Raw genomic sequence first — 144,179 nt, forward strand, 5'->3', positions numbered from 1 at the left:
AGCCAGCGACGGTGGCGGTAGCTCTCGCCCCTCACCGCAGCTGGTATACACAGCTTCCAGCATTCGCAAAGCAGGAACACTCACTGCAGCAAAGGAGGTTGCCATTGCGCCAGCGCTAGCCGACCGTGATACCAAAATCGTCATCAGTGATTCTCAATAGGGTATCCGCAACTACGATGCTGGTCGTATCTCTTGCCAGGCGTTACACATTCTACTTTCTACTGCCCCACTCTTCCATCCCAGTCAAAAAAAAAAAACCATTGGAACCAATTGGATTTCCAACTGATTCCAAATGGTTCCAATGGGACTAATTGAGTTTCCAACTGGTTCCAATGGGATGATCCAAATGGATTATCCAATTGGACCACTTTGGTTTCCAATTAGTGAGCCTAATTGGTCTTACCCATTGCAACCGCCCAACTGCATCCAATTTCTCCAATGAATGTTTGCATATTTGACAAACAAGGTAGAACTAATATGGTTCTTATAATAAGACCTATCAGCAGTTTAACCTACTAAATCGTATTCATCATCTACAGCATCACTGGAGCTGAAATTAAATTAAATAACGGCGCTCAGTGGACAACCGTCACTGGTTCCAGCATGAGAGCCTCATAATTTGGGTATACTCGTATAAGTAGGAGCAGAAGTATGTTCTCTGGGTGTACATATTGAGCTACTATACGCTACTAGTGCCTGAATGTGCAGTGTTGCTTGTGTGTGATGTATGTGTGCCTGTCGGCCTTGATTTCGGTAAAAACATGTTAATTTCAATTCCGCAGAGTAGGATACAACTTTAAAAAACAGCAGTTGCTAACACTGGGCCGCGGTCCACTGCATTTTGTATTACTCCGCTGGCCAATCGAAAAAGCAAACGAAATCAGCTTTTTAATGTTTAGCTATATCAAAAAATCCACGTATTAATACTCTAGAGGTGATATTCTTTTTGCCTGTGGTAAGCTTCTTGTTTAGGTCACAAGAAATGTTTAAGCAGCGGACTACTTTTTCGTCGTGGAGGAATTCTGTGCGCGGAGGCAGTCCTCATAAATCAGTTTTCCTTTTGCACACTATAATATGTTAAGTTGTAGAAATATTTATCCAAGATTCCAGTGCATATTATTCACAAACATTTAGCTACCTCTCTGGAACCCAGCTGGAACCAATTGTTTCCAATTGGGAAATCCAATCGGAACTGTCCAATTAGTTTCATTTGACTGGGACGTCTTGCTTCCTTCTTTGGGCTCTAGCCCACGAGTCGCCCCCATCCCCGATGTCCGGAAATGGGGGCGGCGGTAGGTTTGTACCAAAAAGGAGCTAGTGCATAAATAATATCAGTAATTCCAGAGCGGGGGGGGGGGGGGGGGGGGGGGTGCAACCGCCCCTCCCCTTGTCCCCCCCCCCCCCCCCCCCCCTCCGGACGCCCATGTCAGTGTTATTTATTCATGTGTGGTCTGACTAGAATTTAGGCTAATTGCTTAACCGATATCATTCGAATGCCATCGATGCTCTGCGCGCCAATGCTGCGCTAACGCCGGCTTCCAAGTATTGATGCAAAACTATCTATAGTACTATAGATACTATCGATAGTTCAGTCACTATCGAACTATCGATGGTAAAAAAGACTATCGACAGTACTATCGATAGCGCGCTATCGATAGTACTATTGATATCGATAGGCGTATCGATACTACTTGTTATATATAGTACTATCGACACTATAAAATCAACGACGCGTACCCACTGCATCCTAAACTTGGTTCCAGGGAGAGAGAGAGATATCATTCTCTCTGTCTGGAAACCAAGTTTAGGATGCAGTGGATGGTATGGAGGTGTGGTATGAGTAACTGACAGGACTCGCCCGTTTTCGCAGCCTACGCGTCACCGAGCTCTGCGGACATTCCCTACGTAAAGTTGCTGGATAAAATGCTAGCGTGCGAATGTCCTGTTTGCGAAGCATGTTTGCGAAAACCATTTCTGTAGCTGTTACGTCAGCAAGACGACGTCTCCAGTGCACGATAGTGTCGCGTTCGCATGCAAGCGACTGAGCGATTCAGTGGCGCGTCGCAGAAAATTTCCAATTGTTGAAACCTCGCCGCTCGTCGCAGCGACGACTCAAAACAGGTTTTTCCGCCGCGGCGACAGGATTCGCTTGCATTTTCGCTTGCATGTGAAACAGGCTTAAGCCACCACAACTTGTGCTGTTTGTTCTTTCATCGGATGCAGTTGCAGGTATTTTTCCGAACTGTCCCAGTGCACGTTAAAGAACCACAGCTGGTCAAAATTTACCCGGAGACCTCTACTGCGGCATCTCTCATAGCTTTAGCCTCTTTGGGACATTAAGCCTCTTTAGACCGTCAAACCAATCAGGTATCGCAAGTGGTTTGGTTATATCGGTGGCCAACAAATGCATAATATCAGTACTGTTACCATCAATAGACTTACCATCGACAGTTTCACTATCGATAGCGATACTTCGCTAGCAGCACTATCGATAGCAACACTATCGATAGTAATACTATTGATTTTACTATCAATAGTACGGCCGCTAGATACAAAGCGCAAAGCGAGCTTTGCGCTTTGCATCAAGCGGCCGTGGTAATACTATCGACAGTAGAATCGATAGTATTACTATCGATAGCATGACTATCGATAGTACTACTATCGATTGTAGACTATCGATAACACTATCGATAGTTTATCGATATAGTAGCACTATCGATAGTTTTTTTACACTATCGATTGTTTCAAAAAGCTATCGATACTATCGATAGTCAATTTTCCGATAGTTTTGCATCACTACTTCCAAGGCCAGAAGTCGCGGACCTCCTAGTGGCGCAATCTGTCGAAGACAGAGCAAACTGCTCGGCGCCGCTGCCGCGCGGCGCTCCATCAACTGGTTTTTTAATGGTCACAGAAAATTTAGTTTTCCGTGACCATTAAAAGACCAGTTGAAGGAGCGTCTTCAAACTCCCCTCCCCCCCCCCCCCCCTCTCCTTTGCTGAATCTTCACGGCCAACAAACGAGACGACGCCACCAATCCGATCGCTGAGGATCTTTCCGCAACAGATAGACCCCATGTGCAAACACTGCTCAACTCTGGCCACTCTCATAGACATGGCGTGGACTTGTACACGCTACAACACAAACTCAAACACCACAGAGACATACCGAGCCATCAGACCAACGATCCAGCGCGCGATGGAGGCCGCGACATCCCAAGGGATCCCGCCGACCTCCTCTAAGCCAGCGCAACCGGTCCTTGGACTGGTGCCCTGTTTTTGGACGTAATAAAAGAGTTCACCACCACCACTGCAATATATAATTAAACACCATGCTCGCCAGGGTGTCACCATAAGACCATGGTATGAGTGAAGCGCTTGGCAGAGTTTTCTGTGGCTCGGTAAATTTGCCACCGTCGCTGGGCGAAATGTTTGGTAAGAATAAAGAAGCAATGCTGATGTTAGTGCTGATTAATGTAGCATGGACAACTGACCTGAACAAATCACTAATTTCATGCTGCACAGTTGTGCCGCAGAAATAATCAGGGCGACCAGTTACCAAAACAACGGTAGACAAAGCGAAGCACTAAAAGAAAAGCTCTCCACCAGCTGTATTTTTACCTACACTAGAGTCACTGGGAAATTTTCTAGTGACTCTAGCCTACACCGCCTCGTGTCGTCGCCTTTCGGACCTGCTAGCGATGTTTAAATCCCGCGCTGTCTTTAGGTCACGTGGATGGAGGAAGCTGGAATTTGTACGTGAAGTCAAAGCTACAGCAAACGCCATGGAAACACGAGCCACGCATCAGAAACAGCTGGTCTGAAGTACGCAGGTTGGGGCAAATTTTGTCTAAAAATTTTCGTCAGGTTTCCAACGTTACCAAATTTACCAAAACCTTTTCCATCCATAGTGACTCTGCTCAACACGCGCATCGAGTCCAATATTGTGGGTTCATTTATCCAGTTAACCCGTGGTCTCCTTGCTGGAGCCGCAGGTGGCGTGATAGTTTTGTTATTGTTGGCGGCGTGTGGACGCACGTGGTGAGATAACTTTGTGGTGTTTTGGGAGTGCTCTATAATTTTGCTACTCGAAGCTGGCTGCTTCTGGTCATGTCGCGTTAGCAGCGTCTCCGGTGCGCTCGGTCCGCTGTTATCCATCCTGCAGTCACGTTGCCCTCGTTCGTGTGCCGCTGCAACCAACGCGAACCGCTGGACTGAGGTAACCTTTCATTATCGGCCTACTCGTTTATCACTTTTTACGGCATGCTGTTGCTATTGCAACGATTCAAAGTTTTGCAGACGTCATCGCAACTGTCAAAACAACTTCCTCGGCTGCAACAAGGCGATGTGCTCAGCGCTCTGACATCAAGCTGTATCTATTTTTTATTGTATGTGCCCGTTACAATGCGAAGAAAGTTGGCGAAGAAAAATCGATGGCTCCGAGGTAACGGCGTCGCGAGCAAGAAAAAAGGAAGACTGCGCATTAAGTTGGGTTGTTGGTCTTCTATGACAGCATAATTAGCGGGGAAAAAAAGGGACGCGTTTGCTTCTCTTCCGTACAGGATGACTAAACCTGTCATGTCAGTTTGTACAGTTGTCAGCACGGCTGTCTAAGCGCTCGCACGCCGCCCTATCGCACAAAGAAACTGAAATTTTTAAGAAGGCGTTCGATTCTAAAGACAATGCTTACGATGATGTGAAGCTGCATTGGTATACAGTTCTATATAGGAGTTGAGTCTAGATTTAACTTTGTTTGCTCCGCAACACAGCGCTGTTGACAGCCGTACTGTGCGGCTGTCCACAGTCACAGGTACAGCTAATAGCGTGCGAATAGGAAATGGTGTAGGTGTTCTTTCTGTGCCTAGCTTACCGCTGCATCATGTTGGCGTCCAGGCAGCTTGAGACTGAATATCGGCTGGCTTTTCTCTTTTGGGATTTTCCTGAGCTGCGCGTGCGTCAAGAGGTATACTAACGGCGACGAATATTACCATTTTCACCGGAACAGCGCGCACTAAGACACGGACAAGAAGGGAGACACGACACACACGAGCGCTGACTTTCAACTAGTGTTTATTGTTTGGAACGAGGCATATATACACAGTTCCAACAACACAGTTCCACAACACAACAGTTCCAAGGAACTGTGTATATATGCCTCGTTCCAAACAATAAACACTAGTTGAAAGTCAGCGCTCGTGTGTGTCGTGTCTCCCTTCTTGTCCGTGTCTTAGTGCGCGCTGTTCCGGTGAAAATGAGTTACCAACTTGCCCAAGCATCTGTTTTAACGAATATTACCAGGTGTGTGTTGTGCTGCCATGTTATCTTAGGCTAACAATTTTTCTTTTTTTCCTTGGTGTTGGTCGACTCCGCCCACCGTACAAGGCAGAATTAAAAAAAAAAGGCGGGAGCCGGACGTTAATTCGATTTAATTGGGAAAATCGGCCACACATGGCAGTAAATCGCAGTTTCTAAGAAAGCTTGGAACGTGTAGATCGAGTTCCCGCAGCAAAAAGACAAGTTCAGATTCCTCTTCAGTGCACCTTTAATCTCATCCGCCCACCTAACTGTCTGCCTCTCCCTGCTATGCTTCCCTTCTCTTGGAATGAGTCCGTTACTCTTAAGGACCATCATTTATCTTGGCTTCACGTTACATGCCCTGCCCAAGCCCATTTATTCCTCTTGATTTCAACTAAGATGTCATTAACCCGCGTTTGTTCCCTCACCCATTCTGCCTGTTTGCTGTCTCTTAATGTCACACCTATCATTTTTCTTTCCATAGCTGGCTTCGTTGTTCTTAACTTAAGCTGAACCCTCTTTGTTAGCCTCCATGTTTCTGTCTCATAGGTGAATACCAGTGAGATACAAGTGTTGTATACTTTTCTCTTGAGGGATATTGGTAAATTGTCCTTCATGGTCTGAGAGAACCTGCCGTATGCGCTCCACCCCATTCTTATTCTTCTAGTTATTTCCCTCTCATGATCCGGATCAGCGGTCTTTACCTGCTCTAAGTAGATGTATTCCCTTACCACTTCCAGCACCTCACTACCAATTGTAAACTGCTGTTCCCTTGCTAGACTGTTCAACGTTAATTTGGTTTTCTGCGTGTTAATTTTTAGACCCACCGTTCTGCTCTGCCTGTCCAACTCATTGGTCATGCTTTGCAGCTCATCTCCTCAGTGACTTAGCAAGGCAATGTCTTATGCAAATCGCAAATTACTCAGGTATTCTTCATTAACTCTTATCCCCAACTGTTCCCAATCCAGGCCTCGGAATACCTCCTGTAAACAGGCGGTGAATAGCATTGGTGAGGTAGTGTCTCCCTGCCTGACACCCTTCCTTATTGGAATTTTATTGCTGACTTTATGAAGTAATATGGTAGCTGTGTAGTCATTATAGATATCTTCCAGTATTTTCACATAATACTCAAGTAAAATAAAAATTTAAGCACTTTTTTATGCACTATACATTTGTGCCTTTCAAGTCGCTGCTGATGAGACTACACACTCGGCCCTCAAAGTGTGTGCTGTGAACGCACCCCGACCTGAGTGCGCACCTCTGCGAGTGCACTTTCGTTAAACCATTTAGCTGCGCTAGGGTACACTTTTAGCGAGTGACACTCTTCATAAGTGCATTTTATTTTGCGCACTTTACAGGGGTATAAGTTTGACGACATGACACTCTGCAAGTGAGGGGATATCTGGCCATATCTGGCCATATCAGTCATTAGCAGAAAATGCCCATTTCCTGCGTCCACGCTTTGATGAGAACAGCATCACTGCTTGCAGTGTAGTAGCTTCCTTGTCATGAAGCTTGAAGTAGCACTTGCATTCCTGAATATAGTTATGCTACGAATGAATGTTATTGGTGTTACGGTTCTTACTCTGCGTTACCCGATAGGCGTTAGGGATGTGATAAATGATGGTGGAGAGGAGCAAGATGCTTGTGTGGAATAAATATACCACTTTTTAAGATGCTTTTATTTTTACAGTTTCAACTGTTGGAGAAAATTCAATTCTGTTCGGAAATAATTTTTGTTACTACTATTTTCGAAGCCTAAAAATTTGATTTTCGCACAACCTTAATTCACTGCTTCAAGCTGAGCTTCCTTTAGGTAAAAATAAGGTCGTTAAAAAAAAGGAAGGGGGGGGGGGGTGGGAGCCGGTCTGTTTTCAGTTGGGTGTTTGCAATTTTAGTAATTTTTTTCCTGTGAATGCCTGACGAAATACTATTCATTACCATCAGATACTTTGTTTTTAGTTTCCTGAGTTGGGGGAATTTTGTCTGCAATAGCCAGGGGAAAATCTGTTCCGAGTTAATTTTGCTCACTTCTTTTTATCTTGCCTCAGTTGTTCTATAGTTTTGTATGAATTGTGCTTTGTTTACTTTTTTCTTGTTATAAACTGCCCTTCCCCTGTGAAATGTGCTTTGTACCCTGAGGGTATCACAAATAAATAAATAAATAAATGCTGGCGCTCCTCCAGTCATCAGGTAAGGCGCCGGTATGAAGTGATATCTGGAAGAGCATTACTAAAAAAGGCGCAACAGAAACAGCACAGTTCTTTAGGATTTAATTGTGTACATGATCTGGGCCAAGTGCCGAGCTAACCATGGGTTTCTGTAATAGCAACGCCATTCCATGTTCGGAAGAATTTGTCGCCCATTTCCGTGAACTCATTTACTGTTTGTAAGCCGTTAAGAGGGCAAGCCGAGAGAGAGAAGATTGGTTGAAAATACTGATTAAATTTTTCAGCTTTGCCTTCGAAATCTGTGGTATAGTTGGTGTCTTTACCTGCTGCTTACTCTTCACATTCTTTCTTACTTCTTTAGGGTTATTCTTAATCTTTTCACCAGGGATGACAAGATACGCACTTTCTGCCCTCCGCATCTCTCGTTTTATTATCTTATTTGGCTCTTTCAAATTACAGTGCAGAGAAGGCTCAGACGATTGACAGTACCTGCGATATAAGTGGTGTTTTTTGTTGATCGAATTTCACATGGCTTTCTTCATCCAAGGCTTATCTGTTCAGTGTGTCGAGGAAATGACATGGGATGGAAGATACGTCTGTAGTAAGGACAGCAGTTTTGATCTTAGGAGATGCCATGCGGATTGCACATCAAGATTGAAAATGCGGTATTCAAATTTGGGCAGAAAGGCATTCAGTTCACGCGATATCGAGACATAGTCGTCTCTGTCATAGTAAAATACAGTGCATGGGCAGATATCTGCGGTGTTCAGCAGTGCAGGATAATCTCGCGATTACAATTTTATGGTCGCTTAAACCTGGCATAGTGGTGATAGAAGAGATGAGGGTGCGATCATTGCAAAAAATTAAGTCAAATACATGCGCTCTATTTGAGCCTATTCTAGTAGGGCATTAAAACTGAAACAAGAATTGGGCGTTAATCATTTCTTGAAAAGTGGATAAAGCAGAGATGTAGGGTTTATTTTGAGTTTAAGGGAGTGCCATTCTACATTTTGGTAACTTGAAATCGCCACCAAGGTAGCATAATTTGCCTATGGAATTATTAAGAGGGTGCTGCATTCAGAAAGTGGTTCCAGGGTTTTAAGCGCTGGAGATATGTAAAATGACCCAGTAGCCACTGAGAAACATTAGCCAGCATGACTTTGCACCAGGCCGTTTGGCATGTCTTGCTTTCTGTGTTAAGGGGTATGCTGCTGAGACTGTTGTGGATAATGACAAAGACACCACCTCTGTGCTCATAACGATCCTTATGGTATGCAAAGTACTTAGGCAGAAAGATTTTGCTGGGACTTATTGATTTTCAAACCATGACTCAGTGGCAATCACCACATGGGGCTTTGCCATTTTTGTTTTTCAGGCTGCGATAGTTTACAGTAATGACTGTCAGGTTGTTTTTAGGGTCTGTTCTTTTCTGCAGCACAGCACACCTCGATGGCTGTCGACTGATGTTTTTTGCAATATCAGTAGCGCTGTCTTACATACACACTTGCTTTGCAATCTTGAGTTTGTTGAAGTTAACCCCTTAACTGTTTTGGACGAGCTGCGCTCATCCCTGCCAAATTGTCCCCAAACTGTTTTGGACGACTGTAGCTCGTCCTCGCTGAATAGGTTCTTCCCTTCAGCGTTTCGGATGATCAGCGCTCGTGTGTGGCTTAGATGGCATTTTGCTCGACAGATGGCAGCACTGACCTGTTTATTTCGTTTTCTTCTACCGCATAAACGTTTTTTTCGTATGGCAACCTGGGTTTTAAAAATGGCACCCGGCGGAGGCGACGCGTGTATTCCTGGCCCGTCTTCGCGGGAAAGACGCTTTTCTTCGTCGCCATCTTCTTCAGACGATGCTGACTTAGACACCGAAGTGTACATTACTTCAGGGAGTGAGGACGACAGTGATGACATTATGCTGAGCAGTTTTACCGATGAAGAAGAGGACAGCTCAGAAGCGAACTTTGTGGGCGCACGTCAGTAGATAAAGATCGACGTCAGTAGCATCCCAACGCGACCCCCTCAGTTTCCTTTTCTGGCAGTTCCTGGTAAGACGTTCACTATAAGCTAGCCTGATGATGGTCATTCTTTAATTTTTATCGCTCATTACCAGCCGGAAGTTGGTTTTCTGTATTGTGAGGAGTAATAAACTTCAATATGCTAATTTGACTTTGTGTTTGCTCCAAATATTTTTAAAAGATCGAATGCATGCTTTTTATTACAATAATAATCGAAATCAGGAATAAAAAAAATAAGCAGTTTTGTTAAGGAATTCGTTGATATAAAAAAACGGTGAAGGGGTTAAGTTTGTAGTCAACCGCCACTTTCTTTGGTGAACTGGATCAGCTTTTTTTGTTCATTTCTGATTTCATTCGAATAATCTTCACTGATAGGGAAACCTGTGTCTTTTAGTTTTGAGGCTGCGTTGAGCACTCGTTGTTTGTCTTTGAAGGATAGAAATTTTGCTATAACCGGCCATTTTCCTTCGTGTAAGTAACACCCAAGTCTATGCAATCTTTCTATAGCAGTCGGGCTAATGTCGACGCACAGTTTTTCAGCGCAGAAAATCACAATTTGAGCCTCAGACTGTGCCCATGTTTCGTTCTCTGCATCTGAGAGGCCGAAAAAGATGAAGTTGTTGCTTCTTGCTCTGTTATCTAGATCATCCTGCCATTCGTGGAACGAGGAAGCAACTGATTCGGCACGAGTCCAAATTCTTTTTGTTGATTATTTAAAGGTGAGACACATGATGTGCTGTCTTCAGTGTGTGCGACCTTGGCTGCTAATTCCGTTAATTTTTGTTCAGTGGCTCGCTGATCAGATTGAAGGGAGTAATTTCTTCAAGAATGTCGTTCTGTTTTTCCGATGTTGGTGGTATCTGCTTTATAGCATTAAACATTTCTTGTTCTTGCTATTCGCTACCAGTACTACTAAGCTTGGTAATTTGGAAGGCTTAGGAAGCAACGTTAAAGTGGCACTCCATTAACATGATAATCTGCCATATGTCCTGTACATATCTTCAAAGCGATTTGGAGTAAATGCAAGAAGGTTAGGAGCAGGCCTGCTTGCATGTTGGAGCCAGTTCAGGAGCAGCTTTGAAAATCCAGAAATGAAAGTTTCCTGCTAATCGCGCTTTATGCAAGCCTCCATTTTCTTTGTTTTCACCAGCCGGGATTGCTTTTGTCTGGCGCAAATGAGGATGAGTTTGCTGACTTCCTTCGTGGTGGATGTAGCCTGTGTAGGTTGGCTCTGATGCCTGGAGATTGGGGCAGTGCGGCCTTGCTGTGCACCCATTTCTTATTTCCACTTGTAACTGAGCACTCGTGTGTCAAGGGCTTCATCTTCAACTATAGAGCAAACATTTGCAGCAGAATGGTCTTGTATAGGCCACTGTCGGGACTGACAGAGAGGATTCGTCACATGGGCTAGATGGCAGCAGCAACTGACTTAACGTGACTGACAACATTAAAGGTGCACTGCAGAGGAATCTGAACTTGTATTTTTACCACTGCAACTCGATCTGCACATTCCGAGCATTCTTGGAAACTTCAAATTATTGCCCTGTGAGGCCGATTTCCCTAATTTAAATTGGATTAACGTTGGGCTCCCGCCTTTCTTTTTTTGAATTCCCCACAACTGATGGGCGAGTTGACCAACCTTTCACCCAGTCCCGTGGCAGCTTGCCGCTCTGCCATCGGCGGAGTGATACGTAGTGATAGGCAAAAGCAAAGAGTTCACATGTATTTTTATTTCCGTGGGCCTAATTTGCAGCTATGTACTCTGTGACTAGACCTATTGATTCACGGAAACCTAAAAGAAACAAAATAAAAAGGGAAACCAAAGTCACCACGCAACTGCCTGAAAGGCACTCCATGCGTTAGTCGACTCCTCCCACCGTATGCAGGGAATTAAAAAAAAAAAGCGGGAGCCGGCCGTTAATCCGATTTAATTAGGGAAATTGGCCGCACAGCGCAATAAATCGAGGTTTCTAAGAATGCTGAGAACGTGTAGATGGAGTTCCCGCAGCAAAAATACGAGTTCAGATTCCTCTTTAGTGTGTCACAGAAAAGCCGGTGTCATTGGCGTCGGTGACCGAGAGAAAACTGATGGAAGCAGAAAATTAATAAAGTAGAGCTGAAAAGAAAATTGGGTTAACTTTGGTTTGGGTGGTAATTGAACACAGGACCTTTAGATTGCAAGACGGGTGTGCTACCCATAGGCCACGATGGCTCATTGGTTCAAGCTGAATAAAACTAGGTGTGTAGTGGTCTTTGACTTGTTGAAGTGTCTTAGAGACGTACTGATGCTTACGTCAGTAATTATGAGTATGCTAATTAGGAATTGGCTATTGAGTAGGCAGTGCGAATGGGACCCGATAACGCTGTCGCATTCTACTCTTAAAGGTGAAGATAAAGTGTCCCTCACTTTTTTTCCAGTGGTTGTTGAAAACCGTTTCCAAAGTGGTGCTCCCAAGTGGCCGCTAATCACGAGTGATTTGTTTCTACGCAGGGGTGTCAACGTCCCAAGCCACAGCGGAAGCGGGTCGTTTCCCTGGCTGCAGTTGGCATCGTTCAGTACTAAGGCAGTCAACGCATCACAGGTGAGTGAGCTTCTGTCAGCGACAGTGTCAGGCAAGTGTGCCCTCTTCTGTGAGTCGTAACTTGGCGGAAGCTAGCTGGTAATGGATGACACTGCAAGGTAGCCTGCTGGGAACATTGTATGTAGTACTCCTTCCTTGTCACTCCTTACGCGGTTACAAAGTGGGTTTAGTACAGTGTATCTCTTGGGGGGACTTCACTGATTTTGTTTGCAATGGAATAGATAAATGTTTATTTTCAGTTTTTGACATATTGTGCTGTCATTTTAAAGGTTACTTCATCAATTGTGCCCAGTGGGCTCGTTTCGGCGAGCTCCTTCATGAAGAACCGAAGACTGGGCGAGTTGGTGAACGTTCAACATTATGTACAGCACGAAAAACAGACAGGGGAAGAAACACGCAAACAAACAAGCACATCCTTCATGAAGGTGTTTGGCGACTAAGTGAAGGGTGAAGTGTGAGCAAAGCTCTGTGTGTACCGTTTGTTGCCAAAGCTTACAGTCCATGGCACCATTGAAATGAATGGCATATTGGATTGTAAGCTTTGGCAAGAGACGGTAACTTGCATTTGTTGATCTGTATTATCCAGTCTTTAATTGGATCCGAGGCGATGTCCCCTACTTCATGGGAGTCGTTCTCACTTGAGTTTGTCAGTTCAAAATTGGTCGAATCAAGCAATAAGCCAAGAGCAGCAAATTCATTCTTGCAAATATTGATGTGGATGAAGTATGACGCGAGGTTTAGAAGATGGATGTGAATTTGTGTAGATGAATGAACAATTCTGAATTGACATTTTGTTTCAAAACCAAACGTAAAGCAGTCTTGGTGCCTTTTCCTCCATTCTGTCCATTTGTTCATTCATAACATATAATCTGCACACAAATTCTGTGCCTGCGTCCTACGACGGTTTGAAACTGGATCTCATTCAAGGTCAACATTCTGTCTCTTGACACCCTACCTACTGCCACTTTGTTGCGGTTGTCGCAAAAAATAGTGAAGTGTATAAGCCAAGCACTTCCTGAAACTACAGTCAAATCTCGCTGAGGGAAATTTACGGGATCCGCGAAAAATTTTGCTGAAGTGTTTAATGCGTTGACGTGAAATAGGACTAGAACATTAGCAGATAAGATTGGACAGCTCATGAACAATTTTTACAGTAAACCCTCATAAAATTGAAATCTTAAAATCTGGGGATAATTTCGAAATAAGCAGAGTTTCGGGTTAAGCAAAATGCCAAAAATTTGTGGTCAGTTCACCGAAAGAAGCGCTAATAATAACCAATGTTGCTAACAAAAGCTCCACAGTAAACAGAGAGCTTTTTTAATGACGGCAGAAGAATTTGCAGGAAAAACTGAATTTTTATTTCGGAAGGAAGAACTGATTGCTGCTTGCCTGTTTTTCGCATTAATGTTCAGACTGAGAAAAGCGTTCTCAAGTTGCTCAACGCATTTCATGTGCTGTTGGTTGCCGCTGCTGCATTCAACCTTGTTGCAGAACAAGTGTAGCCTGTTTCATGTCCCTGCCATTGTAGGCATTTCTGGGGGCTCTTCGTCATCTACATGGTCGTCTGCATCAATCAATCATTTCACCAATATCTCCATTGGAGAGCATTCTGGTAATGGGAACATCTAGCTCATATAATGCATACTCCTCAAGAGTGGTCTCGCCGTCTTTGGTATCACTAGTACAGCCAGTAGCCTAGCACACTTTGCTTACAGTTCATGACAACCACTGAATTCTTCGCTAGTGTCTGGTTCTAGCGATTCTGACGTGTGAGAAAATCCTGCATGTGCAAAACAGTTAGCAACCATCAATGGACGGGCTTGTCACCAGGCTTCGGCGATCACTTGGGACTTCACCCAGCAAATCGATCTCATACTTCTTTCCATTGTCGTAAGACAACTAAATTCGGTGCAGCAGGCTCTTCTTATACGCCATGTGCATGACGATGGCTGCGCCACCTGTTGGCAAGCTTGCGAAGTGCAAGCAGGTCTCGTCTCCCGCCTTCTCTGCCCGTTTCAGCACGCTTTCACGATGCGCTTGTGTTTTGATAGCTTACATCGTGTGGGGTATAGATTAGTCTCGAATCTAGCTTCATATAAGTAGTCAGTGACGTAAACGTGTGGCTGGCTGCTCGAAAAACACTTAACTCTCCAGGAACACGCTCTTGCGTGCACTATACGCCTTTGCTTGACAGTTGTAGATTGTGGCTGTGCGACGGGACAAATAAAAGTTTGCGTCACATTCATTTTGCACGCTAGAGCGTTTATTGCCTTTCTTGCATTTCTGTCTCCCCCTATATACAGTGATTGTTTTCATGCGTAGTCGCCTCTTTATGGCTCGCAAGGTGCAAAGCAGGCACACTGTAGGGGTGTTCGCATACCGAATAGTACCTCTCAAATCAACTATCGAATCAAATCGAATAGAAACAAATTTATTCAAACATGTGCTGATGTGCTTATAATTTATAAGTTCTCATGCACAAAAAAGCAGCTCTGCACGTGATCCGGCAGCAGCTTTTCTCTCCTTAATGTGACTATCTTCAAAAAGAACAGCGCGAAATAGTCAAGGACTAGTGACTGTGTGAACGAGTGACTATGTTGCCAGCTGCAGAAAATAGTTTTTCACCTGGAACTTGCGTTGCTGCACCAACTTGGGCTATACCAGCCCAACTTGCGTTGGGCTGGTATAGTCCAATGTTTTTAAATATACTTAGTTTACAAACTTACCGACGTGCCCATAGGGAGCAGGTGGCCTTCTGGGGTTCCTGCCACCGCGGTGCTGCGATCGAAGGTTGAGCGATACAGCGGGCGGCGTCTGCTAGCGCCCCGCAGGTTGTGCTTGCTGTTCAAGGGCTGGATTACACAGTGCATTTGCTTCTAATTTTTCTGGAGCACTGTTTGAGTGTTTCGATAACGCCGTTTTGGTATCGCTTTGGTAGCAATCAATGCGTGTGCACATTCATACGTCCTAGCTTTTGTAATAGTTGTGGCATTCTTTAACTGTGTTGAGTGTCACAGCTGCCTCATCTGTGTGCGCGCTTGCAGGCGGAAGGTGGAAATATTAACTAGTCTCTGCTCTGTTTTCTGTTACTTCCACCTATGTACAACAAAACCTCGCCAATATCTTTCCGACGGCTGCGTGGAGGATGCATGCATCCGGAGATTTGGTAACAACTTTATTTATAGTCCTGCAGAGCTTTCGCCGACGGGGCCTTAGGTCTCTCACGTGGGGACGTCGAGGCGTTGCCTCGCCCTCGGCTCGCGGGCCTGCTGGACGGCCCAGAGTTGGTCCCCGAGGCTGGGGCTGCGCAAGGCAGCGGCCAACAGCGGAGGGAGGGTTCCCGAATTAGCACGATGCAGCTTTTTGTTACAGTCCCAGAGCATGTGAGTTAAAGTGGCTGTATTAGCATGGCAGACCTTGCATATATTTCTTGGATATGTACCGGGGTAGAGCCTGTGCTATAGTTCCGGATTGGGGTACGTCTGCAGTTGTCTGAGCGCCATTCCGTGCGCCCTGTCCAGCTTGTCGCTGGGCAAAGGGAAGGTTCGGCGAGCCAGGCAGAGGGCCTTGGTAATTTCGTTGTAGCTGGTCAAGCAGTCTTTGGTGTTGTTCCATGGACGACGGTCACGTGCCTTGGCGTGTGCCGTCTCGTTTCGGTCGCGATACGTCCTCGATTCTTCTCCCATGTGCGGCGGGAACCATTGAATTCTGGTTTGGAATTCTACCTCCTGCTGGACTTGTCGGTTGCTCAGGACTTGGGCCGCTCTCTGTGAGATCCATCCTTTGGCGAAGTTTCTGACCGTCTGACGCGACTCGCAGAGAACCACGGTGCACGTCGGATCCGTGAGGGCGAGTGCCACCGCCGCTTCCTCTGCCTCTTCTGTGCGTTCGCACGCTATATTTGCTGTTATGCATGTTTTGCTGGAGGTGCACACAAATATTAAAGACAAGTAGCATGATTCAGTTTCATTGCCATTTCAAGAAAGTGAAGTCTGTTAACGTATTTACACTGTCCGGTTTCGATTCATTCTCTCAAACAAGCTTTGCTTTCTTCCTTTCCTGCTGTGCTCGCACCGCACAATCATTCTCCCGGGTTTTCTGCCCAGCAAAGAAATGCATGCGCGCCATCAAGTAGAAGTGTACAACGCAAGCAGTGAATTGTTCGCAGTGGTGCGGGCAGCTGACAGTAGTTGTTCCGCGCTTGGCGAGGGTGTCCAGCACTTTCCAAAAAATGTCGGCAAACAGATTTTCTTTGCACGCTTGGCTCACAATCTCTTACTGCGCTTGCTGATGCAGACAAAACATTTTGTTTGATGGATACGCGAGAGAATCTGGCGCGTTGGAACGCTTGATGATGAGGATGGCTTCAGTGGGAATATCATCTTGACCCCCTAGCGTTCCCACGCTGTGAGTGCACCTAGGCACTTTCAGGGTTCTGTAAACTTTGAGGCCACAGTGGTTCATATCACCATTTAGCCTACAACCTACTTACAACAAGCACTTGAAGAAGTGATTAGGGCTAACACATACCGAGCAAGCATCCCGTGGAATGAAAAGCTGTAGCTTTTCGGTGGGAACCTGTTGGTGACGGAGTGAAATGACTCTGGACTAGATGTCTGGCAGTTTGGCGATATCTGCCTCAGGTCATCCAGGAGGCACTTGTTGTTCACAACAACATAAAGCTTGTCATAGGCACCAGTGCCTGGTCACAACATGCAGTAACAAACACCAGCATGTAAGGATTACATCACTTGGTATTGTTTAATAAGTGCGTTACAAGTATCAACTTCAGCACCATTCGCATATTACATTCACCTATCCACTATCGCCTTCATGCAAAATTACCAATGCCATCAATAATATATACTGAAGACGACTTTATCCCTCTCAGACATGCATTATGTTCTGCTAGAGACAAAAATCTGAAAAATCTGTGTGTGCCTATGAACCCCCTATTTCACAAAAACAACATGACTGGCTAAAAATGTTAGGAATTCACACGTGCCACACGCTTTTATACTCGTGGATTTGCAGCCTCATTCATCTTCCATACAACACAGAAACGCCCAATTAATTATTTTTCCTTGTCATCCGAAGCTGTTTCCACAAGCAAAACTCAGCTACGGTGTCCCTTGGTAAAACATTCCGCCGCGTCAAAGAAGAAACAAGTGAGAGCACCAGGCAGTAATTCCTAGGCGCGCCTTAGAACTTAGCTACATCTTGCTCTCTTTCTCGTTCAGAAAAGATTTGTTTTTTATTTTTTTCATGACATGAAAAGGCTTTAAAGCTCTGTCAAGCATGAAATGTAGAGAGCATCACCGACTTCGTGAGAACAGCACCACAGGCTTCGAGAATAAAAAAAATTGAAAGCCCGCCTGCACAAACGTAGACACCCTGGTGCAAAACTTTGAAAGGGTATCATAGCAGTCCAGTTGTGCAGTTTCCTGTAAAAGCAGGTGTTAATCCAGTTTCAAGATTTTGTTTCGGTGCAGTGCAAGTACCTGGAGAAGTCCACTCCCTTGGCAACAGGTAACCATGCTCACGGTCGGTATAATCGTCACAGCGGTCTGTGTGCTTATCCTGAACATGGTTCAAGAAGGTCTTCCAAATGGCCACAGTTAGGTCAGGACTGCTGGGGCCAACCTTCACAGCGAAATACATGTGGTTCACAGTTGATGAAATCCACTCCTTGATGACTGCGCAATCCTTTGTCTTGGAAGCTGCAAGCAACTTCTCGCACAGCCCTGCAGATTGTCGTGAATGAAGGCATGAGAGAATGAGAAAACATCAAGGTCTGCCTATACACGGGGACAGCTTTCTGTGCCTGTGCAGAGGAAGTGCACGCTGGCCAGCTTACACGCCTGTGTTTCTGGTTCGTGAGCGCGCTTGTGGAAGCCGGCACTTCACGCTCATACCTTCCACTGCACAGGCACAGAAAGTTGGCCCCGATTATAGTCCAAATGTATGCAGCCTGGTTATAGTGAGCTGTTCATAACCCGGGATTGTGCACATTACTTTCATATGAAACTTCAAAGCAAGGAAGCAACAATTATTTGGCTTAAGTTTACGTTTTAAACATAACTTCATTTTTTCCTCGCTTTACAAATCTGAAATTGGATTAGTTTCTTTTTGTTTGTGTTTTGAGTTCGTTCTCTCACAATAAGTGCTTCCAACATACCATGCAATAACCAAGAACATTTTCAGACCAAGTCAGCATAACACCAAGTCAACATTTTCCAACAGTTTCGTAGCGGGCGACGTTGAAGCGCGCGCGGGCGGCATAATTCCTCGACCAACGTTCAGAGAGCAACTGAGAGAGCTCTGGGTGATATGACCGTTGCGCAATCTTGTGACGTCATTGCTCATGCGCCGTTGTTAAACCACTTGAGGACACGCATGCGTAGTGTGCGTGTTTACTGGGTATCAGTAACTAATTATCGTTACTCTTCGTACATCTACTACTACACCATTAACTACCATTACTGACTTTTTTCAAGTAACCATTCTTACTATCATACTTGTGATTGACAGGTGCTGCGGACGCATGGACACGCTGGAGAGTCATGAAACATAAAAGGCTTTCACCTTAAAAGTAGATCGAAAGCTTCAGGCGCATTCACGCAACATCCTGAGGCACAGCCGCTCGCCTGGTCATGCATCGTATAGGCGGCCGTTATGGACAGCGTTCAGGCATACACTACAAGGGGGATTCCCACTTGCTGCAGTGATTGTGACGTAGTCGGCGCTTTCAGTGACTAGTTAAAAATGCAGTCTTTAACGAGCAACTAGAAAACACACTGCTTACGCCCTCAAACAGCAACAGGCGTACCGACGCAGCTGTCATGGCGTTTCCCTGCTAGCAGTTGTCCCCGAGCAGTGGCGCCACAGCGGGCGCACGGAGAACTAGCCCCAAGACGCCGTTTCTGTGCGACGTGGCAGGCCGCACCTCGCTTCGCGCTTTGCATCGAGCGGCCGTGGTAGTGCGGAGATATGGCACGCTGTAGAGGATCCGGCTAGTCACGAAGACATAGACGAGCTGAAGTGCGTCCCTGCCTCGCAGACTGCCCTGCTTGTTGGAAATGTGGCGGATCATTCGCCCTACCTGTTCGCCTACTGTCTTGAGTTTCACAATAGTGGAGTCCGGTCTGAGTCTGTGTTGAATGAAAAGGCCCAGAATACGGAGCTCCTCCACCTCTTAATAGGACCTCCTGACAGAGAGGTGTGTATTGCTGTCCTATCCTTTGGGTTCGCGTTGACATGCAGAATCTCTGATTTCGCTGGAGCACATTGGAGCCCACAGTCAATAGCATACGCGTCGACTATGGAAGCGGCCTGCTGAAGGTGGTCCTCCATGTCCCCAAGGCTCCCCTGTGTGGCCCAGATTGTAATGTCGTCTGCATATAACGCGTGTTGAATGCCTTCCACCCGGGCCAATTGGCTTGGGAGGCGCATCATAGCTATGTTGAACAGGAGTGGTGATAACACCGCTCTCTGAGGGGTACCCCGTGTTCCCATCATGTAAGGGCCGTATTCCTCGTCCTCCGAAGGAAGGCCTGGCGATTTGTCAAGAAATCTGTTACATAAGCGTAGGCCCTAGCCCCACAGTCGGTAGAGCTCAAGTTGGCCAGGATGCTTACGTGTTTAACATTGTCGAAAGCCCCTTTCAGATCAAGGGCGAGGATGGCTTTGTCATTGTGTTGCATAGTTGTGGGTCGTATTACATCCCTGTGCAGCTGGAGGAGGACGTCCTGTGCAGTCATGTGGAGGCGAAACCCGGACATGGTGACTGCAAAGAAGCCATTACTCTCCAGGTATGGAGAGAGGCGATCCCTTACCATTGTCTCCATAAGCTTGCCCGCACACGAGGTCAGTGATATGGGCCTCAGGTTGTCCGTGTTCACGGCCTTACCTGTTTTAGGGATAAACGTCACAAGTTACGTTTTTCATTCGGGAGGGAGTGGACGCCCGCCCCAGATCTGGTTCATGTATTCTAATAAATGGAGGTAGGCTCAATCCGGTAGGTTTGCCAGCAGGTTCACTGTTATGTGGTCCCGTCCCGGAGCTGTACCCCGGCGCATTTTTGCTAAGGCCGCCTTAAGGTCGTACAACTCAAAAGGGGCATCGATTGTTTCATTAGGCCTGCCAGAGTACATGTACTCTGGCCCAGGCGGGTCCTCCATACGACAGAGATGTCTGTCGCACAGAGTGTCCGCAAGTTGCGTCGTCGTACCTTGATACCCATGCAGAGCCCTCCGGTGCTGCTTTTTGCATCTCCCCTCTCGTTTGGGAGGGGTCGATTAGACTGCGAAAGAGATGCCACGTCCCCTTCGAGCTCATCTGATGAGCTGTGGCGTTGCTGCGTGCTATCCAATTTGAACCTGAGTGTTCAGCAGCATACGCTGCAGCCTGCTCTGTGAGTTTGGCTATGCGGGCACATAGGTTTCGATTAGTTTTCTGCTTTTTCCACTGTTTAGTTAAGCTCCGGCGCGCCTCCCACAAATTCAGGAGGTGGGTGTCCACTGTGGGGATCTCTTCGGTGGTTTGTAGAGTGGTGACGTGTTGTTTCTGAATGTTGTGTACGTGGTTAGCCCACTCCGCGTAGCCGGCGAAAAATAGTACGGGAGGGATAGTGCGGTTTCGGAATTTGTGCCAATCGCTCAGCTTGGCCTGACCCCATTTTTTGCCTTTGCCACAAGTGTAATCTGGAGACGGAAGTGAGCGCTGCCTAGAGAATCTCAGCCTGTCTAGCATTTTTGACGAGAGAAAGGTCAGTACACGTGTTGCGGGTTACTGAATTTCCCACTAGGGTGGGATACGCCGGGTCCGTGAGCAACGTGAGGCTGAGGGTGGAAATGAGCTCCGCCAGCTTACGACCTCTTGCCTTTTCGATGTGGTAGCCCCAGTGAAGGCTGGGAGCATTGAAGTCTCCAACGATCACTAGAGGCTCCTTGACTGCCATCTTGATCGCGCGAAGGAAGATTTCACTGAAAGTTATGCGCGGCTTACGCGGAGGGCAGTATATGTTGAGGATATGTATTGACGGGTCGCGGCGTCTGAGAGGCAGTACCCGGACCATTGTATATTCTTGCTCGGTGCTCAAGTCTAAGTCGACCTGAACCACGGTGTAAGCCTTATTCACCAGGATGCACGTAGAGGGGCCCCCCAGAAAGGTGCTGTAGCCCTAGCGTCTATGCCGGGCTCCTGCATGGCAATGAGTGCCAGCATGTCACCTAGGGACTGCAGGTAGAGCTGGAGGTGTGACCGCTTTTTCCTAGCTCTGAAACCCCTGCAGTTTCATTGGATGATCTGGAATTTGTCAAGGTTTTTAGCATTCCTGTTAGATCTGCTAGCCATCTGGTTGTATTTATTTACGGGGCGAGCGGACTAGCTCTGGCCGGGAGCCGGAGCAACCCCAGTGAGGGGCCGCACCGACCCACCGGCAGCCGAGCCTGAACCATGTTCCTCCGCAGCCTGGCGGAAGGCTGTCTTATGTTTGAGGTGAGGGGATTCGCAGCTAGTGGAGTTCTTAATTTGGGTGCTGACCCAGGGCTGCACGGCTTTAAGAACGGAGTCAGTGACCTGGGCCATAAGGTCGGGAAGTGCTTGCGTTAAGGCCGCCTTGAACATGTCCTGGAAGGACTCGCGGACTGCTGACATGATTTGATTCGGGAAGGCCGCCACTTGCTCCTCCAGTTGCTCGGTTTGGCGCTGCAGTGCCTCTAGGCCGGCAACGCGACCAGTAGATCCAACTACCGTGTCCCGGTCTGCTGCGAGACGCTAGTGAGGCAGGATGTTACGGATGATCCATCATCCTCATCATCTGGCTCAGCTTCTTGCATTGGTTCGGATGACCCGGCCTGTTTGGCCTCTAATTCTTGAATTTTGCGCGCTAGAATTTCGTTCTGGCGCCTGAGCTCCTCTACTTGCTGCTGTAGGGTGGTTTCAGCAGGAGAGGGACGGGTAGGTGGCCCGGAGACTGCCCTACTTCAACTGCTCACCTGTGGTTGGAAAGGTGCCAAGGGCGGGAAGTCCCTGGCATTGAGGACCGGGGGCCCCGCCTGGGTCCCGGACTTGACAGGTTTCGATGGCCCGGTCTGGGCCTTGGGTTCTTTAGCGGCTGGCACTTTCTTGGCCTTGGGCGGAGGAGCCTGCTTGGGCCCCGTCTTTGTCTTTGGCTTGGATCCGGATGGGTAGCTCGGTTTGATGGCTTTCCGGAACCGCCCGGCACAGCCGGGAGCTCCGGTTGGGTGGACGCCTTCCTCAGATGAGGCAGCTTAGAACGCACTAATGTTCCGCCGGGCTGTCAGGAGTGGTACCAGGAACCTGGACCCCGCAGCGCTTGCAGCACCCGGGCTGCAGTCGTGGACACGCATCAGCCCGATGGCCCACTTTGCCACAGCAGTGGCATGCAAGCACTGTCTTCTTGTACAGGCGAACAGGGAGCCGTTCGTAGCTGCACAACACCATCCGTGGCACCTTGGTCCCTGCAAAGGTGATCACTGCAACCGGGGTCCCCCCCCAGCTTGCGCACAGACAACACATTTGGTTCCGCACTGAGTGTGCGTTTAACGCTTTCAGGTCGTCTGCCGAAACAGTCATGACACCCCGACAGAATGCACCGAAGAGTTTGGGGTGTCCCCGGAATGGCAGCTCGCATTCCCTTACCGGCAGCATAATATCCCGGAGTAGCTTCTCCGCGGCGTCGACTGATTTCAGCGCACATACTAGCACGTTTTGGTCCCAAACGGGCCACACCGCAAGTCCCACATTTGTGTCGTCCCCGAGGATGCTGCGGACTGCAGCGCCGGCTTGTCCAGGACCAAAAGTTGCCTTGAGGTCGACCGTGTTTCGCGGTTTGAGCACCACGATGATGTCGTCGTTTTCGATGCGCGGCATGTTGTGCGGCCGCCACTGGAGTTGCTTGGAACGCTTCAAGGCGGTGTTCAGCACACTCCTGCCCTGCGTGTGCACAGAGCTAGCTGGTGCCTGTTGCTGAGGGGCACCAGCACCAGCGTCCCTTGATGCTACCGCCGCGTTCTTTCCGCGCCAGACGCGGACCATATCTTGAAGGTATTTGTCCTCAGTTCGTAGAGGTTCCTCGCGTTGAATCGTATCCTCGGATTGATTGGTGTCCAATGTTACGATCCGTAAGGTTTGCGGGTCGTATCCGGTGACTTGATTTGGAGTCACCAGAGCCGAGGGATCTCCGACTGGGGCCATCGCAGGCCTCGGCAACGTTAGGCTTAGCACCACTGCAGTGTGGTAAAAGCTTCAAGTGACCGAAAAGTGGTCGAAAATTGGCCCCACCTTAACAAACGTGGTGTAGACGGGTGCTGCTGAGGTTCCATAGAGACGATGATACCAGGCTTGCAAGGGGCTGGCTATACCGCTTAGTGCTGTGCATATTTGGACATGTCGTTGTCACCACAACAAGAGAGCCAATGACCTGGAAAAATGCACACAGCAAGGTTAAACAATTAATGATGGAGGAAGATCGACTGAGAAAAGATTACTGCAACTGCTGCGGTGTATAAGTGAGACTCAGTTGCACACATTCAGGAAGATTGTGCAGAGATCGGTGAGTTCCAGCAAGCGGTCCTCATAAACAATGAACATCCAAGGTGGTGACGGTTCAGCGGAAGACCTACAGGCAGTTTAGTCTTGTAATGTACATAGTGAAACCATGTGCTCAAAAAGCTTAAAGAACGACCACCTTCAGGTACTACTACAAAAATATTTGCCTGTAGATGTTATGCGCAAATTCTACTGAAGAACATTTGGCCATTAACGAAGATACTTACATACTGCTGAGCGATTGTGTGTATACTTAGGCCTGACTTATTATTACACTTATGCTGCTGGGGTGTCCGAACTTGGTTGGTAAGTGCTGTCATGAGGATTGTCATCGAATTTCGAATTTTGCAGACAAATCATCCCAGTTTGGCGACGAACACCTCGGAGCTGTGTCCTCTTGCAGCAAAATATTAGCAACTGTGAAGTCGGTCTGAGATTCTGCAATAGGGGGAGAATTAAGAGCTATTTGAAGTTGCAAACATTGTGAAAGTAATTGGCCAGAAAGGTAGAGTTGCACCACAGATGAGCAGTGCGTGTGTCTAGTATCAGAGATGCATTATATAGTGTACCTCGACCGTTCAGTGCAAAGAAAACAGCCCGTTGTGTGCATACTTGTAGGTTTACACCGCAGATGCATATGATTTCTCTTTCTTGAGACACAGTACAATTGTTTCCAACTGCTGGGCAAAACATTGAACTTTTATTGCTGAGGCTGCTCCCTGGTAGATCACCTGGATAACTAGCTCGCTTACCTTAAAACAAACTTATGTCTGGCTTGCTTGCAGTAAACCACCTGGAAACTTCTCTCGGAGAAGAGTGCTGATCACCAAGCAGTTGACATGAACTATTAAAGAACGCCAAAGAAAACCTCACACTAGTGTGCTTGCTGGTTTGGTTAATTGGGTTTAATGTCCCAAAGCGACTCGGGCTATGAGGGACACCGTAGTGGAGGGCCCAGAGCACTGTTAATGGCACTTCCTTCCATGTTTTCTCTCTCTCTTTTTTTTTTTGATGTCTGAAGCACACTGCTGGCCTCACCTTTATCAACAGTAAGTTAGAAATAATACCCAACTAGTGATGAAATAAATTTCATGAGCACAGTTAAGGAATGGAGTATACTGCCTTGACAGGCTCCAACCATCAGCTCTTTACTCGAGGCAATCTTGCACAGAAAGGCAACTTCTACCAGAAATGACACCACCCTCAACTGTTAAACTGACACATTGACTTGTTTGGCATTTTTCCTTCACAGAGCAAACATGTTGAGTTCCTCTCTACAAAGCTCAAACAAGACTGAAGTCTGTAGACAGCGTGTTGGTGCAGCTGACATGCTATGCACATATGCTAACTACACTGAACAACCTATATAGAGATTGATACCTTGATCGGATGATGTTGCCAGGTCATCTGTGTCCTGTGCTTTTGCCAGCTTTTGCCTGGCTCTCTCATATGTCTAGAACAAAGTCAGGTTAATATTACTCCATTTCAGCTGCCAATTACAGTCAAGGAAATGTAGCAGGTCTGTAATAAACCATTCATAAAATCTTTACCTGCATTTTGCAGCTTTGACTAGCACAGAGATGTACACAAACAAAAAAACCTTTACTTAATTAACATGATACACTGGAATAGTTTTTCCACCTCTCTGCTCCAAATTCTGAAATATAATTTGGGGATATAAACTGTAAATCAATGTATGTACAGAAGGCGGTCCTAGAGCACAAAGGCTGTATCGGGACCTCCTGAGGTGTACGCTTTGTGGAGGAGGCACAGGAAAAGAAAACAATGGCCTCGCCTTTGACATATGCACGCGATAATACCCTGGTATTTTCTATACTGCGAAAATTTTTGCAGAAGTGGACCATTAAAACTTGAAAATGAGTTCAAGCCCTTTGCCACACTTAATATGAGCTACAGTGAATTGCATAATAGGCAAGAGCAGAGTTCCCGAAGCCATGCGAGACCAGCATTGCTGGAAAGTATGCATTTAGCTGGCAACAAATACATGTTTTGTTGAAAGGGCACCAATTTACTATAAAGCAGAAACAAATTGCTGATTTTATTAAGCTTTAAAGTGCATACAAGGTGCCTTTAAAGCTATGCCTTCTCTATTAAAGTATGTACAGTTGCACTATTTACGTGCTGGATGCTGTCTTGATAAGTAAAACTAAATGATGCAAAAATTTAGAGCTGAACATTTTTAGGCTGTCACTGATTGCTGTAGTTGTAAGAAATTATTCATCATTTACACATCAGTTTGTACAATGTATGTCATGCTAATTCCATGCTAGAACTAGCCAGAGGAACCCAGTGTAAATTATTTTACAATACGATTAAATTTCTGAGCACCAGCTCTTGAGCAGCTGCATTATTCCTGGCATCTCTAATTTTTCGCTTTCGCAACTGATAACTTCTCTACTGGATGAGCAGCAATACCAGATTTGCCATTAGCAGAAAACAGGGATTAAAAACAGCATATATCTGCCACTTTACCTTCTATGCTGAGGACGACAACTTCAAATGCCTTGTACGTTGTGTCTGTATCCTCTCGCTGCTTGACAACTTTCAGCGTCCGTGACACTCTATAGCTTAGTGGCCATAAACAGTCCTGGCCATTTATCCAATTTAATGGCACAACTTCTACTGATGAGTCGTTCAAGAATCTTACAACAGCAAACATCTGAAAAATCAAAGCTTGTGACAATCCATTAAACGCACACACCAAACAAAACCAACAAGAAATATATAAATAAGTGAGCCAAATATACATATTTAGAGTTTCAGTGATGGAGGAACGAAGACAATGAAATGCGGTTTGAGGCAGAGTCTACCCAAGATTGTTTATACTAAAAAAGGACATGACTAATGACTGCAAAACAATCTCTCAGTAAAGAATGAAAAAGTAATTGTGATTACACCTGTGGTAATGCAGATAATCAATGCTGCCTTGTCAACACTGAAAATGTTGCATTTGTGTTGAATGCCACTGCCATGCTAGAGTAAGGACTGTCACTAGGGGTCCTTAAGGTTTTTCCATGCACATTGAAGCAGCTTAAAGGATGTGCCGAGGCAGAAAAACTAAAGTTGAGGAGAACAGAATTAGCCCGAAAATGGATGAGGAGGTCAGCGACCGAAGTGCAGTGAGCGCATCAAGTTTCTTGCAGCAACATTGTTTGAAATTATTGCAAAGAACTTATCTATGTGAAGCAAAGGGATAACAAATATTCATGCTGTGACCCTATATACAGTAAAAGCAAGCATTTGGAGCGAACGCTGAACGCTGGATGCTGAACGCTGGATGCTGAACGCTGGATGCTGAACGCTGGATGCTGAACGCTGGATGCTGAACGCTGGATGATGGCCAAACATTTCTGGGGACGCCTTCGTCCCCTGCGTTCGCTTTCCCACAACGCACTAGTTCTCTGTAGTAAGCTACCCCGAAACGCACTCTTGGTTACTTTAACTAACAGGGGAGGGCGCTCGCGTCGCAGCGACACCAGCGCCACGGATGGCGTTTTGCTGCGCGCTCGCGGGGAGCGACGGTCTCTCTTCTCCTCGGGACCGGGAAGCGTGTGGATATTCACGCGCAAAGCTCCGCTCTTCACCACGGGCTACCTCGTGTGGAAACATGTTCCCCTCAGCTCGTCCCGTCTGGCCTCGGAGCTTCCCTCTTGCCCTACCGCGGGCGAACGTTCGCTCGTAACCGTACTGGTGAGTCGGACATCCTCGATTCCTTAGTGTATTTTGTTGCTAGCTGGCGTTATTGTTGTTATAGCAATAAATGCCTTGTTTGTGTCAACCAGTGTGTCGTTCCTTTGTTCCCGCAGAGCACGGCCCGCCGTGGTCGGCGTGCACTCGCTAGCGTACGCGATCACGGGGTGGGGTCCGCGCGGTTTTGAACTGGTCAGCCGCGGTTAAATGGGGGGAACGGATTTATTTATCTCCTCTATTTAAAACCCCACACATTGCAAGAAGACAAGTAGAAGCAATGAAGATGTGCAGATCACTTGATTTACATGGTGTAATGGAAACTCGAAATTCCATGAGCTGCCTCCCAACAACTACATTGGAACATTCACTGTTGGAACAAAAATCTGAAAAAAGAATGACTGTTGCATTGGAGAGGAAACAGCAATTATCTCCTATTTTCGACTCTAACACAAACTTTGGAAAAAACAGCAGCCTGGAATTGTGGACCTTTGCAAGAGTTTGGCAGCTGTCCACCGTATGCATTTTCTGATGCGTCACTGACTTCTCTGAGCAGTGTTGGAAAGCATAAAGCTTGTCGCTAACCTTCAGCTCGCACATGCGATTGTACAACTGCTCAAGGGGTTTCGTGGAGCTTTGGACAAGACACTTGAGTTGATACATGTAACTTTCAGAAGGGAAAGCACTGAAGCTGTCAAGCTTACCGTGGGGGATCACATCATCTGCCAAATGTACTAAGTCATGAACAGTATAAGACACCTTCCCTTCACCGTACAGATCCTTGAAAGAACAAAAAAGCAAAGACGCTCTCTGGCATACTTATTGTACAAGACACACACGTTTGGACTAGCGAGGATTATAATGGCAACGTGGAAAACAAGCAAGTGTTCATACCTCTTTCTATCCAGCACACCCTTCAACACCACTGGACCCAGGTACAAAAGGAACAAACGAAGTTCAGTAGCTTTAAGCCTAAGTCACTCAGAGGGTGTGGAAAGTGAACTCTCTACAGCCGAACTGCCTGAGGTCAGTCAGCCGCTTTGAGATTAATTTTACACCTGTGGAAGGCAAACGGTAGGAATTGCTGCCCTTGATCCAAAGCAGGAGCAGCTTTTTAGTGACACCGATGCACACCAAATGCATATAATCCAAAGGAAATTGAGAAACGAGCCCTGAAGGCAGGGATGCGAGAGGAGTGTCCCTTACATGATGATCCTCCCGAGTTTTTTGGGCAAAGGATTCATCTGTTCGCAGGGGTGCATTTGTGTCTAAGAAAACCACAGTGCCATCTAGAAACTCACCTTCCTGCACACATTTTCCCCGCATCCAAAGTAGTCTGAATGGGACTTAATTCCTAAAAGGAAGGACTTTGCTGGAGCATCACAAACAAATGCCCTGACACAGAGTGAGATGTGCTGCCCAGCGAAGGAGATCTCATTCTAATGAAGTTGCTGGAGCTCACAGAGACAAGGGGACAGTCATCGACCAAGCTGGGTTTAGAATGACCATCGTAACAACCAATCAGAAATACTCCACTGCCTTCTATGTCTGGAATCCTCGCTAAAATTGGCCTGAACTGGCTGTGTGTGCTTGGTGAGTGGAAGGGCATCAACATAAAACATCATGCCAATCTGAGCTGGTATCTTAGACGCATCAACCACGTGAGAAAGCAGGCATTTCAAGCTTTCTGCAATCCCAAAGTGGAAGTATAAACCTGGTGAAACACACAGGAGACTGGAAGCTCTAGGTGTTGACAACAAAGTTCTGGCATCGCTTGGTAAGTTTAAAAAACAAGAATGCTGTTGAAGTTTTTTCGACAATGGTGAAAGACCACTGTGCTTGATTTTATGTTCGCTGGCCCACTCTTGCAAAAAACGTTTCGTATCACTTTCTCAGGAATCCATATCTGTGCGACTGCTGACGTGCTCCTCAAGTGGTGATTGCTGGCAGACTTCTGCCAGCAATCACAGACACCTGTTCGCAATTGGAATATCCCTTAACAGTTTCTTCGGACGAGCTAGTGCCGGGCTCACTTTCAGAGCTTTCACTGTCTGTCTCGACGCTCAAATGTCCCAAACCACTCCTTGTTGGTTCACAAACTTCGAATTTGCTCGCACACGCGCCTTCATTCTCTTCATTACCTGTTTGAGAAGCTTTACCAACTTGCAGCTTCGCGCAATGATCAACGGAAATTAGGCCTACCACTTCTTCGTTAGTGCGGCGGCTTCTCTGCCAGTGAGACAACCTTTCATAAGGCTTCCTCCGACACTTCATTTTGTATGGCTCTCAGCACTGAAAAACAATGCGGCGCTCAAGCGTGCCTTACTTTCATGCAGTGAAACCTGGTCCGACGCAAACGCCGATGTCCCTGCAGCGTCGGCGATTACGGCAATGGGTTGATGCAGCCAATCCTGCGCTCCCCGTCGCATGGTAGCTGCGTCAGACCATAGCCTCCTATATTTTTTCATGCCCGCTCACTGAGGGGAGGAACAAAGCGCGCCGTCCGTACCGCCTAGTTCATGCGCCCGCCACCAGGTGGCGCTGCCAACCCATACCCTGTCCCATGCAGACGACTCGACGGCGCTGCTCGCGCGCGCACTCGTGCAGACACGTTTGGCGTTCGTATTTGACATGCAACTATGAAATAAAATCGCACGTTGAACTGGTGTTTGTACACCATGTGCATCGGAAGTAAGCAACACAAAACATGTTGTGGAGAGCCAGCCGTTCACCAAAAAGCGCCTGACTGTGAGATATCATAGCTCACAGTTTGAGGGTCTTTCGTGAGAGCGGTTTTATTTCAAACACTTTAGCCATGTCGTGTTTGTCTGTCGCCTTCATTGCGAAATTTGTGAATATTGGCCGAAAGAACTTTGTCAGCAACAGTTGCAGCAGGTTCTCCTGGTGTCCTGGCGTCGAGCACATCAACGTTTTGCGCTCGCGGAGTATTGCAGCGGCATTATTCACAGCCTCCTTCAAAGGGTGATTCATGTGCCGCCTTTCTGCGAGAAGAACGCAGATAAATTTCTCTAATGCGTAGAGAACCGCTAAAAGTTGTTCAGATGGGTAGATGAGTCCACCGCGGTCTTGGTGCTTTATCAGCGAGTCTGAAGGCGCCGAGGCCTTTGGCTTTGTTAACAGGCTGACGCACTCCTCACAGTCTATCTTTTCTTGTACAGCTCTTGCCAAGTAGCCGCCGACCATAGCCAATGCTGCGACATCTGGAGTAGGAAGCAGAGGCTGTCCTCGCTTGAGTCGCTCTGTGAGCTCTCTACATGCATCTGCAGGGAATTCCTCGCTGGTTCCTTCCCTTGTGTTCTTCTGTTGCGGTAGCGTTGACAAGCAATCGCTGCCTTCTGCTGCCATTACATTGCTCGTACTAGACGCCGACGCGATGCCAGTCTTCAGAGTTTTCTCAATACCTGAGAGAACAGCTCGGGCATCCGTTTGGTCGTTTGAGCCTGCTGACTTCCTCAGCCAGCCAAAAAACGACTCGATTGGGTCAGACGACATTTTCCTCGTTAAAACAAAGTGAAAGCACATCTCTTCAAGAAGATATCGAATGCACTCAACATTTGAACGAGTTGTCATCACCAGGCCTTCGTAAGTCTCCTTGGTTAAAAAGTTCTTCGCCAGGCACTGGCTTTTGAGATTGGCCAGGTAGTCGAGGAAGCTTGTTTCAAGCCATATTAGCCGTTCATCGCTCGAAGATTCGAACTGCTTGCAGTCGGGATTGTTCTGGTGTATGTGCTGGGTACAATTGCTCACGTCCATGAGCATGAACCAGCGGTGCACGGTGTCCATGAACTCAACCGTCGGTCCGACACCCGCGAAACTTGCGTCGCATGTGTGGCCCGCTTGCTCTTGCAGGAGCTTCAGTGCAGCTGTCACCGCAGGAGACAAAACTTGAATAGCCCTTTTCACGTTCATTTTTTCGATATTTGTGGGGAACACGTGCTTTCTCGTTAAAAATCGAACTGGCTTTACAAGGCTGCCTTGCTGCATTTCGTAGAGGCTCTTCAAGTGGCTCGCCGTTATTTCGCCGCCTTTTCCAATGTCACGCGACAAAAACTGCGATCGCACGTTTTTAACCAGGTGGCACTGATCGAATGCTAAGAAAAGCTTTCGATTCGGTGTTCCTGGGTGTTCAATGCAATGCGTGAGGCTTCCGTTGCATAGAAGTTGGAACGCTAAGACATTGATCTTGTGGTTGTCGGTGACAATGCGCACGACGAAAAATCCTACGTCTTCAACTTCCTTCAGGACGTGTCGCATGAGCGTGTGCAGCTCGCGGCCAGTGCAATTTCTCGTGAAAAAGTAGGCCACGGGTATTTTGAACGAAACTGAAAGGCCGTTGAGGACGAAGCAGAGAAGTGAGTTGGCCAGCACAGGCTCATTTGTTGTTTCCTTGGGAAAGCTCCCACCATAGTCTACTTCGCCGATGAAGGCGTCCCTTTGTTTATGGTAAAGTAACCTCTGTTTTACGCGCATTTCATCTACAATTAACGAGCACGCTCTGGCTTGCGATGAGGGATGAGAGGCGAGCTCGGTTGAGAGCCTTTGCTTCACGAGTTCCGTCACGCCGACTTCTCCACGTGATGAGCCCATAAAACGCTCCAGAGTACTTCGACTGGGAAGCTGGAGAAAGCCTGTACTCCTTATATGCTCGTATGCGCGAGTCGAGAGGTTACGTAAAACCACAGCATGGCGCACTGTCAGATCAGACCACGCTGGTTTCGTTTTGCCGAAATTCTTGATTTGTTCTACTAATACTGACGCAGCCAGGTCTTTCTCCTTCGATTTCTCGACAACTTCGAGGAATGCGTGAACAAAGCACTCTTCCTTGAGCTTTTGTAGTTCCTGTTTGTAATTGTCGACGGTATTCTTGAGCCGCTCAATATGCGCTTTTAAGTCGCGTTCTTTGCGTCTCCACTTTCGTTTCTCCACTGTCGAAACCGAGAATTGTGAGGAAACCTGCACTGCTCTGTCCATCCGCACAGTCGCGGTGATGCAGCGCTCGCTAGCGCCGTTTTTCACGGCTGGCAACGGTTCGGTAGCGGTGCAGTCCACAGGTGAGAAATCTTCAAAGGCGACAACCGGCAATTCGTCGAGGGGATGTGGACACGACTCCATTTGGTTGTCATCGACGACTGCTCGTCGCTTCGGCGGTGGTGGGTTGGCTAGCGCAGCAGCCTCGCGCTTTTTCACCGACGCGTCGCTTCTCTCTCTTTTTTTAGGAGGCTGCAAGTACACCGGATATTCTTCGAAAATGCTGGGGATAGCGTCTTTCTTAAGTTTCCGGATTTTGCAACCTTCCTTGAAGTCAGAGGAACTGAAGTGTCGGCTGCATACAGTCGAATAGCACGACGTCGTATTCGGTACCCAGTTTTCACGAGAAATGACTTTCAGCCATTTTGCGCACAGTTCCGGATCACTTGGTATTTCGTGGAACGATATGCCCGGCGTCCGTTGTTTACTGGATGACTTGCAGCGTGGCACACAGCAGTACGGCATCTTGTCGGGCGCAGGACACCACAACCGATTCCACACCGCAGATAGACAACTGGTTGGGTATAAAAAGAAAGTAACATAAACAAACGATAAGAACTATGCATCGCAAATCACCGATTTCATAGTAGCAAAGCAATATACGTTGCAACGACGCCAACAACTAACACGTGGTCGCGGAAAATCTAGTAAACAAACGGTCGCTTCATTTGTGTACACTGCTCACAAGTTCGGTCATGGATCCCTTATATTTCAAGAAAAAAATATAAACATGCTGCTGTCGCAAAACGCAAATGCTTACCTGCAATCAACACGACGGAAATCGCACAACTCTTGCTTGACGGATCGGTTTGGGTGCTTCGATGGGCCTCGACGCGTAGCCGTGTCTGGTATGCGAGAGCCGGTATGGGGTGCGAGCGCCTCTTGCGGAGAGCCGAGGCGTAAATCGAGGAGGAAAGGAGAGGGCAACGGACGGTCTCCGCGGCACCATTGCGCGGGCATGAAAAAATATAGGAGGCTATGGTCAGACGTAAATCCTGATCTTTGTTAGGCAACGGCTGAAAAAAAAAAGCATGTATGATGGTCATCGGCTGAACTACGTCATCAGAACAATTAGTCAAATCATGACAGTTGTTAATTAAATAATAACAGTTGTGTAAAAAGCAGTCACAAATATTTGTCTTAGCAATATTGCTCAGGTATTTGAGCTCTCTCTTTTTTTTTTTCTGGCAGGGAGCCAGCTGCATGTATGCCCAATGGGCAATGGAATCCTCTTGGGCGTCCCATGGATGTCCTGAACGTCTACACGACGTCCAAGGGAGTTTCAGTGCCTGTTGAGTATTGTGCCCGTGGTTGCGCCACATCCATATGCATGTTGTGGGGAATACAACCGTGTTCAACAAAGGCACGGCAGTATACACTGGAAATTAATGAAACGATAGACTACTAATAATAATCTACATCTTACAAATGTTTTGCCACAACTTAGACGCTAAAAGTCTTGAGCATTTGCACATGCACATCTCAAGAGTAGCGGCTTAGCTTCAAGTGCTGGTGCTTCCCTGATTTGTCAATATATATACCTTTAACATAGAAGTAAAGTTGTGTAGTAACATGGAATTTATTTTATTTTATTTATTTATTTATTTATTTAACAATACTGTCAACCCTCGTGTGAGGGTCCTTACAGAGAGGGTATAAGAATTTCATAGAAAAACAGCACTATTCACAAGCATTGAATACATCAGCATGAAAGGGTACATCATTCAGTCAAGCATCAAATGGCACTTTCAAGCAGGTGGTTATCCAGAGATCGTTCGAATTCATGCAGATCAGTCTGTTCTACAACACTCATTGGCAAATCATTCCACATTTCAACTGCATGAGGGAAGAAGGAATGTTTGAAAGTTTCACTATGGGCGTTGTAAGGCTGAATTATCCGACCATGATTTGTTCTAGAACTGCGTTTGCCTGGTGCTTGTATGTACGTTTCCTTCTGAATATTTATCTGTCCTTGGAGGATCTGGAACAATAGCTTCAGCCGATTTTTTTGTCGTCGTGTTTCTAATAAATCCAGGCTACAGGAAGAGAGCATGTCCGCAACTGAGTCTGTCCTTCGATATCGGCAGCAAATAAAGCGTACTGCGTACCTCTGAACTCTTTCTAATTGTTTCTTTAAATAATTCTGTTTAGGACTCCATACTACTGACGCATACTCAAGGACTGGCCTCACAAAAGCTTTATATGCAATTAGTCTTACATCCCGTGTAGCATGCTCCAATTTTTTTTATTATTGATTATGCTCCAATTTGATTATGTTCAGAGAAAGAGTGGAAGCGGGGCTGGAACAACCAACCTCGTGGCCAAGTCTGGCTCTGGCAATTGTCGGCACATCTGAAATGCTGTCAGAGTGCCGCTGTTGATGTGAGAGGCAGCCTGAGAACAAGTCCTCAAGCTTCTTTGTAAAACCAAGTAAGCGACCAGTTGGATAGAGGAGCCCTCCATTGTCACTAAACTTTGTCAGCCTCGCAAGCTGGAAAGTTTGAGCAGGCATAGTGAGGAGGGTCAAAGAGTCTCGGCAAAAAGTTTTCAAAATGCATTTTCTTGCAACATAGCCAGCAATGTGCTGGCGACGTGCTGGATGTGGTCTTGGGAGAATGGAGCTGTGTGTTTGCTCTTAGTAGCACTCATTGGCAGATGCAAGTCTGTTGAGTTCTGCACAGTATCTTGCAGGTTGCCCACTTCCAGGAGGGCAGCCCAGTTCGTCCTGCTCACAGTTACCTTGACTGGCACATTTTACTAGCCCATAAAATGACAAGCAGTTAATGATAACTAGAAATTGACTTGATGTCGGGTGGTCGTTACTGCCAGATCACCTGGGATCACCTACCAGGTGATCCCAAAAATTTTTTCAAGAGGGTCCTGACTTGTTTTGGAAGTCATGGGTAGTTAAACCCTACTTTTCTTGTCAGATAACCTAGCAAACCTAATGTGCTTGAGATGGTTACACGCTGACCGGTTGCTGTGGGCTTGCTCAGAAAGCCACCTGCCCCTTTTACATGCTCCTCCCATGCTTTAAGATAGGATAAAAAAAATCCTGTAGCACAGCTGTTGCTTGCGAATCTGGCCGGAGAGCTTTTGCAGGGAACCGTGAAGTCATCATAGATATCAGCTGGTGGATTTTGCTGATATGCAAATACACAAAAAAGCTCTTAGATGTTGCTTGCACTGCATGAAAAGTTGGACTGAAACATCATTCCCAGCTAACAAAATCATAATCCAAAGGTTTCATTACTTTTAAAATTCAGTAGCAGAAGAGAAGATTGGCATTTCACCTGAAGAATTGCTGAGTTGCATCCATTCTTCCAAGAGTGGCTTCTAACTTGTCCTTATACAAATGAAAAGCTTGGAGCACTTTAGTGCCAAAAAGCTGGAATGCATAACTGACCCTCATCTTTTCAAATGTGTTTGGCTCGATATGACATCTTGTTATCCCAGGCATAACGTTGAGGGGGTAACATTGCGGGAATCCATTTTGTAGGCTTCCTTTCACGTGGTGCATATCCACCTAAAACGAAATTAGAGAGGACCCTGTTAAGCTTCAAGGGTGAGTAATAGCTCAACAAAATCCTGAATAAGATATATAAAAATGAACAAGAAACTAGCATGGCCAGCTGGAGTATTGAATGTAGTTTTCAACAATGAGTTACATAGACATTTGATGAGATGAGGGAAGTCAGATATATAAAAAAAAAGGTTTCGGGGTGCATCGCTGGGGTGCTGAATTCTACAGGTGGTAGACCCCCAGCTGTTGCTTGCATTTCGAGTATCCTCCACATCCTTCTATTCCAGCTTGCACTGTCGCATGTAATGAAATCGACAAAAAAGGCCGCTCTTTTCAGCTGATATGGTTGCCTCAATAAAGACTTTGGTAAAAGTGTCCCTCTTCATGTTACCATGTGTGGCAAAATAGCCGATTACCTGGCTCCGTTTTTCCTGAAAGGGAACAAATAGAATAACCATTCCATGGTCACATGGGACACCTTTGTCTTTGGTTGCTGTGAAAGGGCCTAGGTCTACAAAACCCTCAATAACCCCAGACGTTTTTTGCTGCAAAATGTTCCGACAGCTTTAGCTCGTCTATAACTAATCCACCATGTTTTTCCCAGGCATCCAGCTCAGCTGACTTCGCTTTTAGTTGCCTCAGAACTTTGTTGCTGAAGCCAAACACAGTGCGATATGCAGGTACATAGTGCTTGAGGGTTGATTTGCAGGGAACGAAAAGAATGCTGTTATGGTGAAGATGCTCATCTCATATAGACGAGGACTTTTCATCTTCATTATTATGCAATCCAGGACCCACATTTTAGTGTACTGTAACCCCACATTTTCACTTTTCACTTTTGAAGCTGCAAACCACTGTCAAACAACTTCCTGCTGTCTGGGGGGCAGTTTTGCGATCTGTGCTTCTAATGCTGCTGCTTGTATGGCAGAATTTTTCTCTCAAATTTTTGCAAGCTCTTTTTTCACATCTCCTAGGTGAACAAAATGCCTTTTGTTTCTTCTCACTGCAGCTGGCAGTTTAAGCACAAGAGATCGGCAGCTCTTTTTGTCAGTTCTTTTGACCCTCGCTGCTCCGATCTGCAGTGCTCGTTTCACTTAGCAGCAAGACACACACTGCGTACCTGCAAGAAAGGTGTATTGAATCGGGTTCCCACAGTGCCGAAAAATCAATGAACGCAACGTAAAATGAGTTGTCAAGTTAGGCAAGATGGACAGCATAAATACCTTTCAGCGGCCTGACCCAGGCAATTGCTGTGGAAGTACATTTGCTTGTGGGTCTCTACGTGGGATTTAAGGTTCTTTGTAAAATACCTTTCTTCATAATTTTCGCATCGCATTACTCCAGTGCAAACACTCATGGAATCAGTTGCTCTCAGCACATCTGCTTCCACCCTTGTTTGCAGTGTGCTTTCTTTGCACAGAATGGACCTTTTCACAAATTCCGCCGCGCCACCAAGCGGCCGCGCAAAGCACTCTGGGAAAACGGAGCCCCGCGGCGCCGCGCTCGCGTCTTTTCGTCCGTCTCTCCGACTGCGCCTGATCACCGGAAAGCCTTCCTCTGCCATCTCATCGCCATCGCTGTTTCTTATACCTGTGCTACACGGGAACGTTCGAATGACATTCGAGAACTGGAATGACATTCGGACTCGACGGACGCGCGCGGTGCTACACGAAACCTTCCAAGCGCATTCGAAAGCCTCAGCTCGTTTTCAGTGTACAACGACACTATCACGGTCAACAGCAGCATGTGATTATAGTGAAATATCTAGTTTACTATAATATGATTGCAGTGGGACACGTTTTTCAGGCCAACGACACCGACGAATCCGATCAGCGGACGGTCAGCCTTGTCGGCGGCTGAGCGAAAGCACGGTGATGAGGCGGAGGTGCAAATATGTTCGAGCTTCTAAATGAGCGAAACGAACGGCCATATTTCACATGTGCACACCTGAACAGTCACCAGCGATAAGCGCTTGCCAAATTCATTTCAGTCAACGACGACTCCCTTCTGTTCCACAACGACTAGGCCTAGCGAGTCCGTAGGATACGATCTGTGATTGTGGTGGTTGTGATGAGCGAATCACTAGCTTTAGCGAATGAAAATGGTCACCGAGTGTAGTTTTGGCAACAGTGACCAGAAATTAATTATTGCTTACATCGCAGGGCATGCATATGATGAACGTGAAACGCCGGTGTGACCCAGACTGCCGAAGCAGCAGTCGTCGCCGTCGCTAGCTTGTGGATAACAAGTTAGGCCGTTTCAGTTAAAATGAACGGTCGCCAAACATACTTCTGGATAAAGTAGTTTAAAATAAAGTACTGGTCACGTCGGAGGAAGCCGGGACAAAAAACGAGAAGCGCCGGTCCTGCGCGATGCCAACAGCCCGCGGTTGTTAAGTGCTTCTCAGGCGTGCGATCGCACCATCGCTTCCCACACATTATCGCACTGCGTAAACAAGCACGGCTACAGCTGGTAAAAAAGAAAACAGGTTGATTAATCAAACTAAAGCGCTGATTGTGTTTTATGTCATGAAAATGAGTACTAACTGTTCGTACGGAACGATGTAAACAACAGTATGAGTGCAGTTGTCCTCATCGGCGCACTCCTGGGGAAATTTCATGCTGACGCGGTAAATGTTCATTGGCGTAATATTACCTTCAAGCACTCACATAGACAGAACATGATCTATTTGCTAAACATGACACAGTTGGTTGACACAGTAAGCGTGACACAGTCGGATGTTGCGTTCCGCGGCCACGGATCACCAGCCAAGCACCAGCAGACGCAGACCGGCGTTCTCCCAATGCCTGTATACACAGAGCCCTCGCCGCTCATGTGCCCATGGTGGTGGTGAATAACTTTATTCATAAAAGCCCCCCCCCCCCCCCCCCCAAAAAAAAAAAACTAAAATTATGCAACAGCATTGCGGGCGGCCACACATCGTTCAAGCACCTGCTTGCGGTACCGGGATTTTACGTACTGAATTATTCCCTGATCCAAGGGTTGGAGGGAAGCTGTGGTGTTAGGAGGCAGAAAGAGCAGCTCGGTATTCTCCAGCCGACACGTTGTTGTGTGCACTGCAGTTGTTGCCAGGCTTGAAATATGTTCGATGTCATCCAAGCCTTTTTGTTGGATCAGTAGTGCACTGGTAGCTGTTTTATATTCTTGAAGCACCGCAGTTTCTGCGATTTTCAGATAAGCAGCAGCAAGCAATACTGTCACCCTGTCCTTACTTCGCTTGCCGCTGACGCAAGGGTCTCCTTTAAAAGCGAGTGTCTTATCTGGCAGGGCCTCGTAGAACAGTGCCGTCTCATCGGCATTAAATATGTTGCAGGGCTCATAAGCAGCGAGGTGCCTCAGAAGCTCAGTCCTCCAATCGTTCTCCACGCTTGCATCCACAGCACCTTTCTTGCCGCAGACACTGCAGAAGACCAAATTATGCCTCCTCTTGAAGCAGTCAAACCAACCTTCTGATTCAGTGAGACCTCCAAAGTCCATCATTAGGGCGTATTTTTCTGCTTGTGCAGAGATGAGAGGTCCGCTCAACGGCAGCTGCGAGTTTTGCGTGTTTGCGATCCATCGAAACAGTGCTTCTTGCAGCTTCGGGTAAGCTGCCGTTTGGAGTCTCTTCCGCTTGTCTGAGAACTGTTGCCCGTCGTAAGCTTGCAAAATTTGTACTTCATTCTTGACGTACGAGCTCAGCGTGCTCCTCTTCACGTTAAATCTTGCCACGATGGCTTGTCGCGGAATTCCCTCCTTGACAGCCTTCAATATTTCAACTTTCTCTGCCAAGTCCTTCGCCACATACTTCGGCCGCTTCGCTGGGGCCTCGGTAGCCATCGCAGAAGCCGAAAAACAGCGTTATTGAGATTGTAGCGGTGAAGAACACTGTCCACACACCACCTCCACCACGTGCACACCTCGCTCCATGGCGCATACACAAAGGAAAAAAAAAAATGTCGAGACGCACCGGCGCAGCCGGGCAACAAAAGAGAAACATGAAAACCCATCCTCTACTTTCTTGGCTGACGTTTACAGCGGTGCGGATGGCGCCTTTACATTTCGGTTCAACACCAGTGCCGCTCCCGCTATCATCATCATCTCACCTCCGCTGCGCTCATGGCCTCCCTGTACACATGCAAGCTCCACCGCCTGTCCGAATTAACCAAAGGGTGGCCAAATTTGCCCAAATTAACGGGAATTTTACGCCATAGAATAGCATGTGTGGTTGACGGGACCGGATGTGTTGTCCGAATTATCCGATTTTCCGAATTAACCAGGGTCAAATTAACGAGGTTTTACTGTTCCTTGCGTGGCGCCGTGGCCTACGAGACTGGACTGGCCAGGCTGATGGCGCCCCCTGCGGAAGGGCCCTATTCCCCCCCAACCCCCTCCCCCTACCTCACTAGTCAATGGTGGCGGCGCTGCGGTCTTCACACCTCAAAATTCTAGCCACCTTACCTTTGTGCACACATGCATGTGCCAGATATGCTTGGTCACCATCCAGACATGCCTGCAAAGTGAAAATTCATTACGGAAAACAGCACTGACCACTTCAGTAGTAACATTACACTTCCTTCACAACAAGGGCAGATAATACTGTCACGTTTTAGTGACGGCAGTCCAGCGGTCAGGAAGACACCAGAAATACTTGCAAACGAAGCTCTTTATTTGGGCTGACTTGCGCCCGCAAAAGAACTGAATCACTCGGCGGCGGCGTAAGCAACAAGCGTGCTCGTCAATCATCGAACTACGAATGCCCGCCGCTCGCGGCATCGTTCAATTTAAAGCCGGCAAGGAAACTTTGAGATAACAGGTCGGGATCATCTAAAGTAATCTAGAAACAAGTAGATGCAGCTGTTCATGGGTGTGAAGAATCGAGATTAGTCCGGTCGCTTCTCGCGTCACGAACAAAAGTGATAACAACCCTTTCCTGCAGCCTTGAGCGTGAACGAACAAACACTACAATGATACGTGGGCATTACCCCCCTCGCAAAGAAGCATCGTCTCGATGCTTTAAAATGAAAATAAACGCGGAGAATGCGAACTTCGAGTCCTTTAGCGTTCGTAATAAGGTTTAAGGGCAGCGGTAAAAGCTTCAAGTCTGGCTGTGTCGTCGTCTTCGTGGTTGTCGTCGGCGTCGTAGTTGTCGTCGTCGTCGTAGTTGTCGTCATCGTCGTAGGGGTCGTCGTCATAGGAGTCGTCGTCGTAGGAGTCGTCGTCGTAGGTGTCGTCGTCGTAGTTGAGGCATAGTCTTGTGTGTTCGTCGATGGACGGTCTTAGTTCTTGCGCTCAGAAGCAACCTCACCTCCAGAGGCTGCTTTATTTAGTTTAACCTTCGGGGGCTGGGGGAGCGTCCACGCATGGCGTAACCTCGGCTAGGAGATACAAAGCGCGGAGACGATGGCGACGGGGAACGTGATAGGCGGCTCGGCGATGAGTATTCTTCCCGACGCAAAAACTCCTCGATTTCGGCTGGTCGCTGGCCGGGTCGGGGTCGTGGAGCGTCGTAAGAGAACCCTCAGATGCCCAGTCTTCTGTATGGGCAGTGCCGGAGGACGTGACCGGCTTCGCCACAATGGAAGCATAGTGGGCGGCGCTGGTCGGGAGTTCTCCACTCGTCGCATTTCCTCGGCTGCGCGCGTCGCTCGTAGGAAGGGCGGGTTGGGGCGAGTGGGCGGCGGTCCAACGCAGCTGGCTGAGGGTGATAGGGGCTTGGGTCCCGTCGTCGAGGTGCGGGACGGCGCACAGCTGCGGCGTAAGTCATGGCTGGGGGCTGCATAGGCTGCATGGGTGTCGGCGTCACACCCAAGGCCTGTTGAACCTCGTCCCGGATGACGTCAGTGAGCGATGGAGGTTGCGGCTGCGTTCCCGTTGGCAGCAATCGTCGGAGCTCCTCTCGCACAACTTGACGTATAACCTGCCGCAGGTTATCATTGTTAGCGGTGTCCAGGCAGCTTGCTGAGAAAACGCGCTGCTGGCGGTCATACTGGCGGGCTCGGGCATCAAGAGTTTTTTCCATCGTGGATGCCTCTTCTACAAATTCCGCGACAGTTTTCGGTGGGTTGCGGACGAGGCCGGCAAAGAGCTGCTCTTTAACTCCTCGCATGAGCAGCTTTACTTTTTCTTCTTCCTTCATGTTCGCGTCGGCACGCCGGAAGAGACGCTTCATTTCCTCAGTGTACACAGCAACGGTCTCGTTTGGGTGTTGTATACGAGACTGTAGCAGCTGCTGGGCTCTCTCCTTTCGCACGACGTTCATGAAGGTCTTTAGAAGCTGCTCCTTGAAGGTTTCCCAGTTCGTGAGGTTAGCTTCCTCATTCTCAAACCAGACTTTTGCTGGTCCCTCCAAGGCGAAGAAGACGTACCTAAGTTTCGTGGCATCGTCCCAGTTGGTGAAGATAGCCACACGGTCGAACTGCTCCAGCCATTCTTCGGGGTCGGCGCCAGGCGAAGGGTCGAAGGTTGGTGGGACCCGGGGCTGGTGAAGAATGATTGGAGTCGTCGTCTGGGGCAAGCTCATGGTAGACGTTGCGGCTGGCTTCCGCTTCCGGGTAGGGTCCGGCAGATTCCCGAACTCTGGTGCGTCCCCTTGCAGGCGTCGGCTAGCGCGGTGGACTGGACTCAGGTACTGCGGTTGATGACTCAGAGGGCTGGCGTCACGGCTTGTAGGGGGTGTTTCCGGTACGTGGAAGGCTACCCAGCACCTCCACCAGATGTCACGTTTTAGTGACGGCAGTCCAGCGGTCAGGAAGACACCAGAAATACTTGCAAACGAAGCTCTTTATTTGGGCTGACTTGCGCCCGCAAAAGAACTGAATCACTCGGCGGCGGCGTAAGCAACAAGCGTGCTCGTCAATCATCGAACTACGAATGCCCGCCGCTCGCGGCATCGTTCAATTTAAAGCCGGCAAGGAAACTTTGAGATAACAGGTCGGGATCATCTAAAGTAATCTAGAAACAAGTAGATGCAGCTGTTCATGGCTGTGAAGAATCGAGATTAGTCCAGTCGCTTCTCGCGTCACGAACAAAAGTGATAACAGCCCTTTCCTGCAGCCTTGAGCGTGAACGAACAAACACTACAATGATGCGTGGCAATACACATCATTCAGCACCTGGCCACATTTTCCTCATTTGAGGCATGTGCCGCTCAGGGAGCCTTGTGTATATGCGTATGAGAGTGCAGGCGATAGTTTTGGTGTGCATATTTATTTTATTTTATTTACAGAATACTGGAGACCCTAAGATGGATCCAAGCAGGAGGGGCAAAAGCACAAAAAAAGAGGCGCGGCAGATTACATAGCACAAACCTAACATAACAGTAATAGAACATAGTAAGGAACAAGGGGAAAAAAAAAACTCTGCAATTATCAATAAGTAATTTTGTTAATGTTACAATAAGTAATTTATTAAGAACACTAATAAAACACTTAACACAGTCCAACTGCACATCGCAGAAAAATATATTTTACCAGAAGATGCACATCACCTCGCGTATACCTAGTTTCACAGTTTTTGCGCCTTTGTTCAGGAACTTTGTAGCCACTGCTCTTGGTGTACTCAGTGTCAGCCCAAGAAAAAGGCGCCCTGACACGACAAGCGTGTTGGAGAGCTTCCGGCTATACTGGGCATTGAAGAGCCAGTAGGGCGATGAAACAGCCTCCAATCCCTCCTCTGGGTTTTTCACCGTGAACAGCTCCTCACGATGCACCTTAATATGAAGAAATTCTGCCTCTTCAATCTCCTGTCCCGTGAACACTACACATGGCATTGCAGCAACGTTCAAGTGCTGTGGTGGCAACAAAATATTGCATTATTAGAAACAGCCCATGAGCGATTAATTCGTTCTCACAAAATTATTGCCTGGTTATGACTTGTCATCGGTGGGTGAAAAAGGTATGCTTATGCGCCTCTTCTTGCGTTAAGGCTTGAGAGCAGGTACACAATGCTTTGTATGTATACGTCCGCAAGCCTAGCTCAGTTTGCAGATTACCGAACTGTGACCAGTTTTTTTTTTAAACAGAGATAACGTTGGAATCAGGAGTAGTCAACACACGAGTGACGTCAGCAGTTGCTTGCTACAAAGACACTGCCACGATGTGGATGGCCGATTCCCGAACAGCTCATTCAGACAAAATTTTATAGTGCGTACAGTCAGGTACTACTGTGCAGAAAATTCAGCTTTGAGATTTAGAATTTTTTCATCAATTTTTCCGGGTTTGTATTCAAGCAGTCACGTTTAGTGTGCATTAAAATTTTTTTTTTTGACCAGTCACAGAAGCTATATTACTTTTTCAACAAATGCTTCCTCCCCTAAGAAGCAGCCTAACATAATGTACATGTTGTCTCTCAAACATAGTAGCAAGAGTTGACTTACTCTTTCAGTGTTCGATAAGTAAGGGTACTTCTCCTTTGCCTCTTGAACTGTAGTTGTTGACAGGTCGGAAATCGTACGGCGGGACATCAGCGACATTCGTTCCTGCATTTGCAGTTCATCTGGGGAGGCTTTTCGGCACTCGGACATGAACCACTCTGTGTGCATACCGAAGCTTGTTTCGTCCTCTCCGGCAATTGCAGAGATTGCAGCGGCCTGAAAGAAACAACAGCAATATAACCGACTGTGGCATGAATAGACGTGTGCTATACAAGGAAACATACAGTAATGTTTAAGCAGTATTGTCTAAAAGCTAGTCTCATGTACTGTGCTTTTATGCGATACATATTCACAAACTCACGACCACCTAGAGTTGCGTGGGTCACGAAAAAAGCCAAATAGTTGCCTTAACACTTGGCCTTGTTCCCACCTGCTGACTGGCAGCCAACTCACAAAGAACTGTGGCTGAACACCAAACAACTTTATTAGTGCCACAAGGGCCCCATTGAAAGGGTAGCCTTGATTTTTGTTACCTTTTTGCTGTTTTTGCTTTAAGTTAGCCTGGTCTATCTATACTGATACCAAAATATTTCGACACCAAATCTATGCATTGTGGGGACGCCTTCGTCCCCTGTGTTCACTTTCCCGCACTGCACCCCACTGTTGTTAGCTGCCCCCGAAAAGCACTCCCTTTAGTTTGGTTACTCTAGCTAACAGGGGAGGGCGCTCGCGTCGCAGCGACAGCAGCGCCACGGATGGCGTGTTTGGCCGCTCGCGCGCGGGGGAAGGCTAGGTCTCTTCTGCTCGGCATCGGGAAGCGTGTTGGACGTTCACGCGCAAAGCTCCGCTCTGTGCCGCGGGCCTCTCGTGGTTGGAACTTACTCCCGCCACCTCGTCCCGTCGGGCCTCGGAGCTTCCCTTTGCCCTAGCGTGGGCGGACGTTCGCTCGTAGCCGTGCTGGTGAGTCGGACATCCTAGATTCCTCAGTGTATTTTGTTGCTAGCTGGCGTTATTGTTGTTATAGCAATAAATGCCTTGTTTGTGTCAGCCAGTGTGTCGTTCCTTTGTTCCCGCAGAGCAAGGCCCGCCGTGGTCGGCGTGCGCTCAGTAGCGTACGCGACCACGGGGTGGGGTCCGCGCGGTTTTGAACTGAGTCAGCCGCGCTTAAGCGGGGAGAACGTGTTTATCTCCCCTATTTTAAACCCCACATCTGGCGCCCCACGTTGGGCGCCAAGATATGGGGTCACCCGCGAGCAGCCGGCCGGGAAGGCGCGCTTCCGTGCCAGCTATGCGCGGGCGTTCTCGTGTCCCCAACCCGTGGCGCAAAGTCACAGCCACGGCGGGTTCGGACGAAGTAGGCAACGAACAGAGTACGCTAGGGAACCGTTTATTTACCTAGCGCAAGGCAAAGCACACTGCGGAAGAATGTTCTATCCGATAATAGATGGTTCAGCAGCTTACCAAGTCGTCGTCGACTGGCGTTGGATAATCCGGGAGGGCGCGGGCAGGAGACGGGGTCGGCGGGGCAATCGGGCAGTCACCACGGCGAGAGGAGAGACTAGACAGCCTTTGTTCCCGCGTGAGCTCTCCTTAAACCCCTACGACATTGCACCCCCTTGAGCAACCGGTTGCAACCAAGAGGGGTCGTTCACCCCGTTCCTAAGACGCCAGAGCGTAGGCGTGACGTCACGTCCGAGCTGAGGGTGAGGAGAGTTGCCGGGTGCCCTCCTGTCCCCATTCCCTGCGGCGTGCGCTCTCGTCTCGTGACTCAGCGCGGGGCGGCGAGGGATATCTATATATCCCACAGCATCCAAAATATTTCAACACCAAGTCATAATACTACAGAACCCAAAAATAAACACTAACATTCTGAGCACTTCTGATCACAGAAAAGTGTAAATATTTGAAAGCATTAGCAAATCAAAATAACATGCTCTTTATTAGCTAGCTGCACATCATCCTCTTTAATAAAATCGAAATGAAAAAGTGCTTTACTGCAGAATGCTCCTCACCAGCTTTTGAACTTTGTGCCACACAAGCTCTGTTGTGGCTGCTGACTCGCTGCTTTTTCTTTGAGCTGCAAACTTTGTGTGGTTCTCGCCTATTCGACCGTCACTGGGGAAAACCCTTCGCTGATTTTTATATCTGTGGCACAGGGCTACCTTCCAGGAGTCCTGAAAGTTTTATGAGCAACAAAATATTACTCACTGCATTCAAAATCAGACACTTATCACAAAAGAATGCGCCAAATCAGATATTCAATACGAATGATAGAGCATGCAGCCTTGCTGAGCAGTGGCAAAGGGAGCAATCATTGTATACACTGCAAATGCTATAAAAACTGCGGGCTGACGCATTAGCAGACATGCATCTTAAGAAGATATCAAGAGGAAACAGCCAGAAAATCTGTGGAACTTTCATCAACCGCACAGGAGGAGAGACCTGCGTTAGCACGCCTTCGATCACTCTTGAAGAAGGAGCTGCTTTTTCTGAACTCTTAGGCTCCTCCGTCTCAGAAATTGTCCCCCTCCCTCGGACCTTGTGGTGTCCTTAATCTTAGTTTTTTCTGCTCAGTATTTATTGCACATGCAGAAAAAACCAATTTTAGTAATTAGTAGTTGCTGCGTGTTTATCTTTCTTTTCTTGTCTGTGTTGTTTGTGCTGGTTTGCCTTTCTTTAATGAACCGGCTAGCCAAAACTGGCATTCTTTATCAGAAGCAAGTGCAGCTGTAGTTATCTATAACAGCACACATGATAATGGACGGAGAAAAATGAGAGATTTGGCTGCCAACACTGCAAAATGGGAGGGGCTCTTCACTGCGATGGAAGATGAATGCGACAAGCTGCAAACATGTTGCAGTTTCATGCACTAGTCCACTGAAAGTGCCAACTGAATAATAATGACTGCTCCGGTATATTTTAAGTTACTATAAAGGATGTTCCCAGAATCACACTATCTAGAATGCTCACAGCTGGCTGTTGCCAGTGGAAGAGCAATATACTTACAGTTCCGCTTCCTAGAACGTCTCTTAGTTGTGGGTATTTTTGAAGCAACAGTGAGTTGACCGTTCTGTAAAAATTACGAGTTGGGAGCCTGAAAAATATTGAAATATTAACATTACTGTAATCCACACTGAGGTAGTTTATGGCATTACCTCTAATGCACTGACCACATGAAAACATGCATGAGCATGTTTTCATAGTCCACATCTCTGAATTTGCCGAGGCAGTGCGCAGTTCCAGTTCAAATTAGCCAGAAAATTTTCATTACTAATTACGAGATCATGAAAATTTGTTATGGATTGCCCGAGTTTTTAAACTACGTGACTTGTAATTATCAAGGTTTTACTCATTCTCCCAAAGAACAAAGAGAAATTTAGAAACCTGGTGGCTGCATCTCTACACATTACTTATGATAGCAAGAATTTTGCAAAATGTATCATTTCGTTCCCATTGATCTTAACTCAGCAGTCACTGCTAAGCTCACAACTGCCAAAACTAGAGGGTAGTTTACTTTTACAGTGTTCTTTTCTTCATTTCTGAGAAGGACCGATCGACAATTTTTCTAAAAGCTGCCAAAGAAAGAGGGCTGCAATAGCGGATTTGCAAAACATAAGGACAAACTGTACGCAGCTGTCTGCCGACGCCATTGTAAAGGATTGGCGGTGGAGAGCTCGCAGTCACGCGTAGTGAATGGTTCCCTGTATCCAGCTTTTACATCACTGTGATCACTTCATTCGTGTTTCCTGCCGGCTTTGTGCTGTTCAGGTAGACTCGATATGCCTACTTATTATTATGTACCCCAGTGCAACTAGTCCGTGTACCTACACGAAGCCGGGAAAAAGTATGTGTACGCACTGTTCATGCACGCACACAGTGCCCAAAATGGCGCTTTTTTTTTTTGCATTTTTAAATATGGAACGAAGCTTTGCCATTCTATTTTGCAATGTCACATTGTTGAGGTTTAAATTTAAATGCTTAAGTACATAGAGGCTAAGAAACAACCACAACATCAGAAATCTAGTTTTGTCGCAGCAGCGCAGTGGTGCTGTTCAATTAAATGATCGATTTCGCTAGCTCATCTTTCACTTTTTACACTAATCATATTTAGCTTTTGTGATGCTGCTGTGATAACAATGCACCTGAGCATACCTCGGGAATCCTGTTTCCCTTCTGGTGGGAAGGCACGGTCCGAGCACTGGCATTTCGAAAGAAGTTCGGGTCGGGAATGGCACTTTGGACCCCTGAATGCAGAGCAAAAATTTCGGCTATATGAACTGTGAAGCCATGTGGATGGAAGGCCTGCTGGTATGCCAATGGTGACAACGCAGGTGCAGGGCCATATTTTGTTTCTTTGGACAGCTGGTTGGGTGTCAGCAGCAGTGCGGGGGCGAATTCATCTTCTGGATTTAGTTGGAGCAGTGCTCTAGTGAACTCCTCTTTTGCCGTTTCTTGCTGTTCCACAGTGTGGGGGCAGTGCCTACTCTCTTTTGGTTTTGCAATCTTGGGAACGCTAACACCACCTTTCCTCACACTTTGCCAATCAACTGTCTGAATGGAGCACCCTTGGATATTAGAACCTCGTGGCACCCTCCACTGTTGAGGCAAATATGTCGCTGATAACCCTTGTGGAGCCGCGGTAAACCCTTTGCTTTGTAGTAGAGCTACTGTTATCAACATTCCCGTCAAGGGATTACATGCCAGCTTCCCAGCTGGACATTCACAGCTACCATCACCAATTTCTTCATTCTGGCTGGTGGCAGCAATTATACTGTAGGGTGAAGAGTTCTTTTATTTGCTTCTATAGCATGTCGATTTGATCAAAGTCAGCCCATCTCTGAAAATGCAAACATGGTTGGCGCATTAGTGCAAGAAATTTTTCTCATCAGATTACACATACAAGCATAAGGCATGCTGCAACATGCTAGAAATGACACCTGCATTCACTTGGATACCTGGCGCATACCAAAGGAGTTTGTTATTTTACTACAACAGTGTTAAAGCTCTGTGATTACCTCAGAAGTGTTCACATGAAGCCAGCAACTAAATACATTGAGACGATGCTGGTTTTTCCCTTGTAAGTCGTGTTTCAAGGTCTAATAAGCGTAGAGTACTTTCAAAAGAAGCCAGCTAGGGAGTGCATGCCTTGCGAAATGGTGTAGTGAATCTCGCAGCACCGTTCATGAAACATCGAAATGCTATCTGCCACAGCTGGCTGTCAAGCAGGCTCACCATCCATTTGTCCACGAAGTGTAAACAAGTAGCTTTCTGGAATCGGCAACACTTGTTGCTGCGACGGCAGTGACTCACATGACCCCAAGTATCCATACACGAGTACCCGCATTCGAACCTGACCACGATAGCCCCGTTTCGATGGAGGCAAAATGCAAGGCACCTGTGTGCTCTGCGATGTCAGTGCACGTTAAAGATCCCCAGGTGGTTAAAGTTATCCAGGGCCCTTCACTAAGATGTCCCTCATAGCCTGACTCGTTTTGGGTGGTTAAACCCCATGAGCCATAAACCAAACCGTGGCGCAAGAAGTGCTGCCAACGAGACGTGTCGGCTCTCGATGGCTACACGAAGTGCGTCAGGAAGCGGGTGGGCTCTCTTAACAGTGGAAAGACACTTCAGTGGCAGAGATAAATTATGGGAGGCTCAGAAAATAAGCTACGAGACGAGACATGGACAAAACGCTTCGACGGCAGCACATCGTAGCTGGCCGCCGAAGCACGGAAGTTCATGCAGATAGGTTTCAGCTCTTATCAATTCAACTTTGAAAGAACACAAAGCCCGAAATGCAATCGAGAAACACAAAGAGTTTGGCACCCCACGAGTTACTGTTTATTTCAACCATCGCCAGAAATAATAGCACAGTTCAGCAAAGCCTGTTCTCGTAAGGCCAGCAAGAAAAAAAACTGCTGCATGTAATCCTTATGCTTGAGTAGCGCAAAAGAACATGTAGGGACAGTACAAAATGTGCCATGTGCTCTTAAAAAAAAATGTAAAAGCTGCAGCTCGGCCCGCAGTTGCCAAGCGGAACATGATGCAAACCAGACGCGAACCATGTGTTTCATTGCAAAATGTATAGCTCTGGTCCTCACATGCTAGGCCATGCCTGTCTTAGTGATGTAAACACTATCCGATTTCAACATTTGGTGAAGAGCCTCAGTTGGCAGTACTTTCGCGTAATGCTACATTATGGTGCACAGCGGTGGCTTGGTGGTTGTAGTGCTTGGCTGCTGACCTGCAAGACGCAGGCTCAATCTCTGCCGCAGCAGTCGCATTTCGATGGAGGCGAAATGCTGGAGGCTCATATATTGTGCGATGTCAGTGCGCGTTAAATGAACCCCAGGTGGTCGAAATTGTCCGCAGCCCTCCACTATGCCGTCTCTCATAAACTCAGTCGCTTTTGGACGTTAAACGCCATACGCTACCGCCTAATCGAGTGCAACTGAAAACAAGCAAAGGACATGGGCACTTGCCTGGAGTGAGCATGACTCCAGGTCCAATTTGACGCCAAGAACCGGGTATACGCAAACTCTGTCTTTGAGTGCACTGAGGGTGTCGCCCTCAAGCGTATACGTTCTTGCCACACCAAGGTGTGGTACCTTAACTGGGCACCGTGGCATTGCGAGCCAGAATCGGCAGACACACGGTCACAGGCACTTCCAGACAGCAGGCTCTGACAGATGCAGCAGCACGCAGGAAACAACACCACGTGACCACGGCAAAATGAGAAGTAGTCGCGTAACTTGTCACACGCAGCATGCAAAGAGTTGCAGCGGTTTAAATAAACTTGAAATTATTAGGCCTACACCAATGTTTCTGCCATTTATAGGTCACAAAAACACACAATTGCAAAGTTTTTGCCTAAAGCATTGCCAAACATACTTTATAAGTCACCCATAGATGACGCAACCACTTAAAGAAGAGCACTTAATAATGTTAAAATTGATGGAAAATTCTGGGAGCTGTTTGCGCGTTTACTCAGAGGACTAAGACTCCCTGTAGGCCTTTCGAAAGCATGTTAACGAGGGTGGCAAGGGCCTCTCCCGAGTTTTCCTTCTTCCATGCTTGCATGCTTTATGTTCTGGAATGGCGATCATGGATTGGTGCGTTGCACTCGGTCAGTGATGTCAATTTACTGAGCATCCCAATCATTGATCAGGAAAGGCTTCACAGTCCATGTGTTTGTCCTTTTCCTGCAAAATTTTCCTCCATTTTGCAGTGACCGTCATTGGTGTGTGGACTGTGCTCCTCATTTTCACAACATGTCGGTCTTTCCATTCAAGGTGCAGGATTTTACGATTGTGCAACCATCGAATGCTCCATGTCTACCTTTTTTCTCCCATTGTGCACTTTGGCAGCGAATCCTCGGCAGTCACTGCTTGTCGTTCCACAAGCCAGTGTTCTTCTTTCGAGGAGGTGACCAAACAGGTGTGTGCACTGGACTGCATGGTAAATCTGGTGTCAGGGTCATCTAGGACCCACAGCTTGTATCCGCATTTTGTCACTTTGTCTTTGATGTACTGTCAGATGCCAGGCTGCCCTTTTGATTTAACCACACGCCCATCCACAGAAATACTGGGTTTGGCTGGAAGAGCTTCAGTGACACCTGAGTGATGTGCTGTGGAAGCCACCGTTCGTACCGGAGCTTTCCTTTTGACTGTCGACTGACATCGTCTAAATCTGCAACATGCGGCCTCGCAAGCAAAGCGCTGAAACGTTGTCGTGGCACAATCCGTGGTACAAGCTGGCCACTGTAGCTGTGGTGCAGAACGCAACCGATGAGCACTTTTCTCTACCCAGCTCAAATCTCGAATGCAGAAGTTGTTCTCAAAGTATGTTGGCTTTGCTTCCAATCGATTCAGGCATAATATCGATGAATAGCCTAGAAGCATGGGCAGAAGAGAGAACACTGGTCATTGCTGGAGTGCTGGAGCTCATGAGTGCTGATATGAGGCCATATAAAGCCAATATAGGTTGGATTTTTCCAGGCCATCATTTTCAATTCATGGGCTTCCCATGCAGCTTTGGTGAGACAGGGCTTTATTCTGAACAGAAAGGAGGCATTTTATTTGACATGATCTATTATTTTGAAATAGCGAATGTCACTGAAACTGTAGATGTCGTTGATGAGGCAAAACACACATTTTTGACAAAACTCTAGCCCTTACCATGGCCTTGAGAGGGATGCGTGAAAAAACATATTTCTCCGCATCCGCAAGATGTTCTTAATCTCCTTTAGCGCTCGGGGTAGGCCTGCTTTCCATGTTGCTTCAACGTTTACCCTTGTTGTTATGACTCAGCTTGCGACTCGCCATTTGACCAGCCGACGACCCCAAAGAAGGATGCCACGCTGAGAAAGCACCTGCAAGATTTTTTCATGCTTCACGGGTGGGGATGACCTTCCCGGAGAAGGGCGCCTTGGAACCGCGACCGACGACAGACGGAACCAAGGGCGGCCATCCGGGGGAATAAAGGGACAAAGCCATCAAGTAATTACCCATTTCCGTCAGGAGCCGGCCTCACCGTAGAGCGCTCGCCGCAGTTCAAGGGCCACGGCATCGCAAGGACCACCTGTGTTTTTGGTGACGCGTAGCCGCTTGCATCACTGTTGCTGCACTACAGGAAATAGCAGCGGACTTGCAATTTCTCCACTCCCGTTTCCACGGGTTGACTCTGCATTGAGTGACTCTGCCTGTTACAGTGCTGTGCAACTTTGATTGGTGCCCATCTTGGGGAAATATGCCTCGTGTTCGATTGGCCTCCGCCTGATGGAGGGGCAGAACCTTAGGGGATTTAAAGACGGTGCTGAGTGCGAAAGGACGCCCGGGCCCTGTCGAAAAAGCTCATCCAGTCGCTCGACGCTATGAACTTTTAACTCTTGATTCTTTGCTCTTCTAGCTTCACTGTGTAAATAAGTTTCGTAAAAGTGCCATAAAACCCACTTGTTTTCATTTTCCCAAGCTTCGAAGCTTCAGTCTTTCCTCAGCTCGAAGACTGAACACGCTACCACACGGAGCCCGGGTTCAAGGTAGTTTGTGCGCCACGACACCCTTTAAGGCGCTGTGTACACTATTGTGCGCACAGCGACCTCGGCAGCTTTTTCTCAGTGTGTGCTCTACTTTGCAGTTGTTTCATTGTTTCATGTGAATTTAAGATCCTTCTTGTTAGAAATAAGATGGGTTTTACTCCATATAGTGAACACAGTAAATATTATTTCATGAGATTGTACATTAAGTACATCCCCTTTCCTTTGAGGGAAAGAAGACTGTCACCACACCTCATCACCAGGCAGTCACTGCAGCACGTAATCACTTAGATGCCACAGTAGCAAGCACTCTTTGCCTCATCGGTCGGGGTGTGGACTGCTCTGAAGGTTGTTGGGCCTAACATGGCACTCTTCCACAACACTGGGTGAATTGTTATGTTCAAACACTTGTGGTGTGGTCTTTGGTGACGTGGTGGCACTGTCCGGTCTGGTGGGAAACTCTGAAATGTCCGTAGAGTCCATCCCTGGGTCTGTGTAATTTGGTTTCGGCACTTGTCGCAGGTGCACCCTATTTCTTCTCTGTGTGCTGCCATTGACATCGACCGTGTTGGACCTGAGAGTCACAGGTTCCACAACTGTACCCTTGTCTCACAGCAGTCTTGGAGCTGGCGGTTCTACTCGCACCGTGTCTCCTGTGCGTAGTGTGGGGAGGTCCCGTGACGCCCCGTTGTAGTATATTTTCATCCGCCTTGTCTTCTTAGTCCACTGTGCTTGCTGGTTCAATGTGCGTGGCTCTAAGAGTTCATTTGTCATTGGAAGTGCCGTCTGAGTCCTCCTACCCATACTTAGTTGAGCTGGGCTTACCTTTCTGCTTTGGCATGGAGTGTTGCAATGATCTAGGAAAGACAAGTGGGGATTGTGGCCTGTTGCTAGTGCCTTCTTTAGCAGCAGCTTTGCTGTCTTGACTGCCGACTCAGCCATTCCTTTGACTGCGCATAACCTGGACTTGACGGGTCATCAACAAACTGCCACTTAGCAGCAAACTCAGTGAATTCACCGCATGAAAATTGTGGACCATCACAAGTACAGCTGGAATGCCATAGGAGGCAAAATATGCTTTGAGTTTCTTAATAATGGCTGATGCAGTGGTGGAAGTAAGCTCATCTACTTCCCTGAAGTTGCTGTGGTAATCAAAAGTTACTAAGAAATTCCGACCTTTGTACAGTGGAATCTCGTTGATATGATTCTCATGGGCACCGAAAATAAAAACGTATTATCCGAAAATGGTATTATTTAAAACGCCTCCAAAAGATCGCAAAAAATGCATACTTGGCACAGAACTTGCTTTTATTAAAGCACTTAAAAATAATCCGTCACTTTGCTCGGCACTTTTTGTTTCTCGATGTCCTGCAGCAAGCTTTTTTGGAACTCGTAGCAACGAGTAGTAGTTTCATCACTGAGTTCCGCAGATGTGACAAAGCCACGAAGCGCGTCCAACGCTTCGAGTGCACTGTCAGTAGTTAATGGCCGACGATCACTGCTGGAATCTCCGGCATCTTGGTTGTCATCGTCGTCACTCACCTCTTTAGCAGTAACATCTGCTATGATGTCTTGGACGGTGCGTAATTCGCATCCAGTCGGTCGTCCGCCAATACAAACTCTTCCAGAGACACGTCGATGTTGAGGTCATCGCAGTCCGGGATTTTAATCTCTGCGCTGTCATCTTCATTTTCCACCGTGTCGCCAGATGCACAAAAAAACCACACTTCTTGAAGCAGTTGGCGATGGTTTCGGGTTTGACGCGATCCCTTGACATCGCCAGAAAATGGATGGCGTCAAGAAGATCCACCTTCAAGCTGACATCTTTCTTGTCAATCTTGGCCAAAAAGCTTCTGACCAACGAGCTCTTGAAGTGAAATTTGACATTTCTTATGATTCCTGCTTCTAGGGGCTACAAGTGACTGGTGCAGTTGGGCGGCAGGAAGATTACTTTCACGTTTTGCAGCTACGAAGTCTCGACAGGGTGTGCGGCACAATTGTCGAGAAATAGAAGAATTTTATGGTTCTCGGCACGCAACCGGGCATCCGGAAGGGTGAGGAACTCTGTGGAAAGTGCTCCGATCATCCATGCCTTCCTATTCGCTTCGTAAACGACAGGAAGGCGCGGGTTACGTGAGAAGCAGCGTGGCTTCCAGAACTTGCCGGTGGCAGTAGGCTTAAGCTTTTCAGTCCCATCAGTGTTGCAGCACAACAATACGGTGACTCTTTCTTTGCTTTTTTTTTTCCCTTCTTGACACGTCTCGCCTTTCATGCTGAAACTTTTCTCGGGCTGAAGGTTGATGAACAATCCAGCTTCATCTGTGTTGAGCGCGTCCCTTGGCTGGTACTGAGAAATCACCGCCGGCAGAGTCGAAAGCCAGTTGGAGACCTGATCTTGGTCGGCAGACTTCGCTTCGCAGGAAACGATCTTATTTGACAGACCATGCCCTGTCTTAACTTCGATTAATTATGCTTCTCTTTGTTTGATTCTGTTCAGTTCCATATATTTCCACTGATTAATTGGCTGCATGTGTGCGTGCATACACACACTTGTAAATTCATCTCATCCTCAGTTACATTTCAATATGTGTGTAGTTTAAGTACACCTAGTGCTTTATCTTTCCATATAGTCTACAACCATGTTATAAGATCTTGGTGTTTCATTCAATATACCTCCTTATTACTTGTAGAGAATAACTGTATAAAATTTCTCTATCGCACACCCTCCTTTCAGCAGTTTGGCCACTGCCTCTTGTCATTTACTATTCAGGGGACAGAATGCAGGCATGTATGAAGGCAAAATTGAAAGGCAGCTTTGCATGATTTGCACCCAAATTTATTTCATGAACTTCACACATATGGACATCATTTTGTGTGCCCATATTATCTGCAACATTAAGCAGTCTGTGCAGCTGACAGGCAGTAGCAAAAGGTCTCAGTAGGAGCAGCAGACCCCACTTCAGAACCAGAAGTTCTCAGTGGGGACAGAAGAAGGGCCCCGCACAAAATTAGTTGATGCCCTACTAGGACCATATATATACACTAAAAGAAAACATCTTCCTTCTGGGACAAATAAAGCAACAGAAACCAGCAAATACCCATTAGCAAACCAACACCTCGGATATTGTGGTGCGGTAAAACCATATCCGATTTGATATGAAGAAAAGACAGTCACAATTAAGGTCTAATTAAAGCACTGTTGCAATTAACAATACATCATTCTTCACTGCATACTGCATCATCTATCTGCAATGTGCATAATAAATCTTTTATTGCAAATACAAAAGTACAGAAATGAAAAGGACAATAAAAACTCTTGGCAAAAAATGTGAGAAGACCACTCTTCTGCATTTAAAGAAAAGATAGAAAGGCTTCAAGGCATTCATCGTGCCAATTGCATTGCTTCAATTATAGTCCCAACAGACAACATATACATTAACAACATATTTGTTGGAACACGAAGATTTTCATTATATATATGCACGTACCATTCATTTCAAATTAGTACTATAAATTTTGAAGCAGTGCGTGGGCATGATGAATGACTTGCAGCCTCAATTTTATCTTTAAATGTAATGAAGTGACGGAAGCCCAAGCTCAATTGCAACAAAAAAAAAAGTATATGAAAGCAGGTGCGAGAGTGCACGATTAAAGGCTCTGGGTCACGCTGTCCCGCAAAGTTGCAGCCAGAACTGCACACTCTTCCTCGTCGTCGGCAGGCTCAGTTGGCGACACGTTGGCTCCGCTGTCCACCTCTTCCGCACCTCCTCGCCTTGTTGTGCAGCGCGCAAGCTGCCAGCACGATGTTCAGCTTTGTTAAAGTTAGTGGAAACGATCATGAAGATCGATTGATCAATCTTGCATGTATATATATATGCGCGCACCACTTTCCGTTTTCTTAACTCCCAATCCGTGCATCATATATGCATTAAGCATGCATCAGTGATGTAACAATTTTTAACTCACCTTCGCATTTGGGCCGCCGCGGTGGCTCAGTGGCTATGGTGCTCGGCTGCTGACCCGAAAGACGCGGGTTCGATCCCGGCCGCGGCGGTTGAATTTCTTTGGAGGAGAAATTCTAGAGGCCCGTGTACTGTGCGATGTCAGTGCAAGTTAAAGAACCCCAGGTGGTCGAAATTTCCGGAGCCCTCCACTACGGCGTCTCTCATAGCCTTAGTCGCTTTGGGACGTTAAACCCTATAAACCAAACCAAACCTTCGCATTTGGACGCTCCGTCTTTGAAGAGGAAGCTCTCGCGGAGAATTAGAGAGTCGTGCGCGCTGCCGGGGAACCTGATGAAGGCGTCAATGAAAATCATGTCAGCGTTGCAAACCCCCTGGAGTGCAATAGGATGAAACTTTTTTCGATTGTAGTAACTTTCTTCTGACTCCGAGGGTCGAGCAATGCGGACGTGGCATCTGTCGATCGCCCCGATGGTGTCCGGCAGTCCTCGTCCGCAACGGTCGAGCTGGCAGAAAGCTGCCTTGTTGTGCTGTAGCTCATCTTTATCCGGCCAGCAAATTTCTCTCTCACTTAAAGAGAATAAAAAATCTAGGATCCGACAGATTGCAGCGTGCACCGTCCACTCACTCACGTCGAATTTGTCGGTAATCTGGTACATCGTCATTTGAGTCTCGATATATGTGAGGGTGATCAGCATTGTTTTCTGGGCAGATATCTGGCGCCGCCCTCGACATCCTGCCGGATAGACTGCCGACGCCTCAAATTCCCCACTCAAGTCTGCGCACAAGTTTCTTGAGATCCAAAACAGTTTCTTGAATTCAAATTCCATATATGTGGGCACGACTTGCCTCACGTACAGTGGAACCCTGTGACAGTCCTGCCTCTCTAAATGCGCTGCCAGGAGAAGCACGACGGAGTCATCACCGTCGTCATCTTTGCTGTCAATGGGCTTGCTCCGCTCAACAGCATCAGTGAGTGCAGCAAGGGCAGCTACTTCTTCGCTAGTCATGATGAAAGTGATCAGCAGACAACGCAGCAGACGACGCGGACGTGCGAGTCGTCTCCTCAAATCTTACGGTTTCCGGTGGCTGCCAGTTCACATGACCATGATGAGACTTCCTGTCGGGAGCCAATTTTCTGGCAGCCAGCGGGCTGCACGAGCATAGTAAATCGAAGAGGCTCAGTGTCTCGAGGGATACATGTCCAGATCTCTCATTGATTAAAGGAGCTAGAAACTAAGATTGGCACAACATGCAGGAGACCTTAGGGAGTGACCACTGCATTCTCAAAATCTGCCTCGACTACAATAAGCATTGCAAACTGAGAGGGCACGCTCGGCTCATGGACTGGTTGCTGTTCCAAAAGGAGGAAGACTCTACGCTTAACGTGCCTATTGAAAAGTACGAGGAGTGAGTCGCTGCTGGGAGTCAGGGACCGCTTTACACGTATGCTTCAGACCTCAGAAGAAGTCCTGGCCATTTACAACCACCTACTACATCTATGGGAGGCCAGAAGTCTCACATGGCGGTGGAAAAGGCAAAAACGTAACCGCAAGCTCAAGATCGCGAAATTAACCTTGCAAGCAGAAGAGTATGCACGAACCCTGGCCAAAAACAACTGGTTGGCCAAAAGTGACTCCATGAAAGGCAACCTTAGCTCCAAGGTGGCGTGGAGTCTTCTTAAATTTTTGATACAGCCTTCGAAGTCTCGCGGGGATCTGCAACATTAGCTCAAGAGAGCCCTACACGGCTTCGTGGGTACGGACCAGCAGCTGGTTGCAGCCCTCGTGAGCAAGTACCTCTGTACAGTGAAAGACAACGAGCCAGTACGGGATTATGAGGGTATGGACAATCTGGACCTGGATAGAGTTGTTCGAAGTCGAGGCACGGCACCAGGGAACGACAGGGTGACGGTGGGATTGCTTGTCAATCTCAGTCGGCAAGCGCTTGAATATCTCACGCAGTACATCAATGAGTGCTGGAAAAGTGGACAGTTACGCAGGGCGTGGAAGACGGCTGACGTCAGCTTTATTCCCAGGCCTGCAAAAGTGAACATCAATAACCTCAGGCCAATCTCGCTTATGTTGTGCGCCGGGAAATTGATGGAGAAGGCGGTACAAATGTGGCTTTTGACGTATATAGAAGACCAAGATATTATACCTCACACAATGTTTGGGTTTAGGGCACACTTGTCAACCCAGGACGTGTTACTGCAGCCGAAGATGGAGGTTTCAATCCTCTGCGCAAAGATCTTAAGGGGGCTTTCGACAACGTTGAAGCACTTCAAGATTCTGGAAAATCTACAGGGTACTCACTGCGGAAAGCGTACCTTGAATTACATCAAGGCTTTCTTGCAAGATAGGCAAGTGCTCATCAAGATTGGCGACACGAGGTCCCAGCCGATACCCATGGGCACCAGGGGGTCGCCTCAGGGAGCAGTCCTTTCTCCACTGCTCTTCAACGTTGCCCTCATGCACCTGCCGGAACAACTTAATGCCATAAGGGGAATCCGCCAAGCCCTCTACGCAGATGACATAACCATATGGGCAACGGAGGGAAACTTGGGACAGATGGAGGAGGCCCTCCAAGGAGCTGCCACTACGGTTCAAAAGTATGCAAAAGAATGCGGACTGCACTGTTCCCCGGTCAAGTCGGAGCTCCTCGTCCTGTGCGGGAGGGAAGATACTTGTGAACTCATTTAGTCTTCTTTTAGTATGTTGTGTTATCCTTGCTGATATGTTTCCCAATATCTTCTTTGCATGTGCTATTGTATGTAGTAATATCCCCCCTACAATAATGCCTCATGGGCGCTGTAGGTACTTTCAATAAATTATAACGGCGAAGAAGTTCCTATTCAGGCGAAGATGACGACGAACTTCTGACCCTTGTATTGAGCAGCATTGCCGCCGCTATTGTGTGTGCCCTCGGTGCTCGACCCCTGTGTCTACAGACCGCCGTCACCCAGTGCCTCTACATCCCAGTACCCATCTTACAAAATAAATAAATAAATAAATTATAGAGAGGGCGGCTTGGAGAACGGATTGGGGAATGAATTGGGGAATGGATGGGGGCATGTATTGGAGAACAGGCTGAGATAAGCGCCTGCCGCTCAAGTGCTGCAGTCCTCCCCTCTCTTAAGCAGCACGCTTCCTCTCTTCAATGGCCATGCGCTTCCTGTGCCGCTGCTGTCTGTTAGCTTCAGCCACCTCCAGATGGCCAACGGCATTCTCGAGCACTGCTCGAGAAGTATCTTATTCAATTAAATTTATTTTCGCAGAAAGAAATACATCCTGCAGAGGTTACAGGGCTAAAAGCTGTTAGTAATTCAGCTTGACTGGGCCCAGGAACCTCTATAATGGCAGTAGACGATGAGACGCACATAACTGGATGACTGTGATGTGACAATAATATTTAAGCAACATGAAATTGTGAAGAGATATTAGTAACAAGTTTAACATGAGTACATATGTCAATTTCAACAGCCATACCAGGTACAAACTTGGCCTGGGCCACTTCCTGGCTGGGCCTGGTCGCTGTTGCAGGGGACTTGGGGCTGCGACTCTCCTCATTATGCATGCCTTGCACTAAAAAACAGAGACCTTGTAGTGCATATGTGTAATCTCTACACAGAGGGCGCTATCATTCATTTAGTCATTTAATTTGCACATAATTCTGCTGACAGCAACAAGTCAGTTTGGAGCATGTTTTAAACTTTTTAGGGCACAGGAATTAACATGCATCAAAGGCTTTTCAATTTCAGATTCTTATGCCTTTTGAAAGGTCTACCGTACGGAATGAATCTGTCTAGTTCATCTTTGTGCCATAAGCAGCCATTTGAAACAAATAGAAGCACCTTTATCATGCTGACACCACATTTATGTTTACAAAGAAGCGGGAGCACAGAATTTTTCGAGAAGTGCAAACTAAATGCAACAGCTTTAATACCCTTCCAAATCTCTCAAGATCCGTTTTTTTAAAAACGGATCTTTTATCTTTTAAAAATGGAGCATTTTATAGTCAGTAATTATGAATGGTGAGGGATGACACACTATAGCTCAAAACAAGTGCAAACATGTGTTCATGTGCCAGTGGACTGCTCCACTGTGTGTATACTGGGGCACTATGTTTCACACGTTGGCCACATTAATTAAGAAAAAGCACTCATTTCTACACAAAGACCAATTTTTCAGTTTCAGACCGTGGAGGGAAAGGACTATGCCCTTTCATGTGCCACTCCCTGCTTTGACATGCTAGCTGGGTCATGAGAATTGGCCAACGCCATTAGCTGGAAGGGGGTCCAATGACGGGGAAAAGCCAATTCGTTCTTCAGTTGTATCCGGCAATAGTGGCGTGAAGCTGCCAGTTCAGCTGTGGAATAAACATCTCAAATGCTGTACCCCTTACAGCTGGCTACATTTATTTCAGAAGAGGCGAAATACGGGCTGGTTGGTAGATGTTTGAAGAATTGGATAAAACAGACGGAAGACGAGACGAGAGAAGGACAGCCAGTGTTTGTCCTTCTCTAGTCTCGTCTTCCGTTGCACTGTTTTATCCAATTCTTCATACAGTTTCCAATTCTTCATTTTTTCAGAAGTTTTTCTAGAACATCGATGAGCCTGTCTTCCCGACTGGCAACGCATTCCTGGACAGCCAACTGTCATTCCTTGAGCACCCTGTCCTTTGCTCGTTCTTGTTCTGTGGCACAGCGTAGCTGCCGCTGCTCCTCAAGCAGCTGCTGCAGGATCACTGTTTGGGCTGCCAGCCCCTTCGTTGTAGCTGGCCGCTGCCTCTTGGTTGGATTCGGCGCCGGCTCAGGGCACTCCACTGCTAAAGGCAGCGAAGTCCTTGTGCCTGAGAAGGGCTCAGGGGCATCATCTGCTACCACTGCTGTGACAGCAACATCTTCACTTCCAGGATGCGTCGCGTCTGGTTCCTCAGACCCCCCTTTCACTTCCATCCAGCATGCTGGAGGAAATCTGAAAGGATACATATGTTCTGCATTAATGTAGCAGGGATGATTCTGCACGCAGTTGCAGGGTACTGTAGTTTGAAAAAATTCAAGAAAATCTAAACTGCGGCATAATGGGATTTTTTCAGTACTGCATGCTGTTCCCTGTCACTTCAAGGGCTGCATTCAGTGAAACCAATCTCGTAAACCATTTTGTGCGCTTACTACAAACAAAAACAGTCTCCATGACTACACACCTGCTCAGCGGTTTCATTCTCATTGCAGCTTGATTCCTCCATCAAGCTGCAATGGAGCCCAGGAACCGATGCAGGTCCCAGTAATACCGCCAGGCAATGCCCCCAGACCCAGTTGTCTTCCCAGGACTGAAGAATCTGCAAAAACAAATGCATAAGCTGTGATCTACACTGCTTGACCTCATGGCGAGCTGTTGACAAAGGCGTGCACAGGTGTAGAATTTGACACATGTACACCTGAAATGAGTTGTACGTAACTAGCAGGCGTGAAGCACTTGTATTTGCAGCTCTCACTGGACACTGTATCAATTCAAAGCCGCAATCGATGTTGAATATGCCCGAGAGTGACTATGAGCGTAGCAGAATACAGAATATAACTGACAATAGTCTCTAGTTTATTTATTTATTTTTTATTTATTTATTTATTTATTCAAATACCTCACGGGCTCCGACTCGAGTATAATGTGAGGGGGGTTACATAACTGGGGTGGGAAAAAGAAGCAAATAGAACATGGTTATTTTAACATCGTTATACAAATAACAAGCTGAAGGCGCACCTCTGAGGTTACGTTATAAATAGCCTAATGTACGGCTAGCTTTGGCAGTAATTTTTTCTATGTGGGTTTTCCATGAGAGAGTAGATAAAAAGTGGATGCCAAGGTACTTGTATGATGAAGCAAGAGTGACTGGACTGTTGTTAAGCGAGTAAGTGGAAAGGTAATTAGACCGTTTACGGCTAAATGTCATTAACTGGCATGTATCAGTGTTAAGGGACATTTGCCATGATGCGCACCAGTTATTAATGCGATGTAGATCTTCTTGAAGGGCGATGTGGTGCTAGGTGTCATTACTGAGAATACTGCGGCGTAACAACGACAACACAAGAAGAGGACAGCACATGTGCGAGTGTTGCATGCGTTGTCGCCGTTGTGCCGCAGTATTTTTTTTCAGTCAGGCACCAACTTGCCCCACAGCCCGTCATTGTATGGCATCATTGAGCACGCGGACAAGCTGGCTCAAAACCACACACCGCGTACACAGAAGCGGTGCAAATCATGCCAATTTACGAGAGCGCCCCAAACATATAACTCACCTATATTTGTTGCCCATGTTTTCGATTTTTTTTTCACTTCTTTTGTGCTTTTGCTGATGCCGGCTGCTTGCAGCTTTTCGGCGATGGCTGCGTAAACTTTCGCGTTACGCTTCATGTGCCGAAGGTCGCCCAGGTTATCTTCCCATAGCCTTGTCAAGGCGTATGCTTCCGATTCGGACCAGGATGCCCGTTCTCTTCTTGCTTCAGCTGCTGTGCAGAATTCCGTGTTAAACGCACACACTGCAACACTGCACTGACAAACAACCTTCTTGGACTACAAACACTGCTGCACCATCACAGCGAAATGGTTGTAGATGGTTGTTATTGTCACCATTTTAGCCGTCATAGCCATACTGCTGTGGCTGCCTCAAAAATCATTGCAGCTGAAAACAATAATGTCGGAATTTGTGGTATATATATTTATTGGCAGTGCAAATTAAGTTTAAATGAACAAGAGGGTAAAAAAAATTAGCTGCGTTCAATAAAACGCCGTTTTTATCGGCGACGTTGCATTCCAGTTTTGAAACGCTGCTACCGAGGCTATACACTTCGCTCCTCGGGAAAAGTGAAGTGCGTTCGCCAAACTCACTTCGTGCAGAGTGCGTTCAGCAGCGAGTGCCATTAAAGTTCATCGCGTGACACGATGCGAATGACACTAAAGGCGAGTGTCACTCGTTGAAAATGACACTAGCTCGTCTGACAGGGGTATTAACTACTGCCTTTTAAACTGCACTGAAGCCACAGAAGATGATGGCGTGAGCATGGAAAGCTGTGGTTGTCACGTCGAATCAAACGCATTATTTTTGTAGTCAAGTTGTACGTGTAAATCGTTAATGATTTCGAAGGCATAATAACTGTGATAACTGAAAATAAATAGATACCACACAAGGGGGTCGATAAGAGCAGGATGTAAGGTATTTCTGAGTGTTTGTTTTATAAAACAAACTTCGTGCTTAGTAAGCAGCCAGAGAACATGGAGCCATCCCAGGTGGAAATTTCCTACTGCGAATCTGCTAGTTTCATTACTGCTAGGGTTTTGGCAAATTCCCAGCAGCTGTTAGGACCAGCAGTCATTGAAATGAGCTTCGACCTCTGGAATTGTGTTAAAGAATAACATTGGTAGAAAAGAGACAAATACCACAAACACAGTGCTGTCTGGTATTTGTGTCATTTCTATTGTGCTAGTTCCTTCACGCAGAATTCGAGGAATCTAAGCTGTGCCAACATCTCCCAGTTATGCTCATCCGAGTCTGCCGACCAAACACAACTCATTGGATACAGGCTCCAATTTGCTGCATTGAGGCATATTAATGCATTACATGCTCTCAACAGCAGGACAGGGCAGGAACATGGAGTTGGATATGTTTATTGTGTCATGCAGATGGCTTCAATGTATGTCCTTATGCTTTTATTTCACATCTTTGTTCTTTTCGCTGAGCATCCTGTTTATATTTTTCACAGCGGAGTCGACATCCATGCTCTTTTGTAGACTCCAGTGCTTGACCGTGGCTGCAAAAAAAGTTTTTACAGCTGTTAATAAGTTGCGACAGAGATAGCTGCCATATGAAAGGAAGGAAGGCTGTGACACATAAGGATCCAGCAGGTACTTGCAGGGGTGCAGTGCACATAACTCCCAACTTGCTATAGTAAATGATCAACTCTAGCCAACTGTTTTAACTCGTGTGTGTCATTCATGGTAGACCAAGCTATTTTTATAATGGATATATCAGTGACATTTTACACTGTGCAGAACAAGTTTTCCAGGCAAGCACAGTTATTTGTACAGTACGGCCCAGTTTATACAGTTGTATGTTACCCTGGTGCACATTTCATGCAGTGAACTTTTGTCAGGCTATTGTAGGACAGTGCACTTCACTGCTCAATATTCTCTAACACCGCTCACTGTTACATCAGTCAAAATGCAATGACCAATTTTTGTCCTTTTCTTTTAACCTTTTATACTTCTACTTTGCCATTTTCTGCGTCTCTCTCCAATTCCCTCCCCATGCAGAGTAGCATGTCAGCGATATTTATACGCAGGCTAAATTCTCTGCATTTCATTAAAGGGCTTCACTCCCTCGCACAGTTACATATAACATGATTATTTCGATGACATGCAATGTGCAGATGTTATATCTGGTTGTGTGCTCTTACAAGATGAAAACACTGTGATGAACTATCTCAGAAACTTCGACTGAAAGATACCTACGATGACCCCAATCTTTTCTGGAGTAAAGGGTTGCCTGGGCTCTTCACCTGAAGCCTTCTTCGTTGAAGCAACAACTCCCGTCACGCTGCAGACTTCTAGTGTGTCAGGACCCCATATGGCATGGGTGGCATCTTTACACACCAACGTGCCATTCTTATTCTGGAGGATCTTTGCTGCTCCAGCTGCACTTATGATTACACCTTTTGACAGGTGGAACTGAGAAGAAACAAATGATGGCCTTGGCGCCTATGTGCTGCCATCAAAATCCAATGCGACAGAAGAAACTTAAAACAGTGTACAGTTTACATTTTACCTTTAGCACAAAAATATGAAGACAAAAGCAACCACACGACAAACAATCTTTTACCATGCAACATGCAGTGCAGCTGAAAATAAAAAGTGCGCATACTGTGGGGTTCACCTTCATTTTGCCTTACACAACTTGTGTAAAAAAAGTGAGACCATTGAAACTGTAACAAAGGAAGAGAGAGCAAGAAAGAAAAAGACAAATGCATGCTTATGATAGGCTATTCACGTCGTTCGCAAAGATGTTACCGCTACTAGACGTGGTCTGTGGAAGTCAAAACAAAGTACTGCCACTCGCAGATCCATCGTCCAAATATGTGAAGTCCTCCCTTGCTACTGTAATTAAAATTGTTTTTGAAACATTGTTCTCTGAGGTGTTGAGCCATGAAATGCTATACGAAGCAGTAAACTTAAGTAAACGAGGCAGCTGTGCAGACTCTGCTGGGTGTGACGCTGCAATCGATACAATTGTGCCTTATATAAGGTCACTTTTTGTGGTAGAAATTGCAGCATAAGAAAAACTTACAGCATGCAGCCTTCCCTTGTTCCTGTAAACTAGTCGGGGTGGCCGTAGGTTCTGCAGTTGGACCAGATTTCAGTTAATATAAGCCTGTTGTGTTTGAAATTCTACCTTTCCTGACTCAAGCAAGCATAAGGTACTTACGTGTACAAACAACTGTGGCCTGCTCTAAAGATGGCAACGTGGGACTGCAAGGAAGCTCTGGAACAAAAATATTGAGCAGACTTAGCCTCGAAATGGCACAATATATTAAAACATTTCATGTTTTTCTTAGTGCAAAAAGATTCTCAGCAAGCACTTCAGTGAAAGCTTGGGCTTGCTGGTGAAACATACTGTTAGCAGTGCAAAGGAGATGTCGGAAGGGAAAGGGCAGACACATAGCAGTGGATTTCCAACATAATCAAGCCCTTGTAAAGCTAGCCACAATTTCCATGAAAAGCTAGTATATATGAGCCCATCATAAGCTGACTGAAAAGTCATTAAAATAGGCTGAAAATGTGCCAAACCTACTGCACTCTAGCCATCCACTGCATTAAAATAAATTGCATATTTTTGAAAATACAATAATGAAAAGTACTGTAGTAAATTGTCAGAGTAAATTCAAAGCGAGGTATCATGCATTGAAAAATCTTCTTCTCTAAGCACCATTGAAGGCTCACGACTTGTCCCCTTAAAAACAATCTTTCTGCTTCGAATTCCTTAGCCCTTTTTTCCAAAAGTTGTGACTTAGAGCCTCCCGAAGCTCATTTTTGGAACAAAGCGAATCTTCATTGTCAGAAGGAGACTCTGCTCACGCATACCTCTTCCTGGCCTATAAACAATTATAACTCATGGTTTGAGATTTAATCCGCAGCATTATAAAAGTGCCTGACAATTAAGTCAGCTTATAGCCAAGCAGGCGTACTTATGCTTGGCGGCTGTCATGGCTTTGAGCTGTTGCTTTGTTTCTGGCATTGTCCATGTTTTTTTTTAGGATATTGTCATATTCCGCTTTCTTGGCAGCCAGCATAATTTGCTTTTGCTTCTAAAGAACGAAAAAAAAAGCACAGAATGTGCCACCACAAGTATACTCCACAACACATCACAGGTAAAATTTCATGGCATTGCAAAATGAAACTACAAGGTATAACACTGCACAACGCAAGCACACCTTCTTCTTTTGGGCTGCTGTTTCCTCCACTTCACACGTCTCGCTTGATGATTCTTCTGAATCAGGAATTTTTGGCATTGCAAGCCATTTTTTGCCATCCATTCCTCGGTTTCGTTTTCGGTCTCTGCTGTAAGAAATTCCGACACACACGCGTACACACACACTCAGCAATTAACCCGGTTCACGTCAATTGAGCAATTAGAGAATTTTAGCTGAGTGGGTTTGTACAACAAGCCCACGAAAAAAAACCCACATAGCAGGGGACGGCAGAAAGTTAGGTGGGCGGATGAGATTAAGATGTTTGCGGGGATACACTGGCGGCAACTGGCGAAGGACAGGGTTAATTGGAGAGACATGGGAGAGGCCTTTGCCCTGCAGTGGGTGTAGTCAGGCTGATGATGATGATGTTGATGGGTTTGTGCGCTCGACCTAGCGGGAGCGCTACTGCACATGTGCAAAACGCTCAGGCGAGAGCACGCGAGTGGAACAGCTCCTCGCCTCGCTCCCGTGCGAGCCAAGCGGAGCCTGGAGCGGTGCGACAAGCGGGCCTTGCACAAAGTCTTCTGGGCTCGTGCTAGCCATACCAAACATAAACATTCAACATGGCAGCCGCCAGCTCTACCTCTATGACAACGGGAGCGGGTTTTGCAGAACACTTTTCGGCATGGCAGACAGGCTGCAAGCAGTGTCGGATAACTTGTGAACGTAACTCAATCCCGATCGACGCTTGCTCACACAGAGGATGAGTGCAGACTCTAGACAGCGCTACACATGCGTACACGCGCATGCTGAGAGGGATGGCTTGCGTGCTGTGGACTTGGCTCTCGCAGTGGCAGAGTTTTCAATTTTTCGTAGTGGAAAAGCTGCACTCTAAAGCACCGATGTTACCAAAAAAGCATACAGGAAACATAAACAGCTAATGAAAAATCTCAGCTGCACCATGGCTTCGTCAAGTGAGCCAGTATTTGTGGCCGCACAGGAAGGCAAAGCACACGCACAAGTTGAGCCGCTGTGTCTGAAAAAATGTGCCAGGAGCCAAATGCCACTAAATGTGCCCTGATTTCTCAAACTGGGCTCCTGGCACTGCAGTGTTCTCGCAAATGATTTATTTGTTCAGAGAATACAGTGATGCCTCGTAAATACTGACACTTTGGTTCCCCAGCAAAAGTGTCCAAAGCGAGTTGTATGTAATAACGACTCATAGAGAAACACAAAAAAAATATTCTAAAAAAAATTAATAAAACTGTTGCAGACTGCTTCTGCCTACCTTTCTCTAGTGCCCAGCATTCAGAATACAACGAGGGGAACATCTGGTAGAGGGATTTCGGCATTTTGTTATCATCGCTGCCCATATTAACGGAGCAGAAATATGCAGGTCCCAAGGGCTCTGTGCATTTCACCGTTCATCATCCAGACAGCAAGCTCCCATATTTACAAGGAATAAATGCACTTAAAAAGTCTGGTCCTCAGAATTGTCCTTAATTTGAATCATCCATATAATGGGGGCCTAAGAGGCACAACTTTATATGCGCATTAGAGGGGTACAGATGTGCAATTCCAAAGACTAGCAGAAGATTTTATTTGTTTCCTCAACATACTGAAATGGCTCTCAGCAAGTTTCAATCATGGGCATCAAGTGGTATGATGTCGTAGGTAGGGCTTAATGTCCCAAGCTGTATATGGGTTATGAGAGGTACCGGTGCTCTGGGCTAAACTCTGACCACCTGCGTGCACAGCACACAGGCGTTTTTGCATTCACAAAGATGCAGTTGCTGCGGATAGGATTTGATCCCACATTGTTGTCATTAGCCAACGCCATAGCCACTAAGCCACCACAGAGAGTACATGCACTGAGTGGAATGTCCCTACACGCAGAAGTCAATATTAACATTTCATCCAAGGAAAACAAAAAGCGGAGCCATTTTTTGTCACTTTATTGACAATCAGTGATGCAAGATCAAAAGTGCTGCTTGTCAGCACATGATGGACTCCCATCAAAGTGTTCAGAGCTCAGCTGATGAGCAACACTGTGATGGGTCAATTGTGGCATTACACAACAGCCACACTGGCACTAACTGGAGCTGAAACCAACACTACAGAACAGCCCTCAATGGTCACACTGCACTATGAATCTCTGAGCTTCTTTTTATCATTACTATGAGTGCAGGAATATTTCAAGGAAAAAGAGCGGACACTTCAGCTCCTCCTTTAAGGTATGACACAATAGCGTTAATAGGTCCCTTCAGCGGCCTGGGGTCCTCTCTGCGTGTCACCTGGTTGACTCTTTCGTCCTTTGCTTTACATTTATAGATCGTCCTGGCGCAGTGCTTCAGCGGTTAAGTGATGCTTCACCATCGCTGCCGCACTGCGACCTGTTTCTGAAAAACAGGCGCCTTGCCTGCCTTTGCTGCAAAAGTAAAAGGTGTACAAGGCAGGCATGACTTTGTGACACAACCCCCACAAAAAGAACGTTATTCCTAATAACATTCCAACACAAAGCGCACAAATACCGTGCGTGCATGCACAAACGTGCCTTGCCACGCAAGGGAACGAAGATGAGGTTGCGCTCACTTCACTGTCACAAGCATACACCACTTCCTCGTGCCAGCAGTTTCCCACAAAGGCTCGCACCATCACGCACTGCAGACCTCACGCAGTCACATCCCAGTCACTCCAGACTGTTCTGCAGTGCACTTGGAATAGAAACAGTTCAACACCGTACACATTTGCGCATCTTGTGTTGCTGAACATTGCAAGCACTAGAAAATCGACAATATACAAAGGAAAAGAAATTACTAACTAAATGGAAGCTGAGCCATTATAGTGCGCATTTAGTTCACTCTATGCCGACTCATGCCCGGCCGAGGTAGTCTGCGCCGCCGTTATCTTTTTTTTCCTTTATGCTCTCGGACGCCGCGACATCGTGATAGTCTGTTTGCTCCCGACAGGCCACACCAGTGCCCCTTCCTTGATATTGGATGCTACCGCCGCAACCACGGACACGTGGAAGTCAGTTTCCGGGACCTGACTAAAGTATTTCTTCAGCATATTGACATGAAAAGTATTCAAGTTGCCGTCAACATCTACCACGTAGTCGACTTCTTTCCTTCAACCACATAGGGGCCCTTTTATTTCATTCTGAGCTTGTTGTGCTCAGTGGGTAGTAATAAAAGCACCTGGTCTCCAATCTGTAGTGCCCTCCATTTAGCCCCGCAGTCGTAATACTGTTTGTATCGCTCGCCTGCTTCTTCTAGAGCTTCAAGTGCAATTTGACAGGTTGTTTCGAGCCTCTCTCACAGGTCAGTCACATATTGGAAGGCTGTCTTGGTCTCCTCTTCCAGTTCATCGCCGGTCCATAATTCCCTCAGTATGTTGAGGGGGCCTCGCACGCTCTGCCCTTACTAAAGTTTGAACGGGGAGAACCCCGTGCTTACCTGGGGGACGTCCCTGTAGGCGAAAAAGAGAGGCTCGATAAACCAGTCCCAGTCCTTGGGCTGTTTTGTGCACATGTGACGAAGCATCTTTAGCGTCCCGTTCAGCTGTTCAACAAGGCCATTGGCCATCGGATGGTAAGGCGAGGTGGTCTGCAGGCGAAGGGACAGCAGATGGCCGGCCCCCTTCTGTCGTGAGTTCCGAGGTAAAATTCGACCCTCGGTCACTCAACATCTCCTCGGGCGCACCAACTTGGGTAAAAATTTGCAAGAGAGCCTCGGCCGCCCGCTCTGTCTCAATACTGGCAGGGCGATGGCCTCTGGGAACCGCGTCGCAATGTCTACTAGCATCGTAATGTAGCAATTCCCCTTCCGAGTTGTAGGCTTGAGGGGTCCAATAGTATCGATGGCCACTCTGCGAAATGTCGTGTCAACGAGAGGCATTTTCTCTAGGGGTACCTGTTTGACCGATCCCCGTGGCGCTATCTTCTGGCAACTGTCGCACGACGTCACAAACCGGCTGGCATCACCATGCACGCCGGGCCAAAAGAAATCAGGCAGAATGCGGTTACACGTCTTTTTGTGCCCCAAATGGCCTGCCATCGGTTTGCAGTGTGCGATGCGGAGAAATTTGCTTCGATGTTGAGAGGGGGCTACCAGGTGTAAAGTAAACAAAGCCTGACTCGGGCATTAACTGGCAATAGAGCAGGTTATTCCTTCCCAGAAAGGTGTATGAGCCCCCTTCCTTGCACTGGACTATTTTCTCTTCCCTCTGCACCTGGAAACGTCGGGGGGTCTCATCCGCTTGTTGATCTCGGCTTATCTGCGTCGGTATGACTTCCGCAATAGTGGTTGCTACGTGTAGCTTGCGGAACGTCTCCGACCATTGCTGCCTGGACTGTTGATGGTTATGGCTGCTGCGGGTGTGAGCACATCCGGGGCGCTTGGCTGCCCCTGTACGGGATCCGATGTATCCGTTTCGTCCCCCACGGTGCTTTCGTCCCCCAAGTCGCGTCTGGCTCGGACAGATGCCTGGCTCCGTCGATATTCCCCAGAATGAGGTTGAACAGCGGCGATTCCATACATCTGGCCAGCACCTCTCTCCTATCGTAGGATATGTCAACCTGGATTCGTGCCTCGGGGAGCGTTCTGACCGAGCAGCGGTCCACGAGATAAACGGCTTGGTGTCGGCCGGTAAGTTGGGACTTCATGACAAGATCTCGGTTGACAATAACAATTTTACAACCAGTGTCCCTCAACACTTTTATCTTCTGCCCGGCGATGCGGCCTTCAACGACGGGAAGGACACCGGATGTTTGGGCCCTGCCGAGGTTCACCACCGACACGAACTGGCCATCTTTCGGCTCTATATGATTGTTTTGAATGCAGGCTGACACGTCCTTTGCTCCAGGGCATGCCCAGCTGCGCTGCTGAGGATTTCTCCAGTTCATCTTGAGAAAAACAGAGCTTGCAGATAAAGAACGAGAAGGACACACAACTGCGCTGACTAACAACTTTTTGTGTGTCCCAACCAAATCGCCCAGCAACACACCTTTCTCCGGTTCTCCTTACAATGCGCTGCGACGTGCCCTGGTCACGTGCAAATGTAGCAGCATAGTGTGGGTGTTGCCGACGCTGGTGGCGGCATTCCCTGGTGGCCCTTGTGGCCAGCATCGGAAAATTTGTCCATGGGCCAGGCCTCACGCTTCAGTTCATGCTTGCCAGAGTAAGTGGCCCCCCTGGCTCTCACATAGTCGTCTACCCTTTGTAGCAGTTCCTTCGTATCGGCTGCCATTTTCTCTCTCAGAAAAGTAGCCTTTCAAGGCGTGCAGTTCTCCAGAAAGTGCTCTGTTAAAAGAATGCTCTTGATATCTCGTAGGTCTTCTCGGAAGCGGAGAGTCGTACCCACTTCTCCCAGTAATTCTCCATTCAGGTGAAGAATTGGGACGGGGTTTCGTGTTCGTGGGGCGCTTCTGTCCTGAACTTCTGTCGAAGCCCCTCCTCCATCAAGCGGAAACGTAGCAGGAGAGCTCTCTTGACTTTATCGTAGTCCCCCGCCTCTGATCCAGTCATGTGGCCGAAAATGCTCAATGCCTCTCCCGTCAGGCAGGCGCTGAGGGCAGCAGCCCATTGGTCTCGCGGCCAGTCCTGCGCCTCTGCGACTCGCTCAAATCTTGTTAGGTAGGCATCCAACTCGTCCATTTTGTCGCTAAACGGCGCCATCAGTCTATGTGGACTGACACCTGTGAAACACGATGTCACTTCGATTTCATTTGTAGTGGAATCAGAACGTACGCTACCCTCGCTTCTCACGCGGAGAAGCTGCAGTTCCGTGTTCATTTCCAGTAGCTGACGAGCTGAGCGCGCCTTCTCTTTTTCATCCTGATTGCGAAGCCACTGCTCCTCTTCTTTCATGTGCTCGCGCTCTTTTGCATGCTTGTCTCTGAGGAATTCCCGAAAGGCCACCTCCTTGAAGCCTAGGTGCCTCCCGAGAGCAACTATTTTCTCTCCAACTCTGCCATTGTGCAGACGGTCTGGTTCTCAGTTCTGCAGTGCATGAGATATTACTTGAACGCTCTGTCTCGCGGTCAAGGCCACTCGTGGTCAGCAAGCCACGTGGCGTCCAGCTGAAAGTCTTGGTGCAAGCACAGGTTGCAGAAGTTTTTTCTGTTCTTGTATTGTGAACCGGCACTGTAAGTGAAATAATGGATTCTGTTCAAATCTGGCTTTCGCTTTTTTAATTCTTGAAGAAAGTACCGCTGAAAGGTGTGAACAGTTGCACTGTTGTGTAGAAGGGTGTCGGAAATGATTACATAGCAAAGCGTAACAGTTGAGTCTCCTGTTTCGGTGATTTTTCAGATGTAGACTAGTATTGAATGCATTGTAGCTTGTGTGCTGTTTGAGTGAAATGATTGCGAAGCGTCCTGGACTATGAAATTATAGTTTTCTGCGAAGTCCATCAGTACTATCGCCTCATTTCAACCCACTCAGATTTTCAAGGACCGAAAGTAGTTGGACTGAACTTTACTAATGAAGTAATGCCATTTCAATCTATGTAGCTTCTGTAGGAGCTCCTCCTTTGCAGTCGTGGGTGAAGTAACAACAGTCACGAATGAACACTGTTCCGTGGGCACCCACTGTTTGCATCTAACTTTGGCTGCTTCGAAGTTGTAGGTCTCAAACAAGTTCTTAAGTGGTTCTAAGCCCGGACATCTCGGACACACACTCAGCATGCAGTTTTCCTCTTGAAGAGAGCGAGCGGTGAGAGCCATCAGCTCAGCACAAGACTCCTGTATGTAAAGAGAATGTAGCATGAGTTTTATATTCTGATGATATTCACAGACAAACACAGTGTGTACCAGGGGAACCGGCTAAACGCACCAGGATGGGTGTAAAGACGCAAAACTCGAAAATGATGCTTGCAGATTTGGATTTTCTTACTTCCACTAAACGAAGGCTTCCTTTAGGTTCAATAAAAGTAGACGCTTTTGGTAACCTTTGAGAGTTCCTTCATACCAGGAAAGCAGTATGATCTTCTGTCGTCTTGGTAGAAATCCAGTATTGATGATTTAACTTCTGCTGGCAGTTGGTGACTTCTTCGTGGATCAAGGATTTCAAGGATGCCTTTTGAGTCTCGAAGACTTCTGGAAGATTGAACTTCTTGCTGCAACTGAAAAATGCACTTGTCTCTATAATCGTCCAAGATCGCGGACAAAGAGCTAAAATTTCCAACTTCCTCTTTCTTGATCATTTTTCCACATATTTCTGTAGAGGGCTATCTAACATCGGCTTGTAGTCCTGCAGCTGCTTTTTTTTGCCACCGGGAACGTTCTCTTGAGAGGCGGTAGCAGGTGTACCGAGAAAAGTATCCCTGGGGGAGTTGACGTCGGATTTTCTGTTTTGTTTGCATGGCTCGAAATTAGTGTTGTTTTCAGCCACTCGTTTTGTTCTCACTACGCGTTCTAGCAAAGGGCTGCACAGAAGGTCTGCGGCGTTATGATGGCCTGGGGAGAAGGTTTCTTGCAGTTCCCTAGCCTCAGGAACTTCCTTGAGGTCTGTGCACTCAATGTAACATTTCGGGCAAAGCTTGTCACATGAAATTACGCCTAGTGCCGCTAACCTTTGGGCCAGAATAGTTGAGATAATCGCATCCCATGGCATGGCCTCGTGTGCCTCTTGAATGGGTCTATACCAAGGAGGTTATATGAAAACTGCTGGAGTGGAGGACGCCCATACCGGCCAATGGGTTCGGGTGAAGCCGACGGCGGCCATCTTGCGAGGGGCAAGAAGCAGCCTGCCAAGCACTTTGCAGCGCTGTTCGCCGACATTCACAGCGGTTTTTAATTGTTTAACGGGTTTTCAAGCTCTAATGCAACACTCTAGACTATGAGGCGAGCCATATAGGTGATCACAGGATCGATTTTAAGCACCTGGGCTTTTTTAAAGCTCAGATATCCGAGTATTGGGGAGTTTTTTTTTTTATTTTATTGGCACCAATACGCAGCTGCCGCAAAGTAGAAAAGTAAAGTAGGACAAAACGCGTGTAGCAATTATTGTTTATTCATCTTCTTAAATGCACTCTCTTTAAATGCAGAAATTGATCAGTCATGGAAGATGTCAGAACAAAAATCAATTCAAAGGTGAAAACGTAGCATGCAAAATAGCAATACATGAAAAACTTTGTAACTAGTAAATGCGGTATTTTGAGAACGCGAATGAGCGTAGCATCCAGTACTTTTTAGAATGCAGACATACTGGAGTAAGCAAGAAACCTGACTGTCACACTGACACAGCCAACTTGATAAGCATGCAAACAACCGATGCAATCACGTTCATAACATTTGTACCCAGCTAACACGTGAAGGAACAGCAAAGGATCGAATGACCAACATCATTCTGGTAGGTTACACAACGGGATTACACAAAATTGCCAGCAACATGAATGTTGATGTTGGTCTAGCATGTTGTCCTGTCCACCTTTCTTGTGAGTGTCGTGTTTTGCGCTAACTTTTGTACGAAGAATAATGCACCAACTAGCCCAGCAACAAGTGTTACTTTAGTATGAACTACAAATATGAAATAGTTTCTATTTTGGCACGTATATAGTGTTTGTTCACTGAAGAAGACTGACTTATGGCTAAACATAGCAAACAGATACAACACACTGTTAAACAGCTAAAAAAAAGCAAGTAGAATTCATGAAGTGCTACAAACAAATCCAAATGTTCTAAATGACACATCCTCAGTACCGACATTTTTTTTCTTTCAAATACAAAGAGTGGCACTAGTTGGTTTTAATGCCATGACTGATTGTACACACTGCATCTTCACTGGTTCTTAAATATGATCAGTCTTGAGAGGACGGACCTTACTTTGTTCTTTGTGATGCACCTATTTCTCTCTTTTGCCGCCGCAGTGGCTCAGCGGTTATGGTGCTCGGCTGCTGACCCAAAAGACGCGGGTTCGATCCCGGCCGCGGCAGCTAGAATTTCTTTGGAGGAGAAATTCTAGAGGCCCGTGTACTGTGCGATGTCAGTGCACGTTAAAGAACCCCAGGTGGTCGAAATTTCCGGAGCCCTCCACTAAGGCGTCTCTCATAGCCTTAGTTGCTTTGGGACGTTAAACCCCATAAACCAACCAAACCAACCAACCCAATGGACTTGACTATAGTGGAAGTGCTCCAAAAACGCGAAAACACGAATTTAACACGAGGAACCGAAATTATAGAACACGAATGTAACGCAGGAAACTATAGGAAAAGTCGAGAGCAGCTTTATTGAAGTACAGTGCCTGCAAATTATGCCCTATCTTCATCCTCGCCACTGATGTCGCTGTCGTCGTCAGAGCTGGACTCCTCTTTGAGACTAGTTGTTTCCCACAACAGATCATCCTCACTTCCGTCGAGGGCGTCTGAAATGGAACATTTCTTAAATGCGCGGCGGACGGTTTCATGAGGCAGCCCGTACCAAGCAGCTGAAACCCACTGGGCAACAGTAGATGCACTCGGGCGTTTCAGTCTCCCTGCAGGTGTTGATGTCGATCCACATTCAATCCAGTCCCAATACAGCTGCCGCAAGTGATCCTTGAACGGCTTGTTCAAGCAAACATCCAAGGGCTGAAGAATGGACGTCATTCCACCCGGTATAACAACCAAATGCGTTCGGTCACGCTGCAGCTTTTCTTTCACGCCAGGTGTAAGGTGACCTCGAAAAGAATCCAGCACCAATATTGATTCTGGATGCAGCAATGCACCTGGCCTTCGGTCCCAAATGCTGGAAATCCAATCTATGACGAGTCCCGAGTCCATCCAGCCTTTTTCGTGGCAGCGTACGACAACGTTGTTCGGAAATTTTTCTTTCGGGATAGTCTTCCGGCGAAAAATTATGAAGGGAGGGAGCTTGCGACCTTCAGCCAAACATGCGAGCATAACTGTTATGCGATTCTTTTTGTTTCCAGTGCTTCTTATCCGAACTTCGTGTTCTGTTCACCAGACTTGTGCACTGTCCTAACCATTGGCATATCAAGGTACACGGGGGTTTGGTCTGCATTCCCGATGTGTCCAAGTGGCATGTTGGTAGAGCGGCGGAGATCAATGACATACCGCTGAAACGTGAGAAGTTTCGACTCGAAGTCCTCGGGTAGTTTGTGACTAATCGAGGTAGTGCATCGAAGGGAAAAACCGGCCCTTCGCATGAACTTCTGTATCCAGCTGCGCGATGCCTTGAATTGGTTTGGCGCCAAACCCGCGTCTCGCACAAGTTCACGTGCTTTGCACTGAAGCATCTCAATGCTCACGCCAAGAAGCCGGGAGCGTTGTTCACCAACAAAGTCCGCAAGACGACGCTCCAAATCCAGGAAGCGGCCTTTCTTGGGCCCACGGAAACTTTTTCTTTGACTGTTGCAATTGAACAACTCCTGGCGATGCTTCCTCTATCCCCTTATCGTCGATTCGTTGATGTCCAGGCTTCTTGCAGCTGCTGAGTTACCGACTTTTTCGGCGAGTAGAATAGCGTTGCGCTTGAAGCCAGCGGTATACTGAGCGCGAGAGCACGCCATTTTGGAAATGTGTCGAAACACGGACCGCTACGTCACCGGTGATGTTTTGAAGCCAGTCGTAAAAAGTAAAAATGCACTAAAAAGGAGAAAGTCGGTCCTCCCGTGACCACGCCACGTGATAGCGCATAGAGCTTGATAGCGTGCGGGAGAGGAACTGACTGGGAGAGCGAAAAAACGGGAGAGGAATCGGCTTCGCGAGCCACAGCCGGTCTCGAGGGGTGCGCGCGCTTCTCTTGCGCGCTGCCCCTAGAGACCGGCCGTGCACGAGCGCTTGGCTTGTGAAGGCTGGCCGCTTGGCGTCGCGCTCCCTCATTTTTTTCCTCCATGTTTCAAGGTGACGCGTTGCTGGCGCGCTCTCGTTGGTGTCGTCTGCTCAGCCTTTTTCGCGTTTGCACCGCATTCACGACTCGTCCTGGTGTGGTTCGCGTATTGGTTGACCGCTGAATTTGGAGCGCGCGACTTTGAAGGAGCAGGTCAATCGACACGCACGTAAATGCGGCACATTAAGCGAGCCTAATAATGAGTGTTTGGTGCCTTTCTTAACATTTTTATACCTAGTATTCGAATGTAACGCGGGGGGTGACTTTTCACGTCTGTTTATGGTAAAAAAACTCGCGTTACATTCGGGTAAATACGGTACAGTGCAACTAATACATACCTGTTGACACTACGATGTGGCACATTTGCAACAATCAATTGCACGAACTGTCCACATACACGCTGCAAAGAAAAAGATGAAAAATTAATTTCAACATACTTCGAATTTACATATACACTGCTGCTCTGTACTGCAAGCTACTACACGGTTGCTCTGAATGGGCTGGTCACGTCTGTGCAGCAATTCTGAGGGAACAAGGGCTAGAGTGGCCAAGACTAATGCTGAAACTAGTACACCCCTGCTGACTCTACAATGTGGCACACCTGCTGCAATCAACTGCGTGAGCCATCCACAGGCACACTGCAAAGAAAAAAGTGAAAAATGCATGTGGGGAGTTGGAAAATTTAACACTATGAACTTACATGTACACTGCTGCTCCGTATTGCAACCTGCTATACCAGAACAGTAGCACAACAGGCTATTCATGTCTGTGCAACATCCCTGAGGAAACAATTCCACAGACAGAGAGTAGGCAACATTTGCCATGCAACTGCAACCTACCATTGAACATAGAGGTGGAGTAAAAGATAATGCATCCGATGAATGTTGGTATAGTCCGCAGTGCTACGGGCTAGAAAAATTCTGTATGAGATTAGAAAACATAAAAGGGAGACAGGTGTACTTACTTTTGTGTTTTCAGTGATGTGCAAGATTTAGCAGCATCTGTAAGAGCCGCAACCCTAGCTGAGACAGGGTCACAGCAGGAATGAGGAATGGCAATGGTGGATTATCGAAATCTGTCAGATGCTGTCACTCGGTAGTACTTCCCAGTAAAAGCAAGCTCCGCCGCAGTGACTCTGTGGCTAGGGCACTTTACTGTTGAGCCCGAGAACATGGATTCAATTAATCTTGAAATCTTGACTGCATTTTGATGGAGGCAAAATGCTAGAGGCCTGTGTACTGCGTGTTGTCAGTGCATGTTACAAAAACCCAGGTGGTCGAAATTATCTGCAGCCCTCCACTACGGTGCCCCTTATAGCCTGCATGATGGGTTCCAAAGCGCGACAAGACGGAGACGAAAGGAAAAGAACACTTATGACAAGCACTTTTCCTCTTGTCTCCATCTTGTCGTGCTTTGGAACCCATCATGAATTTTTACCAACTTGCTCAACTTTTTGCCCGCCTTGTAGCCTGAGTTGCTTTGTAATTTTAAACCCCATAAACGAAACCGAACCCATTCACAATATTGTCTATCACCCCCTTCACAATATTGTCTTTCATAGTCCATTTTGCTTTGAAACATTAAACCCCACACTAATGTTTGCATCTGACAGAGCTAACATGTATGTAGCTGTGGAATAATAACTGACTTCTAAGAAAAAGGAAACCTGACGAGCTTACAGACATCATCTACTGGCCAGCATTTTATACCAGATGGGTGAGAAACGACGAAAACTCCAATTTGGCCTGAGAAAAATGGTTTGCTGCAACAGTCCTCTTTCACGGTGAATTCTCTGCCAATGATGCCACTGTTGTAGTCAAGCGTGCAAAGCCCTCCACAAGGATCACAGAGTGTTTTATCATACAGCAATTGTCGGCTGTCCCTGAAACAAGCTTGAAATTTTCAAACTTCGCACACTTGTACAACGGACGACTGCATCCAAAAGGCAGAGGTGCATCTGCGTGCCGCCTTTCAAGTTCAACAGTGGATGGTAATGACCTAGCCATGGTTCCATGTTTTCCCGCTCCTTTAGACGATTGTATAGTTGGGCAAGTGGAGCACTGTGCCATTTGAGAAGGCGCTTCAGGAACTGCATATTGTTTTCGAATGGAAACACACTGAATGAATCAAGTGGCTCATGGTTGCGCACATCATTAGCTATATGTAGAAGACAGTGTACGTTGTAAGAAATACGTTCGTCTCCATACATTCTTGGAAATGTCTTAACAAAATGCTGAAGAAGTGCCTCTGCATACTCCGCATACTTGTGGCACAGCGCAGGATGGGTGAGAAGGAAAGCACCACAGCGCAAGGCGAGGAAGTTAGAGTACACAGCAGTAGGAAGAACAGATTTGAGCACTACTGGACCTGTATACAACAAAAAAGTCTAAATTCGGTTGCCTTCCAGCGGTCGAACTCCACAACACTTGGTGGTTTTCGCACAAACTCACTGGGCACGTGTGCGGCTAAGGAGATGTTCACACAACTTCTTGCGCTCTGTAGGCCCCAGACGTACGCTGAGTGGCCCACCCAACCATAGCTTTAACAATTTTTTCATGACACCAAGGCACATCAAGTGCATGTAGTCAAGAGGTGCACTTGTGATGCAGTCAATGGGCAGTGATGTAAGAATTGATACGTCGTGGTGTTTAGGGTCAGTCTGGCGCCTAAACGAATCGTCTGTCCGAAGTATCGAGCTTTTCGAAGGGAAGACAACCCTCTTGTGAACATACATTCCTTCTACAGAGCATTTTGGGCACCCAGAATACCCTATGTGACCTTTGATAGAGAATATGAAAGATCACGCTGGAGCATCACAAATAAAGCTCCTCACTGAAACCTGGAAAATTTGACCGTGAAAGTTAAAGGGGTGGAGACACCAAATTTGTGGTTCGCGCGTTCTTAGTTTCAAACGTTTCTTATGGCTCCAGGAAGCATGATACACACACAAAGTTTCATATATTCACACTGAATAATTTATTATCGCATTTTTAGGTGAACAATTTTCGGTTTCGGAATGCCGAGTTGTACAGTGACGTCACAGAGGGGGAAGATCATACTGGTGAACAGCGCAAAAAAGGCGGGACAACAACAAGACAAGCGCTGACTATCAACTGGGTTTATTCAACTACTTCGCTTGGTCACGTGGGCCCACAAAAGTTGTGACGCACCTACTGCTGCATCATCTGCTTTCTCACACACGAGCTGACCAGCGCATGAAAAAAAAGAACGGCATGGCTAGCCCCAGCAGCTCGCTGGTGCGTCGACAGCTCTCACGCGGCTGTGCCCCGCTCATCGTACGTCACTGTATTTTGGTATGACGTCACTAAACTTTTAATATTTCTTCCCACCTTGTGACGTCAGCGTTGATGTCGCTAGCGATGGGTCTAGATCGTGAGAGTGAGCATTTAGGCAATCTTTGGAACCGAATTAAAATATTTTTTAGACGTTTGTTGTGTCCAACACCTGGCTGTGAGTGCCCTTGCATACATAGGAATCCCATAGCAGGCTTTTTATAGCTTCAAAATTTGGTGTCTCCACCCCTTTAAGCCCGCATGAAATAAGCTGCCCCAGTTCAGTGACGAATGGAGACAAGAACTCATTGGCAGAGTCTGGCTTTGATGTTCCAGCAAATACACCTACAACAAAAGGTGCAGCTCTGCTACATTCAAGAACCTGACATTGAATTATCCATAACTGCTTTCTAGAACTTTTAGAAATTCGGAGCCCATCAATATTAATGGAAAGTGTAACAGAACTGACCTCAGGAGCTCTACGAGACAGCATGTTTTTTAGCTGGTGCTCAAGACCATAATGACAGTATTCCCCGGGTGACATGAAGGTCAGCGCTGAAATATTCATAGTCTCTGGCGGTGTGCGGAGCAATGTGCGAGCGTCAGACGGAAGACAAGCTGTATCAGAAGGATGTGCCTTCAGAACCTTGAGCAGGGATGATAATGCCGAGTGTGAAATGTTTTCTTTTAGGGCCCAAGCCCGCAGTGCTATCGCCAGAATCAGCGGCTGGCTTTGGGTTGGGGCAATCAGCACGGTGCTCAGAAGATGAAGGATCATCTGAAAAGCCGCGAGGATCCTCTTCGAACCCAAACGACACAGACATGGATCAAATAACACAAACATTCAACACACCATCATATGGGTCCCTGACACTAGGGTTGAGAGAAATCTCACGGTATACACCGTTGTCCGAGGGTTCACGAACCGGAGGGCGGGTTTGCCGGTCGAACCCTTTAGCATGCCAGAATCTTACGGGGAGGTAATGAAGGCATTGTTGGGAGCGCGCAAGAAGTACTCGGCTCCCACGGATATCCTCAACAGAGAGCAGGCCACCACGCTCAGACTACTACAAACAGACACCTAGCCAAGCAGAGCCATGTATCATAAAATGTGGCCGAACAGATACACGAAAGAGTGCGTGTGGTGTGGGGGCTAACGTACCACGCCACCTGGGGCTGTGAAAAAAGCCCTTTATTACCAAAGATAAATAGCCCTAGTCTAGAGCAGTGGGAGGCCCTCCTGACTGACTCCAACCCGAGCACACAGCTTATGCTGGTGACAAGGGCCATGGCAGCGGCGGAGACCAACGGGATCCTGGAATAGGGAAGACCAACCACTGAAAGCTCCACATCTATCTACCCCCTACTCCCTAACTCTTCCTTTTGCAACAATAAATTTTTTTACTACTACTACTCCACCGTCGTCCCTAGCGGCGAAATTGTTTTCCTCAGAAAAATTAACTCCGAAAATTACCAGCTGTCCACCCTGCAGTCTCTGCTATGTGCTGAGGCGTCGGTGCGTCTCCTTATGTTTCTGAGGTATATTTGAGAAATAGCTGCGCACGCGCTGCAAACACACATGAAGCAAGTGTTCCTGATCTCGTCTCCTAAACAGACCCTGAACACAACTCCGAAAGTGCATTCGGCAGTGTCGGAAGACATGCTAGACTCCTTCTCTTACACAATCTCTCCCAGGGCCTTCGCTCTCAGAAGTTCACTCATAACGCTATCTCTCTGAAAACAAAGCGCACCTTCGCAACATCGTACCCTCTGCACTCCTGCAAAGTAACCACTGCACTCCCGTTGATATACTTTGATCTGCCGAGTTTTTGTAAGAACTCCGAAGTAGAAAAGGCACCACTTTTAAGCAAAAGTTATTTTTTCTTAGAAAGCAAGCCGCTCCTGCTTTAATTACAGATAATGCTTTGGCCGGCAACAACCGTGCCTTCGTAGTGCTGCACAGCGTATTGCTGGTATCGACATCAGACGGACAAGTCACAACGGGTTATGATTGCTGTTCATGATTCTTTAATGCAATGCGCGACAACAACTTGGCTGATGAACTGCGGCGTTTCTCCCCTCTCTTTTAAGAGAAAAGAAAACGCCCGGAGATGGCGCGACGCTCACAGAGGTTTCCAGTGCCTTCCTATGCGGACCCTCATGAGCTTTACCCCTCTGTTTTCATTTCTTTGCATTTGAATGCACCCAGAAAAGAAGACGTCTGTAAAAACATGCCATCCCATTCACTTTTTTTTTTCCGGGGCATGCTCGATATTCATGCTTATTTTCCAGGTGAAGATGGCGAGGTATCCCTCACTTCTTCGAAGGCGGAAGCGTGGAGGGACGGCCTCGAATCAGCGGTAAAAGTCTGCTCACGTTATAGCGTGGATGACAAGGTAATGAGGAAGATGCGTTAGGTGGCACAAAAAAATCAAGTTGATCACGTTGATACTGAGTACAATCACTGCTTGACCAGCCCGCAACTGGGCTCTGGCCAGTGGCGATGGCCGGCTGCACGACAGAAAAGGACACAGGCACTAGGAAACCATTTATTGCACACAACAGGTATTCTGTACGTGAGTACCTACCGCAATGCTTCTCAATGAAAAGTGGACGAAAATGAAAGCAAAAGACAAATTCGAAGCACAAGAGCAAATCTCCTGGGTAATAATTTTTGTGTGCGCTTCTAGGTAAATCAATTCAAGGCACAGTTTATAACCAGAAGATTAAACGGCACGGTGGCGTTTATGATTTCTCATCCGAGCTTGCTTCAGAGCTGGTCGCATTTTCCTGTTTTTCTTTTTTTGTCTGTCTATTTTAACAGGAGCTTTGAGAGAAGTTGCGCTCTCTTCTTGAGCACAGCGTTTTCCTTCTCCATGTGGCTCAGCCTCGCTTTGTACTCATTGGAGGCGTCGAGTGTAACCTCCGGCGTGTTCTTCAGAGGGTTCCCTGGCTCCTCACTTTGCGAACTGTCCTGAGGTGATGTTCTCTGGTGATTCGGCTCAGGGATCACCAGTGTGCCCCGCGGCGGTTCACCCAAATTCTGAGTGACTGGGCCTACAGGTTCTTCACTCGGCAGCAGGCCAATCGCCCTTTTCATGATGATCTCCTCTAGGCTAAAGGTGCTTTCAACAATGGTGTGGAGGGCTACCTGTAGCTGCGAAAATTGCGTCCTCAAACTTAGCACATAATCATATATTCTCATATGGCCTAGTGGCTGCTCCATCAACCTCTCCCCGAGGTGGTCAAGAGCGTGCAGATCGGTCGAAGCGTTAACCATCCTGCTCTCATTTTCCATCTGCCCCTGTCGGATCCTCACTGGTGGGAAGTCAAGACTTGGCACCTCGTCCTTCAAACAGCTACTCTGGAGTCCCAAACTCTCGCTACTGCTGCTGCCAGAAGACGAGGATGAGCATGAGCCAACGAATCTGCCCTTCACTCACCCGTGCGATTTCTTCTCCGGCACATAGTCGTCACTGGTCTCTCCGCGCGCATGCTTTTTATTTCTGCCACTCTGGTCCCTCGGCCGATCTCGGCCCGACAGCCGCTCTTTCGGACGCGCACCCGTCTCTGCGCCAAGTGTAACTGTGGCCGTGCTGGTAGATGCGGTCGTCCTCGTTTCCGGTACTTGACCACCAGAGGCCACCGTCCCTACATCAGGGGGAACTGCGGTCTCAGTGTCACCACAGGTCTTCCTAGTTCCCGTCATTTCACCAGAGGAACTCATGGTCTCTAGGCCAGATTGAAATGTGGTCTCAGCGGTGTCGCATGCCTTCGCTCTTTGCATTAGTTGAACAGAGGAGGCAGTATTGTCTACATCAGTAGGGATTTTGTCGTCAGGATGCGTTTGTTGACCAGAAGCCTTATTGTCTACGCCGGAAGGCATTTTGTCGTTGAGATTATCCGGTGTCTCCATTGGCTCTTTTGATTGCCGAGAACTCATCAAGAAATGTCGAAGTCCCAACTTCTGCACAGGTTCGAAATATGAGAGGTCTTCTACCAGCAGTGGCCGACCTGTGAAAGTAGCGAAGACACCATTGTGAGACAAAGCCACAGCGTTTTCCAGACAGAATCGATATGTATATCAATGGCTTATGGCTCCTTCGACAGGGCGACGATAAGCAAGATATGTACAGTTGAGTAAATGAAATGGACTACGCAAGCGCCTTCGAGAAAGCACGGTGCCACCATAGGTGGCCCAGCTGCTTAGTGCCATGGACTGTTCTCGAGTGCGTCCTTTCGTGCTGGCACCATTCCAAAATATTTCGCATCCACTCAGCAGGCTGCTTGACCACAGTGAGCCACATGCCGCGGTGGTGCACTGGCCATGGAATAGTCTACGAGAACAATTAAATTAAGGTTGCCAGAGAGAATCTCAGCCTACTTTCAATGGAGGCAAAATGCTGAGATATATCCGTCTGCTTTGCGATGTCAGCGCACGTTAAAAAACCACAGGCAGTCCAAATAAACCACAGCCCTTTCCTACGTCCTCTCTCCCAGCCCATGTGAAGTTTTGGGACCCTCAACGTTGCACAGACGCCATCATAGTGCGATAATCAAAAATATGCCTCGGGCAAATTCGCTGGAGCATTGCTGGAAGTAATTGCCGAGTGCGTCTTATCGCGTTCCCCCGCCGCACTTATGACCATCGCGTCAAGGGCGCCGGCCACATTCAATCTCGTTCTGCAACATAGCAGAACGCCTTAGCCATCGCGGGGTGTCCACAGCACAGACGTGAAATTAACTGACATTCCAGGGGCGTCCTGAAAACGCGTTTAACCCTCCTGCGTTCGGGGCGCGCTGCAGCACATGCGCTTACGGATGCCGTATGCCGACGGTGGGATTCGGTGACGCAGTGAGCGGGTTGAACTGTCGCCGCAGAGGGCAAATTCATTACAAAATAATTATGTCCCACAGCGCAACCTCTTGCTAATGACTTGTTTCTCAACACTTCGGCACGGTTCCCATCACGTCAGTTTTCTTCACAGATTTTACTTGTCACACCCAAAGTAGTATATCTTCACAGCATGCAAGGGAATCAAACATGATTTTACTAGAAGTCGACCGTATCCAACAAAATGTTATTGTTTAAAAGCCTAGTATCACACGAGAATGCGTGGCGAATATCAATGGCAGAGCATGGCCGAAGAACCTGAGTGAGGTGCGACATTTTTTCCAGAGAATTCTCAGCCTAGAAGAGGAGCCCGCACACACATCGTCAGCAGAAGATTTAGGAAGGTTTTGCGCTTTGCAGAAAATGAATGCGGTCCGTGCCTTTGAAAACGCGGTCGTCAGCTACCGAGAGAGCGAAGCGTGCAGGATTACTTTCGCGCATTTGAAGCGCTCGCAGTGAGCTGGCGCAGCAACCGTGACGGCAACTGCGGCGTCATCTGGTGCCACTCACTTTGACCAGAGAGTATAGCCTGAACGGAAGAGGACGACTGCGGAAGGACGCGACCTAGAAGCAGCGTACATGCCCAAACAGAAGTCTTGACGCTAGGCGAATGGGCCCATAGACGTCGCCACGGTGTTTCTCGCACTTGCTGGTGTGGTTAACTTTATTTTCTGCAAACATTAGCGCCGACGCCAATGTTTTCTGTAAACAGTAGCGCCAGACAGAGACTAGACACAGAGAGACAGACAGGCAACAACAGAGAGTTACTGTACAAGATAAGAGATATGTAAGATACAGAAATAAGTGAGAGCGACAGAAAGAGAGGCAGCGAGAAACAAGCGTAGAAAGAGTAGAAGACAGAGGCAGACAGACAAACGTCCATATCCACATTCCGCAAATGGGCATATAGAAGGCCCACGATATTGATAGGATGAATGCAACCAGCGGCTTGCGAAGTCTAGTGTCATCTTTGCGTATGCAGTTTAGCCCGGTAAGGATGCCATTTGCTGCAGATGCAACCTCTCGCGCCACTACCCGCCACAAAGGCGGCATCTTACATGCAGGAGCCGCGCTTAGAACAGAGGTCAGTTACGAATGATCGTGCAATCCGTTGTTTCTTTTTTTTGGTGGGGGGCTATGGGAATGAGCCACATTAGCAGGTTTGCCCGCCGATGGTCCTCACAGAACAAGTCGTTTGCCATGGGCTTGTATTTCCATAGCCCAAAAGGGTACAGATACTGTAGAAGGCGGCTTCTTAAGCTCCCATCTGTCAGGTCACTGCAGCTCTGGCTTCAACGTGTTCCACTGAGAGTTGGATTTTATCCGGAAGTTTTTGAGCTGCTAGAGCTGCTTGCAGGTTCTGCTGCGCATACTTTATTAAATACACATCATGAAAGAGCTGTCATACAACCTTTCAGCACAGGTTTCAATAGTAAAGATAAAGGTGCGAAAATTGCAAAGCCCTCGGCTCCATGATAAAACAGTGCAAACTCGATGGAAGCAGCCACGTGTTTTTTTTTTTTTGCCCCTAGGGCTACAGTTGCTGATCCCCTTTAGAGTTCCGTTTTCCAATGCTTCGATTCCCGTTTACAAGCTGGCATTGGGCCAATAGCCCTTGTATGTGACCAAGGGAGTAGAAACACTTCCACTTTCCAGGGCCTTGTAAGCCCCAAGAAACCATTAATAGATGCCAATGGCAAGCCTTTTTTTTTTTACTCTTTGATGCTCCTCACTTGTTGAAGTGCTTGAGGAATATGTATTTTTAAGTATGATTTCAATGTAGCGTACCGCACCACATAACAGAAAGTTCATCCTTAACTCTTTCCTTACCACGGGGAAATTGGCTGTTTTTTGTATGGTTTAGTTACGAATTCTTTGTGCAACAGCTACTAAATGTACAGTGCCATGCGGTACATAAAAGTGAAGGTAAATGAACGTGCTTTCAAGCAGTATTTATTTTTAAGAAATACAAAAAAATTGATTTACATAAAATATTCATGAACAAAAAAAAACAAAAAAAATGCAAAAAGTTTGAGTAAGGAGTAATATCTCTGGCAAAAAATTTTTTACCGAAATTCCAAAATATGCAAATTGTGGGTATATCAATAGGCAACATTTCTTTATAAAATGATACCCATACACTCAGTACTCTTTGACTTAGGAAAAATTACAAGACGCATAGTGAAATATTCAAGTTCTTGATTGGTCCTAACTAAATTTTTTTTTCAAGGAAAAGATTAACTTATAGCACAATACTATATACCAAAACGCGCGTGTTAAATGCACAGTACAAAAGCACATTACGAAAGAAATAAAAATTAGCAATCACAAATAATTAATGAAATTAGAGCTCCCGGCTGATCGGCTGCGTCTTCCTCATCTGAGCTGAACTCCGGCGACGCGACATCGATGTCCGAGTCATCTGTGCTCGATGAGTCTAAAAGATCACTTGCCGGGTCGTCGGGATCGAGCAAAACTGCGATCTTTCGAGCGCGCGTGGTTTTGGATGTCGACGCCATCACTCCGCTCAAGTGCGCGTCGACCTTCGCACCCGCGCGCCCTTTAAAAATCGCCGCCACGCGGCAAAAATGTGAACCGTGCAGAAACGGAAACTCTACTTTGTATACAATCACCGAGATGGCGCCACAAGTCCAGGGCGCAGTGGTATTTTTAAAATTCGCGCTCAAAAACTTCGCTCGCTGGCGATCGACGCCTAGTGCCGTGGTAAGGAAAGAGTTAAAAGAAGGTTGCGAAAAACATTCCCAGCAGCCTTGAAATGCTATTCGAGTCCAGGGTTTGTGGTAAAAATTTCAGCCTAAATTTTTCAACATGTCTGTTAAGCTTGCTGCGCTAGTATTCAGCAACCATTATGCAACTGCAATCTGCGCTGTTCACACACAAATAGCACTTTCTCCATATTGACACCTCGCGTCTCCGGTGTTCTCAGGTGGCGCATGAAAGACAAGGACGTCGAAGTGTGTCTCGCGCTGGCTGACTGCGGAACGCTGTTTGCTTGAGATCTCGCCCTATGTTTCGTCACAATATATATGTTTCCATAATATGTTTTACACGCCATCACGATCGTATGCAGGAAGGTTGTTTGTTATAACCTGCACATATCCCACAAGTTGATAGCTCCTCTTTCCATAGCAAGCGCTCTGTTCGAAAAGCACTTGTGAAATAGCTGCTCCTGAGCTATTATGTGATTGAGGAATATGTTTTCCATACCATCAGGGTCGTGTGCATGAAGGTTTTCTTGTAACCTCCACATTTCTAACATGTTGCTACCTCTTCTTTTCACAGAAATAGACAATCTGTCCTAATAGTGCATGTGAAGTAGATGCTCCTGACCTAATAATAATCTCTTGCAGGAATGTTTCCCATGCCATGAGGGTCGTATGCAGGAACGTTCCTTGTAACCTTCACATTTCCCACATGTCGATAGCTCCTGTTTTCATAGAAATAAGCGCTCTGTTCGAATAGCTCTCATGAAGTAGATGCTGCGGACCTATAACTGTTTCAGGAATGCTTTCCATGCCATCAGGGCACTATCCATGACCATTCCTTATTGTGACCTTCACATTTTCCACATGTTGAAAGCTCCTGTTTACATTGAAATAAATAAGTGCTCTGTTCAAACAGTGCTTGCGAAATAGATGGTCATGACCTATTGAGGGAAATTGAGGGAAATGTTTTCCATGCCGTCAAAATAGTAAGCATGAACACAAAGGTCTTTGTTTGACTTCATAAGGTATTATAAGCAAACAATTGCAAAGTTATTCTCATCATTCCTTGTTCTGGCTGGTGGCGTGTGTACATATGTAGCACTGTAATAGCCTAATCCCTGACATTATTTTGGCGTCATCAGGATGCGGCGCATTTTGCGACAATGGTTCCAAGAGGCAAGCGTATGTGGGGTAACCTCTTGTTTGCAAGATGGTCAGGGCTTGTGCAGATGCGAACAGAAGCAAAACGGAGCCTGCAATGACATTGAAGCCATATCTGTTTTGCATGGTATAGGTTTACAGGCATGGCATGCTATAATGATTGCTGGTATTGTTTCTCATCTCATGAACACACACTGCTTTACGTTTACTACGGCGGGTAAGATTGCAGTCAGGCCACAATAGTGGGCTTCATTAACTGATATCTGCATGTGTACATTTAGGGCAGTTGAAATAAGTTGTTGCAGTGGATCCTGCTTACTTTAGGACGCTTGCATCCCCTTTGTTAGTACATGTTATACGCCCAATTTGCTCAATTTCTGGAGCTCTGCACTATGGTCTCTGTTATATCTTGTGTGCAGCTTGAACACCTGTAGTGCCATATACGCGCTGTCATTACTGTGACTTATCTGCAACACAAGTGAATTATCGACTGTATGTGTGTGATGCGTGCTGAGGTGCTCGGCAATTTTGTTTGCAGTGATTATGTAATCTGGAATTTGGGAATGCATGAGTGGCCTTGCGGCTTTTTTGTGGTGTGGTGTTTTAGTGAGCTACCAATTTTCCTTATCTTTATGTAAAAATATTTTACTTTCCTACCGCTCTGTATGTACCACTGCTTCATGAAAAATGTTTTCATCCATGCCTTGCCATCAACATCTGTTCTGCAACTGTCATATTGTGTGAGTCATGTTGAGTATCAGTTTGTAGTGCACATGCCTTCTGGCAGTGATAATCCAGTGGCAATACGCCTTTGCTACTGTGTTGCATTGTTCAGGCTGGTCTTATTTGTTACATACTCATAAATCGTGCTGCGATGCTACAATATTAGTTTTGTCACTGCTGTGGCATTGTCACTGATTTCCCAAGGAAGACAGAAAGTTTCCTCCTATATAATGGTCCGTATGGTGAGAGGTATCGAATGTGTCGTTCGGATGGTTAGATGGTAGTTTGTACAGAAGTGCATGCTGCATAGGGAATTCTGCTGATTTCCTAGCGCTTCCAATAGGACAATGGTTGTGCTTGTTTGCTGACTGTTCTAGGGTAAATCATGCATGAGCATCAATGGTGTTTGTGGTGTAGAAGCACTGGGATCAATATGCACTTGGCAGTGGGTTTAAATAAGTGTGCTTTATATCCCTCAGAATGTTAGGTAGCGCTTTAATAATGGAGAGTTTCTCTCATAGCGTGAGTCGCTTTAGGATGTTAAACCCCATAAAACAAAGACATTAATAAGAAATCTGTAACCTTATCTTTTGCAAATCCCCGCAGGGAGGCGTCTGCAGCATGCAGACGTTGGTGAGTGGCGACACCACGGGGTTAACCCGAGCATCCGCAGAGACATCCCCGCAGGGGGATGATGGTGAACAATGCGTCACCACGGACCCGAGCATCCGCGCTTAGCCGTGCGTGGCATCGCCGTGTCCGGGGAAAAGGGGATCCTGGTGGTTGAGCCAATGCCGAGCGTTTGGACCCTTAAGGCCCCTCGGCGCAGGCAACACACCACTTTGGCCCCAGCTTCCTGCAGACGGCACCTCCGGCCTGACCCAACCGGAGGAAATCGGCAGTCGCCTTTTCCTGTCCTCCCCTCTATCTTTCACCTTCCTATTCCCTTTCTTACAACCTTCCTGTATCCTCCTCTCTTCTTCGTTTTTTCCTCTTTTTCCTGGCGGCGAGGGTTAACCGTGTGTGACCAACTACCCTGAGTTGAGTCATATTAGGTTATAGTTAAGGTGTACAGCTGGCGTGGGCAGGACTTGCTTTCAAGTTCCTGTCGCGTCCCCCTGTTGGGCTCCATGGTGGGTGGCTGGCACCATGACCGAAAAACCTCAATTTTTTATGGCTCCCCCCCTTTAAAAACTTGATCGCTCTCTCAAGAGAGGGCGGACCGAAGCAGACGACTTTTTTCAAAAAAGAAAAGTATCATTTCCAAAATTTCACGTCATCCATAGCAAAACAGAAGAAACGCAAGCAAGGATAATATCCCCATTCCAAGTCTCAAAACGCTTGACGGATGCCTTAGGCCTTGGCTACAAGATGTCAAAAATGGCCAGTGGCGACTTACTTCTTGAACTGCGCGACAGCATACAACACTCAAAAGTTGCAACAATTGTATCCATTGGGGACATCCCTGTCTCTGTGACCCCACATCGGTCTCTGAATACTGTACGAGGCGTCATCTCTGAAATAGATTTTGTCCACCTTTCTGAAAAGGAAATGCTCGAAGGACTTACTGACCAAGAACTTATAGATGTCCACCGGATCAAGATCCGGAAGGATGGCAAAGAAGTGGACACCAAACAGCTGATCTTGACATTCAACATGAGCACATTGCCCGAATCCATTGAAGTAGGCTACCTGAAAATAAATGTAAGACCGTATATTCCCAACCCACGCAGATGTTTCAACTGCCAGAGATTTGGCCACGGCTCACAGAGTTGTCGCGGCCGCAAAACTTGCGCAAAATGCTCTTCGAAGGACCACCAATCCGAAGAATGTGTTGCTAACCCACGGTGTGCAAACTGTGAAGAAGACCATGCTGCCTACTCCAGAGCTTGTCCTTCATGGAAAAAAGAAAAAGAAATTATTACTCTCAAGACTACTCAAAACATTTCTTTCAAAGAAGCACGAAGGCAATACGCTCAGACAAACAAATTCTCCTTCACTGCAAAAACAAACTTCGCCGATGTGGTGCGTGGGCGCGGCGCACCACACCAGGCTTCGGCACCTGTCCAGGTCACACGTAGTGAGCCTGGGGCGGGGCCATCCGCGCCGTCTGGTGGAGTAGCTCACGCTACTCCGCCTACCCCAAAGGAGGGGACGCAGACCCCCGGGTCGGCGGGCCCAAAGACCTCTTCCCACAGGTCGAGGTCTAACTCAAAAATCAATGTGCCTCCTGCACGGTCGTCCAGTGCCTCTGCAGAGGCGATGGACACGACCCCGAGCAGCCCCTCACCGTCCACGTCGGATGGTCGGCGGAGCTCCCTGGATCGGTCAAAAAAAGACAGGCCCCGAGTCACGGGGCCATAAACAACTTGATCTAGCTTTTCAATCAGTACAAACACAAAACTAAGATGGCTTTCATAATACAATGGAACTGTAGAGGAATGTTGAGGAACTACAGTGATATAACTCATATTCTAGGGTCAGTGATGCCTCTAGCCCTATGTCTCCAGGAGACCAATCTTGGTCCACAACATTCAAATATCTTAAAACATTATACAACTTTTAGGCGTGATCGCGAACATGCAAATAGACTCTCGGGAGGCGTCGCAATCATCATCCAAAGCGGCGTCCCGGCTCAAGAAATCAAACTGAAAACAAAACTTGAGGCGGTTAGCGTCATCAGCTACAAAACCATAACAATATGTTCTGTATATCTTCCCCCACACATCACATTAACATGCCAAGATCTAGAAGGCCTGATCGATGAACTGCCGGAGCCATTCCTGGTAGTTGGCGATTTTAACGCTCACTCTCCGTTTTGGGGAAGCGAACGCTGTGACTCTAGAGGCTAAACAATCGAAGATTTTATACTTTCGAATAATGTCTGTCTTTTAAATACGGGAAAAGCCACATATTGCTGTCCAAGCTCAGCAAAAATGAGCTCTCTCGATTTAGCTTTCGCATCACCATTACTTTTTAACGATTTTAAATGGGATGTTTTAAATGACCCCATGGGCAGCGATCACTTACCTACCGTCATCAGGCTCTCATCGTCCACTCCAATCATCCCCACAAGGCCACGGCGCTGGAAAATTCAGCTCGCCGACTGGTCACTTTTTACAAAAAGTGCCACTCTGGAAAAGGAATTTTGTGACGACCTTAGCACAGATGAAATTAATGAGAAGTTTACTGAATGCATAATATCGGCCGCAACACTCGCTATACCACAAACAACAGGACTTGCACAAAAGAAACACAAAGTGTGGTGGACAAAAGAATGCACATTAGCAAAAAAACAACAAAACAAAGCCTGGAGCGCTCTGCGTCGATATCCCACTGCAGAGAACCTACTCACCTTTAAGAAGGCAAAAGCCAGAGCGCGGTATGTGCGAAGAAATGCAGAGAAAACCTCTTGGAAGAAATATGTCTCCTCAATAAATAGTTCAATAACATCAAAGAAAATGTGGGAAAAAGTTCGTAAATTTACTGGTGACCATACCCCTTTCACACTTCCTCTCTTGACAGCACCCGGGACACAAACATCTTTAGAACAGGCCAACATACTGGGCGAGCATTTTGCTGAGATCTTAAGCTCATCCAACTACACAAACACATTTCAGAAACACAAAGCAATAGCTGAAAAACAAAAATTTCCATCTGGAGCAGGTGTTCATGAGGATTATAACCAGCCTCTCACACTACAAGAATTAAATAAGGTACTATCTTCTGGCAAAAAGACAGCACCGGGACCAGACAACGTGCATTATGCTATGCTTGCACATCTCTCCGAGGCTGCTGTAGAGGCACTGTTAAAATTCTTTAATAAAATCTGGATAACTGGAAATATACCTGACGAGTGGAAAAAAGCAGTCATAATACCTTTTCTCAAACCCGGAAAACCACCAACAAGTCCTAGCAGTTACAGACCAATAGCCCTCACCAGCTGCATTGCTAAATCTTTCGAAAGTGTAATAAACATTAGATTGACCTTCATACTTGAATCTCGGCAACTATTAGATACACACCAATGTGGGTTCAAAAAAGCATGCTCGACCACAGATCACCTTGTCCGTCTAGAAAACACCATCCGGGAGGCGTTCATCCACAAGCAGCACTGTATTGGGGTCTTCTTCGACTTGGAGAAGGCCTACGATACTACCTGGAAGTTCGGCATCCTCCGTGACCTAGCAGAGCTAGGTATCCGCGGCAGGATGTTGAACTGCTTGAACGACTTCCTGGCTAACCGCATATTCCGAGTCCGCCTAGGAGCAACTCTCTCCATGACTTTCACCCAAGAGAATGGCGTACCCCAGGGGTGTGTTCTAAGCACGACACTCTTCATAGTAAAAATTTATTTTATTTATTTATTTATTTATTTATTTGAAAATACTGCAGCCCTATTCAAGGGGCTATAGCAGGAGTGGGTACAAAAATGTGGAACAATTCCACGCATACAAGAGTACATACAAGCATTACAAATATAAACGCTAGAAAAACAACATACAATGCTACGACTCAATTGCCGACGCAAAATCAGAGATTGATAGTGCACGAATGTTGCCGTCCAAAGAATTCCAACACTCCACAGTGCGCGGAAAAAAACTGTATTTGAAAACGTTAGTGCGGGCAAAAAAAGGTTGGATATTAAGATCGTGATGGCTTAGCTAAAGCAATACCCAAGTCCATAATGTATTCAGTTTATGTAGATGACCTACAAATAGCATGCACGTCCTCCAGCATATCAACCTGTGAGAGACAAATACAAATCACACTAAATAAACTAGGTTCTTGGGCAGACAGAAATGGATTTAAATTTTCCCCTCAAAAAACAGTAGCTGTTCTTTTTTCATTGCGACGAGGCCTGCAGGTCAATCCCAATCTGTACCTGAATCATACTCCGCTACCAATTAAACAAGAACACAAATTTTTAGGCGTAACTTTCGACAAAAAACTCACATTTCTACCACACATTAACAACCTTAAAAAGAAAGCTTCTCAAACCCTCAATATCTTAAAAGTGCTCTCACGGAAGCGGTGGGGGTCCGATAGAGCAAGCCTTTTACAAATATATCGCTCACTGGTGCGCTCCAAGCTGGACTATGGGTGCATAGTATATGGTTCGGCAAGAGCATCCTACTTAGACCCCATTCATAATCTTGGTTTGCGGCTATCATCTGGAGCATACAGAACATCACCAGTAGTTAGCCTTTACGTTGAATATTAACTTTTTCTTGATTCCCCATTGTGTACGAGTGCTCCTCGGTTTTGCTTCATTTATGTGCATTGCGTTTGATTGTATTGATGAAGATGTCTGTCCTTTGCATGTTTTAAAGGAAGCCCTAATTTTGCTGGGAAAGTGCAGTGCTGCTTGCAGTGCATTGATGGCATTTATGCACACCAGGCAAACTACCTTATTTTTATATTTTAAACTTTCCTCACCGATTACATCACCACTGTGTTTTTGTGTCACTAATCAGATTCTTGTGTACTGTGGCTTTCAACTCGTTAAATCATCACTTTTATTAAAAAGATTGCATCACTGTCCTTTTCTGTGTGAGCACAACTCAGTACAATTCTACCACAGCCCATTTCTTCCAAACTTGGGTGCTTAGAAACAGCACCCAAGCAAGCAGTCATTACACCTAAAACTAATGTGGCAGTAACATAAATAACTGCGCATGTTGCCACATTACAACCCTGACATTCAGCGCGACACCTGAGGCGAGGCCGAAGGAAAAAAGGCACAACGAGAACTGACTACCTAAAAATAGCGTTGGTGGTCGGCACTCGTCGTGTCTTCTTTCTTCGTTCTCGTGTCGGGTGTCACGCTGAAGCGTCGCGGCGTTCAGCAGTGTATTTTTCCCGCCAAGCAGCACGTGGCGCTGACGTCACGAATATGACGTCACTAAAACACGTGACTTCAACGTCGCTTTTTTTTTTTAATTATGATGTCACTTTTTAGTTGTCCACGCATTTCGCAGACTGCGCTGGCTGCACACCATGAGCCGCCATGTTTTGAACGTATGGGCTTCTATGCAGCCTACGCTACCATAGTACATCTACCTTGACTTTACTCTGAGCCCGTTAGGCCTAGACTGATCATGTCCACGTCACTACGCCGTGGTCACGACAGGTTGTACCATGCTATACCGACACTGCAAGCTAAGTGCTGCAGACGCGACGACCATGGTTCTTTTCGTTGCTATCGACAGAGCGCAGTCACTCACCTGATTTAAAGAACGACCGGAAAACAACTCAACAGCCTGCACGTGAGAATCCTCCGGAAAATTGCTTGGATCACACCGTACCTCCTCGTTAAGGGATTGGATTGGATTTGACGCTTTCCTCTCATCTATTTCGCTTTCTCCCTGAGCGCGCTTGTTTAAACGCTACGAAAACGGTGGTAAACAAGGCATGTGTTCTTTTTCTGTAAATAAAAACACACCAGAACCGACATTTTTCCCAAGCAAATGTGGTACCGCTGACATCGCCGAGCGGCAGTAAATTTTGAAGGCCCAGGCCGTAAAAATGCAATGTAACAAAAGTTTTTAAGTATTAATTTCTCAGTGTGCTTCATTAACGGCTGGCCAGTACATCTTAGCAGACAATGTTAATGTACGAAGTTTAGTTCGCAACCCGCTACATCCTCGAGACGGTGCGATAAATGGGATTGACTGATTGATAGATTGATTGTTTATTTATTTTTAATTTCTTAATTTATTATTTATTTACTTAATTATTTATTCGTGTGCCATGTCAGATGTAAAGCCAACAATGTCAAGGCACCAAATCTACTCGGAGTCGACCAAACCAGCAGCAGTTTTGCGAGCAGCTTTTCAGCAAAATTTATTCTAATGCACGCAGGACGCAAGTTACAATTGCAGTGCACAGCTGGTTTATGGAAAGACAAATGACACTAGTGCTGGCGACCCCACTCCGCGCCACTGTAACGGTGGAGTTGCCGCCCCGTCTGCTTGTTCAGGAACACTGGCCTGAAATAAGCTTTGTTTCGATAACTGCTAAACACTGAGCAAAATGCGCCAGGTGTGACATTCTCAGGTTCTACCCGCATCGGAGGAGCTCTCAGGGCTTCCGGTTTCAATGGAGGTTGCAAACAAGAAGCATACACAGGCTTGAACACTCGATTCATCCAGGTGAAGGTACTGCACAGCGCTCGTGCTTTGCGGCTGGCCTATGCGGTACTTGAAGTGCAGGCGTATATGGATTTCGGCTAAGGTGGCAACGCCTATATCTATCAAGATGGCTAAAGAAGCTCGCAGCTTATATCAAACAGTAGCCATTTGGTTCCTGGGGCTTTTCCTCCCATTCCGTTCTTCGTTTTGCAACATTCGAGGAATCATCGCATCGCTCACGCTCAGACATTCGCGGATAAATTTCACGCAAGAATTAATTTAGGACAACTTCCGTAGCTTCAGCGCTGCTTATCGCTCAATCATTCTTCTGCAACCTGTCTTCTTATTCTTCGGTGAAAGCTACGCGTGATGATAACTAAGTACAAGCTAGGGCTCAGTCCTCGTTGGCGTCCCAGAACCCTCCCCACAGCGCCGCCCCTTCTCATTTTTTCCCTTCTCCTCTTTTTTTCTTTCAAGGCTGTTGCGCTCTTCGGTCTATTCCTCCGGCGAGTCTGCCTCCGCGCCCCGCCGCCGCGGTTTCTTGCGGTTCTGTCGTGCAAAACCGCGATTCTGCGCGTCATCTGGACCACACGGTCTGTGTTCTTTAATATTTTTCGTGTTTTATAGTTTAATTTCTTGATTATTTTTGTTTCTTTTCATATTTGCATTCTTTTATTTGTTTTATTTCACTCACGAAACCCGTGCGTTCACTAGATGTGCCTTTTCTCTAATATTTTTCGTGTTATGTATTCATGCTCAAACCGTGTTCGTGGCGGAATGGCAGCGACTACCCTTGAGGTGCCAAAGGCCCTGGTTCGATATTCCCAGTCTCAATAAGGTTTTTTAAGGTGAAAGCCTTTAATGCCTCATACCGTCGTTAGCAGCTGTGTCGGCAGATGTGTCCGCGTTTTGACGGGTGTCTACCGCTGCCTGGCAGCGCTACAACACGCTGTCGTGTTCCATTTCTAAAGGCGAAGCTTAAGCGTCATTAATTAGCAGTTAATTAGTATTTTTCATTTCTTTTATTTGACTCACGAAACCCGTGCGTTCACTAGATGTGCCTTTATTCATGCTCAAACTGTGTTCGTGGCGGAATGGCAGCGACTACCCTTGAAGTGCCAAAGGCCCTGGTTCCATTCCCAGTCTCAATAAAGTTTTTTTTTCTTCGCCAGAACTCGAACACACTAGCATTCCCTGCTCACGACGGTATGAGGCATTAAAGGCTTTCGCCTTAATAAAGCAATTCTGCTCGTATTTTCTTTCACAGCTGTTCTGCTCCTGGCGAGCTTCTAGGGCGGCCGGCTCGCGATTTTCGCGTTGCCCTTCGAGCCATTTGTGTGGCCGGCACGTTCCTTGCGCAAAGGCGACTGCGCACGTACTTAAAATGGCGTTAAGGGGCGATTCACACGACGGTCGTTCGCCCGCGGCCCGCGCACTACCTGCTCTCCTTCCGTGATATTCTCTCGTATTACCGAGACAAACGAAGGGAATACGCACACCCCGCTCTGTCCCTCACCATAGCGCAGGCTGCACATTGGCGACAACTACAAAGCCGGACTGCTCAATACCCAATATTACTGCTGCATGCCCGATACCCAGACCAATAGGGGATGTTCAAAATTACTTGCTCATCTGGCAACACTGGACACGCCGCCATCTTGTGTTGGGCAAGCGTCCTGCGGACGCCAACTGTGTATCTGTGTCTGACTGTGTGTTGTGGAGCGTTCGCAGTGCAAAAGCCGTACAAGTGACGGTTGGAGCCACACATTTTGTCTCCCTATGGCACAGGGACAGCGCTTTCCGTCCAGTGGTCACGAAATGTGGCGGAATAATCTAGACGATTTGCCACTCGTCACTGAAGACACGCTGACGCGTTTCTGCACGTCGTCAACGCCATCGATGCGGCAGCAGACCAAATCCTATGCCTTTGCTGTCGAAGCGTACGTACTTCCGTCGTCGCTGGTCACAAACATCTGCGATTCAAGGTTTGTGGATTTATTCTTGCTGTGATAGATGTCGTCGAGATAAGTTTGTGCTATATATAAAGCCTTGCTTCACTGCAGTAACCGTGGTACCACCTGCGCCGCTTATTACGTGCATTCTGAAGCGAATCAGGTACATTTGCGTTATAATGTAAGTCAGCGCAAGTCCTGCGATGGTTAACGCACGATGTTCGTAAATACTATGTTGGTGGTGCTTGCGTGAGCTCGCCGTGCCGGTTGATAATTTGCCGTTAAGCGGTATGTCCAGAGGGACGTCAGAACCTCAGTACGATGTCTTTTAGGCCCTCCCGTTTCAGCCCGTCTTTTTTTTTTTAAAGAAAACAAGGCTTCGAGCAGTTATCTATCTGCATAGTCGAAACATGACGTAAACAAGATTTGAAAACGTGATAAGGAAAACGTTGACTTGCATTTTAATACAGGAACAAACACTTGGTTTTGCGACCTCGTTTGTTCGCGCGCTGTGGTGTTGCACACATTTCAGCCACCTATTAGTGTGCTAGCGCTAAAAGCCGCAGTCACGGACTTTGCTGATCTGTGTCTGTTTGTCCGGCCCCTGCTTGAGCCGACCGCCCGATCGGAAAGGGCTGCTTGAGCCGAGCGCGAGTGGAACGCAAACCCGACTTTCACTTATACTTACGCATGAATAGTGATCAACTTTTCCTTCCTCTTTCACTAAGGCATGTGTCAATATACCGTAGTACTTAAGAATAAGATACGCACAGTTTAATGAGATAAGTAAACAGTGGCCGTACAATGCCAGTACACCTAATTTGCATTTGTCACGCGAACTTAAGTAAAGTTTGGGTTCGACATAGTTTACAGCTGAGATAAATTGCAGGCGCTGGATAGTTCCGCAAGGAAATAAAAGGAGCCAGGATAGGTGTTCAACACGATCAAGTGCATACTACCAACTGATGGCTTATTTTTGACATGAAGGAAAAGAAAGCGCAAAGGATAACAAAGAAGATTATTTTAATTAGAATAAGTGGCAAGTCAAAGCAGGACATGTAGTGAACGGGAAAAGGCATCCTTGTATCACTGCTGAGGCCGTCATGTACAACACAGGACAAGAGGGAGCATGTGTCAGTGTTCCGTCGGTGGCACTTAGCAGGTGGGAGATGCTGATGTTAAAGGCATTGAGAGTAGCAGGCAAATGTGATTGCTATGAACCATGCTTGGAACTAAAGCGATGCACATGGCCCATCCTGCGTAGCGTCTACTAGTGATATCAGGCTGTGGTTCATATATGTTAACCACCTGTGCATTCGTAGAGATTGCTATGTTGTACATGACAGCCTCAGCATTGACAAGAGGATGTTTTTTTCCCTTAACTACTTGTCATGCTTCGACTTGCCACTTATAATCAAAATATTCTTCTTTCGGTACCCTTTGTGTTTTCTTTTTCTCATGTCAAGAATGAACTATGAGTTGGTAGTGTGCACTTAACCGTGTTGAAAGTCTTTCCTGGCTTCTCCTCTTTCCTTGTGAAAGTATACAGCACGTGCGATTTACTCCAGCGCTAAATCGTCTATTTTTTTCTTCATCACCTCCATCATGCTGCCTCCCACTGTTGTTTTGTGGGTCTCATCTGATTCAATGTGTTGATTTTCATCATTTTACTCTCCTGGCAGGTTTGACGTTGTCTACGCACGAGCAACATGTTTCCGAAGCCAGAAGAAGACTGGTAAACCATACACGGTTCTTCTTGCCTTTAAACAGACAACTGGTGTCGTCAGCGATTCAGCCTGCGAGTGCCCAGCTGGTGCGAGCCAGTCGTGCAGCCACTTTCTCGCAGCACTGCGGGTAATAATTTTGCTCAAGAAGCAGGGCTTCAAAGAGGCACCAGCTGAGCTTACTTGCACTGAGCTCCCTCAACAGTGGAGGCGACCTCGACGACAAGGAATTAGGGCAATGAATGTACAAGACATCGACTGGAGGAGCCCACGGGAGAATGCCTGTGCCTTCTCCATTGCGGCTCTTTAGTACACCTACAAAGAAAGAGGAGGAGCAGAAGCAACTAGACTCCTTGCATGTACTAGGCAGAACTCTTGCTGTACTCGGAAGCCATGATTTTTCCACGGTGTTGCTGGCTGCCGAGGGGCCATTTGTTGACACAAAGAGAGGGCCAGCACCTGCTGGTTCACCACTCTCCTACCGGCAAGCAAAGCTGCCTTCGGGCTTCAAGACGTGGCTGTCAGCCAGCATCTCTGCAGGGTCCGCAAGAATCACTGCTGTCCCAGACCTTTATCTTTTTGATGAAGTGGCACAGTGCAGGTTGCCTGACACCTTAAGTGCTGAAGAGCTGAGCATACTGGTGGTAAGCACTGCCTGTCTTAGGTTTTAATGCCTGTACTTTCGATACTGTACTTCTATGCCAGTGTGGGTACTGTTTTTTTTACAAACAGTTATGTTATGTGCACAAACTACACAAAAATGCAAAGCTACAGTGTCATAAAACTTCATCAAATTAAGATATCACTGTTGCTCTGAGAGTTTTTCTGTAAAAGTTTAATCACAGAAGAGTTGGCACTGGATGGTGTGTGATCATGTACTTGCATTTCTTCTGCTGTTTTTGCAGGAACTACAGCTGTCACCACAAGAAGCAAGAGAGTTAGAGCTGAACTCTAGGCAACAGACACATAGTGCAAGGTGGCGGGAAGCACGAGCGAACCAATTAACTGCCTCACGTTTTGGGCGTGTCATTAAGAGGAGAGAGGAATGGACCGATGTAGGTGTTGCCAATGTCATTGAAAGCAAAGGCCTCTCTCGCATTCGTGCAGTACAATACGGACTAAGAAATTAAAGCCTTGCTGCTGACCGTTACAGTGCTGTTATGCAGAGCTATGGACACTGTGTGTCACTTCATCAGAGTGGCATAGCCGTTAATCCTGGATTTCCGTCGCTAGGCACTAGCCCTGACAGGTTTGTTTTTGATCCTGAGGAGTCAACATTTGGAGTTCTGGAGATTAAATGCTTATATTCTTTAAAGGACAGCGAGCTGGAGCAAGCTATAGCAAGGCCATTTTGCCTGAGATCTAGTGAAAATGGCGAGCCAGAGCTTGACAGAAGACATGAGTACTACGCTCAGGTGCTCGGTCAGATGGCTGTGACCGGCTGTTTGTGGGCAGACTTCGTGGTGTGCTCTGAGAACTGGATAGCAGTAGAGCGTATACAGTTTGACAAAGAAGACTGGCTTCAAATGCGTTCGAAGCTGGACGATTTCTTTTTTGGGCACATATTGCCATACTTGAAAAATAAGCACCAGTCCCTCTAGATTTTTTTTTCTCGTCAAGTGAAGGGGCACGCAAAGGGCTTCCTTGAAAATAAACATTGGTTTATTGGGGTTTAACGTCCCAAAGTAACTCAGGCTATGGGGGGCACCGTAGTGAAGGGCTCTGGAAATTTCGACCACCTGGGGTTCTTTAACGTGCACTGACATCGCGCAGCACATGGGCCTCTAGAATTCCACCTTCATCAAAATTTGGCCGCCAAGCCGGGATCAAACTTGTGTGTTTTGGGTCAGCAGCCAAGCGTGGCAACCTCCGAGCCACAGTGGTGGGTTGAAAATAAAGATGCCTCCCCTGGAATAATTGCTTCGTGTGTATTCCTTTTCGCATACACTGATAGTACATCATAAATACAAAAGGCTCTTCATTCAGCTAATCAACAAGAATTCACTTCTGAACATTCAGATTTCATCCCTTACCATCGTTACACATTCAGTGGGCTTAGCAGCTCAGGCTAAAGCATCAAAACATTTTATTGTCAGTATTAGATGGAATTATGGAACAAAGAGCATCAAGTAGCAAGAATGTTGACTTAATATAGACGTTATCTGCAGCTACCTGTTTTCACTTTGTTCACCCTGGTTACTCAGTATTTTCACGTCACGCAGTCAGTTTGTGCAGCAGTAGGCTGTTAGCACCCTTGTTGTAATCGGGCTCCTATGATGCACATATAACCTGCACAAAAGCAACAAAATAGTCTGCTTGCATAACTATGAGGGAGGCAAAGAGCACTTAATCATGACTATTTTATTATCGATCATCTTAAAGGGACACAGGAGAAATTGAAGGCTGCCTATATTGATAGATTACCGCATTTTAATACAATAAAGACTACTTTCACAGAAAACAGTCTTTCTAAGCTAGAAAGAGCAAAAATTGAGATGCAGCATCAGATTTTAAGTGCCAATCCCAGAGGCTGGGCTAACATCTGCACACTTCAAAATGGTAACAATGGAGCCTGTCTGTATAGACATGAGTATTGGGTAGCTGGAAAAGTTTTAAATGCAACTTTCCCGGCATTAAGTTTGTGCTTCTTGCCAATACAAACACCAATACAGCCAGAAAGAGTCGTACAACAAAACTTGGATGAAGTTGTTCTCAGTGTTCCCTCAACCACAAACAGAATACCACAGAGGCAACTTGCTATGCATGAACAAAGGTTGGCATAACAATGCATCCAAGCGAGCGACCTAGCTTGCGCCACCACCACAGACGACAAAAGAAATCAGTTCACAACGCTGCAAGGGTGTCTAGTTGATCTCGCATTATGAAGGAAAAAAACACTGTAGCCATACATTAAAATGACTGGATACCAGTTTTTTCTGTGTTGTCCCCTGATCATCTCGTTGCGTGCACCCTGACAGTATGCATGACGCCTTCATTCAACTTGCTACAGGCAATATTGTCAGATGTGCCACTTGCATGAGTTAAAAATTCAAGCTGTATCTTACCGGTTCTCACCTATGGGGCAGAAACGTGCAGGCTAACAAAGAGGGTTCAGCTTAAGTTAAGGACCATGCGGCAAGCTATGGAAAGAAAAATGATAGGTGTAACATTAAGAGATCGGAAGCGGGCGGAGTGGGTGAGGGAACAAACACGGGTTAATTATATCCTAGTTGAAATCAAGAGGAAGAAATGGGCTTGGGCAGGGCATGTAATGCGAAGGCAAGATAACAACTGGGTAACGGAGTGGATTCCAAAAGAAGCCAAGCGTAGCAGGGGACGGCAGAAAGGTGGGCGGATGAGATTAAGAAGTCTGCAAGGATACAGTGGCCACAGCTGGCAAAGGACAGGGTTAATTGGAGAGACATGGGATAGACCTTTGCCCTGCAGTGGGTGTAGTCAGGCTGATGAAGATGCTAGGCGTTGCTTTGGGAAAATGGTTCGTAATACTAACTATCAAGGGAAACCAAGCTTTGTTAAAAGTGATTGTTAAAAGATATATGGACTTCTAAAGGCGTTGGATTAGGGGTGACTGAAAGTTTGTGAGGATAGCTATCACAGTCCATATTTGATTAATAAGTGGAGCCAAGGTGACTGGTATTGCTCTGTCGAATATGTGGTATGCCTTGATCCTCTGTATACGGCGCTCGACATGAATTCTGAGTGAGGCGATTTCTCGTGTTTCCTTGACTTCACTTTCTGTAAACTTCTGATCTTTTAGAAATGGCGGAATATTTAGCTTTATATTTTGCCTAGTTAAGAGGTCTTCAATGCGGAAACCTTTATCGGCCATTACAGAATCATCGTCGTCAAACTCTAGGTCAAGAAACCCACCCTTGATTACACACTCTCGGTCAGAAATAGATCCTGTAAACAAGCCTGAGAAAAAGGACACGAGCCCATTAGGTTGCACACCTATTAGTCCTTTAAAAGTGTTGCAGGACTTGTACACTGAATATGTGCTGGACTGGAGGGACAGAGATGATGGCACATCGCACTCAATCTCAGTTGCGTCTAATATAACTCTAGTGGATTACTTTTCAGCAAATTCTGGCGGCATTGTGGCATCCACTACAGCTCGTGGTGCCCACAGAGGTATTAGACATAAGCTGTCGTACATAAAGTTTAACCAGGCAGTACATATCCTAGAGATTGTAGGCTATGATACATTGAAGCCGACCTGGCTCACAGATTTAAACAACCCAAGGCGCAGTCGCACAAGAACAGTTCGTTCTCTACGGTTAGCTTCCGCTTGCGACCCTTGGAACATTTTGCCTCTCCCTCAATGTCTCCACGCAAAATGTTGCAGCCATTCTCTCCTGGATCCAGGAAAAGAAGAAGACCTGTGAAACACTCGTACCCTGGTAACCCAGTATAAAACATAATGTCCTCATCACAGTCCTTGAAACGCTCAACGCAGAAGGCAGATGTTCTTTCTGTTTCTTCGGAAAGCTGACAGGTAAGGTTTTCATTCTCCGCTTGCAGCTGGCGAGAAGCCTCCCTGGCTGCTATAAGCTGCTCCTCCAGCTGCGGGCACCTATCCTGAAATTTTGACAAATTTCTTTTCTGCTCCTCTGCAGTGGTGGTGACCCGCTCTAAATCTATGGCTGGGGGATTGGTGGGTGCGTGTTCACATAAATTTCCGTCTTCCTGATCATCACTGCATGCAGCTGCATCCAGTGGTGCTCCAGCTGCTCCATTTTGATACATTTACATTTTGCTGCACCAGTCTGCTCCAAAAGTGGCAAGTTGATCAATATTGAGCCTTAGCTGCTCCAAAAAGAAGACACGGTCGCGGGAAAGCAACTATATTTAGAGCAATTCAGGATTTCGGTCGACAACCTACTAACCAAGGGCGACAACCAAGGGCGTTGGTGGGCTGCCTTGTGGTAGAATTTAGCAGCCAGTTTTTATGGAGGAAGGAAAGAACTCGGGAGAGGCTGTTACTTCACATTTTTTGAAGCCGGCTCCTGTAGAAAAAAAACTGAGCAGGGAGCGTCCGGTGAAGCCTAGTCATAAAGACCATCGCCGCCCCCATTGAAGCGCGTGTATTTCAGACCTTCATGTAGTAAACGTGTTGTGGGAGTTGACCTTGATGTAACGAACTGGCTACGCCCTCTATCTGTTAGTGCTGAGCCACTCAAAATTTGTTAGAACCACGCTAAAGTTCCGTGACGATAAAGCACGAACTGACATGAGAGGAACGCCGATTGCATCGAGCCGCTGCAGTTGGCGCATCTCTGGCTCTTTCTCTTTTGAAACGTCATACCACGTGGCGTTACAACTGTTCATGCTCAAAAGCAGCGAAAAATGATAGGGCATAGCAAAAAAGAAAAGACCCGAGCAGTGCACGGCCATCACTGCCGCGTAGTTGCTCGCGTGATTCCGGTGCCGATAACTTTGGCGTGTCAGGAGCGGGGACGGCGGAGATCGCCAGTGACGCAAGGTGAGGAGTCCGTTTCCTGGGGCTACAGCGAGGGAGCAGCGGGGAAGAACCTCCGCGGTGGTCTACGGCAGCGGCACGGCCGCATGCGTTCCTCTCCAGCTCGGTCGCGGTGCCCCCGCCTTGCGTGGGTCGTGGCGGAGGTGGCGGCAGCTGCTGCTGCAGTCACACTATCAGCGTGATCGCAAAAATTTCTCCACGTTTATGACTTTCGAGTTACACTGCTTTGTTTAAATGTTTTCAAGGTGATTGCACCTACTTTTATTTCTTATTTCAGTTCCCGTTCTGCAGTGTCCTTTTGACTCTCTTCGCGAAACCTACATGTAACGGAAACCTGGATGTAAAGAAAAATCTCAGACTTTTTAAAAATTTCGTTATGACCACGTTTAACTGTAGAGCCAGCATGAAAAAAGAATGATTCTAGTAAACGTGTTCTCTGGACATTTAGTCAAGCACGCTTGGTTGAACTTGCGTGCAAGGCAGTGTGAGCATTAATAAAATATTTTCTCTGTTTTTGTGATTTTTTTTTCCTAGCTACGCATGGCTCAACCTTATCTCGTTAGGAACAAACTCTTTGTGACTCCTTTATTCCGTTCATGCTGTTCCCATGTTGCTCCAGGGTTATCGTTCTGATACAAATGTGCTCCAGAATGGATATTTTTTCTGCTCCAGAAATTGCTCCAGAACTTGAAATGGCTGGAGCACCACTGCTGCATCCATCTGTGCAGCACAGTTGGCACTGCCTGTCAGCTCCGACGCCTGCACTGCCTGACGTGCTCGCTTCACAGTTCTGTTAACCAGTGGCAGTGCACGCTGTTTTGGTGGCTTTCGCTTCTTTTTCTCTTTAAGAAAGCTGAACACTGATGGCACAGCTGTCTCACGAAGAATCCTGTAGCCACTTGCCACACCAGGCACATAGTCGCTTTCATGAAAGTGTTTAGAGCAAACTTTCGTTGACTTGCTGACTTGGAAGTCGGCACCTTCATCACTCCGGATGGCAATGATCCATTTCTTGAGCAATGTTGCTCATCATTTGGGAAGCGATGAAATGACACCTTAACAAAAAGAAATGAAAGTGACATCATTTAATATTCCATCGGGAAGTTTCATGCGCCAGCATCACAGTTCGCAACATAATATTGCTCTCAGGAAAACCTGCTACAGTCTCGTAACGGCGGAGGCCTTCACAAAAAAACGGCTTGGAAGGGGTGCTGACATGACTGCGTATGCAAACGTGCGAAAAATGCGACGGGACAACATTAATTTAGAGTTCACATTGCGTGAAGGTGCACGTCGCACATGACAAACGTAAACGATTAACGAGACGCAGGCCGGGCGCGTAAAAATCTTCAGAGGCAGTTTTAATGGGTGTTCCTCGCAAGAGCTTGGGTCACAGCAGCCGCAAAAATAAACAAAACAGACGTACAGACTGTGTCACTTTGAGGGGAAACTGCGAGCGCATTGCTGCGCTCTTCGGGGCGCCCGTGCATTCGACATCGCCGCACATAAAACCCAAGCTGATCAGAAAAACAGAGACCTGGATGTGATGCTTCGCATTTTCTGCCTCTTTGGGTTGACGCCACAACGCGGTCCCATCGGACGGAGTAGCGCTCCGAAGAGCCTCAGCCATGCGCTGTCTGTACAGAACCGCGCCGCACTCTCACCATTGCCATCGTGCAAATTTCGGCAGCCCGTCTCTGTGTCCGGAGCATTACGCTAACCCGCTTTAAAACTTCTCTGTGACCACTCGCTCAGTGCACAAAAAAATGGTCACACTGCCTGCAGTTAAACGTACGCGAGGTCGAGAATCTGTCAGACACCATTCTCGGTTAAATAACAGAATAGTCTTTCGACACTTACCTTGGCTCCATTGTTGTCAGTGGCTCCGCGCTGTTTGCAAAGCGGTACGCAGCAGTGTGCCGGCATCTTGCCGTTAATATAGTATTGAGCGTTCCGTGTTAACGCGCACGCACGCAACTCAGTCCGACCGTTCCCACCGGCTCCGTCTGCTACTCTCTGAACTTAAGAACCTACAAGTGACCACAGAGCTACCTACTAACAACAAAATAAGATTTTTAGATCTGGAACTTGTGCTATCGTGTGACCATGTCTGTTGGATGTACTCCCCGCGCTCCCAGAAGAGCCTGCTCCCCTTCCGGTCGGCCCACTCTAAGATAGTTAAGCGCGGGATAGCGAAAACATGCATGAAAGCCGCTCTGTTTAGATCATGTGCGCATAAAACCCAAGCCAGTTTTGACACGCAGGTTACTAGGCTTACCGCTGCGGGCTACCCGACGAAGATCTTATATAGCATAGCATTGTGTTGTGTTGTGTTTAGTGGCGCATAAGCATCCAAGGTTATCATGCGCCAAGCTCAAGATGTAGGAAAATTGGTTTCTGTAAAATTTTACTAATTATCTAGCATAGCAGAGTCGATACTGAAGGAATGCAGAATTCAGAAGGTGATGCGCAAACTGGACAATAAGCACATAACATGTATTCCGTATGTTCATCAAGTATCGCATAACCTGAAAAAGATTGTGAACAAAGCCGGCCTGAAGCTCCTTTTCTCTGCCAGGAACAAGTTGGGAGGCCTGTGCAAGAGTGGAAAGTGGAAACCAGGAAAGTGGAAAGAAGGCTTGTCAGAAGAAACACCGAAACAAATTTGTCAACTGTTGCTGTGGTGTGGTTTACAAGGTCCCGCTGTCATGCGGCCGTTTTTACATCGGGGAGACCGGACGGTGCGCCAACGAACGGCTACGCGAACACGCGAAAGACATTGAAAACAAGTCACGCCGAAATAAAATGGTCATTCATTCCGCAGATTGCAGTGAATGTGAGGCGTATCTGAACCAAACAAACCACTATCATCGCCAAGTATAGGGATCACACCTCGCACCTGATATCGGAAGCTTTTCACATTAACGTATTAGGCAACTCATGTGTAAGCCAACCATCGGCGGCTCTATTCCACAAGAGATCGCTTTTCTTAATTAGTGACGATTTCCCGTATGTATGTCATGTTTTCCCCGCATTTTGTTCCCTTCTATGCTTTATATTGCTCCACTCTTTCGCAATAAACCATTTGGTTGTTAGTTCAGCGCATGTGTCTGTCTCTTCTTCTTCCGTCCCGTCCATCAGCGCTGTTTTGTCGAACCATTCAAAACACAATTTGTTCACCGGGCACTGCGAGAGTCCGACGACCAGAGGTACACGACGATGCCGTCCCGTCCCGTAGACTGGCGCACGCTGCCTCGTTGAACCGCGGCTGGACGAGTGGTGTGATCCCGAGAGTCGAGCGGGCGCAATTCGCTGAAGTTTAAACGGCGGCTCGGACTAAACTGACAAAAATTACGGTGGGCAATTGAAAGAAATAAAAATAATAGCGCCCGGCCCGCACCGCTTAGAGCACAACGGGCTTAAACCAATATAATATTGTCACGGTAGTAGCGAGCACCACACAAAGTAAAAGGCAAGCGGACACAGAGTCAACGGCTGTTCTCAGTGGAATAGCACGCTCGAAGAGCGCGCGCGTCTCTTAACTTCTTTGTCTTTCTGAGGCCACGTGAAACCACCAGGTGGCAATATAAATGAAAAGAAAATTTTGCATTGCAGAAAGAGAAAAAAAAGATAAAGAACGGGGGGGGGGGTCTACCATCATCAGCGAAACCACAGCCGAGAGGGGGGGGGGGGGCGGTTCAACGGTGTTTATTTCTATGCTAATAACACAACTATTGGCATATTGACGCGCATGTTTCTTGAAGATTTTTCTTGTTTGTCTAGCTGCATTAATTCAGCCTCTAGTCTTGGCATCTTTACGTACAGAGGTCTTGATTTCTTCCTCTTGTCCACTCGTGCTCTGATGTTGTTCTGGATAAAGGTATGTCAGGTGTTGGAAATCGCTCCGTCTTCCCGAGCACTTGATTACTTTCTGCAAAGCTCGTAAAACTCAAGTAAGCATCAGTTTCCTCTGAAAAGAAGAGGAATGAATAGGAAACTTAATATTTATATATAATAAATAACAAAAAGTAAAAAGCGAGAAGAAGTAGCAAATAACACGAAAAACAAGGAAATAAAAGCTTAGGGTATATTGGATATATTTCTGTTGTTCAATATTATTTACTATTATTCGTTTTAAAGAGAAAAATACGGTCCCATTGCTCTCTCATTGGATGCACTCTTAGGTATTTAAAGGAAAGGGTGCGGATGAAACAATAAGAAATAGCATATAAGTTAAATATAAAAACGTTAGTGCAGTTTGATTAGTGCTTTGTGTTTAATTATATATTCGGCTTTACTAACATTTCCCTCGTTCTTAGGACATCAAGATTTATAAGGTATCTTATACTACTTAAGATTTGGATCCCTTTTCTTTTTTGCTTTCCCTTTTCTTTTTACAGGTGATGGAACAAGATTTTTCCTTTTTAATAAGTCCCTTTTTTTCTCGATTGCACTGACAGAGAAACATGCCTGCCTCGGGGATTAGGACTCATCCCCACTCTGTGAAACCAGGGGAGGGAACAGGCACTTCTTCGAAGATTGCTCAACCCGAGGGGAGCGATTTCACTCTGGCAGAGCTCCTATGTTGCTTAAGTTGCTCACCCCGAAGGGAGCTTGAGCCTGGACTCCAAGTTGTTCTACCCGAAGGGAGCTCTCATGACAATGCGAGCCCAGTGGCTCAACCTAGTGCCAGTAGATAAAAGGCTGATATACGATTGGCGGTCTGTGAACAGGACTTCCCTGTCTTTGTAAGGGTGAAGAGCAGCTGGGCAGTGGTAAGCTGCCTATAAGCCTGGGCAGTGAAGAACTACTATGAGCCCCTCAGTGCTCCTCGCATTGAGAACCGCTTAGCCCATTCAGTCGTGGACAGCGTAGGGCTGTGATTGCCTGCGCATGTCAAGCGGCCATGTCGTTGACAGTCTGCCATGTGTATGTCGTTGACAGTCAAAAAGTAACGTGGTTGAAAAATGCCTTACAAAAAGTTCCCCACTGCCAGTGTCTTCCCTCCCGTCCGGCGACGAAATTCCCGGTCAGGGCTTTAATTATTTGCGAGAATTTTTCGTTTGTGATCTGAACGATTTCTTCAGTTATTTTCATTGCCTTATCCTGTTTAACTATTTTAGGTTTATGTCTTAAAACATCACCCGGTAATAATTTTTTAAGAACACTAACTTGTTCTTTTGTAAAGCTGCAGTCATTTAGGTATGATCAAAGGTTGGTGCTGATTTTTTACAAAAACATTGATCATTTTCTAGAATGCCAAACCATTTTAAATAAAAGGAAAGCGCTCATGTCCGCTTATTGCTTAAGAAGAAAGATAATTGGTTGGGAAAAATTTTGGTATATTTGAAACTGTTGGCATCCATTGGTAACTATAAGTCCCTGAGCCTTCATCCTGCCAAATATGGTTCCATTTCTTTTTTCTTTCCTTATATAGTTCGGCCTTAATGAATTGCTTAGTTATTAGGTATTCAATCTCTATGCCATGGCGCCTCGCTTTATTTGCTAATTCATCGGCCAATTCGTTTCCCATAATACCTTGATGGGCTTTGACATAGGATAATGACATCTTATATGTTACACTTTCGCTTATTAGTTCATTTCTGATATTGTGAATAAAATAATTACAATTGTGAGGATTCTGTAAACCTTGTAAAGTTGATAGGCTGTCGGTTATTATCTGATAGTGTTTGTCCTGATTATGTTGTTTGACAAATTTGATTGCTTCCTTGATTGCGATTGTTGCAGCAATGATATTACTATGTGATGGTAACTTAAATTGTGCTGAATGTACAATTTCTCCACTTTTATTGAAAACTACAAATGCTGCCCCTATTGTATAGGCTGACTCTGATCCATCAGTAAAAATTTGAAAACCAGAAGGAATAATTGTCTTATTAAAGATAATTTTAGTTTTCTTAGACGGATGTACAGTCCATTTGTCCACACTTGAAACTATGTTGTTTGCTGTAAAATCTCTATCTTCCCACCTAAATACACCATTGTTGTGTAGAAATTCAAAAAGTCTATTTTCTTTCTCTATATTTAAATGAAGGGGGGGGATGTTACATAAAACTCCAAGGGCTAGATTTGATGTTCGGTATGTTTTGCATATTCTTAGAAGAGGGATGCGTTGAATTGCTCTTAATTTACGGAGAATATGTGAATGAGGTGTACCAAATTGGGGAGCTATATATGATTATTTTTTCAAGTCCTCTAAAATATAATTGCCTTAAATGTCCTGGCGACACCCCAATTGTTGCTAGTAAATTTCGCTAATTTTAAGGTAATGCTAGTAATTTTTTCTTGGATATATTTTAAATGGGGAATAAAAGACAACTGTTCATCAAAAACACCCAATATTTTTAGTTCTTTACAACGATGAAGATTCTTACCTTTCATTTTGACATTTGGTGGTCTTTTCTGGTAGGCTTTACCCACGAGCATAAACTGACACTTCTCAGAGTTAAAAGTCAGTCCCTGCTCGTCTTCCCACTGTGACCCATGATTAAGTGCTTGTTCACAATGTTGTTCTAGATCAAGCCTAGATTTACCATTTACTAGTATATCGTCAGGAAAAGCCTGAATTTCAAAGTGGGCTGGTGTGTCCAATTTCAGGAGTTCAGCCATCATAAAATTCCAAAGAAGTGGGCTCAGAGGTGACCCTTGAGTCGATCCTTTTCTAAGATTATATTCTAGTGAACAATTTAATGACTGATATTTAATTACTCTATTGCTTAGTACTTCGAGTGTTAATGTATAGAGGTTGAAGGGAATTTTCGCTCTTTCAAATAATAAAGCTAACGCGTCTCTATTAATGTAATGAAAAGCATTTTTAATGTCTAAAGAAATGACAACCATTTTGTGGCCTTTTTCGGTTTGATTTTTATTATTTTTCATTAAGTGATTTAATGCCATAGTTGCTGAAGTTTTATGTTTAAACTGAGACTGGGTTTTTGGTGGTATGTCGTTCTTGACGAAGAAAAAGTATAATCGGTTGTTAAGCAACTTCTCCAGTATTTTACCCAGGATTCAATTTATTGCTATTGGTCTAAAATTATTTTCGTTATCTTCTCCTTTTTCCTTGGGAATTAAAATTACTTTTGAAATTTTTGAACTGTCTGGAAGGGAACCCAGTCTTAGGCACGAATTAAAAATGTTGAGGAAGAATTTCTTATTATTCATGTAAAGTACCTGAATAAAAGGTGTTCTTAAAGAATCTGGCCTGGGTGCTACAAATTTCTTTAACGACGATACTACGTAATCTACTTCTTGCTCTGTAAAAGGAATGTTGTTTTCTTCCAGCCTGTTTTCTACTTCATTACTTCTAATAATTTCTCCTTCTGAAGATAGAGCTATGTCATAGAGATTCTTTAAGATATATTCAACTGATTCCTGCTCTGAATTTGACGTCTGTCCTCCATTAATTTGAATATTAGGAATGCTTACTGCTCTTTCTATTTTATTTGCTGCTAATTTATATGGCAATGTAAATGGGTTGTGGTTAACGACATTGCCACAAAACTCTCTCCACGACTTTGTTTTCGCTTTCTTAAGATTTTCATTGTATCTTTCAACTGCTTCCTTATATAAGGTGCGATAGACATTTTTCAGACCATAGTTAGCTCTCTGGTAGCGACGTCTGTGGGCATTTACCTTTTTCCTTTCCATTTCCTGTCATGTCTGGCATCCAAGAACTGGGCGGCGTAGACGTAGCATCGAAGGAACGTTTATTCCTGCTACTTGGCAGGAAGCCAACAGGTTACATACTGAGCGCGGTGGGCCCGTGCGAGCGGTCTTTTAAAGCCAGCACGGGCTCCCGATAAGAGATAGCCGGGCAGTGAGCATGCGCAGGCAGTACGCGATAACACGCGTGCTTGGTTTCGCGCGCACACAACATCTCCTTCCTCCTAATGAGCGCAAAGTCCTTTTGCTACATTATACAATGCGACTAATGCTATGGCTGATATCTATAAGGAGGACGCCGGTCCCTCTGTGGATAGCGTCGCTCACGTGCCTTGCGTCGCACCATATCGGAGAGCTGTTGCTGAGCCACTCTTCCCCCGACAGAAGGCTTGACTGCGTCGAGTCTCGTGCGCAGTCGTCTACCTATGAAAAGGTTTGCTGGAGTTTCTCTTGTAGTCGCATGCGGCGTGTTGCGGTACGTCATCAGGAACGTCTGTAAGGTTGCCTGCAAGGAGTCTTGGGGTCGTCCCTTCCGCAACGCAGATTTCATTGTCTGTACAAATCTCTCCGCAAGGCCATTCGTGCTTGGATGGTACGCTGCACTCACGATATGACGACCACCGAAGCCTTTGACGAAGCTCTTGAATTCTTCGGAAACGAACTGTGGTCCGTTGTCGGTCACGATGGTCTCGGGTACGCCAAAACGCGAGAACAGGTCTTGGAGACACTGAATTGTGTGGTACGCCGTAGTCTTCTGCATGACATAAACTTCCGGCCATTTTGAGTGTGCGTCCACGGCAACAAGGAACATTTTGTCTTTCATGGGTCCAGCAAAGTCCAAGTGAACTCTTTGCCACGGCGAAGTCGGCCATGACCATGGATGAAGCGGAGCCGGTGCTGGTTCGTTCCGTAGCTGTTGACACTTCACATTTCTTCACGTGTTGCTCTAGGTCCGCGTCGATACCAGGCCACCAGACGTAGCTCCTCGCGAGTTCTTTGCATCTTACGATACCGGGATGACCCTGATGAAGTTCCTCAAGCAAGAAGGCTCGGTGTTTTGGAGGCACGACTACTCTCATGCCGTACATTAAACACCCTTGATGAACTGTGAGCTCCAAACGCTTGTCGAAGAAAAGTTTCAACTCCTTCTCAGCGACATGCGACGGCCAGCCAGCACTTGTGAAGTTCAGTACCTTGCTTAGTAAAGGATCACGCCTCGTTTCACGAGTGATGTCTTGGCCTGTGACAGGCAGCGTTTCCGAACGAAGCGAATAAAAAGTTTCGCTGTCTTCTGCCGATTGCTTTTCGCTGCTGTCGAGCGGCAAGCGCGATAAACAGTCTGCTTCCGCATTATCGGTAGATTTCTTGAATTCAAGAGCATAGTTGTAGGCTGACAGCGTCAGCGCCCAACGCTGCATGCGGGCAGCTGCCATCGCGGGAATGCCTGTTTTCGGGCCGAAAATTGTTTGCAGTGGTTTATGGTCAGTCACAAGCGTGAAGAACCTTCCGTAGACGTAGAAGTGAAACTTCTTTACGCCGAATACGAGGGCAAGGGCTTCTTTGTCGATCTGACTGTAGTTCTTTTCGGCACTTGACAATGTGCGGGATGCGTAGGCAACCGGTCGAACTGATCCATTTATCATTTTCTGCGAAAGAACTGCGCCTATGCCGTACTGAGATGCGTCGCAGGCAAGTTGAAGCGGTCGCTTCGGATCATAATGGGCAAGAACTGGAGGGGAAGCCATAGCTGCTTTTATCTTCGTGAAAGCAAGCTGGCATGACGTATCCCACGTCCACTCTGTTTGCTTTAGCAGCCTGTACAACGGCTGTGCCAAAGTCGACAGACGCTGAACAAACTTGCCGTAATAATTGACCATCCCAAGAAATGACTGCAGTTGCTGCTTGTCTCTTGGAGCAGGCGCATTTAGCAGTGCCAATACCTTTTCAGGCGATGCGCAAACACCCTCGGCGTTGATGCCGTGGCCCAGATAACGGAGCTCTCGTTGAAAGAACGAGCACTTATCGCGCCGGATGCGCACAGCGCGTTCCTGCAATCATGACAAGACGGCTTCCAAGTTATGGAAATGCTCTTGCTTGGTCTTGACTGTGACCAGGATGTCGTCAAGGTAGCAACTGACTCCTTGCAACCCTTTCAGCATGTTGTCCATAATTCTTTGAAATATGCTTGGGGCGGACGAAATGTCGAAAGCCAGACGGTTCATAGTATACAAGCCCTTATGCGTGTTTATCGTCAGTAGTTTCCGGGAGCTTTCCGCCATAACTACCTGCTGGTAGGCCCTACTCAGGTCGATCTTCTAAAATTCCTCTCCTCCTGCAAGCGCTGCTAGAAGGTCATCTATCCGAGGTAGCGGGTAGCGGTCTACTTCCAGACAGGGATTTACGGTGGTTTTATAATCGCCACACAGTCGGAGGCTTTTATCCCTCTTCACTACCGGTACCAAGGGCGTTGCGTATTCGCTTGTAGCAACAGGCGTTATGATGCCAAGCTTCTCCATTTTCACAAGTTCAGCTTCTACTGCACCTTGCAGAGCAAAGGGAACGCTTCTTGCCTTTACAAACTTCGGCTGTGACCCTTCGCGAAGGACAAGCTCGGCCTGCTCTTCCGCGATGGTATCTAGCTCATCCTTGAAAAGTTCGGAATGGCTTTCTAGCATGGCTTCCAGCTTTTCTTGCCAGTGCTTTGACATTTCTCGCGAGAGAACAAGGTGATTAAAAAAAATGGCTGAGGCTTAGCTAAGGTTAAGCCTAGTCAGATGCGAAGCATATTGGTGGCTAGGCTTGGTAATACATGGCTTTCCTTGGTTGAATACTTGGTCATTTTAATACAACCACTAGAAGCCTTCGTCGTGGGGGAAGACAACGGCATGGCTACAGCGGAACGCCGACTAACTCCGAGACGCGCGTTGGGTGAGCGCCTGGATTGCCACGGAAGCCGCATCTGCCTGCCCGGTGGAGCGAGCGTTTCACCTACACCGAGTGTGAACGCGCGCTCGAAATGCGCGGGAATGCCGCTCGAGGACATTCCGGCGTCTGTGCGATGGCATCGTTCTCCCTCTCCCAGCGCGTGACGGCGATCTGTCGTGACGTCATGTGTCACGTGGTATGTCACGTGGTGTGACGTCACTGTACCACGTGGTCAGCACGGCGTGCAACCACAGCGACGGCGCGAGGTGGACCCCCCGTCTTCCTCTGTCGTGACGTCATGTGTCACGTGGTATGTCACGTGGCGTGACGTCACTGTACCACGCGGTGGGCACGGCGCGTAACCACGGCGAAGGGCTGTAGTGTACCTCTAGTAATATGCTTCGCATAAAAACTAGGTTCTTCCAATCCAGACGAATATCTTGCAACCATTCTCTGCCGAGGAGTGCCGGTCCTGTAGTGTCCACGACGTACAGGGGAAGCTCCACGCTCTGGTCGTTGTGGTGCACGACGACTTTCGCCAGACCCTTCGGTTTTACCATAGCCCCAGTATACGTGCGCAGCTTTAACGATGCTGGCTGGAGTCGCTTACGTGGAAACAGCCTCTGGAATTCGCGCCATGATATGACGGATACGGCTGCTCCGGTGCCAAGCTCCATCGTCAGTAGGACACCGTCAACGTTCACGAGTACAGTAAACGGGTCTGCGTTGACTGATCGAAGTGGGACAGACGACTCGTTTCGGACGGACGTGAGCATCTTCACACGTTCCCGAGGCTTTGCCTCCCTAGCTTTCTTTCCTTTCCTGTAGGCACGTTGAATATGGCCTTTTCGGTTACAATTATAACATGTATCGCCGATATGAGGGCATGCTTCGCTAGAATGATTGGGTGACCCGCAACGGAAGCAGCTTGGCGACATCGCAGACTGCTTTTCGCCTCGAACCTTATTCACTTCGTACTCCGGGGATGCGCTGTTATGCGTGAACGCCGCGCTTTTAGTTGCATTTTCCATGGCAAGAGCTCTATCTACGGCCTTCTGTAAGGTTAGCTTCTTGTCTTCTGTGGATAATACACGCTGAATGTTCTCGCGGAGCAGGCCGCAAACGAAACAGTCCCGGAGCGCTTCATCCAAGAAACTTCCAAATTCGCAACTCTGCACCAGCCTTCGAAGTTCCGCGACAAATTCGGCAATGGACTCACCGCTTCACTGTGACCGCTTGTAAAATTTCGCACGCTCTGCGATGACGGACGACTGCGGCGCCAGGTGATCGCTCAGGAGTTTCAGAAGACTGTCAAACTCTCGTGACGACGGTGCGTCCGGTGCCATCAGCGACTTGAGCAGCGCGTAGGTCTTCGCGCCGATGATACTTAGGAAAGCAGCAACCTTCTTTGCTACTGGAACATCGTTGACCGAAAGATAGGCTTTCAACCTTTCCTCGTACGAGCGCCAGTCACTCGTGGTCTCGTCGAAAGGTTCAATGTGGCCGATGTGACTCATGACTCACTTGGAAGTTTCGGCTGCCGTGATGCCAGTTTCAGGAATTTCACCGCAGGGAAATCTTCGTGGCGGGAAGCTTTTACACAGAGTCCAGGTTCTTCACACTGCGAATTCCGTACGGCGGTCATCCCATCCTCGTCGCCAATATGTCATGTCTGGCATCCAAGAACTGGGCGGCGTAGACGTAGCATCGAAGGAACGTTTATTCCTGCTACTTGGCAGGAAGCCAACAGGTTACATACTGAGCGCGGTGGGCCCGTGCGAGCGGTCTTTTAAAGCCAGCACGGGCTACCCGATAAGAGATAGCCAGGCAGTGAGCATGCGCAGGCAGTACGCGATAACACGCGTGCTTGGTTTCGCGCGCACACATTTCCAATTCCGGCATCCACCATGGTTTGCTTTTTGTTGTTTTATTTTCTCGTTTTTTAGAATATCTTTATATTAGAGCATTAATCTTATCATAAAGGTGGTTTACTATATAATTCAAATGCTTTCTCAAATTAATATAGGCATTAGCTGTTTCATCCACTTGTCTTCTGCTAAACTCTCTGAAACTTGAAGTTCTCCTTTTTGTGTGAGTTGAGATTCGTTGGGTCTTTCCTCATTGAAAAGTTCGAATACAAGATATTTATGGTCACTATTGGTGAAATCTTCCAAAACTTCCCAATTGTTGATGTGTGATACAAGTGAATCAGACACAATTGTAACGTCAATCTAACTTTTGCCATTCTTTGTCTCGAAAGTTGGAGTGTTTGCATGATTCACTAAATTTAGTTGATTTCTATTTATGAATTCTACTATTTCAATTCCCTTTTCGTCACTTTTTGCCTCCCCAAATTTTATTTTTTGCATTGAAATCTCCTGCAATTATTACAAACTGTCCAGAATTTGCCTAAGTTTTTCTCTATTTCATTAAGAGTATGGTTCACATCTTCAGTGGTAGGAATATAACAATTAATGACTATAATGTTCTTCTCGCCATTTTATCCTAACTACAACAAATATTTGGTTTAAAAGTAAGGGAACACGCCTATTTTTCATTATAAATAATTATTGCACGTTTTGGATTATTTTTATATGCCAATATTCTTTCTTTAATACCAAATTCGATAATACTATTGTTTAGTGCATATGGTTCTTGAATTGGAGTGATGTCTTGTTGTTGAATTAAATGGGTATTTGTTAGATGCTGCGTAGCCTTAAAAGAGCGAGCTAAAGTTGATCTCTAAAAACTTCACAGTTGAAATATCCATGATTGGATGCCTTTTCTTTTCTTGACTGTAGACAACTTATAGCTTCGCTACAATCTGGAGGGTTTCTTTCAGCTTTGAAAATTGGGCAGTTGTTGCTCAGAGAGGAGTGCCTCCTTTCGTTGGCATGAACTCCCCTGTCCTTACTGACCTTACAATTCTTCCTCTCACGAGTGCATTATCTTACGTGATGATTTTCACCGCAATCGACACATCGGTATTCTACTGTACAGACTCGCTCTGTTTGCCCAATTCGAGAGCGATTGTAGCAACGTGGAAAGTACGTGTTGTCGTAAAACAGACATCTTGTCCACAGTATGTTGATTCGCTCTTTTACTTTCAGAGCCTCAAAAGCTCGTTTGCTCAACTCTATAATGGCAGTGGTGCCACTTTTCCCTTTCCACGTCTTCACAAACTGAAAGTCCTCAGAGTGGCAATTGAAACTGTTCTGCTTTATGATGCACTCAGTTATCTCTTCCTCAGGCACATCCTCGGATATGCCAACCACCTCGATTTGCGCTTTTTTTCTTTTTTGGGAGCCATGTCACCACCTCGTTCCTTGTAGCTCTGTTGTCATGCAGTTCCCTTTCGACTTTCTTAATGGTTTCTGCCGAGCTTGCTGTGATGAATAGACCTCCCCTTGATGGCCTCATCTCTACATCCACCAATCCAAGTGAATACGGATCAATATTTTTCTGAATAAGTTTGCCTAGTTGTTCCTTGGGCAGGTTCTCTGAAGTTACCACTAGAGCCTCCTTTGGCTTTGGAGCTTGTTCAACTTGATCCAAACGTTCTTCTTGCCGTCGTGGCCAGATGCTCTTGCTTCCTGTTTCGTTGTGCATAGCATGGAAGGATTCTTTTATGCCTTTGATCCGTCCCTGGAATTCTTTGGCCTTGTGTGTTGACTCTAATAAAAGCTCCTTCATCTTGGCCATCTGTGTAATGATACAGTCGAGTTGCATCTCCACCTCCTGATGGCCTGGAGTTGCAGCTGCAATCTTTGTTGCAGCTCTGAAGAGAGCCTTATCAATGACAGATTCGGTGAAGGACTGATTTAACCTTCTTTTCTTCTTCGCAAGGTTGATTCATTCGTTCTGTCCCAAGAGCTGGGCAGTCCTCCTGTGTCACACTACCAGCCTCCTCATTTGCATCATGAAGCTCTCTGTCTTCCACATCTGTCTCTCCCTGGTCTTCGTCAGACCATGTGTCGTTCCAGGCATCTGTGGTCTGGCCATCCATTCCATTTAGTGACGGAGAATTAAGGCCAAGATCCTCCAGCTGATCTCTCTGGAGTTTCCTGTATTTGCTCCCTCAGGAGAGAATCTTTTGTCAATGTAGTCGGCGTCTGCTCCAATTCTTCGAGCGGACTAAACTGACAGCGGTCGACGCTCTTCTTATATAGGCTTGGTCCGCGTCTGTTTGTTCTACGCGTCAAAGTAGGCGCGCACATACAGTATCGGCCGTGCAGTCTCCTTTTCCTTCTCGTGCTGGCCGGGCGTCCTGATCGGTCAAAAGCCGGGAGTCGCCTTGAGGAGCTTCTCTTCCATCAACAACTCATAGAAACGACTCCGACATTCTAGAAAAATTTACGTCGTGGCTCGTCTTTGTATTCTTGCGGCGGCCATGACTGGGGTCTGGCGATCCATTCGCAGAAGGCCAAGCAGAGGACGATGATCCGTGACCAGGGTGAACTCCCTGCCAAGTAGGTAGTCACGGAAACGTGAAACACGGCACTTAGACGAGAGCTAACGTTTCACGTTCTATCTGAGGATACTGCGTTTCAGCCGAAGTCAAGGTCTGGGACCGAAATCCAATGGGCCTGTTTTCTACATTTATGCTATGGAACAGTGCCGCTCCTACCCCATGAGGCGAGGCGTCGCATTCCAAAAGTAGCTCGAGCTTCGGATTGAAATACTTTAACACATGGGCTGGGCACAGCGCCTTTTAGGCCAGCTCGAATGCAGCTTGCTCTTTTTCGCTCCACATCCACCTGGCTTCTTTCGTCAGCATTTTGTACAAAGGAGCAAGTAATGTGGGCAGATTAGGGAAAAACACTGTAGAATGTGATAAACCCAAGGAAAGCACGCAACTCTAACGTTACGTGGAGAAGGAGCTAGCCTGATAGCATCGATGTCCTCAACTGGATGCAACCCGTTTTTGTCAGTGCGATGACCAAGATATGTTACTGCTTGCTTGGCGAAGCGACATTTGTCAGAGCGCAGCTTAATTACCTGTTCCCTGAAGCGCTGCAGCACTGCTTTCAAGTTTGCGTCATCTTGGATCTTATGAGCTATCAGAACATCGTCAAGGTAGGCCTGCACGCCGGTTAACCCTTGGAGTACCGATTCAGTTTTCCGCTGGAAGATTGCTGGCGCCGACGAGATACCGAATGGTAGCCGATTGTAGCAGTAGAGCCCTTTGTGAGTGTTAATGACGGTCAGTTTCCGCGAATCCTCGTCTAACGCGACCTGGTTATAGGCATCCCGCAGGCCTAGCACACTGAACCGTTCTCCTCCCGCTAAATTGGCAAACATATTTCATTTCATTTCATTTATTTTACCCTCAAGGCCCGAGGGCATTGAAGAGGGGAGTGCTTATATACAGGGGTTTAGTACAAGGCGTTTGATTTCTAATTATACAGTGATAGCTAAGGCGGAATAAAAACGCTGATGGTCGATGATGGAGGCTGTACTTCCGGGGAGGTGGTTCCGGTCCTTTGCTGTTCGTGGAAGGAAAGACTCAGCTGCGGATTTTGTTTTAAAGAAAGGAATGCCGATTTTATGCGCATGATCAACTCGTGATGAAACATATGACGGAGGAAGTATCAGATCGCGGTGCAGTCTGGGGTTATGATACATTATTTTATGAATTAAGCAAAGGCGAGCGTGCTTTCGACGGCTAGCAAGAGATGGTAACTGTAATGTATTCTTCATAGAGGTTACGCTAGCGGTACGGTTATAGTTCTGAAGGATGAAACGTGTCGAGTTCTTCTGAATTATTTCGAGGGAACTGATCAGGTTTTCCGTGAAGGGATCCCAAATGGACGCAGCATATTCCAACTTACTACGAACGACAGATTTATAGAGAAGTTTCAAGGAAGTGGGGGCAGAGAAAAAGTTACGGCGAAGGTAGCCGAGGGCACGGTTGGCGTTGTTAATCATTGAATTGATGTGAAAAGACCAAGTTAGATCACTTGTTATGTGAACGCCTAAATAACGGTATGAAGACACTTGTTCTAGTTTGATGTTATCTAGATGATAAGAGGTGGGGTGTGTAGAAATGCGTGACACACGTAGTACTTTACTTTGGTTTTGTTAAGTTCCATTTACCACGTTTTACACCACTCAAGAATTCCATTAATGTCTTTGCAAAAGAAGAGTGTCGTTAGAGTCGTTAATTTCACGAAATATTACGCAGTCATCTGCAAATAAATGAATATGGGAGGTAACAGAAATAGGAAGGTCATTAATATATATCAGGAACAAAAGGGGCCCAAGGACGGACCCCTGTGGGACCCCAGAATGCACGGAAGTGAATGGAGAACAAATGTTATTAGCCATTACAAACTGTGTTCTATTACAAAGGAAATATTCTAACCATGCTAAAACATTTGGGAGAAGATTTAGCTTGCTAAGTTTAAAAAGTAGTAGTTTGTGACTAACCTTTTCGAAAGCCTTGGCGAAGTCTAGAAAGATACAGTCCGCGCATGAACGACGATCCAGAATAGTGTGAAGTTTTTGCGTGAAGGTAAGTAACTGCGTCTCGCACGAGAATGATTTGCGAAAGCCGTGGTGAGCGTCAGTGAAGAAGCAGTGAGATTCGAGAAAGGTAACTAAGTTAGTGTATAGAATGTGCTCAAAAATTTTGCATGGTATGCGGGTTAGTGATATTGGGCGGTAATTAAGAGGGGAATTACTACTACCTGACTTGTGCAACGGAACCACTTTCCCGATCGTCCAGTCCGCTGGAAGCACTGATGTCTCAAGTGACTGCTGGAAAATTTTGGAAAGGATGATTGAGGAATAAAGTTTGGTACTCTTCAAGAACTTCGCGTTAATTAAATCTGTTCCAGGGCTTGTATATGTCTTAAGTTTTCTATTAATTTTTCTATTCCTAGGGGCTCGATGGATATTGCATCCATGATTGAGAATTGGCAGTCCTCCACTGTAGGAAACGTGACGTTGGAAGAAAGAACAACATTGCGACAAAATGTTTCATTTAAAATTTTAGGACATTCAGTATCAGCAATAGTTGAACTGTTTTCATCTAACAATTTAATTGAATGATTTCTATTGGGATTAATGGCACGCCAAAATTTTTCGGGATCATTTGTGAGCATGTTGGGCAGTGTGTGCTGTAGGAAATGAGCTTTTGCGTTTTTCATTGCCGATACATACACGCTATTTGCCGCTTGATAAGCTTCCCATTTAGAAACGGAGTTACATTTTTTTGCGTTTCAGTAAAAGCGTTTTTTAGAGCGCAGCTCTTTGGCGTCCGTTCCTGGGTTTCGCGTCGTCGTCGGCGTTGTCGTCGGCCTCGTAACCAGCTCCGCCCCCCTTTCATCCCCCCAGCGCTAGCAGCGACCGACTGATACCGCTGGATGCCGCTGACGCCGCTAGAGAGTCAAGATAACGTGACTGCATAGAACACCGTCGCCGCCATGCAGAAAGAGGAGGAAAGGCCCCCCCCCCCCTGTTCTTGTGTGGCGGATAGGGTGCTCTTCAGTTGCCGACGCGCCGGTTATTTCACGTAGGCCCCGGCACGTCGACGAATACGTGACCACCTTCCCACGGCTAGACCTGGTTCTTAGCGCTGCGGAAGCGAGGGTATCATATTGTTTGTGTCGGCATCGGCGGCGTTGTCCCTGAAACCAACTCCGCAGCTGGGGTTGACTCACTATCGGCGTCAGCGGCATCAGTCAGTCGCTGCTATCTCTTCCCTCCTCCCTTTATCGTGTTGTCCGCTTGCTGCGCGCGCTTCTGCCCCCATCGTTTGCCGCTGGGTTATTGCGATGATATCAGCCTCGCACGTGTCGACAGCGGAGTGAAACGATTCACGTTTATTAAGAATGCTTCTAGCGTTAGCCAGTAGAACGGATGTGCGAGGAGGTGATAAAGCCAGACCGCTTCCCCTCATTCCATGCTATGGGTTATCTTGTTCGCTTTCCGAAATATTGCTTACCTCAAGGGGAGTGGGACGGCTCTGCTCGCTTTCGACAAAAGATTGGACTTGCAGCTCCTCAATGGTATCGGTATCAGCGTTAAAGACGTAGCACTTGCGATTAACAGCCAACTTGTTATATCGCAGACGGTACTTGGGAGATCGCGGCAGTTTTTTCGCGAATTCTGTTAGTTTTTTGCGGTCAAAACGAGTGGCGGGGGAAAAATCTTCAGACACGGAAAGTTGTTTGCCACTTAGTTTAGTACGGAGGTCTAACACTTTCATTCTGTCTTTGAAGGAGGAAAATTTGATGATAATAGGGCGACATTTGGAGGGTGAAAAAGTGCCGAGACGATGTTCAATGCTTAGCTGTGTGGAATCGTCGTCAAGTACTTCCGACAACGCAGCAAGCGTTTTCTTTTCAGTCTCATTCCATGATTCGCTTTCATCAGGAATGCCATGCAGGATCAGATTATTCCTTCTCGACTGGTCTTCCAGGCTATCTAGACGAGACTGCAGTACCGCTTGGTACGATGTCAGACGTCTAGTAGTGTCCTGAATTGAAACCAGCTCAGGCTAGATAGTATTAAGAATGTTAGTTTTTGATTCAAGAACTTCAAGGCGATTGAATACATCTAGTATTTTGCTTTCCAGTGATGCTTGATTGTCTTTAATGATCTTAACATCAGCGCAGATCTGGGTTTGACCTTTAGGTAATTCTAAGGTCCGGTCGTTGATGCTTGTAAGCATCGCTAAGGTAGACGTTTCAGGATCCTCATTTGATTCTGACTTTGAAATGACTGGGCGCGGCTTGGGTGGGCCGGGGTTGGTCTCAATGTCTCCAGAGCAAAGTAGTACAAGCGATACATCAACACATTCACTGAAGCTTGCGAGCAGCACATGTGGACATGGGAGCAGGAAGAGAAATCGGTTGTCCGATCTTTTGGCATACAGCGAATACCTTGCACAAACCTGCGGAACGTAGAGCAGATGTGCGTTAGCCATGGTGCCGGGAAGGCTGCTCCCATGTCCACTGAAACTGCAGTCGAGATGTGGCCTGTTTAAGTAGTCCGCCAAGCAGGCTTCCGTCCCAGATCCGATCGACACGTGTGGCGAGGCAATAGAAGTGCCGGTAATAGGTAGTCCTTCCAACGATGCGCACTCAGGTGATGGTTTTTCCATTTTCAGTGACCGTGAAAAACCGGGGTATGTCACGAAGCACGGCGAGGCCAGCATGCAGGACGTTGCCAGGGCCATTATAACCTGCGGAACGTAGAGCAGAGTTGCGTTAGCCATGGTGCCGGGAAGGCTGCTCCCATGTCCACTCAATATCGTCAGTGACTGGTAGCTGGTATTGCTCAATCTCACACACTGCATTTAGTGTAGCTTTAAAATCTCCGCAAATGCGCACCGAGCCGTCCTTGTTCAGGACGGGAACAATGGGCGTGGCCCATTCCGAATATGACACTGGAGATATCCCCGCTTCCGTGGGCCTATCCAACTCCTGCGACACTTTCTCTTTGTACGCAAAAGGAACCTTCCTTGCCTTGAAAAACTTCGGAGTCGCTCCGCTCTTGAGATGAATCCGGGCTGGCGGGCCTTTCAGGAGTCCCGTGGTCTCGGCGAAAAGATCGGCGTAGCTGTTACTAGTGCCAAAGCCGGTAGAGAGGCAGCTGGCGGAATTGTGCTGGCCTTGTTGGGTTGCGAAGGAGAGCCATTCCCGTGTCATCCAATTTCTGCAATAGATCCCGGCCACAAAGACTGGGGCCTTTGCAGTTTAACACCACCAGGTTGCATTCAACTGTCGCTGCTTGATATGAAGAACGCCTGAGGAAATTGGACGATAACAGATGGGCAGCTAAGGTATTTAAATATTTATACAGAAAGAACGTTGACTCACAGTGGCGGAAAAGAACTAGAAAACTAACCAGTAAGTATGCCGGTCATGAGGACGGAGAAAGAAAGAGCATTAAACGACAGGTCAAAAACGCGGAAGTTAAAAATTGGATGAATTCAATGGAAAAGAAACATAGTGTAGAACTATATCGATTCTGGAAAAGGCAGATCAGGAAAGAATTTTTCTATGATAACTCAAGAGGCAGTGCCCTACTTTTTGAAGCTAGATCAGGGTGTCTTAGAACGCGCAGCTACAAAAAGAAATTTAACGAAGAAGATGACACATGTGCAGTGTGTGGTAGATCTGTGGAAACAATTGAACACCTCATAATCAAATGTGATGGTATCCATCCGGATGTCGATGCAGGCACAGTCACTCTTTCTGAGGCCCTAGGGTTTAAAGATAACAATGGTCATGTAAATAAATCTGCAGTGGAAGTCAGCAAAAAGCGATTGGAGGATTGGTGGCTGAAAAGCAGAGATGTGGCATAAGGTTAGAATAGTAGGAAACCGTAGGCAAAGGTGATGGAGAATCTTAATGAGAATTGCCAACACAGTAAACAAAAAAAATAATAAATAAAGAAAAGCTGAGCATGGTGGCAATTGCCACCACCCCGTTTCAAAGGGGGCGCTCCTATCCATCCATCCATCCATCCATTGATAAGACACGTCCATATTCATTATCCCAAGCACGGGTAGCTTCCCGAGATAGCATGACGACTTTATCGGCGATTTCGCAAGCGCAGGCCGTTCCATGTGAATGTTTTCTGAATGGGCGGTAGCAGCGTCTACTTCGTGCGGAGAGACCAAATCTGCGATGTACTGCTATCACTGTCCTCCGACTCCTGCCGCGTTTGCGCTTCTATGGTACCGGTTCTGTTAACGATGTCTGATGATGAGTACATCCTCGCTAGATGACCGTACTGCCTGCATTTGAAACATTGCCGTCTGTTAAAGCGACACGCTGCCATCTCGTGGTCATAGTTCCCGCAGCACTGGCATGGCTTTTCTATCTCTGGTTGGCGCCGACGAGTTATATTGAACACGTTAGCATCCTGAGCCTGTCCGGTTATGCCCCGTGAATCAAGTTCGGCGCTTTCTGCAGCTAGCGCGAGAGCCCCTGCTTCCTTTAGCGACAGGTCTTTTTTCGCCAGAAGCTGCTTTTGCAAACTTTTCGATCTGACGCCGCGCACGATGCGGTCTCTGATCATTCTGTCTAGCATAGACGAAAAATTGTAGTTGTGTGCTATTTGTCTTACAGCAACAATAAATTCCTGCACGGATTCCTCTTCTTTCCGATAGCGGTTCAAGAACTTGAAACTTTCTCCGATTTCGTTTGGTGTTGGATCATAGTAGCTGTTCAAGGTCTTGATCAACTCATCGTAGCCCAGCGAACTTGTTTTTGCTGGCGCTACTTTACTGTATAAAACTTGAACTGTCTTTGTCCCAAGGGCGGCTACGAGCAAGGCCCTTTTCTTTGCGTCAACTGTGATTTCATTGGCCTCCAAGTACGCTTCAACTTCCACTAGGTAAGCTTGCCACTTTTTCATCATCGAAGTCCGGTAGCCTGTGACCCATGTGTGTCGCCACTATTGTAATGGCATTGTCGGTGGACAAGCCGCTCCCGGTCGATGCATCAGACAGCGTAGCCAGGCCGGAGAATGCCGCTTTATTCTCGGATCAAGGGGTATTATATAGCCAGAGGGGCGAGGGAAAGAGGTCAAGAAAGAATGAAACACCGGTGTCGTCACCGGTTCATATTTCGTGGTTTATCGCTTCTGCTATCACCAGCAGAAACCTTCAGTGCCCGGCTCAAATTCTGATTATATGCATTCGAAACAAACCAAAAGCATCACTGACCTGGAGGCACAATTACAATCCACTTGTACAGTCAGGCCGGAATGAAACGCGAACACGCATATGTCATACATTTCTGCTTTGCAGCGAGATATTCCTTTACAGCCTATTTTCGATTATGCATTTCAATAGGCCCTTTACCAAGACACATGAATCAGGCTAGTTGTACACTTCAGCTGAAAGTAGGCAGGCAAAATATTTTGTTTTCTTGACATGCTCTGTTCGCGTTTCATTCCCGCCTGACTGTACAATGCTCTCGCGTTCTCCCTCAAAGTCGCGAGCGAAAAAAGAAGGAAAGCCCGAAAGCAAGGAACTGTTCTTTCATGACACTCGTGTTTTCGAGGAACTACTCTCAGCTAGACACAGAACACTTTCGTCCCGCGTCCTTTCTACAAAAACATGGGAACCTGCACGTCTGCGAGCGCTACTCTGCATTCGGGCGCCCCTGACGAAGCACTCCTGGTGTCGAGGCCTGCGTAGCGAGTGAGAATGAGGACTGATAAGTTAGGCCGCACTTGCGTTTTGCGCCAGTCTCGATAGGAATGCATCGGCCCCTAGTTTGTCCTACGCTTTCACACTTTCAGGAACTCCACAGTCATCACACTTTTTTTCGGCATGTGTCAACAGTCACCCCAGCCGCTGCTGCGCCTTTTTTTTTTTTTTGGTGGCAAAAAAAAACTGCTTCAACGCAGAGTCACGTATGAGATGTTGTGAACGTTATGCTTCGTAGAACATCGTTTTCCGTGCGTCGACCTCGCGGACCGATTCCCCGCTTTTGCGGAAACATTTGGACTAATTTACGACCGTCTGCGCCCTTCGAGGAGGGGACCCCCGTCCCCCTGCGCCCAGCCAGCCGCCTCTGCCTGGAGAGCGTCGCTCAACACCGGAGCCCTCGAGTGGTGAGAGGGAAGGTGTCTGGCGGCTGAGACCGGGGGAGCGACGAGACAACAGCGAAAGCGTCAGTCGCAAAACGAACCTTGTACTCATCGAATCTTTTTGTAAGCTCTCTTTTACCCAGTATTAAATTCAGTTAATCTTTTTTCACCGGTTGGCTATTCTTCGCCGAACGTCAACATATTAACGACTATCTGAACATACACTTGGTGCCGAAACCCGGGACGGGAAGTGAGGAGAGGAAATTCTGAACAATGAACCGTGGATATTCGTCTTATTGTGGCCTTTCAGAAGTAGTCTACCCAACGCTGCTACATGAAGTCGACTGATCCTCTGGTTAACTGAAGTGATTCCGGTTATCCACATCGATACTGGTTCAACGATGGAGCGCCTCTGCAAAAAAACGAAAGGTATTGCGCACTCAGGCAACGAAGCTTACCAACGAATGCGTCAAGCGGCCAGAACAGCTAACGCAGAGCGATGCTAGTATCTGGCACGCTCGACTAAGGTCTCTCCATGCTGAGCTCAACGCTGCAAACAGTCAATTCGAGGAGTCACTGGACGATGAGCAGGCCGAGACGGAGTACGAACGGATTTTCGAATACAACGATCGCATCGTAACCGTCTTGGCAAAACTGCAGCAGTGTATCTCCACTGGAAATCCACCGACTGGAAATCCACCAACGACTCAGCGCGAGAATAACGGCGCCCAGACAACGACGAGCTCGAAGATCAGGGTCAAACTACCAGAGCTGGAGCTCACAAGATTCAGCGGACGGCGACACGACTGGCAGCCCTTCTGGGAAGTATTCGAACAAGTCGTCGACAAGAACGAAGAACTGTCATCTGTCGACAAGTTCCACTACCTGAGGGCTTCGGTCGCAGGTGACGCCGCCTCTGCACTCGCCGGACTTCCACCCACCGCACGATGCTACAGCGACGCTGTAGAGCTCCTCAAGAAGCGCTTTGGCAACGAAGAGCTGATCCAAGAGCACATGAAGAAGCTAATTGATTTACAACCAGTTCGCTCTTCGGACGACGTACGCGGGCTTCGCCGCCTGTACGATACGCTGGCTGCGCACATCAAGGGCTTGGAGACACTGGGCCAAAAGCAGGATTCATACAGCTCACTTCTGATGCCAATCGTGCAACGAGCATTGCCAACGGACATCCTTCTCGACTACAGCCGTCAATGCGTCATCGCAACAACTACCTCCTTGGATGAAAGCGAAGATTCAACGAACGACGACGCTTCGGAAACTTCGAACGAAACTGAAAAAGGTACTGTGACGTCATTTTCAGGCCTTATTTCCTTTCTGAAAATCGAAGTGGAAAGTCGAGAAAATCTGGCTGCATTAAGGAGCATGGACATAACGAAAAGCTGTAAAGACAGCCGAAAAGATCAAACGAAGCCGTCGTCCAAAAATTACCGACGATTACGTTACTTCCTAATGCGAAATTTGAGCGCAGCAAATAAGCTGTTTCACCTTTTCGATAGTGAGTCAACCCCAGCTGCGGAGTTGGTTTCAGGGACAACGCCGCCGATGCCGACACAAACAATATGATACCCTCGCTTCCGCAGCGCTAAGAACCAGGTCTAGCCGTGGGAAGGTGGTCACGTATTCGTCGACGTGCCGGGGCCTACGTGAAATAACCGGCGCGTCGGCAACTGAAGAGCACCCTATCCGCCACACAAGAACAGGGGGGGGGACCCTTTCCTCCTCTTTCTGCATGGCGGCGACGGTGTTCTATGCAGTCACGTTATCTTGACTCTCTAGCGGCGTTAGCGGCATCCAGCGGTATCAGTCGGTCGCTGCTAGCGCTGGGGGATGAAAGGGGGGCGGAGCTGGTTACGAGGCCGACGACAACGCCGACGACGACGCGAAACCCAGGAACGGACGCCAAAGAGCTGCGCTCTAAAAATCGAATAAGCCCTTTTCAACCGCTGCAACCCTGCACCAAAATGCAACGAAGGAAACTTGTTTCTTTTGTACGGCTGACGAGCATCAGACGCATGAATGCGATGCGCAAAAAAGCATAGAGGAAAAGAAGCAGCTTCTACAAGCGGCAGGAAGATGCTTTAAATGTACACGGAAAGGACATCGTTCAATATATTGTTACGGGGTAGTTCCGTTTGGGATTGCAGACAGGGCGGACACGAAAGACAGGGCTTTCAAACGGCAGGCGTTTACTGCAGGCACCAGCCGACACTGCTCGACCGTCGTCTTCTTCAAAACTCACGAGCTTCGTCTTCGTCTTTCCTGATGCGCATATCAGTGCATGCACCGCCTAATGCAACACTACCCCGCCGGCTGAAAAGCACCGTCCCGGTGCGAACTAGCCCAAACCAGGGTCCGTTTAGTACGGCTTGAGGCGTGCAACATGGACCGTCTCAGTGCGAGGTGTAGAGGTATGGCGTGCAGGATTCAAGGGTGCAATTTCGTATGTCACTGGAGTCACTTGTCGTAAAATACGGTAGGGTCCTGTATAACGGGGCAAAAGCTTTTCCGAGAGGCCCACGCGGCGAGCTGGGGTCCAAAGCAGCACGAGAGAGCCGCAAGAATACTGGGGGTTGCGATGACAGGAATCAGCGACGTTTCTGGGAGTGCTGGGAGGCTGTGAGTCGGTTTCGTGCAACAACGCGGGCAGCATCAGCTCGGGCTATGGCGTCACGAGCATATGAGCTGGCAGTGGCGACTGAAGGGAGCAGGCTGTCAAAAGGAAGCAGAGGGTCACGGCCGTATAGAAGATAGAAGGAGGAGTACCTGGTAGTGGTTTGACGCGAAGAACTGTATGCAAATGTCACAAATGGCAGCGTGATGTCCCAGTCGCGGTGGTCATCAGAAACGTACATGGACAGCATGTCAGTCAATGTCCGGTTAAGGCGTTCGGTAAGCCCGTTCGTCTGTGGATGGTAGGCAGTCGTGAAAGAATGACGAACGTTGCACAACCGCAGGATCTCGTCGACTATATGCGCAAGAAAGCAACGGCCATGGTCGGTGAGCAGTTGGCGGGGAGCTCCATGCACGAGTATAACGTCGTTGAGGAGGAAAGCAGCAACATCAGTTGCACAACTGGTTGGTATTGCTCGTGTGACCGCGTAGCGTGTGGTGTAATCAGTGGCCACCGCAATCCATTTGTTCCCCGAGGCGGACAGCGGAAAAGGCCCTAGAAGATCCAGACCCACACGAGAAAATGGGTCTACGGGGATGTCGATCGGCTGCAGAAGTCCAGCTGGTAAAACTGATGGCTTTTTCCGGCGTTGACAGCGGTCACAAGCAGCCACGTAGCGGCGGACGGCGCGGTATAGGCCTGGCCAAAAGAACCGACGGCGCACACTGTCGTATGTGCGAGAGACGCCGAGATGACCCGCAGTAGGAACGTCGTGAAGCTGTTCAAGGACGGCTGTGCGTAGGTGCTGAGGGACGACTAGTAGAAGGTCGGGTCCATCAGGTCGCATATTGTGTCGGTATAAGGTGCCGTCGTGGAGCACAAACAAATGAAGGGAAGGGTCATGGCGATCGGCGCAGAGGCGATTGATAATTTCGCGAAGCTGAGGGTCCTGGCGTTGCTCTCGGCGAATGTTGGAAAAGTCAGAAATAGAGAGCACGCAATCTTCACTGTCACATTCAGGTTGGCTTGGCGGGTCGACTGGATGACGGGGCAGGCAATCGGCGTCTCGATGCAACTGGCCAGACTTATAAACTACTGAAAAATTGTACTCCTGAAGGCGCAAGGCCCAACGTCCAAGGCGGCCAGTAGGGTCTTTGAGTGTAGAAAGCCAACACAAGGCGTGGTGGTCAGTGACTACGGTGAATGGCCGCCCATACAAGTAGGGGCGGAACTTCGTAATGGCCCAAACTAGGGCTAAGCACTCACGTTCAGTGATGGAATAATTCTGTTCGGCCGTAGAGAGGAGTCGGCTGGCATAGGCGATGACGCGAGGGGAGCGGAGCTGACGTTGTGCGAGAACGGCACCAATGCCATGACCACTTGCATCGGTACGTACTTCTGTGGGGGCGGATGGATTGAAGTGAGCCAACAGTGGCGGACGGGTGAGGTGGGCAATAAGAGCGGCGAAGGCGGCCGATTGTTCGTGGCCCCATGAAAAGGAGACGTATTTTTTCAGAAGCTGCGTGAGCGGACGGGCGATTTCCGCGAAGTTTGGCACAAATCGCCGGAAGTATGAGCAAAGTCCGAGGAAGCTACGCACGTCGCCGCTAGATTGCGGTATAGGAAAACCACTTACAGCGCGAATTTTGTCGGGGTCCGGCTGAATGCCATCGGTATTGACCAAATGCCCTAGGATCTTGAGTTCCCGGCGACCAAAGCTACACTTCTTGGAGTTCAACTGAAGGCCAGCTCGTCGGAAGACGCCAAGAATAGCCGAAAGACGATGGAGGTGGCCCTCAAAGGTTGATGAAAATACGATGACGTCATCGAGGTAGCACAGACATGTGGCCCATTTGAACCCGCGTAGTAAGGAGTCCATCATGCGCTCGAAGGTCGCAGGGGCATTACATAAGCCGAAAGGCATCACCTTGAATTGGTAGAGTCCATCCGGGGTGACAAAAGCCGTCTTCTCACGATCTCTTTCGTCAACAGAGATCTGCCAATATCCAGAACGGAGATCTATGGAGGAGAAGTAGTTGGCACCATGCAGGCAGTCGAGGGCGTCATCGATCCTAGGAAGAGGGTACACGTCTTTCTTTGTTATCTTGTTTAGGTGTCGATAGTCTACGCAAAACCTCCAGCTGTTGTCTTTCTTTTTGACAAGTACTACCGGAGACGCCCAGGGGCTGCTCGACAGCTCAATAATGTTGCTGGCCAACATTTTGTCCACTTCTTCCTGAATGATCTGGCGTTCTGAAAGAGCAACTCTAAGGCCGTTGGTGAAGAGGGCGGGCATCTCCAGTATCGATGCGATGTGTGACGACGGACGTTTGGCCCAGGGATCCGTGGCCGAAATCAAAAATGTCGCTGTACGACCGCAGAAGGTCGGCAAGGGCACTAGCATATTCTGGACGCAGGTCAGAGGCAACCATGGCAGAGATGCGGTCCTCCGGACTAAGTGACGGGACAGGTTGTGCAGGTACCTCGGCGTGACGGTCGGACAGCACTGCAGAAATAGTAAAGCTGGACAAAGGTGACAGCTCGGCAAGGAATATGCCCTCCGGGAGAACTTGCGAAGATATGCTGAAGTTGAGTACGGGGATGTAGGTGAGGTTGTTCTCGAGGTGTACAATGTTATGAGGTAGGGCGATGTTGTGTTGTAGAGTGACGTCGGTGAGGGGGTTGACAACGTAGTTGCCGTCAGGGAGGGAGGGAAAAGGTGACATGGGCATGTATACTGCCGCCTCGGGAGGTAGGCGAGTAAATGTACTGGAGCGGAGGCGAGGCTGGGAATGGTCAGCACTAGGGTCGGGAGCACAATGGGGCAGGGCTAGGCGCAGAAGTCCGGAGGAACAGTCTATGAGAGCGGAATGGGCTGTTAAAAAGTCTAGCCCTAAAATGACGTCTTGAGGACAAGTAGTAAGGACGGCGAAGAGCACAGGGACGTGGTGGCCGGCAATACTAACGCGCGCAGGGCACAATCCGATGATGGTAGTAGTGCTTCCATCAGCAACACGAACTGTGGAGGTGTCGGCGGGCGTAAGAACTTTCTTGAGGCGCTGACGGAACGACGAACTAAGAACTGAAATATGGGCTCCAGTGTCAATGAGAGCGAGCACAGGGACTCTATCCACGAGAACATTTATCAGGTTGCGGCGTGGTGCGATGGTCGAAACACAGTTGGCAGTCCGGGTGGGTAACGCAGCGTCACGTCCGGGCGCTGCGTCGCCTAGTTTCCCGAGTAGGGGTCTTGGTACGTTGGGGAGAAGCTGCGGCGAGGCGTAGGTGATCGAGAACGGTGGGCTTGGGGCGATGGCGAACGGCTAGGACGACGGACTTGCGCAATGTTCTCGGTACGAAGCTGTGCCGGGGGGACAGAAACGGGCCGTGGTGCATAATAGTCGTGGCGGAGGGGCCTGTTGTAGAGGTTAGAGAGGGGAACCGGGCGGCTGCGGCAATAGCGGGACGTATGGCCAGCCCGACAGCAGACGAAGCAAATAGGCCGGTTGTCAGATGTGCGCCACTCCGCAGGATTGCGGACAGGGTAGCGCGGTGTGTAGGACGGGGTTGTGGTAGCAGCAGCAACCACTGGTATTGGCTGTGGTGCAGGGGGTGGCGTGGTAGGATTGGAGACGAGGCCCACATTCGCGAATTCTTGGCGGACAACAGCCTGTATCATAGCTATTGTGGCCTCTGCAGGAGGGGATGGAAGGGTAACAGGAGTCAAGGCCTCGATTTCCCTGCGGACGATGGTAGTGAGGTTGTTTTGACTTGAAGGCTGCTGCAGAGTGGGCGGATCATCACATGAGGATGTAGTTGCCGTGTTGGGAAGGCGCATAAATCGATGGACGATGCGGCGCTGCTTCGCCTGTTCGAAACGGCGACACACTTGCAGGACTGTGTCCACCGTAGAGCAGTCTTTGCAGAGAAGTATATTGAAGGCGTCATCGGCGATACCCTTAAGTATATGGCCCACTTTATCAGCTTCGGTCATGGAGGCGTTCACCTTCCGACAAAGGGCGAGGACGTCCTGTATGTAGGCGAGGTATGATTCAGTCGACGATTGGGCGCGAGTAGCCAGGTCGTTTTTGGCTGCTAGAGCTCGCCCAATTGGCTTGCCGAACAAGTCCTGAAGTTTTTGTTCGCAGATGTCCCAAGTAGGCATTTCCTGTTCGTGGTTGGTAAACCAGGTCTTCGCCGTTCCCGCTAGATAGAAGATGATGTTTGCTAGCATTATGCTAGTATCCCACCGGTTATTTTTGCTGCACCTTTCATATTCATCGAGCCAATCTTCAACATCCGTCTTGTCTTCGCTGTTAAAAATAGGAGGATGGCGGATTTTGGTTAAGACCATGTGGGAAGCTGGAGTTTCCGGAGCGGGTGATGCATCCTGGGATGCCATGCTTACTGTGGCAGTCGGTGGGGTGGGCTCGGGGAGATGGCGTCCACTGCGCAAATCCAGGTTTCCGGCGCGGAATACGAGGAGCTGTGGCCAGGGGGATCGAAAGCACCTCCACCAAGATGTTACGGGGTAGTTCCGTTTGGGATTTCAGACAGGGCGGACACGAAAGACAGGGCTTTCAAACGACAGGCGTTTACTGCAGGCACCAGCCGACACTGCTCGACCGTCGTTGTTGTTGTTGTTGTTGTTATCCTCTAGATAATGGCGCATACCCACTGCGGGGGATTGGCCAAGACACAGGCGGCAACTGATAGGTGTGCAAAATGTTAAACAAGAAAATAATGGTGGGGAAAAATAAAATAATCATGATAATAATAGCAATTAGGAAATAAATGAAAGGATCTCAGATGTGTAATTGAAATAGGCTAAACAAATGCTGTGAGATCGGTGACTGAAATAGAGAACGGGGCTAAATATTCCACGTTTCAGAAAGCTTTCATTCCAGAGAAATATTGATCAAGAGAAAGAGCAGAGCTTAAGACGGCAGCCGTTTAGTGTCTGTAAGGAAGTTTTGCATGGCGGAGAGCACATTCCAGTTGCTGTGCCCAAGGGAGGAAGCCCCAAGAGACAGAGCAACCCCAGCTGACAGACTTAGACCAAGCTGTCGTAACGGAAGCTCCAGCAGGCGGCTCCGTAAAGAGGAGAAACGGCGGCAGGTCAACAAGAAATGATCTATCGTTTCGGGTTCTCCGCAGAACGGGCACAATGGGGAGACCGCCAGACCAGATCTATAAAGGTAGAAGTTTAAAAGAGGCACGCGACAACGTAGACGCGTGAAGGAAACCTCAAGCTTGCGTGATCGCCATCCTTTACTGCACCACGGGTAAAGGAGATGCCGGAATTTGGGAGAGGAGGTCAGAGCTGATGCTGCGAATTCTTTCAAGAGCAGATACCTGCGAAACCTGGCCGCGGTAATATATGCGCTGGGTGGAAGCACAGATACGACTGGGCCTTGAAGAGATGCCTTCGCCAGGGTATCAGCAACCTCATTCAAATGGATTCCTCTGTGCCCAGGCACCCAGACCAACCGTAATGAACACACGTGGGGTGGAACCAAGCATTTGAGTAACCGAAGAGCCTGAGATGTTGTAGACGCGGTGAGAGAGGAACACAACGATAATGAATCTGTCATAATTATGACAGATGACAAGGAGCTGTTTAATTTGCGCAACGCTAAGACCACAGCTAGAAATTCGGCCAAATAAATAGGGGTGTAATCGGGAAGGCGGAGTGAGAATGACCAGTCAAGGGAGATGGAGAAAATGCCAACACCGGCCTTTTCTTCACACTGTGAGGCGTCTGTCGCTATGAGCACATGAGATTTAAAGCACGGCAGGTAATCCTGCAATAAACCGCTGAGCAAATGAAAAGGCATTAACTTTGCATGTTTTGGAAAGATGTCATCGAAGACAATCTGAATAGATGAGTTGGCGCATACCGGACGGATGTCCAAAATGCGGACGTTTAAGGGGTCAAGGAGGGATTGCACCAAACATATCTGAGGGGTACGGAAACGAGACCAGGTTTCGTTGAAAAATAGCCGAGGCTGACGAAGGAAGATCAAATTGGAGGCATGGAGTGAAGAATCGTACATTCTTATGAACGTTTGCACCGTTAAGAGCCGAAATCTAGATGTCAATGATGGAGTACGCGCTTCCAGGTACAAAACGGAATTCGCCACAAATTTTGGAAGGCCCAAACAAAGGCGCAACGCCTCCCGCTCCAAGAGAATCAAGGGGCGAAGTTTACACGCTGGCGCACCAGAGAATAAAACACAGCCGAACTCTAAGACTGGACGGACGTACATTCTATAAATCATAAGAAGTGAGTGCCTTCTCATGCCAGAACGAACACTGCTCAGCCTGCGCAGCATACCGACTGCTCGGACTCCTTTCACAGTGATCTGCTCAATATGGGCCCCTCAGGAAAGAGAAGGATCATAAATTACTCCGAGGTATTTGACACTTTGCACTTGAGGAATTACATGGTTCCGGTAAACAATAGAGATATTAACTGGACGAGAGAGCGGAAAAACCAATAAAGCACATTTATTGACATTAAGGGACAGATTAATGTCTCCTAACCATTGGTCTAGGACATTCAGGTAGGACTGTAAGGACTGGTACAAAGAGGAAATGTCGTTCTCTGAAGCAAAAAAGGCGATGTCATCAGCATACACATAGGTGGACACCTGAGGACTGCAGGGAATACTGCTGAGTAAGATGTTAAAAAGTACAGGGGAGAGGACCGCCCCTTGGGGCACTCCTCTCGCTTGTCGAAATTTGCTTGATGAAACACCGTTCTGAAAGCAGTAAAATCCCTGTCAGCAAGGAATTCAGCAACCCAAGCCACAAAGTATCTCGGAAGTCCTACTGCCTGCAGTCTTTGCAAGAGCGTCCTGTGCTCAACGCTGTCATAGGCTTTAGATACATCTAAAGTAACAAGCGCTGCGTATTGGTTTCGGCGCCGAGCTAACTGTATGCGGCTCTCCAGATCGGTATGGGCACACCATATAGAGCATCCTGGTCTGAAACCAATCTGGCAAGGGTTCAACAACCCAGTCTCTGAAATAACAGACATTATTCTACCATGCAACACCCTCTCAATTAACTTAACCATCTCCCTGCTTTTTAAGCAACGGGATAATCTTTGCTAGACGCCACTCATTTGGAATCCATGGCCCCTTAAGAGAGTAATTTATAAGCGCCAGTAAGTCGGTGGGAGATTCCTCGAACAAAATTTTAATCATAGAAGAAGTCACATCATCAGGGCCAGGGGCCGCGGGTGGAAGGCGGGATACAGTGTTCGAGAGCTCAGTGAGGGAGACCTCCTCGAAATCGTGCAAAGTGGCAAGAAATCTCTGAGGAGAAGGATGAAGAGTCGTAAACCGGCGCTCAAGACCTCTGCCTATCTCTTCCAGGGACTGTGCAAGTTCAGCCGGTGACTGAACTAGGGAGACAGCGTTCATGGTGGACGAGATTAGTTTCCTGGATTTTAGGTAATTGAATAAAGCGCGCCTATTACCAGATTTTGAAAGGAATTCGTAGCGTTCAGTATCGTGCAACTCCTTTGCACGAGATACGGTGCGCTTAAACGTAGCTGCAACGAACTTATAATCGATCCAGTTTTTGGGACACTGATTATGGAGAAGTTTCTTCCAAGCAGCCTTTCGGCGCCTATAATCGCGAGCGCACTCTGCTTTCCACCAAAGGCACGGCGATGTTCCCTTATGTGCCTGAACCAAGAACTCCGATTTTTTACGAGCTCCATCCAAAATTGAACAAATGCGGATGGCATTATCTCCACTGGTGGAATGAGATAATTCCTGAAGGTCTGCTTTGAGAGCATTTTTAAAACTGTCGTAATTTATGAATGTGCGCCGTGTGCTGTTAGGAGAGGTCAACTGGCACATAACTTGGAAGCTGATCGGAAGTTGATCACTATTGGAGGCACAGTCAACTGGTGCCCAAGAGGACACAGTTATTCCGGGGGAAGAAAATGACAAGTCTAACGCTGAGCGAGCCTGACCACGGACAAATGTGGGGAGACCCGAATTTAAACATATGATGTTATTCACACAAGCCCAGTCCCATAAGAGCGTACCGCAGCGATCTGTACGAAACCCCCACGAAACATGATGCGAGTTGAAGTCTCCAACAATTAAAACCTGTTTCCTGCAACTAGATAAAAACGAGTCAAGAGGCCGAACGTCATGCACACCTGTTGGAAAATATACATTAGCCAGAGTGAGTGGCTGATATCCAGGAATATTGAGATCAAGTGCCTGAATTTCGCACTGCCTGTCCATATATTGAAATGACACAGTTGCCCTGTGGCAAAATTTTGTGGATACGAACAATAGCAACCCACCACCTCTTGAGGGCCGGTCAAGCCTGAAAGAACGATAATTTTGTAAATTGTACCTAGAATCTTTAGAGAGCCACGTTTCCTGAAGAGCAATTAAATCTGGACTTAATTTACTGATTAAACAAACTAAATCTGTTGAAGCAGAAAGAATAGACCGGCAGTTCCACTGCAACACCTTCAACAACCCTATGTCGCCGAAAGGGCCGCAGCGGAGACCGCCTGATCCAAAATGCTGCCTTTGGGTGTAGATCTAGGGTGATTCTTTTTATTCTTCGACTGAGAGCAAGACGGACCAGCACCACCTATCGGAGACGCACTGCGCTTTTGAGCACGCATCTCAGTCTCCATATCAACGCACTCTTCAGATGAGAGTTCTGTCTCACTGTGATGTGAATAACTGGTTGTAGGGATAGACGAAGGCTGTGATTGAGTCTGACTCAGTGGATTGGAAGGCACGGGCACAGAAGGTTGGGGAGGTGCAACCAATGGAGAAGTGATTGTGCCACAAAGGGGGGCAATAGAAGCTTGCAATAAAGTGGACATTTGGGATGCCATGACCTGCGAAATGCACGCGGACAGATTTTCAACTATGCGATCCATGGCACTTGCCATTGCTTTCTCCACCGCCGCCGCAATCGCTTGCGACAAGGAGGAATCCACAACGGTTGCATGCCGCGCTGCCACACTTGCATAGCCAGATGTCCTATCTTTGATGACTGCAACTGCCTCACGTCTTGAGCACCTGCGCTTGTCAATCAACTCTAGTACTTGCACGACCGTCGTCGTCTTCAAAACTCACGAGCTTCGTCTTCGTCTTTCCTGATGCGCATATCAGTGTATGCACCGCCTAATGCAACAATATTGTAATGTGTACATAAAATGCATGAAGTGCGGGAAGAGACACGCTACCGCAACATGTGACCCATCGTACTCGGTAGCTCGAAAAAAGGAAGCAGCTAATGGAGTCACAGGCGCACAGGTTAGCCTCGAAACGTCTGCGACAGGATCCGAATCCGCTCCCATGAGAACCATCTTACTTCAAACAGCGACAGTGAACTGTAGTGGCCAAAACACCTGGACGCAACTGCGAGTTCTTTTCGATGGCGGAAGCCAACGTTCGTACATAACATCTGAAGCGTCGAAAAGACTAGGATGCAGATTTCTTGGCGAAGAAATGCTAACCGTCGGGGTCTTTGGTGGCCACCAAGAAGAAAAACTCTTTAAGCGAGTAATGGTGAAGGTAAAAACTAAAAAGGGGAAAACTTGCGAACTGGAGGTTCTGGAGACAGAGACTAGAGCACTGCACGGGCCTCAATTTTAGGCCCAAGCCCGGCCCGGGCCCGAGTCCTGAAGCCCGAGCCCGGCCCAGGCCCGCGGCTTCAAGCCCGGCCCAGGCCCGCGGCTTCAAGCCCGGGCCCGGCCCAGGCCCGCTAAATTACCGCTCTAGCGAGCCCGGCCCGGCCCGTGAATCCCGGAGTGAAGCCCAGCCCGGGCCCCGGCCCGGCCTGTTTCACAGTAACGCTTGAGGCATACTGCTCACTCTGAAAGGTTCTGAAACCACAGTTTGGCTTGCAGAAAGTTGGTTCTTTTTGACCCAGATGGAAGTGATTAAGAGTAGTGCTCGCCAGGCCCTCTATGGGGCACTGATCTCGTGTAGGTGCGCAAAGATAAACTCGGAAGTTCCGAGAACCAAATAAAAAGGGCTGCATACGCGCGTAATAGACTACTTTGCAGTGTGCCATGATTTTAATCAGTTATATTTTGCCGCCCGCGAAATATAAACATCAAAGCTGCCTAGCAAGCAGTAGGATAACATTTTTTTAGTGAGCGCGATCTCACAGGTTGAACTCACAGCCGAACTGGTCGCCTTTCAGCAGAAACGAAGACTATAAGCGTCCTAAACTAATATGTCCTTCCCGAATGCATTTCTAACAGTGTATAGGTATGTTTTGGGATGACGAACGTCAATAGCCAATTAAGACCGGTTAAATTTTACTCAATTGCTGGTGGAGCAGAAGATAACGTTCGAACCACGTGATAACTTACAGGGCAAAACACTTGTAATGTCAACCAGGCTGAAGAAGCCTTCACACTTAAAAAAACTTACTTACATCACGCTAATCCGCCCGAAAGTTGAATATGCTTCTGCCATATGGGACCGTCAACAAGCTTACATCATAAATAACATTGAATCCCTGCAAAACCGTGCTGTTCGCTACATCTTTTCAGATTATTCACGCTTCACCAGTGTCACAGCATTAAAACAACATGCCGAGTTGGAACCGCTATCATGTCGACGCCATTTCGCTCGCCTAACCTTACTTCACAAACTGTATCACCATCCCACCCTCCACGACGACTTCTTTT

General features: G+C 47.2%; 1 long non-coding RNA gene and 4 pseudogenes across 2 annotated transcripts; 2 read left to right on the forward strand and 3 right to left on the reverse strand.

The window, feature by feature from the left end:
- The first annotated feature begins 3,995 nt into the window (after positions 1–3,995).
- LOC149361213 (uncharacterized) lies at positions 3,996–62,989 on the forward strand. Its single transcript, XR_016288924.1, has 4 exons — positions 3,996–4,218; positions 11,978–12,068; positions 19,802–19,879; positions 62,526–62,989. It is a non-coding gene; the product is annotated as an uncharacterized LOC149361213 (long non-coding RNA).
- LOC149361214 (uncharacterized) lies at positions 34,648–39,762 on the reverse strand (annotated as a pseudogene).
- LOC149361215 (uncharacterized) lies at positions 53,649–58,302 on the reverse strand (annotated as a pseudogene).
- A 29,183-nt stretch (positions 62,990–92,172) lies between the features above and the next one.
- Positions 92,173–106,970, forward strand: LOC149361216 (uncharacterized; annotated as a pseudogene). Its single transcript, XR_016288923.1, has 3 exons — positions 92,173–100,494; positions 102,144–102,829; positions 103,091–106,970. The product of XR_016288923.1 is annotated as an uncharacterized LOC149361216 (transcript).
- On the reverse strand, positions 105,751–106,362 carry LOC149361217 (uncharacterized; annotated as a pseudogene).
- Positions 106,971–144,179: the final 37,209 nt, after the last annotated feature.

The sequence above is a fragment of the Amblyomma mixtum genome, chromosome 2, assembly GCF_055824585.1.
Source record: "Amblyomma mixtum isolate Tamu chromosome 2, ASM5582458v1, whole genome shotgun sequence".
Lineage (NCBI taxonomy): Eukaryota > Metazoa > Arthropoda > Arachnida > Ixodida > Ixodidae > Amblyomma > Amblyomma mixtum.